At 40.0% G+C, this 103,847-nt stretch overlaps 6 protein-coding genes across 16 annotated transcripts; 3 read left to right on the plus strand and 3 right to left on the minus strand.

The window, feature by feature from the left end:
* Positions 1-880: 880 nt before the first annotated feature.
* On the minus strand, positions 881-11,615 carry LOC120305949 (cytochrome b561-like). Of its 5 annotated transcripts, none has more exons than XM_039338418.1 (4): positions 11,045-11,615; positions 3,717-3,956; positions 2,192-2,290; positions 881-1,023 (listed from the first exon to the last, which is right to left on the minus strand). In XM_039338418.1, exons 2-4 carry the CDS (start codon positions 3,922-3,924, stop codon positions 896-898), a joined length of 435 nt encoding a protein of 144 aa, XP_039194352.1. In that variant the 5' UTR covers positions 3,925-3,956; positions 11,045-11,615; the 3' UTR covers positions 881-895. The 5 variants fall into 5 exon arrangements, with proteins under 5 accessions (XP_039194352.1, XP_039194351.1, XP_039194353.1 ...); XM_039338417.1 differs by lacking the exon at positions 11,045-11,615 and adding an exon at positions 10,942-11,028; XM_039338419.1 differs by lacking the exon at positions 11,045-11,615 and adding an exon at positions 10,947-11,020.
* A 6,265-nt stretch (positions 11,616-17,880) lies between these two features.
* On the minus strand, positions 17,881-22,988 carry ZNF511 (zinc finger protein 511). 2 transcript variants are annotated; one of them, XR_005556141.1, is made up of 7 exons: positions 22,834-22,988; positions 22,636-22,709; positions 21,749-21,950; positions 21,240-21,364; positions 20,399-20,590; positions 19,005-19,241; positions 17,881-18,329 (listed from the first exon to the last, which is right to left on the minus strand). XR_005556141.1 is itself a non-coding variant. In XM_039338415.1 (6 exons), the coding sequence occupies exons 1-6, from the start codon at positions 22,909-22,911 to the stop codon at positions 19,172-19,174; spliced, it is 741 nt and encodes a 246-aa protein (XP_039194349.1). In that variant the 5' UTR covers positions 22,912-22,988; the 3' UTR covers positions 17,881-19,171. The 2 variants fall into 2 exon arrangements, 1 of the variants encoding a protein (XP_039194349.1); XM_039338415.1 differs by having other exon boundaries at positions 17,881-19,241.
* A 3-nt stretch (positions 22,989-22,991) lies between these two features.
* Positions 22,992-37,652, plus strand: TUBGCP2 (tubulin gamma complex associated protein 2). The gene is made up of 17 exons (XM_039338414.1): positions 22,992-23,268; positions 24,505-24,633; positions 26,488-26,676; positions 27,801-27,960; positions 28,273-28,480; positions 29,040-29,239; positions 30,260-30,449; positions 30,697-30,842; positions 31,348-31,528; positions 31,671-31,851; positions 32,721-32,893; positions 33,184-33,312; positions 34,342-34,462; positions 35,379-35,522; positions 36,368-36,496; positions 36,918-37,081; positions 37,394-37,652. The coding sequence occupies exons 1-17, from the start codon at positions 23,116-23,118 to the stop codon at positions 37,506-37,508; spliced, it is 2,712 nt and encodes a 903-aa protein (XP_039194348.1). The 5' UTR covers positions 22,992-23,115; the 3' UTR covers positions 37,509-37,652.
* A 4,346-nt stretch (positions 37,653-41,998) lies between these two features.
* Positions 41,999-51,892, minus strand: LOC120305953 (erlin-1-like). Of its 2 annotated transcripts, XM_039338429.1 has the most exons (11): positions 51,710-51,892; positions 50,109-50,190; positions 48,914-48,960; positions 48,422-48,483; positions 46,451-46,576; positions 45,180-45,253; positions 44,724-44,782; positions 44,386-44,477; positions 43,745-43,834; positions 43,194-43,273; positions 41,999-42,981 (listed from the first exon to the last, which is right to left on the minus strand). In XM_039338429.1, the coding sequence occupies exons 1-11, from the start codon at positions 51,856-51,858 to the stop codon at positions 42,775-42,777; spliced, it is 1,068 nt and encodes a 355-aa protein (XP_039194363.1). In that variant the 5' UTR covers positions 51,859-51,892; the 3' UTR covers positions 41,999-42,774. The 2 variants fall into 2 exon arrangements, with proteins under 2 accessions (XP_039194363.1, XP_039194362.1); XM_039338428.1 differs by lacking the exon at positions 50,109-50,190 and having other exon boundaries at positions 51,710-51,839.
* Positions 51,893-51,950: 58 nt separating this feature from the next.
* On the plus strand, positions 51,951-73,198 carry CWF19L1 (CWF19 like cell cycle control factor 1). Of its 2 annotated transcripts, XM_039338422.1 has the most exons (14): positions 51,951-52,082; positions 52,643-52,727; positions 58,298-58,376; positions 59,649-59,750; positions 61,260-61,474; positions 63,096-63,214; positions 64,131-64,215; positions 65,062-65,199; positions 67,313-67,424; positions 68,651-68,730; positions 69,413-69,622; positions 70,128-70,247; positions 71,041-71,138; positions 71,874-73,198. In XM_039338422.1, the coding sequence occupies exons 1-14, from the start codon at positions 52,057-52,059 to the stop codon at positions 72,016-72,018; spliced, it is 1,614 nt and encodes a 537-aa protein (XP_039194356.1). In that variant the 5' UTR covers positions 51,951-52,056; the 3' UTR covers positions 72,019-73,198. The 2 variants fall into 2 exon arrangements, with proteins under 2 accessions (XP_039194356.1, XP_039194357.1); XM_039338423.1 differs by lacking the exons at positions 51,951-52,082; positions 52,643-52,727; positions 58,298-58,376; ... (1 more) ...; positions 61,260-61,474; positions 63,096-63,214 and adding an exon at positions 63,247-63,719.
* A 7,634-nt stretch (positions 73,199-80,832) lies between these two features.
* LOC120305952 (cytochrome P450 2H2) lies at positions 80,833-100,591 on the plus strand. 4 transcript variants are annotated; one of them, XM_039338426.1, is made up of 10 exons: positions 81,069-81,072; positions 82,017-82,114; positions 82,948-83,110; positions 92,941-93,087; positions 93,642-93,802; positions 94,056-94,232; positions 97,459-97,600; positions 98,294-98,481; positions 99,513-99,654; positions 99,952-100,586. In XM_039338426.1, exons 2-10 carry the CDS (start codon positions 82,058-82,060, stop codon positions 100,131-100,133), a joined length of 1,359 nt encoding a protein of 452 aa, XP_039194360.1. In that variant the 5' UTR covers positions 81,069-81,072; positions 82,017-82,057; the 3' UTR covers positions 100,134-100,586. The 4 variants fall into 4 exon arrangements, with proteins under 4 accessions (XP_039194359.1, XP_039194358.1, XP_039194360.1 ...); XM_039338425.1 differs by lacking the exon at positions 82,017-82,114 and having other exon boundaries at positions 80,833-81,072; positions 100,360-100,591; XM_039338424.1 differs by lacking the exon at positions 82,017-82,114 and having other exon boundaries at positions 80,837-81,072.
* The last annotated feature ends 3,256 nt before the right edge of the window (positions 100,592-103,847 follow it).

Consider the following 103,847-nt stretch of genomic DNA (forward strand, 5'->3'; position numbering starts at 1 on the left):
ATAACACCCCAGACTTAACAATTGTCGATAAGAAAGACAAAAAGTCTGGATAGTGGACGTGGCAGTGCCTGGAGATAGCAGAATAGAAGAGAAAGAACTGGAGAAGATAACAAAATACAAAAACCTACAAATCGAAATAGAAAGACTGTGGCAAAAGCAAGCAAGGGTAGTACCAATAGTAATAGGCTCCTTGGGTGCAATCCCAAAACAACTGGAGCACCACTTGAACACCATTGGCATTGACAAATTCGCTATTAATCAATTGCAAAAGGCGGCCTACTGGAACTGCTTCCACCTCGCGAACATACCTGTAATACCATCAAAACATCCACAGTCTGCCTATCCAGGTCCTGGGTAAGGACTCGATAGGTAGACTAAAATGCCAATCCGTCTGAACATCATGCTGACTGTGCGATGATCCATAATAATAATAATAGAAGGAGGAGAAGGAGAAAGAGGATGAGGAGAGGATGAGGCGGATGAGGAGGGAGGAGGAGGAGGATGCAAGGGAGGATAAGAAGAAGAAGAGAAGAAGAAAGAAGAAGAAGAAGAAGAAGAAGAAGACGAAGAAGAAGAAGAAGAAGAGAAGAGAAGAAGAAGAAGAAGAGAAGAAGAAGAAGAAGAAGAAGAAAAGAGAAGAAGGAAGAAGAAGAAGAAGAATTGGAAGGGACCTGGGAGATCTTCTAGTCCAACCCCCTGCTCAGGCAGGAAACCTTATACCATTTCCTTTTATGGTCCAGATTTCAAATAAAAATCTAAAAGAGGCCATGGATCCTCAGAGCAGCTGGTCTACTTCCCTGCCTTCAAGCTTTTCATCAAGCAGATACCCTCTAGGGCAGAATTATGTTCCAAAAGGCACTTAAATAACTCCGAGCATGCGTCTTCCACTAGCCCTTCATGTGCAACAAGCCCACCTTACCTGTGCAAAGTAGAAGCCAAATGCAATGATGCCACACCAGCTGTGCAGGCTGTACATATCTGGAAAGCCTTGATTCCTGTGGTGCTGGAAAACAGCAATCAGACCTAAAGGGAAAGTGGGGCAGTCAAATTCTTTAAAAAAAACTCCCCTTCTCTCCTAACCTACCACTATCTACTCCATAATGTTGAGACAAGGACTACTCTAGGAATAGTTGGGAAATAGAAGAACAGCAGGTCCACCGTTATCTGGGATGATGAAAATAGCCCTTGGCATTCCAAATCTTCCCAAGCCAGAAAACATGTTCCAAAATCCTTTTTGTCTTTTGGAGACATTGTGGGGCATCTTTGCCCAACTTACAGTAATTGCAGCATTTATATACAGGATAAAGAATGGATTTGAGTTACATAGGACATTTTCCAACCAAGCGTGAAGAGAAAAATTCTAACAGAAAGAGCAATTTGATGGTTCCCTAGAAGGTATAGGTACTTCTTCACTGGATATGTTCAACTGGCTGGACAATCATCTATCCCACATACTGTTATTTGGATTCCTGCATTGAGCAGAAGGCTGGACTCAGTAGTAATCCATTTGAAGGGGTGCTTTGTAGTACCATGGTGATTTCCGCTCTTAGCAACTCCTAGCAAATACACATATATGTCCCTAGGATTCCTTGGCAATAATATTAAATGGATCCCCACTACCTTTTTTTTTATTATTCCCAGGCAAAAAGCAGAGACTTCTTTCTTTTCCCTCTCTATGTTGTTTATAGTATTTTTAAATGGGTTGTGTATATGTACACTTGAGAGCAAGAAACTAAATTTCATTTTTAATGTGTGCCATTGTACCTACAGTAAAAAAAATGACAATAAAGGTTGTCTATCTAGCTAGCTAGCTAGCTAGCTATCTTTACAGTATAAGAATGGAGGACACACAGTGAAATATCAGCGCAAACTGCAAGCAAGCTGCCAGTTGCATTTTGGTGAGATGAAAATGGCAGGCAAGCGCAGTCTCACTTAGCTCTACACCACCCCAACTACTCCAGCAGAAATATGCTTTAGATAGGTAAAGAAATGCTGCCCAATGGTTTCATCTTCACGAGAGGCAGAAAATGTTCTATCTATGAAATACAACTGAAATAGAAGCTCCCAAATAATCTGGGAAGCCCCATCTCCTCTCTTGAGTCTAACATCCCTAGGAATATCAGTGATGACCTTTGAAGACAAGACTCAGAAAGTGTGATAGAAGATTCCAGGCAGGTTCATTATGCCTTACCAACCAATGCAATGATAAGTGCAAAGAAATGGATGAGCCCATGCAGGATCTTCGTGGATTGCTTGCTCTCATTCCTGAAGACACGGTAAACCAGAAGGGCTGGAGGATAAGAAGAGGAAATAAGAATTAGGTGGGTGGATGGTCAGTTCCCCTCACTTCCTCACTCTCTTGCCTGCATAGATTGCAGTCTTTGGGGTATTAAGCAAAAGCATTTCAATTGATCCAAGGACTTTCAGATGGGTCATATTTTGAGCTGCTTCGTTTTTTTAATTTGTTTTATGTCTTTATGTATATAAGGTTCATGTATTCAAATTAGAAATGAGAGATTTGAATATTTTAAATAAATACATGCAGTCAAGAGAGAATTTAAGACAGCAGTAGCTACGCAGCTCCCATTCTGCAGGCTACCTGACTGTTTTAAGAAAATATGAATCGTGGTTGTCAATGGCAACAGCAAGGAGGGGTGTAAACGCAGCAGGAGATCGCCAGAGGAGGCATACTGGGGACTCCATAGACTGATCACAGGGGCATAATTTTTCTGTGCATGCAGATTAAGGATCTCTATGCTCCAACTGTTAACGCTCTTTCCCTTGCCTTCCACTGGGTTCTCTTCCATAGATTAAAAAAAATCCATGTTCTATTGCATGAAGAGCAGAAAAAAGTCTGCTCATCCCATAAGCATCAGCAATAACCAGGATGTCCCTTGCTTGCTCCTGAACCATTAGAAGCTCTATGTCAACTAGGCAAGCGAAATGATTCTTAGCAATGCTATAAGGGACACTGCATTGGCTGCTCTCTCGTCTGTCCAATTATGGGCAAGCATAATTTTCCTTTCAAAACAGAAAATGATGTATAAGGAACTCTTTCCCCCATCTGATTGGGGATCTGGGTTAAGCTCCCTTTAGGATGCGCTCTACTATAACTGATTTTCTAAAATGTATTTATATATATTTGCACAAGGGTAGGACAAATTTTGAAATCTAAATTTAAAAAACCCAAAAAGCTGTAAATAGTTATAGCTGGCTGCTAAGCCAAATCATAGTTTGAGGGTTCCCAACTGGAAGGAAGAGAGATCCAAGTGGAAGGAGAGGAGACTTTCTGGGCCTCTCCAAGCCCCTCTCATTTGTGGGAGGAGGCAAAAAGTCACGGTCAGTTTATCCACTTTCCAAACTATGACTCTAGGCCAGTGGTCCTCAACATTTGCAGCTTGGTGGTCCAGCTGGGGGGAGAGAGAGGGGAACTGGGCTGCACAAGCCACAGGCTGGCACACACAAGGCGTGCACACAGTCCTTGAGTGTCTGCCAGCCTGCTGCTTGTGCAAGATGAGCATGCGTGCTCTAGCCATTTGCGAGGCCCAAATCCAAACAGGTCATGACCTGGTACTAGGCCATGGCCCTGGGGCTAAAGACCCCTGCTCTATACAACCAATTGTGTCTCCACCCTTGGATGACACACCTTATCCACATGCCTTGCATGTGAAAGCTTCCTGTCAAAGCAGACCTCCTATTCCTTCCAAAATTCTTACCATCACCTTGAAGGAACACCATCCCAATGACCATGCACAGAGGGTGGACATTAAATAGTAGTTGAGAGCTGTCCCAGGCAACGCCACCTCGGTACTGTCCAATCCAGGCTGCCATCACCGTGATGACAGCAAGGCCCAAGATTTGTGAAGCGGCCACTACGTAGGTCAGTCCGATGGGACTTGCGGGTCTCGCAGGAGTCTCCTCCATCTTCGGGACTTATTTCCCAAATGAATCTTGAGCTGCCAAATTTGGAAAGGGGAGGGGCAGAAAAATCAACATCCATGTATAACCTTTCTCCATCTTGTCCCATTACAGATTTTTCTTCCCTCTCCTGAATTAGAAGGCTAAATGGGAGGAAAGAACACTAAGCAGTTGTTACCCCTACTTCACTCAGACCTTCAGCAAGGGAGAATAAGACCCCTTACTTTTTCACATCATCTTTTACTTTTATCTTTTATTGATAAATTTGTCTGTTTGAGCCAACCAGAGTCATTGAGAGTTAAGTAGTCCTCGACTTATGACCACAATTGAGCCCAAAATTTCTAATTGCTAAGTGAGACATTTGTTAAGTGAATTTTGCCCCATTTTACCATCCTTCTTGCTACAGTTGTTAAGTGAATCATTGCAGTTGTTAAGTTAGTAATGGAGTTGTTACATGAATCTGACTTTTCCATTGACTTTGCTTGTCAGAAAGTCACAAAAGATCCTGGGACATGGCAACCATCATAAATAGAGTCAGTTGCCAAGCATCTGAATTCTGATCACATGATCCTGGGGATGCTACAACGGTCATAAGTGTGAAAAATTGTCATAAGTCACTTTTTTCAGTGCCATTGTAACTTTGAATGGTTGCTAAATGAACTGTTGTAAGTCGAGGACTACCTGTACAAGTTTAATAAAGTATTATGATTGGGTCACAGAGTCAGCCAGATCATTAGGCTGAATCTGGCATTTTTGTCCACCTATCGAGGTGTTCCCAAGGATCTGGGATAGTCAGATGTTGTTGAATATTATTAAAGGTTATTGAAAGATGTAAATTGTTCAAAGTAAAGCTGCTTTTATCAATTGACTGTGTTATCAATGTTTGTAATGTTCAAGTGGTGCTCCAGATGATACTGTTATTGTTGTTATGTTTTGTGTTTCAAAGGGTTATAAGAATGCTAGCAAACAGAGAGTAGGAAAATGTTTCAATGTGAGATGCAAACAAGTCTGAAATAAACACTAAAAAATCAGTCTTGAGGTTTAAGGTGGAAGTGCATGAAATACAGTGTGTTGGTGTTTTTGTTTTTGTTTTTTTTTTCAGAAAAAACTGATAGCCAGAGACAGCAGCCCACTTATTGAAGGTAGGGAGCAAAATATGGTTGGAAGCAAACAGTGCACGAGAGAAGGATTGGTACAAAAAGAACTTTATCAGTGAACCACACAGTTCCTGGTCAAAAACAGAAGTTTTATTAAATTAAAATACCTAACTAAATTAAGGTAATTGGTTTAGTCTCGTTTCTGTTTCTGGCAAATGCCAGCTCCGTGCCGTGCAACATAACCTTCAGGGTGAAAGTGAAAAAAGATGTAAAGAACCAAAACCTGGAAAAACAGTGACATTACTAAAATCAATTCATTAGTCCTAAATTGCACATTTGAGGGGAATTGACCTTCTTCATCACGACCTCACATAATGTGCAATGGTGAAAGTGCTGGACTAGGAGCAGGCAGACTCGGGTTTAAGTCTACCATCCGCCGTGAGATCTCATTGGGTGGCTCTAAGCTAGTCAGTTGCAGCTCAATCAACATCACAGGACTGTTATTGCAGGGAAAAGAGGAAGAAAAAAATATGATGCATTCTGCTTTGAACTCTTGAATAAACGGCAAGCTATAAATCTCAGAAAAGCATGAGTGGGGTTAGGCAACATTTTTTTTTTTTTATCCTGGAGCACATCCAGGCATTATTATGAAATATACACATTTACTGAAACCTAAAATGCTAAAAATGCTTGTTGCTATCTCCTTTTCTATTTATGGAGGTTGCTTTCATCTTCAGTCTCCCTTCCTTCCTTCCTTCCGTGGGAAGTCAGCCCCCCGAGAGAAAGAAATATTTCTGGAAATATTTAAAAAGCAGAATATATTTCCCTAAAGGATTTTAAAGGCAGAAACCAACACACACACACACACACACACACACACCAAGTCTCTCTGCCCCAAACAGAAACCAAGTCTGCAGAAATGCAGATAATCTTGTCAGAAAGACTGGAATCAGGAAACTGGGATTAGGAAGAAAGATCCCTTGAATCAACACCATCAGCCCCAGCCCCAGGGAAGCAGTATATGATGCTTGGGACATAATAGGATTAACCCACCACCATCAGAATGCCAGAAAGGCACACTCAGACTCATGTCAAAGTTCATGCCACAGGAACAACTCCAAACAAAAGTCTCCAGAGGGTGTAAAAACCCACTCCCTACGTGTGCTTGCTCTCTTTTTTCTTCCAGAGCCATCTTTCTGTCTCGCTCTCCTCTTCAATAAACTGCAACCTTCTTTCTAAAGCAGTCGCCATGTTGTTTATTCCCGGTTTGGAATGAAACATGATGAAGACTTTTCTTTTAACACTTCCTATCTTCCTTCCTTCCTTCCTTCCTGCCTGCCTGCCTTTCCATTATTTTGTACATCTGAAGGGGAGGGAAAAGAAATGGGAGAATATAGTCGTAAGATGCCCGACATACATATGTAAGCAGCAGTCACTACCAATCCTATGAAATGCCCTTGTGAAGATAAGAAAACATTCACAGCAAGCTGAATTGGCCCAGAGTGATGACAAGGAAGAAGAATCAGTCAAGAACATGTAGCCCAGTAAACCAAAGTGACCCTGTCTCCAAAACAGTGTAGCTAGGATGCTGACCTAGTAGGAAGGAATAAATAATTAGAAAGTCATGCAGATGGGTTTATCAAAAACAATCCAACATCATACTGCAATTTACACTGGGTCTATTGTAACGTTGTCTTCTCTTTGAAATGTAATAGGCCAAAGATATATAATTTGAGATTCTGCTTTTGATCAGGGTTGCCCAGCATGTTGCCAATGCTTTGCTGGGAGCCCAGTATATGCTGATTTATCATTTGCATGTTAATACATTTATGCTGTATCTTCAGAGTGTTTGATTGCTTTGAGCAAACCCGGGTTTTGGCCACAATAGTGCCTTCCTACCTGCCAAGATTTTATTTCTAACCACACTCAGCCTTCATCGTGTCTAATCATTTCTTTATTGATTTAATTGCCCATAAAGACATCCAATTTATAACTCTACATAACTGATATGTATAGATGTGTCAATTATTCTCCCCCCTCCCAATCCTTTCCCTCATTCTAGCAGTAAAACACAAACAACAGAAAAGCCGGTGGAGACCAGGTGAAGCAAAGAAGTAGCTGTTTTGGGAAGGGAATAATATTGGGGAGTAAGAGAAGAAAAATCCTATTTAAATTTTAGGGGAAATAGTTACATTCAATAGGCAGAGGACAGAGAGATGAAAACTATTGTCTTCCCTCATAGAGACCTCTCAACAAGAATTGAAAGAATAAAGGCCCTCTGAAAAATGACACTTTTGAGTAACTTTGCCTTATCATGCTTCCTATCTAAAGATCTGGCATTAATATGGTGATGCCATTAGAGACAAAGCTGATTTATCAGTTCCTTTTTCATTGAGGAAAGCAATGAGATTTGTTTTACTAAAATACATGTATTAAGTCTGTTTCCAGTTTTTGGTGGCATTATTTGGGAGGCACTAGAAACGGCTCAAAAAGGGGTAACCATATATTGTTCAAGGGGTACCTATCTTAGTCCAGAAAATAGGAAATGATAAAGTAAATTACATTGGATAATCTTCCTCCTAACCTGATAGACAGACACCTGGATTTCTCATTCGTCCTTCCCTTTCATATTTCATCTGCTCAACCCAGAGGGGGAGACATATATATGAATGTTGGGAGTAACCAGAACAGCACAAGACTGACAAACAATGTGGCACTTTGGCTGCCCCAAAGAGTCCTCTCTGGTGATTGCAAAGCATCTTTTTCACTTAGGATTCTATTATGAAATTTTGTGGACAAAGATGTCATTTCTTCCTTCCTTCCTTCCTTCCTTCCTTCCTTCCTTCCTTCCTTCCTTCCTTCCTTCCTTCCTTCCTCTTTGCACCTCTTTTCTTTATCGTTCCTGACTTTTGTTTCTATTTGTATTCTATCTTATAACAAACTTCAATAAAAATATAGAACAAAATGAACTATACAGACAAATATAGAAAGTTCAGGGGTGATCACATATCCAGAGCAGCAGTGCAGATGGGAGATGAAACCAAGAAACACGAAAGATGTACATGCACACACAGAGAGACTTCAACAGAAAACTTAAGGTAACATGAATCATTAACCCAATGGTATCCCCTACTGTGTAGAAAACCACAATATGTTGCAAAGGTATGTCACTTACTGGATTGGTAAATTAAAGGGATTTACTAAAGGTGGAGTAGAATATATTCAGTAATCTTCTTAACTAATAAAAGAACAGGATTATATCTTGTTTTAAAAACCAAGCAAATCATCCTCAAAGACCAATATTACAAGTTACAACACAATCAATAGCAACAAAATCAAAACCAAGGAGAGCAGGATGTACTAGGTTGTAGACCAAGAATTAATAATATATTGTTATTTCAAAACACTGCAAACTAAATCCACCTCAATATGTTTCTCTGGCTCTTGTCTATTTTTAAAATATAACACATTTATTCTTCTAAAACTGCAATTCCCTAATATATCATTTAGATACAGAAGAATCAACAGGTTTCTTCCTGTGCAAGGCTCCTCTATCCATTAGCAGTATAATGAGAAAAAAATACAGTAGACGAAAAAAAATATTCTTTTATTCAGGACCTTTTTTAGAGAGAAGACAATAGAGATATCTGCTTCAAAATAACAAAAGTAGAAGACCCACTGAAATTATTATTTGCTGTTTTAAAAGATCAAAGGGATTAATACTTTTAAAAATATAATCGCAAGAGTTATTTCAAATACCAACCTTCAGCATCATCTTTATTAACAAAAATGCCAGTAAGATTCAAATGGGCAACTGGTTTTTTTCACATTAAACACAATGAGTTGTTGCAACCCTGTGATAATTTTGGAAGCCTTAGAACAAAGGTAAGCAAGTAGAAATAGTAGCAAAAAGCGTTCTGGTAAATCCATGTTTTTTATCTGGTTATATTGCCTTGGCCATCGTTTTCATTGCCATGGCAATGCTTTTGCAGTCACAGAAGGTTCTTAAAGTTCCTATTATGCTCATTAAGATCAGAATGAACCTCAGGCCCTATTTGCCATTGATTTCACAAATTATAAAAGAACGGGGAAATGCATTGGTGAGAAGGAAATTGGAACTAGGGTCACATTAATACCCTAGTCATTAAAAGGGTTGATTTTTATTGCTTCTACTATACGTCTACTATCTCTGTCATCAAATGGAAAAAATAATCATTGCAATATGCCAGGAAGAAAAATAAGCAAAAAAGTCTCTACTCTGTCTGCCCCACCTTCATATACAAAAGCAATATGTTTAAAGATTAAAAAGACTTTAAGAGGTGAAGTATCAACAGTGCACACTAGAGCTTCTTGTTCACAAGCCAGAAATAAAACAAACAAAATTGAGGCACTTGGTACCAGTCATTTCAAATTTTGAAGCTTTAATTGCTTCCCTTAAACACAGGCCCGAAATCCATTCTCATTCATCTCCCTTTTGCAAATTCATTTAACTTTTATACCAAAAATTACGTACTGTGTGCAGCTGTACTACTATTGTCTCTCCTCACCAAAGTCTGATACACTGTTCAATTGACTCCCAATAGGTAAAATGCAATTTATGAAAGACTTACTTTTTTTACGAGGTTTCAGTTCCAATTCCAGGGGGGAAAAAACCCTCCTCTATGTCTTGCTCAAGATACCTTTTACCCAAACAAATCAGAATTGAATTCTGTAGACAACCTTCCTCTTCCTTCATTGTACTGATGACTCATACTAATCGCTCCTCCTGTCACTCCAGTTTCAGAAAGAGCACCTGGAGCAAAATTGGTCATTAAACTCTACTGCAGAAAGCCAGCAACTTGTAATCTTTTCTGGACCCTGAAGTTTATAGGTTTCTGTTCCCTGCCAATCCATTTCCTTTCTTCTGGTGTCCAAGCAGAATCTTATATTTGGTTCTTTGTCCAAGCCAGCATTTACACTGAACTCAATCAAGCGTTTGAAATGGTTTTGTAGGAGAGAACCATGTTCAGGTAAGTTAAGGCTTCCATTCTTAAAACGTGGCAGTCTCTGTTAGCTGTCACACCAGCTAAAGTTTAGGACTCCACCTTCAGCTAACACTGACTCAACTTAATTTTTTCAACCCTTAAGAGGAAGGAAACAAATAAAGGACAAAGGAACACACTTTTTCCAAATAACAAAGAAATTGAGTAAGAGACCAAGCACAATCAGGGAAAAAGAAGCCCATAGAATAATTCAAACTGCATTTCACTTACTGCTATTTGAACAGAGTTCCTTACCTGGTTTTTAAAAGTTGCTCTGCAACTTTATATATGCTAGCAAAACAACTGTCTTGTGATCAGATGCCTCAGATGCAATGTGTATGATTATTTATTTATTTATTACTATAAGTCCCAGCTCAGTTTAGCGTGTCAGGTTCATAATTGGCAAGCATTAATTGTACACAAAAGATTATTTTTCATTTTCAGGAAAATCTCTGTAAACTGCTGGCTTATATCCCTTCCACGCTTGGACTGGGCTAGTCTGAAATACGTCAATAACCAAGGATCACCGTGCTAACAACCAATCAAAGCTAAAATAAATGAAAAAAAGCAACCTTGCTTCTTGTTTATCAGCACAGATGGAGAACAAGAAAGCCAGCGACGCGACCACATTGAGAAAAGAAAGGCATAACTGTGAAGTCCTTCTCATCAAAGATCGTTTATTCAGGATGGTTCTACCTCACCCTTCTCAAGTTGACACGCACAAGTGATTTTTTTTTCCCTGCCTCCCTGCTTAGATTCTCACAACAACCCCGCAGGGCAGACTAAACGAACGAGGGCGTGGTTTCTAGTGACCAGGAAGGGTGGCAATACCACAACAGGCTTGCGAGTTAGGGAAGGAGGCTCTCTCCCATCCAGTTACATTCGCCGAGCACGTGAGGACTCACCTCACCTGGAAGCGGCTTCAGCTCCAGTAGACCGCCAACCAGCTGCACCTGCCGCCCAGCTGAGCTCCCCCCCCCGCCCCATTCCCAATGCCGACCGACCCACCTTGCGTTTCCTGCGGATGGAGAGGAGGACAAAAGAGCCACGTTGCCACAGAAACTCCAGCAAATCGCGCTGTGCTGGGCGAGAGAGCCAGCAGGAGAGAGAGAGACCGGGGTGGGCGCAGCTGGGAGGTTCTGGTCTGAGAGAAGCGGCTCGCGGGACGCGCGCGCCTTGGGGGTCCCTAAGATCGCCCCGGGTGGCTTGACCGCCGCAGCTCCCCAATCCCCTTCTTTTTGTCGTTTAGCTTTCTAAGGGGGAGGGAGGGGGTCGGCCTATTCGTTGGTATCAAAGCGACTAGGAATCAACTGCCATTGAAGAACCTGGGAACAGATGGTGCTCCACAGGCATCGTTTGCTAATGCATTTATATCGCGCCTTTTCTAAGGTGGTGGTGGTAGTGGTTGTTGTTCAGTCGCTAAGTCGCGTCCGACTCTTCAGCCCCATGGATCACAGCACTCCAGACACTCTTATCTTCCAGTCTCCCTGAGTCTGCCTAAAGTCATGCCCTCCTTGTCGATGACACTATTTAATCATCCATGTCTATGGAGATTCTCAGTCAACCAGGTTATGGTTGTCCCAAAGGGTGCTTTTTGCTAAAGGCAACTGGACTTGCTTTGTTTTTTAGCTTGAAGACTTTTCGTTTCTCATCCCAAAAACATCTTCAAGCAAAAAACAGAGAAAGCCCAGTTGGCTTTTGAGGGGGGGGGGAAGCACCTTTGGGATATCTAACCATCCCTTCTCCTTTTGCCTTTAATCTTTCCCAACATCAGGGTCTTTTCCAGTGAATTCTCTCAGCTTCCGTATCTGATCTTCCAAAGGACAGTCAAGGTTCATTTCCTTTAGGGTTGGTTTTCTAAGATATCTCCATGAAAACATTTATACTGTACAGTATTTGGTGGGTTGGGCTGAGAGAGACAGCCCATCTGTCATCTGGAGGGATCTTTGGAGGTGTGGGGCCCCCCAGGACCTGAACTGGGGTGCTTCCAGGGCATATGCTAAAACCGAACCTCTCTACTGCACACAGTTGTGTTTTGAAAAGGCCACCCTTTAGGACAGGCAGATGTGGGCAATGTCTAAAAAGCATCTGATGGCTGGCATATTATACTTTCATGGCTATTTACATGGATAGTCAGCAAATTACACTTTCACGGATACTCTGAAGAAGTGTTTCATAATCCACAAAATTCGCCTTGTATTCATGTTTGTTTCAAAAGTCGCCACAAGCTGTTTTCCATGACATGCATGCCTCCATTTAGTCTTAATACTGTAGCGATTTACTCCATTTTCTCTGGTTTGTACAATAAATGGAATCAAATAACCAGCAGGGGCAAACTTCAGACAACAGACTACAGTAGTTGTGGCCACTTTGTGCTTATGTAAGCCACATGATTTGTCACGATGCACATCATTTGCTACTACTCCCCCTTGCAGAAGCCTGTTAATATAGTTTGTATATAGAAAGGTACCCATCTAGGACAGTACATTTTTTACTTCTGCAATCTCCCCGGCGGTATAGCTAAGATTCTGCATCTCTTTCCCTGCTCCTGTTGCTGTGCTTGAGAGTTTTGTTCATAATTATTGGTCATTCTCAGACCTTAAGCACATTGCCAAAAACATGTTCACACAATATATTAAACCCTAAAGCCAGGTTATCACAATGCAGGCATTATGTTCATATGGCATAATATGCTCAATAGTCCTTGATGCAGAAGATACCTCAGAGACATTTTCTAATATAGAAAAAGCAAGCTCATGTTACCCTGTGTGTGTTTGCGCGTGTGTGTAAACTCCAAGGATTGCAGACTTGTATATCAGCTGAAGCGGCCAGCCGAACAGAAAATACAAGCCAGTAAAAAAACCTGTTGACTGAAGAGCAATAACTTCTATCAGAGATGCATTAGGCTACTTTGTCAGTGTGTGAAGATAACAGTCTGTCTTTTTGGTACCTTCAGGGTACTTAGAAATTGCATTATTTATGGGCAAAGCACTATGTCTTCTACAAAGCAATAAGGAAGAGAAAAACCTGCTGTTCTTTTTGTCTTATTTCTCTTTTCTCCAGACCTGTTAATTCGCTCTAGGCATATTTTTCTCTTGGTTCACTTGTAAGCATTTGTACAAGTTATTTCATTGTGTGCAGTTACTTGTAACTCCCAGATACCCCATTGCCTTGAATCTGGGTCTTATTGAAGATAGGCACCTTCTCAACCATTTCACCCTAAGGCAGAAGAAAAAGCTGTTTGCACTGATTCACCTATAGGGAAATTTGTCCTCCTTAACATAGGAGAGAAAAAAGGAGAGAAATATAATTTGTGATGTTACCAAAAGTACATGTTTTACTCTGATATATTTTAGCTTATTTCTGTTATTGGTGGCTTACATGAAGGAATAAAACATAGAATGTGTAATACAGACAAGATAATCCAAACCCATATGGTTTTTGATTTCTTAAATTTTTTACATTTAAAGATTCTAGGCTCCTGATGCTCATCTACAATCATCTAGATGATAAGAAATATGTACAGTAGTACACATAAAATCACATTGTCCTGTAGGTTTTTTTGAATCATGAACACCTCAGGAAATGAGAACCTATTTTAGACAGGATCCACTTTAGATAGAACACATTACTAGAGGCTAAAGGGTTTCTTCAATAGGAAATACTTTCTTCTTGGCTCCTTGTGGTTCACAATCTGCTCAGGCATTATCTAGTCACTATATGTTCTTGTAGCTTCCTGACTAGAGTACTAGAATATGAGATTCCTCATGAAAGGCATTTTAATTTGCTCAGCTGAAAATTCTGGTGCTTTTGAAGAGAAAGCAACACTTGAAACAAAGAAGGCCACAACATAAAGACTGCCAATTTTTTGAAAGCTATTTGATGATTTACTCTGATGTCACCAGAACTGTGAATCAACGACTGACATTTTGGGGCCTGGAGATGAAGGTGTGCATCAGGATCCCTCGAAAGCGTCTCACAAGCCTTAAAACAAGTTGAAACATTGCCCAAATTCAACAGCATAATTTCATGGTGCTGCATCACGTACAGCCCATGGTCTGCCTATTCCTACTTAAAATGACTGAAAAACTCAAAAACTCAAGCAACATCTCTTCAATAACAGCTGCCAGTTGTTTCTCTATACCTATTTAATAAAACAAAAAGTAAGAAAATCATATTGGAAACATGCTTCCTCTGCAGTGCTGTGTTGGTTTAGAATGCCCTATCAGCCTATCCAACGAAAGACAGAAACTTAATAAATTCACACTTTCCAGCCTATGCCTTTCAGGTGCATAGTTCCTGGTTTATCATTCCATTGCCAAGCAAAAATATTATTTATAGAAATACTTTAAACAAATTTAATCTTGATTGATTGATTGATTGATTTGCAAATCAAGCATGTTTTAGACTATATTAAACATTCTAATTTTCTTGTATTTTAAAATCGTGGGAATTTGGAATTATCTCTATTGTTCTTGCCTGCCTCTAGATCAGTGGTTCTCAACCTGTGGATCGGGACCCCATTTGGGGTCTAACGACCATTTCACGGGGGTCGCCAAACAAGGCTGTCTGCCATTTTTTCCCCCTTTTCTTTGGCCACGCCCCTGGCACCCGGTGATGTATAAGTGGTTCGGGGTCACCACAACATGGGTAACTGTATTATGGGGTCGCGGCATTAGAAAGGTTGAGAACCACTGCTCTAGATGAAACAAATGATCATAAAGAACAGCTTTCTTTCTTTATGGTTTTATCTATTTCTGCAAAAGACAAAATATTAAGGGATACAAACCTTTTAAAATCACAATATACCTGGACTTTGAGTATGTCAACAAGCGTGAAGATAACACAATCTAGCATAATCTAGCAGACAGATTTTTTGATATTCAAATGTCTTCAGACAAACTCTATCCCCAATAACACCTGAGTAAATTTAGTGGTCAAGAGATAAGGGAACTTCCCACTTCTCATTCTTCAGTACTAAATCATCAAAAAGAAAACAATAGAGTGAGCAGTTCTCCTAACACAGGGGTGTCAAACTGCCAACCCACAGGCCAGATGCATCATGCCAAAATGACGCCCACCCCATTGCCAACAATGGAAAAAAAGTCATGACACGTCGCAAGTTTGACACCCCTGTCCTAACACAAAGATTTAAATAACAAACCCTGAGCAATAATCAGTAGTACAACTAGTGATGGAACTTGCTCCTAATTTTAGAGTTTCAAGTGGGGCCCAGTTTGTACAGAAGATCAAAGAGGTCAAGGTGAAAAAAACCAAACAATTACAAAGAGTTCAAAATCTCATCTCATTCTAATAAATAAAAGTGAAGTTCAGTGTGCAGAATGTGGCAACAAAAATCCTTAATGCCTGATAGGATTTGAACTGGGGCGAATGAGCCAATGAAAACATTTATCCCAAACTGTGACCTTTTTGTAGTAAATGTTCTATTTCATATACTTAGGCAAGGGGACAAAGAGACAAGGAGGCCAGGCTATGGGGAAGAAATAATTTTTATGTCTTTGATTCTTTGTTGACTGGTTTCTTCTTTGTTATTTTAATCTCTTCCCATAAGCTTTTTTTTTGTAGCAAGTATAGACCACAGAACCCTGTTCAACAGAACCCTTACCATTACTATCCCGATGATATGCCAACACTGCTTTTCAAAATCAAACAAGTCATAATCATGAGCCAACTCTTGCAGCTCAAGACAAGTAGTAATAGAAATCAAAATTACAAAAACGTACAATGAAGTATACAAAATTTTACATCTCAGATGCCCTGTGGAAGAGCTCCATTTTCAACTGCTTCCATGAGGCAACCAGAGTTGGAGCCAAATACATTTCCTGTGAGACTACATTCTATCCAGAGTTACATAGAAAATATGGTTGAGACATTATTCTTGGCGGAGGCTATAAAGGTCTGGATGGGAAGAAACAGATTCAGTCTTAATCCCACCAAGACAAAGTGGAAGTAGGTTTGGAAGCTAAACCATCTTTAGTTCAAGGTGGGCTGTATTCCCATCTTTTAATCTGGAGGTGTTCTTAGAATCTACTTTGCATAATTCTATCTAGCTGTCACAACTAGACTAGATCAAAAGACCCACTCACAGTTACTCATGTCCTGATCATTTTTTATTTAATTATTGCAACTCACACAATATGCAGCTGCCTTTGAAAACTACATCACGAGGCAGAGGCTCAACCAAGGGTGCCTCCTAGTTTGCTAGAATGAGAGTTGCATCGGTTGCCAGTTGCAGTTCAAAGTTCCACTTTTAAGTTCCTACTTGACTCATGATCTGGATTGCTGCAAGATTGTCTTCTCTAAACCATCTTTAGTTCAAGGTTGTATTCCCATCTTTTAATCTGGAGGTGTTCTTAGAATCTACTTTGCATAATTCTATCTAGCTGTCACAACTAGACTAGATCAAAAGACCCACTCACAGTTACTCATGTCCTGATCATTTTTTATTTAATTATTGCAACTCACACAATATGCAGCTGCCTTTGAAAACTACATCACGAGGCAGAGGCTCAACCAAGGGTGCCTCCTAGTTTGCTAGAATGAGAGTTGCATCGGTTGCCAGTTGCAGTTCAAAGTTCCACTTTTAAGTTCCTACTTGACTCATGATCTGGATTGCTGCAAGATTGTCTTCTCCCAAAATTTCTGTTGTTAAGTGAGACATTTGTTAAGTGAATTACTACAATTTGTAAGTTAGTAACCCAGTTGTTAAATGAATCTGGCTTTTCCATTAACTGCTTTTCAGAACGTCCCAAAAAAGATCACGTGACCTTGGGATACAGCAATGGTCATAAATATGAGTCAGCTGCCAAGCATCTGAATTTGGATCACATGATCATGGGGATCGCTGCAAAGACTGTAACTTTGAAAAATGGTCGTAAGTCACATTTTAGTGCTACTGTAACTTTGAACAGTCACTAAACGAACTGTTGTAAGTTGAGCATTACTTGTATTGCAGACATAGGCAGGCAAACACTTTTTGTATTTGTCAGCCAATTGTTGCTTTGAAGGGTTTCTGACGTATATTGGTGACAGTAGCAGTCCTATGTAAAAGATCTAAATCTAAATAATATCTAAGTCATATCTGAGCATCAGATTTGTCAAGTAGTTAAGGCACCAGGATAAAAACTGAGCAACTGTGAGTTCTAGTCACATCTTAGCCATGAAGGTCAGTTGGAGGACCGTGGGCCAGTCATCTCTCTCAGCTCAATCCACCTCATGGGATTGTTGTTGGGGGGGGGGAGGAAAAACACATGTTGGATATGTTCGCCATCTTGAATTAATTGTAAAGATAATAAAGGTGGTAAATAAATAAATAAAAAGTAAAAAACAATGCAAATTAACTACTTAGAAGCATTTTAAATAAGTTTATGCCCATTCAGGCACAATAGAATTAAATCTGAACCAACTATTCCCAATGCATCTGTAACTCCTAAACTGTCTGATATTTAGCAACATGACAGCCTATTTTACAAGGTTCGTGTAAAGATCAGGATAGTTGTACCAAAGCACAAATGCTTTATTATTATCGTAACAGTTCCACCCTCTGTAATTTGAAATGTTCTAGAAATAGACCTGGGCTATGTAGGGGAGATAGAGGCCTAGTGGTTATTCTTGCCCCAGCTCCTGCCAACCCAGTAGTTTGAAAGCAGGCAAATGCGAGTTGATAAATAGGTACCACTTTGATGGGAAGGTAACAAATTTCCAAGCACCACTGTGTATAGTCATGCTGGCCACATGACCACGGAAGCATCTTTGGACAACACTGGCTCCCCTCAGCTAGGAAACGGACATGAGCACCACTCCCCAAAGTCAGATATGATTGGACAGGAGAAACCTTTACCTTTATTTCTGAAATTTTAAATGGAGTTGGACTACAACAACCAGTTCAGACACAGCATTTTGCAGCTCCTACTAAAATACCTCCATTTGGAAGGGCAGGAATCAGTTCCAATATTTAACTAGCTTTGCCTCTGTTCATTTCCCTGGCTTCCTAGTAAATGAAGCCAGAGTTTTGCTCTAGTTTTAAGGCACTTTTCTGCTGATGCTGGCAAGCAAGGGGTTGATCCGCAGCAGTTTCCCTTTTGGACTGCTTTTGGAAGCGCACCTGGAGGCTTCGGGATGCTCAGAGATTGGTTCTTTCCTGCTGCTCGGAAGCTGTTTCCACTTCTTTTGCTGCTGGACTTTTAAACTTCAGGGGAAGATTTCTCCTTAATCACGATCTTCAATAAGAGACATAGCCCTTACCTTGGAAACAACTGCTTTATTCAAAGTCCTGTTGAATTCAATGTTCATAGTAAACATGGGGGCTCCTCTCTCTTCAAACTGCACTATGCAGCATGCCCTCCACCAAGCTCAGCTGACACAAGTTAAAGAACACGACCAAGCCCTCACTCCCAAGGAGGCCCTGGATTAGAACCTAGCTCATTTGAAAGAATTGTCAGAACGTCTGGAGCAACTTAACATCACACAAGCTAAAGTCTTTGAAATTCTAATGGACACCCTGATCGACAAGAGACCCAAAACAAAAATCCGCAGGGCCGCTTCCAGAAGACGGTGTGCAAACTCTACATATACTTCTTCAGCAACTCAGACTATCTCAAGAAGTTGGTTGAAGAAGATGAAAAGCTAATGGAGCTTTTGTGTATGTAATGGAGCCATCAGAGAACAAGAGAAGAAGAAAATAATCTTGCTCCAAGGTGCTCTTATATAATGTCTGTCTCAGCTTGAATGGAAGGCTTCCAAGAGAAACATTCGGGCACTGTTAGCAGGGTAAAGTTTCACCTTCCTGCCATCTCTTCTCTCAATGTCTATTAAGTCGTAGGCCCTTTTCTGCGAGTTGACTTGATGTCATGTATCTATTACCATGGGAAATAGTGTATATGTAAAGGATTCTGCGTATAATGTTCCTTACTATGCTATAGTATAGTAGAGTATAATATATACATACCATAGTGGGTTTTTTTTCTGAATTTGAGCCATGTGGAGGATGTTGTGCAGAAATTGAGAAGGGGTGCCTAAAACTAGAAATACTTCTAAGGACTGAAATAAAAGTGTTATCAACTTTTTTTTTTAAAGGCACTTTTCTGCTGATGAAATTCCTCCTGGTTGTCATATTCAACTTTTCTTTTTTCTGCCTTTGAAGACCCGGGTAGCCCCTTGCCCAAAACAAATAGCGGGCGGAATTCTGAAAGACAAAATGCAAAAAGAGTGCACCCTGGCTTGGCTATAGTAATATAATAAACAAATGAATACAGGCTAACAAGTCCTCCTAAAGCAGAGTTCCCCAACCTTTTCGGCTTTGTGGACCAGCAGGGGCAGGGAGAGAAGGGATGGTCCAATGTACAAGAAGCTCCATTGTGCACACGGCAGTTGCACACACCTGCCGCTCGCACAAATGAAGCCTGTGCATGCACGGTCCACCCGCTGCTCATGCAAATGAGCATGTATGTGCACACGTCCACCATTTCCATGGCCTGGTTCTGAAAAGTTTCTTATATTTCCAAACAATTCTATAATCTTCTATAGTTCAAACACAATACTAGTTTTGCAGTATGCAAACCTAAAGAGGAAAAAGATGCTTCACATCATGCAGATTTCCCACCCCCCTTTGGTCAGCCATTAGCTAAAAGAAGAAATTAATTCTTTCCTTGAACTATTTGTGATTTGAGCATATTTAAATTCTCTTAAACATTTCTGATATTGTGAAGTTCGTCCTCTGAGTAGTAAAAAATAAAAACAGTGAGTCTTCAAGGAAATTATTCATTCAAATTATTAAATTATACCAATTAAATCCAGATTGGCTGGTTATCAGATTTTTGCTAGTTTCCAAATTAGCAAATTCTACCAATCACTACCAGAACTGAGTAGCAATTTCATACCAACAAAAAAACTGTAACTAGTATCTCAGAAGCTGAACAATTCTTGAGTTTATTTTGGCACTCAGAAATATTAACATTTAATTAACAATGACATAAAAGTAAATAGTTGCAATGCATACCAACAATTATGAAATAAAAAAAATTGAACAAGGCTGTGAACATCCACGGGGCATTAGGATGTAGGATTTTAAGCCAAATCATAAAATGAATTATCAACTGTTTCATGCTTTATGTTAGACATTTCCCATAACAAATAAGATTGGACAGGAATTCCAGAAATCCGACATCAGTTTGCTGAAAAATATACATTAGGCAAAAAACCCAAATAAACAATAAATACTATCTTGTCTCCAGTGAACTAAAATATTCTAATTCTTGAAGAGATAGATGTTTCCATGCAAACAGTTGGATGTTCATACCAAAAAGCGATTCCAAGCCATCTGAAAAATGCAAAGCCACCAACCTTGATCTATAGAGCCATTTTCCAAATGCTGGAGAGTCCACTGTACACTCTGTCTCAGACTGAACGTCACTTTCCATTACACTCTCATCTGGACCTGTTTCCATGGCCTCAACATGTAATTGTTCTGAGTCTTCCACAGTCATATCCATTGGCACGTTGCTTTCTTTTGATAAAGGCCTCATTTTCTCTTTCCTATTGCAGAAATTTAGCTCAGAGTCAAAATACTGAAAAACAGATGGCAAGAACATTGTAGAAAGACTTTAACATCCATGTTTGCCCTCAGTGATGCTCTTTTTTCCTTTTAAGCAGTCATACAAAAAACATTATTGGTAATGATTTAGCTTGGCCTCTAAGCAGGGAAACCTAAATTCGGATCTGTATTCTATCATAAAATTCATTTATTTTATTCTCTCTCACTTTCTGGTATGTGAGAAGTTCCCTGAAGATGGGCTCCAGCACAAATCCAAAAGGTTGGAAGATTAAGCCTCTGATTCCAATGACCACCCCAGACTGGATCCTGCAACATTATCCTTTGCATTCATTTCTCATTCATTTATTTTTATTATATGTATCTGCCATTCATCTCAACATTGAGCAATTCATTCATTGCCTATGGGTCAGTCATTCTCTTTTAGACTAATTTAATTAATCAAGATAATCATCTTTTTCTCTTCCAAGAAAAATAATACAGAATGATCATACCAATAGTAATCATAACTAAGAACTGATCTTCTGAATTTTAGATTTTCTGTAATTCCATAGATCAAAACATTTCTAACAACCAGTGAGGAACACCTCAGATGTACATTCTGCTATATATTTTAGGCATTTACATGTTTACCTTTGTGCTTTCAGGGATTTATCAAAGCGAAAATCAGATGGATACCGATGAACTGTGATTAAGTGATCTTTGCGGTCTTTGCTACTTTTGAATTTCTCTGGACAGCTCTCTACCAAGCACTGGTACTGCAAAGAGGCAGAAAAACCAATAAGAAGGTTGATTGGTATTCTGTGTTCTGCTCTTGAAGTTACTAGTGCACTGTTAATGACTATACTAGCAGAACATAAGTTTGATCTTCCCAACTCAAGTAACAAGGTTGAGGATGGTCTTAGTGTCAGCAGCTGACAGAGCTAACAATAGTTCATGAAGTGAACTAAGCATAGGGCAATACCCAAGAGAAAAATGAACTACAAGCACTGCTTATGTTCTTGATTTTTTTATAACCAAAAAATTGTGGTTATGTAATATTCTTGATTACAAAAAATATTGCAGTTGTTAATATAACTAGATTTACATTTGTACTGAACCTACTGAATAGCAGGCTATCTATAGGTCTCATGGCCATTTACCATATTCTGCTTCTCTGCCATTATCTGGAAGAGGGAATCATGCCACTCCAAAATGTGAACATCTAACAAATGTGTTGAAGGGAAGGATCGTTTGCAAGAAGAACACACATTCCTGTGCAGCATGTTGTAATGATGCTCATAGCTCTCCAAGGTGTTGAAAACCTGGCTGCATCCACCAATTTGACAAGAAAATTCAGAGGTTCTGCAAGGAAACAGAAAACAAGTCTTTACCAAATTGTGACATTTTACATGTATTGTGTTTATTTATTTAGTGCATTTTTATTTACAATCTTTACAGTGGTTGAAAGTTGTTTTGGGAGGCTTGTTATTCTTAAAGGAACAATGTAAATAGAGTAGAATCATCCCCATCGTTGTGGCTATATATACTAAAAGGAGAGAGGGTTTGAGGCATTTAATGTAACTCTCCCTTATGGACGAGCTCGTTTCTGCTGAAGATTTTATAATGCAGGAGCAACAGCGAGTGAGCATCCTTGAAGTCAGGGAGGAAGGAGATAAAAGAATCAGAGTTGGAAGGGACCTCGGAGGTTTCCTAGTCCAACCCCCTGTTCAAGCAGGAGACTCTATATCAGGGGTGTCCAACCTTGAACTCCAAGACTGGTGGACTTCAACTCCCAGAATTCTAGGAATTGAAGTTCACAAATCCCAAAGTTCCCAAGGTTGGACCCATCTGCCCTACAACACTTCAGACAAAGGGCTGTCCAGTCTCTTCTTTAAAAGATTAAAAAATTCCTACCTTTGGAAACAGAGGCCTTTATTCCGGACTTCTGGCGGTAGGGGTGGGGGGCAAAGGCCCAAACACCACCACCCCTGGCACCAATGCGCTGACAGAAGGAGAGACTTCTACAGCCACCTCTCCCAACCTTTACCTGGGCCTTTCGGTGTCCCTCGCGACGTTCTCCAGGAGACCTTGGAGGTACATATGCCGATGGACGTCGCCGTCCTGGAGGGGAAGAGAACAGGATTACAGCCATCGCTTCACACGCAGGGAAGAAACGCGGCGGGCCGCTTCTGAGGCAAGCCGACCCCGGCTCCGAAGGCAAAGGCAGAGCAAGGAGGCGCCCTACCTCGAAGAAGGGATGGTCTGCGGGGTAGCGGATCACGGCGGGGCGGAAACGGAAAGGACCTGCCTCCTCGCCAGCCATTCTTTCCCGCCACGGTTTCTCTCCCTGAAACTAGCACGGCCGCGCTTCCGCTTCCGAGTCATGCGGAGGATGGTTGCTGGGAGACCGGGGGGCCGGGCTAGAAAAGGTGGAGCTTTTGCCGCCTTGCTCCTAACGTTATGGCCCTGCCTTGCAGGATTGTTGTTATTGCCCTGGTGAAGCCCTGAATGCCGCTTTCTATTCATTATGAGCGAGTTTCGGATTCATCACGACGTGAACGAGCTCCTGAGCCTGCTGCGAGTGCGGGGCGGCGGGGAAGGGGCGGAGGTCTACATCGACCTGCTCCAGAAGAACCGCGCCCCTTATCTCACCACCACCGCCTCAGCCCTCGGAGCCAAGGTGGATCGGCCGGGAGAAACGGGGGGAGGCGGTCGGGGAGGGGAGAGACGGGGAGCAGCAGAGCCCTTTCGGACCCGGGAATATCTAATTTGATAGCAAAAGTCCTTTTTGTATTAGATATTGAATCAGATATCTTGTAACCAAACGCTGTACAATGATCACTGATAGCTGCGAATGTCTACCCGGCTATTCCTCCACAATCATAATATTTAAGGGTCAAACTGTTTTTGTAATCAATTTTAAAAGGGTTAACTGGCCCGGCATAAACTCTGATGAAATGAAGATAAAAGCCCTTCTGGGTGCCAATGACTCATAAGGCTTCCTCTCTCCCACCCTGCTTCCAGGATGGGGGAGGTAAGTGGAAAAAAATATACTGCAGGTTTATTTATTTAGTCGTTGTTTATTTGTTAAATTTATTTGCCGCCTATTTGCCATGGGGCTACTCTGGGCGGCTTTCAATAATAAGAAAAAGGAGTGTAAACAGAAGTAAAATAATAGAATAAAATAAACAATTACAAAGAAACACAAAAATACACTAATATGATAACCAAAAAGATGGAGGGGGAGAGGGAGATGGAGTCTGCCGTCAATCCAGCAGCTACCTCCAGGTTTATCAGGTTTATCTGTTCACACCTGGCCTAAAAGAGCTGCTGATCTTCAAAATATGAAGTTGATTTCATATTTATTGGCCTTGCTGACCACCTTTTATCCCAGAGTGAGCCAGGTAAATCCAAATTCATAGAGTTATGCAGTCATTTAACCCATCAAGTTCAATCCCCTGCTCTGGGTAGGAATCAAAATAATTCACAGAGATGATGATAGCGAGGATGTTTTCACCAAGAAAGAGGAAAGATGGGGAGATGTGGTAAGTGATGTTGGTTTCTTTATCTTACGACTTTAACTTTTTGGCTGTTTCATTCCTTTTCTTTGCATAATGTTGCTTACCCCAAAGAGGAATAGCCTGGTGGGTATGAATATATAATACAGTCATAGAGGGAACATCTGTAGCAGCCTTTTTCTTGCTACCACAGGATCATAGTTCAGCTGCCCAGCAGTTCTGCTTCATGCCAGAGGAAACAGACTTCGTTAAGTAGAAAAGCACTATTATTGTTGATTGTTTTTTTTTATTTTGGTTGTTTTTGTACACCACCCAAAGTCACATTGCTCAAATTGGGTGGCTATATAAATTAATTAAAATTTAAAAAATAAATAATAACAATAACATTTATTTCCTAGGTTAAAATTGCAGAGTTTTCACGGACTCCAGAAGATTTCTTAAACAAATATGATGAACTAAAATCGAAGAACACGAGACATCTTGATTCACTTGTGTATTTGCTGTCCAAGCTTACAGAAGACAAAGAGGTAGAAGGTTTACTTTAGAAAGCCCATATAAAAACAATTCTACTTCTTAGTTAGTTGTGTTGAATAAGAGACTAAGAATAGGAGACCAAGCATTAAAGAAGTCAAGATCAAACACAGTTGTGCAGTGGGATGGAGAAAGGAGTAGAAAACAAGGAAGAAGGGAATTCTCTTGCATTCTCAAATTAACAGTATTGAACTGAGAAATACAGCAAAGAAAAAGAAAAATCTATGTTAAGTAACATTAATTTTCCAAGGCCATGTACAGAATAACTTCTAAATATAATATGGAGGTCTTTTCAATTGGAAATGTCACTGGAGATAATCATAGAATGCAGGGGATAAAAGGAACATTGGAAATTATCCTTTCGAGTCCAGGGTTCTCCAAAGTGGTTAGTATCAACCCTCAAGAGTCAGTGGAACTATCCATTGTGGTTGTTATTATTATTTGTAGTACTATTAGTTAAGTGGTATTTATTAAATTTCATATAATAAGTGTTTGAGGTGTGGATGAAGAATCTGAAACCTCACGAGGGAGTCAGTGAGCTGAAGAGATTGCAGTCCTCTGATCTAGTGAGACCCCAGTCAGCTGTCCAATCATATAGCATAGTTAAGTGACAGTGAACAAGTCTTTGTTTACACATCTCTAGAGAAGAAGAATCTACCATCTCAAGATAGTCCGTTCCATTGCTGAATTGTTCTTTCCATTAGGAACTTTTTCTGAAGTCCAACCAAAATATGTTTCCTTAAAACCCATTTAAATGATACAGGGCAGAACTTTTCAATCTTTTCACCCATTGTACCACTTTTAGGATATGGCAACATCCGAGTACCAGCAGTCGCCTAGCAAGGTGTCAAAAACTTGATGACCAAAAAACAAAAAAAAAAAAGAAAGGTTTGCTTAGTGGCTGTTCGAAGTTACAATGGCACTGAAAAAAGTGCCCCCCAAGCCACAGCCGAGCAAGACACCTGCCTGCCCACCCAGTGGCGCTCTTCCTCCTGTCCGAGGTTTTCATTGTTGTGAGCATTTCTGTTGAGGATTGGCAGCGGGGGGGGTGTTGGTTTTTATTCCCCCCGTCTGCTGGGTGGTTGCAGCAGGTTTTGGTCACTTCACATGACCCTGGGACACTGACCATCATAAATATGAATCAGTTGCCAAGCATCTGAATGTAAATCACAACATCTTGGAGATGCTGCAACATTCCAGCTGATCGGCGCTTCTTCTGGGCTCAGCAGAAGCACCAGGATCAGCACTGAGCTCCAGCTGGAGCCTGGCACTGATCATGGCACTTCCGTTGAGCCCTGACAGCCCTGCAGCTCCAGCCATCTCTCGCTCAGGCTTGTGCAGTGCTGCCACCTTCAACTCATTCCCCTCCCCCACTACCACTTTTCTAGGATGGTCACGTACCACCTGCCAGATGCCAATGTACCACAGGTGGTACCCGTACCACTGATTGAAATGCCCTGATATAGGGGATCTTCTGCACAAATGGAATAAATGCCATTCTAAAAAAAATTAGACCTTATTCAAGGATGCTTCAGAAGCTGAATAAAGTTATTAACTGGCACTCACCATAAAGCTAAAAACAAGACCACCTGGGCAAGAAAGCTTTGTGCTACAGAGCCAAAAACTGAATATTTTAACTATATACATTGTGTACAAAATTCATGTTGCCGTACATATTCAAATTCCATAAGAGGTTTCTGGGAATTGCCAGAAGTGCAAGTAGATTCCTAGATATGTTGGTAGCCAAAAGTATTAGTAAATTCAGCAAATAATCAGGAAATCGTATATGTGCTATGAGAAAGACTTTGAAGCATTCATTATTTCTGAATTTTGTTTTTGGACCATTTTAGACTTTGCAATACTTGCAACAGAATGCAAAGGAAAGGGCAGAACTTGCAGCAAATGCAGCAGCCAGCAACAGTGGTAGCAGCAGCCTTGCTTTCTCTGTTCCCTCAACAACTTCTAAAATGACTGTTCAAGAACTAGAAGAGTTACGAAAACAGCTGGGCACTGTGACAACTGGCTCCAGCTCACAGCAGGTCTCTGACATTCTTTCTTTGTTTATTTGCTATATATAAGCCATGTATCTAAAGGACACAGGGATATTCTTTATGATTCCACATTTATTGAGGAATAGGGAGTGAAATGTATTTTTCTAGTAAGCAATTGTGATTTACTTCTTACTAGAAAACCTTTAGAAAGATTGAAACCTTTGGAGAGGGGAAGCTTTTTTCCTCTTTTTTTAAAACAAGATCATTAGAGAGAAAAATAGAAACTTGTAAGTTTCTCCTCAGACTTAAAGTTTTTCACTTTTGCCAATAGATGCTTCTCTCTAAGAAAGTTGTGGAATGCTATTTGAAAGTCAACTGGTTATTGCTAAAAACATCTAGTGGGATTATTTTGGTGTTGGAAGGTGATGTCAGAGATTACAAATAAAATAATTGCTAAAAACTATCTTTGTAATAGAAACAATTGAATAAATTGTGAATGAAGAACATATTCCCTGTCAAGAAACAAAAAATGGGGTTATTCAATATTATATATTTATCAAAAGTTATAAGGAATCACAGGAAACATACATACTCTAATAAATTATTGGGTGGATACTGCAATATGTTATGCATAGGCAATCCCTTGGCAACGTCAATTACTCAAAATAACCCTGAAATGTTTCTTACAAGTTACTTACTTATCTAGTACTCTGTTAACTGTCCTAGCCACTAACTCATACCTGAACCCAGTTCAGTATCTTGATGCTGATTTTTAAAGTCCTGAATCGCTAAATGCCAGACATGATTCTTCCCATATAAACTAGCCTGGCACTTTAGGCTAGTGCTGAAGTTGTGGATGCTTAGAGTGGACTAAGCAATGTTATATGTACAACTTTTAAGCTCATTGTGGAATGTGAAGGTAATATAGACTGGATGAAATTAACTGGTTGAATGGGGTGGAGGGTTAAATGCTTTGTCTATTCAAGTCGAGATGGATGACATCACTCTCTTTATTTATTTGGCCCTGCAGTAAATCAATTGCTAAAAATATTTTATCCTGCTGTGACAAAGACCAATTTGTCTCATCTCTTTATGTGGCAAAAGGCTTCTTTCGTATTAGTTTGATAGGCATTTCACTCACAGAATGCTCATGTCTCTTTTTTCTTTGGCAGCCTCTTGAACTTGTACGAAAGGCACTCCGAGAAAAGCAGAACAAGAAAAATTCTGGCCAGCCTATCCCGTCATTCCCTTCCTGGGTGTATGAGAGACCAGCTCTTATTGGAGACTTTCTCTCTAGTTCTAGTTTAAGTACAGATACAACAGTGCCAATAGGTGGGTAAAAGTGGTGGATTGTAAGAAACCATCTAATCATGAAACACAACACCAATCTATTGTTTGGCTGAAGTCTTTCATTAGCATTTAAACATTCAGCCTGTATGTTAGTAACATCCAGTTTCTGCTAGTATACCTCAAAGGAACTGGCATGTAAAGTTAGAGATGTTAATTAATGTGTGTACATTATTTAGGGAAAATTCTTTTTGTATCTTAATTGGATGCCTTTATAATAAAAAAAAACTTGATCCTCCAGAAGCCTGAACATATTCCCTTCTCCAAAATAACATATCTCTTTGATTTCCCCATCAGGTACATTACCATTGGCAGCCCAAGAGTCTGCAGTTGTAGAAGACTTGCTATATGTTTTGATAGGTGTGGACGGCAGATACATCACAGCACAACCCCTTGTTGGTAGAGAGAATCGTACTTTTCTAGTGGATCCCAATCTAGATATGTCAGTTAAGGAACTGGTCACTAGAATCCTCCCTGTCGCTGCAAGTTACTCCATAATATCCAGGTACCAGCAATTTTCTTGAAACGTCACTAGGCAAGACCAATCTGAGCGTCCATTTCTTCTGTGCCTTCTTGCAACTATTGTCAAGTTTCCGATAAATGAGACCAGTTAGAACAGAACTCCTAGGCTTGAGTTTTCGTCTAAGAACATATTTATTGGATACAAAGTGTCAGCATAGTCAAAAATGAAACCAAGACTAAAAACCCATCCCAAAAGCAACAGTAATACAAAGTTACAGTTCCACCCCACTGGCTATGCAATCAACTACATTTCCCAATAATACTTCCAGGTGGGCTTTCTAACACTAGGATCATCCTCCCCAGCTGAGGGAAACAGAAATGACCTTGGTTCCCACAGGACAGAAAACTGTTTAGTCTAATAGAAAACTTCCCATTCCCCCCCCCCCATCTTGTGGCAACCACAAACAAGGAAAATGGCTTCGGCCAAGTCCGTTGCAAGGTTGACAACTACTCTAGAAAGCCAGGATCTTGTTTCAGTTAGTAAACCAGCCTACCGTTTATTCTTATATATATTGATTGACAAAAAGCTTGGAACATTGCAGGTTTGTAGAAGATAAATCTTCCTTTGAATATGGACAAGTAAATCATGCATTGGCAGCAGCAATGAGGACTCTTATTAAAGAGTACATGATCCTGATAACCCAACTGGAACATCTCCAGCGCCAAGGACTCCTCTCATTGCAGAAGCTTTGGTTTTATATCCAGCCCACAATGAGGACCATGGAAATCTTGGCTTCTCTTGGTGAGAAATTCTTTTTTTTTTTCTTTGATTTATTGGCGTGATGGGAAATATTTTCTGCTTGACCATCTTTCAGCATTTATCTATCTATGTAGGGTGGCCAGTTTTTTTTTTTAGTAAATCAGATGGAATTTTTTCTGCCCACATTTCTCTTCAGTTAATTATCTAAAGCAAAATCCTAATTCAATGACTATTTTTAGTAACTAAAATAATACCTGTTCTTCAAATACAGGGCCCTTCCATTGCACCTTTACTTCCAAAGAAAAATATCTCAACAAAGGTTAAAATATATATATTGGCTAAAGCCAGAAAGCATACTTAGGTCTGCTAGAGGCCTGAAACTTCAGAACTGGAAGGAATCATGCTTTGACTCCATACTTTAGCCAGGGGGTTAAAACTGCTGGTTTATGAGATTGTGCATTTGTACTCTCTTGTAAGCTGGCTTGAGACTTTCTTATTATAATTTTATTGATTATAATTAATATGTTTAATTTGAGCTGTTCACATAGCTCAATAATCACTTTTACAGGTAATCCTTGACTTACAACCATAATTGAGCCGTGGGAGTATGCGGCCATCATAACTGCAGAAACAGGTCATAAGTAGTCTGAGGATATCTGCCGTAACTTTAAACAGTCATTAGGCAATTCATTGTAAATCAAGGACAACCTATACATGTACTTGGATAGCATCAGTTTGACTGTGTTTTATTCTGCTAGTTAAATTATTCCCACTCATTCAAAGATATTTAAAATTGCATTGTGGCATCTGAGAGTTGTATTTAATGTTTTTCAGCATGCAGCTAATTAAGCTCGGTGAGTCTTTTTGAAATTGTCATGTTTAGTAAATTAGCAGTGTTGCAGTTGAATATTCGTTCAAGTGGACTTTATGCAAAAAAATTCTGTGTGAGCAGCAGATTCTTTCAGCAGATAAAGGATCTTCTGCTGGTTGAATGATGGGTTCAACAGATAACTGCATTTTTTTCACAGTGAGGTTTTTAAAATTGCATCTTTTTTTCCCCAGCTACTTCGATAGACAAGGGCGAATGCATGGGAGGTTCAACCCTCAGCCTACTCCATGACAAAACATTCAATTATACAGGGGACAGCCAAGCCCAGGAGCTGTGCCTCTATTTAACCAAAGCTGCCAGTGTTCCATACTTTGAAATATTGGAGAAATGGATCTACAGAGGCATTATCAACGATCCTTATAGGTACTCGGTGGAATCGTGCTCTTTTTTATTCTGGATATCATTTGTGGTATTGTTGGGAGGCGAGGTAAAAAATTTTGCACTGATGGAAGTTGTGTGTTAGGGCTGTCAGAGTAACCAGAGTATAACACACTGGAAAAACAAAAATCCTTTTCCACCTTTGTATTCTGATTTCCCCTTCTGCCCTCCCCCACCCCACCCCCCGCCCTTTCCCACTGCTGTTCTTCATTCGTTTCTTTTAATTTTATAGTGAATTCATGGTGGAGGAACATGAACTTCAAAAGGAAAAGATCCAGGAGGACTATAATGATAAGTACTGGGATCAAAGATACACCATTGTCCAGCAACAGATTCCTTCCTTCCTGCAAAAGGTTGCTGATAAAATACTTAGCACAGGTAAGCATTTAGCTGTCAGTGAACAGGAAAGAGGGCAGAGGCTCCTGAAAAACAATCCTCTAAGCTAAGCTCCTAAAAAATGTGAAACATGTTTCTCTAGTAACTGAGAGTGAAAAGTTCTTTTTTTAATCATGAAAAAGCATGTTGTTCATGGAGCCTGAGAAAGCCATACGGATGGAATCTTGCTGGCCTTGAGAAATCCCTGCAGTTTTCTTGGCAGAGACTTACAATTGCCTGCCTTTTAGGGCTAAGAGAGAGTGACCCAAGGTCATTTACTTGGTTTCATGCCTAAGGCTGGACTAAAACTCAGTCCCCCAGTTTCTGATCTGATCCTTCAACCACTATACCAAGCTACCTCCCTTAGTACGTATTTTTAAATGTATCTGTGGTGTGCCATGTGTGGATTCACTTCTTTTGGCTCCATCACAAGGCAGAGCAAATTAATGTTTAATGTAAAGTTTTTATTCAGTCTATACCCATCTGAGTTATTCCCTTCTCCCTTCAGGAAAGTACTTAAACGTGGTCCGGGAATGTGGCCATAATGTTACTTGCCCAGTGGCAAAGGAGGTCGTTTATACTTTGAAGGAGCGTGAATATGTGGAACAGATAGAGAAGGCCTATAATTATGCCAGCAAAGTCTTGCTTGATTTCCTGATGGATGAAAAGGAGCTTGTAGCCCACTTAAGGTTTGCTTCATATGTTATATTCAGAAAGTATGGGTTTTTTATACCCTGCTTTGCCTAAGAGAATGATGGTGGAAACATGCTGGCTTTTGGTAGCGTTTCTACTTGTAGAAAATATGTGTTTTGTTTTTTTTTTGTTGAGCAGGTCCATCAAACACTACTTTCTTATGGACCAAGGTGACTTTTATGTCCATTTCATGGATTTGACAGAAGAGGAGTTGAAAAAACCTGTAGACGATATCATTCCGACCAGATTGGAAGCTCTTCTAGAATTAGCATTACGTATGAGCACAGCTAACACCGACCCATTTAAAGATGATTTAAAGGTAAATGACTCCCTGCAGCCTGAAATGAAGGCAAGATGTTCTAAAAGCCAGGAAATGACAGATCGCAGATCCACAGATAAGAGCTGGGAAGTCTGGGTAGTTTTTGTCTTTACCAAGCCAGTAATATAAAATTTTCAGGACAAAAAAAATCCTGAAACAAGCATAATAATAAGCATTAACAACTTTAGGGAACATTAAGTCACAGCATCTGACATATAAGCCAGGAGGAAGTGAAAGCCTTTTTAACTATGTTTCCAGAAACCACAAAAACAAAGGGTCACGTTGATTATCACTATTATTACATTTATATGCTACCCAACTCTCACTTGTCAGTTAATAATTCCATAATAGGGCACATAAGCTACAAGCTGTATTTCGGGGGTAGAAGAAATGCTTTTTGCCTAAGTTCCCTTTTGCCTAATAAGCTAATTACTTAATAATAATAATGCCTTATATTTGGCAAAAAAAAGTGCAAATTTTTTTCTCCAATATTACATTTGTCAGATTTTTTACTTTATTTATTTATTTATGAGACTTATATACCGCTTTAAGTGCAGGCACTCTCTAAGCGGTGTACACCAGTAAGCAATGTGTGTATATATATATATATATATATATATATATATATATATATATATATATATATATATATATATTTACATTGCCCCCAACAATCTTGGTCCTCATTTTACCTACCCCGGAAGGATGGAAGGCTGAGTCAACCTTGAGCCGGTGAGATTTGAACCGCTGACCTGCTGAACACAGTCAGCTAAAGTGGCCTGCAGTACTGCACTCTAACTGCTGCACCACCTCGGCTCTTTAGCTTTAAGCTTTAAGCTAACCTCGTTGCTCTTGTGGTTTCTTTCAAGGTTGACTTGATGCCACATGATCTCATAACTCAGCTCCTGCGAGTTCTGGCCATCGAGACAAAGCAGGAGAAGGCAATTATCAACGCTGATCCAACGGAGCTCTCTCTCAGTGGCCTTGAAGCATTTTCTTTTGATTACATTGTGAAATGGCCATTGTCTCTCATCATCAACAGGTAAGCCAAGGAAAGGAATTTCTTCCAGAAAGAGCCATGTCATTTATATGTTGCCATCATTATACTTTTGTAGTGGTATGATCTCTGATTATTTAATAATCTGGGGTCTCAGTATAGGAAGTGTTTAGAATGGACCAAAAACTATCCGCCAGGACTCTTTTACCTTTGCCTTATGCCTAGATAAGTTCCCTTCTAAGAAAATGTAGTATTTGCTTAGCATTTGCTTGTTATTCAGAAATAGTGCTAAGATTTCAGTTCTAGATGTTGCTATCTTTGTGCTTGACTTTTAGAAAAGCCTTAACACGGTACCAGATGCTCTTCAGACACATGTTTTATTGTAAACATGTGGAGCGGCAGCTGTGCAACGTCTGGATCAGCAGCAAAACAGCTAAGCAGTGTTCACTACATTCATCAAAATGGTATATGATCCTTCAGTTTTCAGTGGACTGGAAATAGTTGTTCAGCTAATTATGCAAACAGCCTTCTATCTCTGACATCTGGTAATAATATCCTGCCAAGGAATATTTCCTCACCTTGGCCTCCGTAAGGCCCTCCATTTACAGAGATACAGGGGGAATCTTAGTGCTTTCTGAATAAATTGTTTTTGCCATTCTAAAAGTGAAGGAAGTAAAAAAAAAATTGAAAAGCAGGTAGAGATGTCATTTATGTTAATAGTTTCCAGCTTTCACCCCACTCCATCTTTACTCCAGTGAAATGTTTTGTTCGAAAGCTAAACATTAAGTTATGTTTGAAAGATAACTAAATGTGAAGCTGTAGTTGCTTCACAGAAAACTGCTTTGCAATGAATGAAGTTGTTAGTACTTCAATATTATCTTCAGTGATAGGGGTGACTTTCCTGGATTTCTGCCATTTCTTTCTCAGCAGTAGTTAGTTAGGTCATGGACTCAACCCATCTGCTTGCAAAGCATAGCAGTAACTACTCTGAGGCTGTGTTTGCATGACACATTAAGTCAGGGATGTCAAACTCGCAACATCACATAATGTGTCATGACGTATCGCAACTTTTTTGCCATTGCTGGCAGTGGGGTTGGTGCGGTTTCACTAGATGCATCGGGCCCGTGGGCTGGTATTTTGACACACCTGCATTAAGTCATATGAACAGTTCATGAGAGTATTCACTCTTTGCCCCTATACCAACTTATGTGGTTCATTAACTACAATTGAAAGCTTACCTGAGGCATAACATATCCCTTCAAGTGAATTGTTTATTGTTTAGATTTGTAAAAACCAAAATTAAAAACTACAACAAGCATTGATTCTAAATTCTGATTTCTGTAAATAACAGCCACTCCAAATTCAGAGGCATATTACCTCTCAGTGGCAAGCTTGGACTTCCTATCCTGACTATCTCTCTTGAGTTTGTTGTCTCCTTATAGCTTCATCAATTAGTGAACTCTTCCTTGGGTTCACTGCTCTACTCTTTTTAGGTTTGCAGGTGCTTTTACTCTGCGTCAGCGGATGCTCAATTTTGTGCAGAATATCCAATACTATATGATGTTTGAAGTGATGGAACCCACATGGCATATTTTGGAGAAGAATCTGAAGTTGGTTAGTCTGGATCGAACTATATTATAGCTGGAATAACTAAAGAGTTAATTGTGCTGATGAGTCAAAATTATAGGAGCCAGTAGGTTTCTGCCATCTATTCTACCTGCCTATTAGCAAAGCTGTATAGGACTTATACTGAAAAAAAAATCCCACAACTAGGGCTCTTGTAAGTCTGCAGAATGTGTTCTATATTGAGAAGGCTTCCTGGATGAAATTTTTGGTGAACTATAGCAACTGAGCAATTGGATAAACATCCAAGTACAACTGTTAGAACAAATCTTAACAATTCTTCAAACCAGATGCTCCTGAAATACATGTAGCTATCTAGACAGAGCAAAGATTACCAATCCTATCTTGAGCAGTTTGGTTTAAATCTTTGGGAGTATGGATGTTTCCAGGCTATATCATTGCTGCAGTTTGGCTAGCTTCACATAGCATGCTTTAGCCAGGCCAGGAAAAACAAATATGCTCATTTGATTAATTGTAGTGTTAGTTATTTTGTGCCGTGGCTTTATTCAGTCTCCAGCTCACTTGGTTGGTTTGTGATTGATTACGTTATGTGAACCTTGAAAACCAGTTAATTCCCAGATTGAGTGTTGAGCAAATTGAGGATTTAGAGCAGACCAATTCTGTAATCCTGCAGAAAAAATAGCTTGAACTGATATCTGGAAATTGTATGAAAGCCAGTATCAGCTAAATGTTAGGGAGAAAATTCCAAAGGGTAGGAATTGCTTTAAGGAGCTGCAGGCTGTTTAAAGAAAAAATATTTAAATTGAGGTTAGCGACCACTTCTGTGAGATAAACTAGTTGGATTCTGTTCTGCAAAGTATCAAACAGGATAACACTGGGTGATGTCTAACTTCTCTTCCATGATTGCAGGGAGGGTTGGTTGATGTTATTATATCTCCTTCAATAGGCTTCCAATATTGATGATGTCTTGAGCCACCACACAAGCTTCTTGGATAATTGCTTGAAGGACTGCATGCTTACCAACCCAGAGTTACTGAAGATTTTTTCCAAGCTGATGTCTGTGTGTGTCATGTTCACCAATTGCATGCAGGTAGGACCCACATAGTTATAAGTCTTATTCTAGATTTGTTGAGAAGGGCCACCTACTGGACTATATAGGACTTCAAAGGCAATATATGTATGCTTTGGAACATGAACATTAACACCTATTGAAAGTACATCTTTGTCTGTAGTACTCCTTTTCCTAGGGTTGCACAGTTGTCTGAAGAAAAGATGCAGCTTTTTTCTTTATTTACAAGATTTGTCAGTTGCTTCAATTGTACCAACTCCTGGCAGCATACAACAAAATAAAAGTCAAGTAAAATTTTTAGCTTCGTGGCTGCTGCTGGCCGGCCATGAAATCTGGGAGGGCAGTGTGTACCACCCAACCACATCTCAATAATGCAAATTAAGTTTAGAAAATTGTCCCTTGCTATGTCTTAAATACAATCTTTAAAGCAACGCTGCTTTAAAGATAGGCAGTATGCAAATAGGCACTAAGTTCATGCTCTCATATGCTCTAGAACATCAGTCCCCAAACTTTGCCTCTTGGTGACCTGGTTGGGGGGAGAAAGAGGGGAACCGGGCCGTACAAGTGGGCCAGCATGTGAGTAGCTCGACTCACATGAGCAGCGGGCCAACACACATACACATGCACATGTAGCTTGACTGCAAGCTGAGCTATGCGTGCGTGCCAGTCCACCATTCATGTGAGTCAAGCTGCACACGAGCATATGCCAGTCCACCACTCGCACGGCCCAGTTGCAAACAGGCCACAGCCTGGTAGTAAGCTGTAGCCCGGGGACCCCTGCTCTAGAATATGAAAAATTGTGTAGAAGCCTAATACGTTTGCATTTTGAATATTCCATCCTTTCTATTTTTCTTTCTGCTTGTCAGAGATTTTCCCACAGCATGAAGCTAGATAATGAAATGGACCGGCTCACTGTAGAGCATGGGACTATGAGAGGCCCACCTACTAAACAGGAACGAGTAGAGGAATCCACAAGAAAGCAGCTTGCTAACAAGGTATGTTGTGGGATCCAGACTCTTCCCACTTTCTCCCTTACTCATGAATTTCTAAAAAAGCACTTGAAAACGTTAGACTGTTGTATTACACATACAACTAAATCATGTGATATGTTTCATTTTGGTTTATGTGATATGAGCAGTTAACAGATTATACTTTATGGCTTAAAGTGAATCAGCCACAATGTTCCATATATTTTGAAAAAATACCATGTAGGAATGTACAGAACTTTTTCTCTTAATGTTGTACAACCATACGAGTAGAGATTCTCAGTAGTTTTGTCCTTTTGATTGTTTTAAAAAATCAGATTGCTATGAAATATACGGGAAGCAACATAGATTCACAGGATCTTTCAGTTTCAATCTTTTGGGAATAAGAAAAAGAAATGATGCTTCATGTCCTGTATTTTGCTTTTTTCAGTTTTTAGCAGAGCAGGCAGATTCCTTGCATGTAAGTTCTGGCTTTGAGGCAACAATAAACAAGTTTGATAGCAATTTCTCTGCACATCTCCTGGACCTCCTGGACAAACTGAGCATTTACAGTACCAATGACTGTGAGCACAGCATGATCAATATCATCTACAGGTGAGCAGAATTTTTTTCCCAGAAAAAAAATATTCTTCTTCCTCAACAATCTCTATTGAGTGTATAAAACTGTACAAAGCAAAAGTTATCAGTGGCTATGCTGATAGTGTATGTATGCTCACTTTAGGATCACACTCAGTATGGCTTTCCATTCCAGTTGCTGAGGAACATTTTTTGCTCTTCACATCCTATTTGCAACCTCTCATAATCTGGTGTGGCAGTGGGGAGGTAGAAGCTGGGCTAGTTGGACTTTTCGGCTAACAAGAGTTCTTTCCCGTGGTCACCCACATAAACCCACGGTTTCTTTTCCAGACTGGACTTCAATGGCTTCTACACAGAACGACTGGAGCATATGTCTGCAGAAAGGAGTCAGAAGACTGGGTTGCATGTGGCCCCTCCTCCCAGAGTTGCTGTTCCCACTCAGTGAAAGGCCTTGTCTCTATGAAAGTCATTTTCTCAAAAGTGGGAAGAGCTGACAGCTGCATTGAGAACATGGTTTCGTCAACGCTTGTGCTGCGCAAAAAATTGTAAACAGCGGTGGAAGCATAAAATACAGACTCTAGCAACAACAGAGTGTATAAAGGATCGTGACTCTGAATGCTTCTATATTTTTAAATCCGAGCATTTGAATTCTAGATTCTCTGTATTATAGGTGAAAAATAGTGTTTCTAAGGAGCATCTTTAATCTTTAAAAATGTACTTTTATATGTTTGTGTTTAAGTCCTGGCTAGCTAATGACTGCTCAGTTCAGCCAAGGAATAGGCTTGTGCCATCTATTTTGAGAAGATATCAACAATTTGGAGTAGAATCAATATTATTACATGAACTTTCATGGATACTGTTCTGTAAGGACCCACCCCACTTTGCATCTTAAGAAGACAGAACTCTTGGAATAGTTCTTCCAACAGGAATCCTTTATTAAGAGAAAATGGTTGCAGGCATGCTAGACAGGACTTGGGGTCCAAGCTCTCCCATTCAAGGTTTTAAGGGGTTCCCCAGTAGTCCCACCCAATCATTCCAGTCAAGTATCACAATGTCTGGATGGAGACTTCAGATACTACATGAAAGGCAATTACCCTTCTTTGATATGTTAACGCTTATTACAATAAACACACATTCAGCTCTCATAAAGCCCCTAAAGAATTTAATCTGACATTTTGTCCACCTGGGTTGTGGCTAAGTGTGAAACTTCTCTAACATGACGTTAACCCAACCCAACAGGTCTGAGTTGCTCCCTCCTAGAGTGCACATGCACCCTGATTGGAAAATCAATGCAACAAGGGTGTAAGATTTTTGGGTAAAATTCTACTGTTACTGGATTTATGATTCTTTTAATTGGAAAAGGTCCTATGTATTTTGGTCCAAGTTGGGCTGTAGGGATAGGTATTTTGTAGCACCATCTCTCCTATAATGAATGGTGTAGGCTCAACCCTTTTTTTATCGGCAAGCCTGCCTAGCTTTCTAGTGCTTTTCTGACTATCCAGGTATTAGCGAGGGGATAATTCTGGCATGGGGTTGGACCGGTGGCTAACCATTGTTATTGTAGGCAACATAAGTCCGCCCACTAATAAGAGAAGTACTGAGTTCATTTTTTCAGCCCCCCCATTTCCTTGATGGTTTGTCAAACCTTCCAAAATGCATTTTGTCAGAGATCGTTGGGGTGCCCCATGCAATCTGTCACATTGCACCTGTTTGGAGACCGTCCAGACCACAGTAGCTTTCTGGCAATTCCACTATAAAATCCAGGGGTGAGGGACTTGCCACTGTTTGCAATAGTCCTGGCACAACCTCTTTGCCGTGGCACATGGACAACTGGCTGTCCTTTTTCATGGATGGCCAAAAATTGCCGTTTAATTAAATGTAAAGTTTTTACAAATGCCCTGCTGATTTTGTGTCATGGCAAAGGTGCATGAAAGTTACTCTTTGAATATATAAATCCAAGAAACCCGTCATTGTGCACATTGGATATCAAAACAAATACGGAAACTCTGCCAAAGAGTCTGTGGTTCGTGCGCTGTTAGAGATGCCATCTGCCAGGAAGTTCTTTCTTCCTGGTAAATGAGCTTAAATTGGAATTGGTGAAAATGCTGGGACCAGCGGGCTCCTGGAAGTTTTCAAGTGATCAGTCCAACCTCCTTCCAGGAACTAGTGAGTAATGCCCAACGTATTAAGCATATTTCAAATATGCACAGGGTTTACTGGTAATAGACAGCCCCCACTGTCAATCTGCCTGTATTATGAAGGGTATGTCTGTAACTGGTTCGGCAGAAAAAAGTAGTCTCTCATAATTGTCCAAGTGGCTGGCTAGGTTTTACTGAGGACAGTAAGAAAGGCTATCTGTGCAAATGATGAATTGGCGGTAAAAATTTGCAAAGCCCAGGAAACTTTGTTTGCTTTCTTGTGCGGGGTGGTGCCCATTCTAATACTGCTCTGACCTTCTCTGGGTCCATTTCAATGCCCTGTGGGGATATGCGATAGCCTAGGTAGTCTATCCTTTCCTGGTGGAATTCGCATTTTGAGAGTTTGGCATATGTTAGTATTTGCACTTTTGTCGAGAGCTTAATCATCTCCTGTTGTGTGCACTCCATTTAGATAAAGCTTCATTAAATTTAATCAATTTTGTCTGGGTTGTGTAAGCTTTCTAAAATTAACCCAACCCAACATCGGGTCCCATGCACATGCATGGGAAAATCAATGAACAAGAATGGTAAACTGATGTAATTGTGTGCATTGGGAATAATAGCAGAGGAAGCAGGAGTTTAAATCTATTAGGTACATTGGGAACCATTGTTAGAACATAGCACTAATGAGACTAAAAGATTTTCAAACAAAATCATTTTGAAGTCTTGAACTTCACATTGACAGATACCAGAGGAACTCAGGGGTGGGGAATCAAGTTGGACAGGTTGAATGTGAAAAAAAGACTGCCAAAAACAAAGAAATAAAAAGAAAGCAAATTGGATATCAAAACAAATACGGAAACAAAGAAGAGAGCCAAGGCCAAGAAAGACTTCAGAAGTGAAAATCTCTAGGAGGAACTTTACAATTTCAAAGAGGTTTTGGAAGACACAGTAAATAGTATTGTAATAGTATCTATAAAAGCATGAGACATAGAAATAGTTATGGAAAAATGAGGAGTTCCAAAAGATCTCTGAACTTAGAAGGTTGCCATTTTGCATTGATATGCTACAAGTCACCCATGGACAGATAGTAACAGATATTTTCCAATAAGATGGAACAAAGATGGAAGAAATACTGCAATTTTGTACCATAGAAATATCATTATCCAAGACACCTTAGAACACATTCCATACTTTCAGGAAACTCTAGAATTAGAAGATGAAATCAGATTGGCACTCCAGTCGAGGCTATAAGAACTGATAGACTATCAACAGAAACATGCCAAACAACAGAATTGTAAAAATTCTAACCAAATTATCCCAGAAAATTTGGGAAATGACATCAAGGCCAATAGTTTGGAAGAGTTCAATACTTAACAATATGCAAACTATCATAAAATATCTCACATACAAGCAAAATAATGCTTATGATCATTCAATCCAGATTAAAACTGCATGGGAAGGAAAATGCCAGACAGATTAGGGGAAAAAAATAAGATACATCATTGCTGGCACATACTGAATAATTAAGAAAACCAAAAAATACCAAAACAAGTCAATATCTGCTTCACAGTTTATAGAAAGGCTTTCAATAGTGTGAAGCTGTCCAATGTCCTGATGAAAATGGAAATCCCAGAATATCTCATACAAAAATATATAGACTACCTGGAAATGACAATTTGGATAGAATTTTTCAAAACAGAATAGGCCCTGGGCAGGAATGCATTGAAGCTGGCTGTTTACTCTCTATTTATTCAACCTACATCTTGAATATGAATCAAGACATAGAAGCTTGGCTGGAAAAATTATGTGCATAGTTTTAAAATTGGAAAAACTTAACATTATGCTGATGATACTAATCAGATAATGCCAAGGATCTGCAAGCTCAGTCAAGCAACAAAATGATCAAATATAAAGGTGACCTAACTAATGACAGCAGATAAAGCAATGAGCTTTAGAATTAAGATACTGAAGTGCTGGATAGTATCTGCCTTTTTGGATCTATTACTGTAACAATATTAAAGGAAACAGCAGCAAAGAAACATTCCATAGATTAGCCCTTGGTAACAGTGACAGCCCCAAAGATATTCAGATGCTATGATGTGTCTATTCCTATACAAATCAGAATTGTGCATGCAGTAATTTTCCCTATGACACTTTATAGAATCAAAAGTTGAAGTTTCAAGAAGCAGCAGAGAAAGAATATCAACACTTTTGAACTTTGGTGTTGGACAAGAGCCTAACAATGCCATGAATAGTCAAGAAACCAAATAGATGAACTACAGAACAATCAATCTGAAGTTTTGACCCAAGACACAAATATTGGGTTGAAATTATCATTTGTTGGACACATTCTAAGAAGGCCTCCCTTGCAGTCTATAATGCTGGGAATAATGGAAGGAAAAATAAGAAAACAACTATCAGCAAAGTGTATGACTTCAATTACTGTGATGTAATTGACACTGATGGAAGAGCTGAAGAGATAAAAGTTGGGGACAGATCATCCTTGAGAATGTTGATCTGAGTATTCACCAAGAGTCAACATTAACTTGATGTCAACATAATTATTTATAGATTTTAATAAAGTTGTCTTGATTTCTGAATTTTAAAAGGATTTCTATTTTAGTTTTCTTTTTAAATAATTAAGATCAAAAGGCAGAACATTCTAATGTTACTGAATTGCTGTTTCAGCCTACATCTCCCAATAAATTCTAGCCCATTTTAGCAGATTTCTGTTTTTTAAAGCAACAACTTGTCTGTGATAATGCAGGATAAACACCTGAATACACCATACGCATTCTTAGAAAAGGTTATGAAAATAGCTTTATTTTCCCTATTCCAAATACCAACGTTTTGCATATATATATACTTGAAATACAAGCCTTTTTTAAAAAAAAAAATTCTGAAATGATACTTTCCAGTCATGAGATGCATCTTCTTCAGACACATTTATAAATTCCAAAACAAAGTTTTCACAGCAACAACACAATTGATTTGGAGCCAGAGCCTAAGAAGTTCTCTCAGTAGTTTTTATCTTACCAACAAGTGGGACCAAAAATAATTTGGCTACATACTCCCCTGGAGTCATACGTTTATCTTGTTGAGTCATGGGACTAAACTGTGCATCAGCTTTTAGTTAATAGCATCAACTTCCAAATTCCAGTAGTAAAATGTATGATTGAGGTTATTAAGATTTAGTACATCAGAGCCCCTATGTTACAATTGCTTTCAATGTAGGAACAAGTACTTCCCCACAAGAGCCAGATAGCCAGGTTCAATTTTAATTGCCAATTCTTTTCTAATGATAAATGTTAGCACTTGGATTATTTTACTTCTTGAAATTTCCAGGAGCCAGCTTCTGGTGTGGAACAGTCTAAAAAGCCTTTGGATTCTCTTCCTAGCAGGCTCTGGAGAATGACACAAACTTGGTGCAGAACCGTTTATACTGCAAAAAAAAAACTGTAATTCCTTTCCTCTGTTTATCAATAAGGCAGTTTGAAAACAATAACTGCTCTGATTTTGAGCAGTTGGTTACTTTAATGTTCAGATCAATGACGCTACATGGTGTGAGCATCAAGTAGCACTTTCCTGAGCCCTGAGGTGGTGTTTCCTTGTTTCTGAGACAAGATGACCTTCTTTAGCAGTCCTTGCAATCATGTGTTCGATCGCCCAGGAACCTAGAAACAAGTGAGAGGGCAGGCTACTGCCAAAGTATAGCTTGCTGTTAGTAGCGATTGCTTGGTATTTCATCAGCTCCAGGTAGGCTGGTGTGAGTTTCAGCTGTCAAGGAGAAGAAAAAAATAAATACATCTGGGAAGGTATTCACATTACAAGAATTAAGTGCAAACATAGCAAACCACTAGTAGGGGATGCTTTTATAGCCAATACTTGTTTTCTCCCCCAAGAAGTAGGCTTTGTTTACATGTGTCTCATTTCCCTCCCCCAACCCCCAGCCTTTTGTCAGATTGCTGGTGTAAGCAAGGGAAACTCACCTTGTTTGAGTCAGCTGCTTTTTGGGCTGTGTAGTAGTCTGCATCAGCCTTTGCTTTCTGTCTTGCTAAATAAGCAGCATCTGAGAAGGGAGCAGCAAAACTTCTTTCAGCCAGTTTTAAGCCATCAAGTCATCGTTACCAAAATAAACCTTTCTAAATCTCTGCAGCATGGCCCACTGTGAAATATGTGAAGTCTAGCATGTTTCTTTTTTGGCCTCAAAGAACAAATACAGAATAGAAGACAAAAAAAATCAGGGAAGATTTTTGAGGAAAGCTGAAGTATTTTGGGGGAAGGAAATGTAATGGCAAAAGGAGATTCCATTAAGTTCTGTTCCAGTTCCAAAATCTGCAGATGCGGAAGAGAAAGATCGGAGAGAGAATAGAAGAACTAATATTTCCACAAAGGAACCTGTAAACAACATTAATCATTCCTACAAAGCCTTCTAAGCAGCTTGACTCAATCATCCTTGCACCCTAGTTCCCAGACACTGTGGATCTTTGTTCAGAATCTCTAAGTAGCAAGAGATGGTAGGGTGGAGCACATAACTTACCTTCAAGCTCAGAAATTCGTTTCTCTGTCAAAGTCTCCATGACCTTCTGTTTGTACTTTATCTTTGCCACTTCAGCAATTTTCTCTGCTTCTGCAATTGAAAAGCATTCACAGTTAAGTACAAGAACTGTATATAGGCTGTGACAACAGTTAAGTGTGCCAACGCCCAAATTTATTCAACATCTTGAAGCTCACAAGAAACACTTTGTGGTATAGTGTAAGCACAGTTAAATCCCTACAGGTCCAGGAGAATAACATATGGCACATCCGTGCTCTTAACTTACTTTCCTTCTACGCTTTCCTTTCCTACTGTAATGTACTATAGGAAAGGTACACTAGCTAATGCATGAAACTAACCAATGGCCAAAGTAGGTCACCTCAACATTTTTCATTTAGTGGCTGCACACAAGGTACACTGGAGGGCTATTGGCACACATTTAAGTCTCCTCAAAATTATGCCACACAATTCTGGCCATTTAGCTACTATCTTCAATACCTAACTACCACACAGGAAATCTATGGTTCAACCATTATGCTTGCCAGTTTCCCCACTCAGATTTTCTTAAACCAAAAGAAACTACTTAGCTGGGGGGGGGGGAGAAGGAAGGGTACTGTTGCCAAACTGAAGGCAAAGCTCATTACCTATAACTGCCTTCCTCTTTTCCGTTTCAGCCTCCTTTTCCACCACTTTCTGCTTCTGTGTAGCTATCAAGAGTTTAGTCTTCTCTGCTTCCCTGCAAAGCAGAAAACAAATTAGTTTCTTAAGTTACCTACCTGGAAGGTAATCTCTATGAAATTATCTCCCTTAAGCATCCTCAGCACAAGAGTACATCTTTACAAAAGTCTCAGTTTAACTCATGAGAAATCAAATGAAGATTTGGAAGTCAGAAACGGAGACTACGGTGCTATTTCATCCATCATGAGAAGCAGAATGCTGAACGTGCCTCTGATCTGATCCAGGAGGGTGTTCTTATACTCACACAAGTTCAAAATTTCTTCTGATTGCTTCAGGGATTTTAGGCTTTGTCACACGCACTGCCTATACACAAACAATCAAACGTCTTGATTAAACAATATTCATGTAACATTTCCCAAGCACAAGTTCTATACCAGCATTTCTCAAACTCGGCAGCTTTAATATGGGTGAACCTCAATTTTCAGGATTCCCCAGTCAGCCATGCAACTTATGACTATTCATTTAGCGATGGTTCAGTGTTACAACAGTACTCAAAAGTTACAACATGTTCTCGCACTTACAACTGTCACCACATCCTGCAGTCACATGATTTGAGCATTTGGCAATCATCACAAATTTACAATGGCTGCAGCATCTCATGGTCACATGATCACCATCTGCGACCTTCCCAGCCAGTGTTCTGTTTCAATCTCTTCCCATCACTCACACAGATACACAGCAGGCATGTGATAGGTAGTACCTGGATGATAAGGCCTGGTGCCATGCTATTCAGATCCTGTTGTAGTGCTAGCTTCAGGTTTTCATCAATCTGATCTGGTACGAGGAAACACAAACTAGAGAGGTAAATTAACCAAATAGAGACACTTATGCCAGAGCTCAAAGTTTTTTCTGTCAGCACTGCTCATGACAATGCCATCTATTCAGCTAGAGAGGGAACTGTGACTAAATAGCTACTAATCTGCTTTTAGCCAAAGTACATGAAAGAAGAATGTAGGGCTTATTTAGGTGGTTCCATTTCAGGCTAACTAGTGCAGATATTTTATTTATTAAATTTATATACTGCCCATCCCTCCATCAAGCGACTCTGTGGCTTTCATCCAGCTAAAAATGGGAATATAAAACATTAAAACAATAAATATTACCAAAGATATCTAAGGAAGGAGCACTATACAGCGGGCTATCGGTAGAATATTCTCTTATACAATAAAATTGTAAATAACAAGACCTTCCAAAACATGTTTTGCATAGGTTTAATGACAATTTGCTGGGGTCAGTCTCCCCCCAGCTGCACACACACCCAGCCCCTTTGTGCTCCGTTGCACTAGCCACTTGTGCACTGCTGCAAATCCTCGCAAACCCTTCTTGAGCTATGCATTTTACATATCCCCTTCCCACCCCCCCACCCCCATGCATCCTTCATTCCCTCTCCTATCCAGCAGCAACCACTCACCTGCCTACCAGCCTGAACTTATAACTTCCTTCCAGCTTCTCCACTGGTTGTAAGAAGCTGACAGAAAGTTGCCTTGCATTCAGTTAATGATGACAATCAAGATTGCCATGACTAAATGATTTTTTGCTTAAGACTTATTACTAGTGTTGCTGTTGTAAGTCACTACAATAGCCCCAAGGCATGATAAGTGGCAAATAAATTTAATTAACTAATTAATTTACAAGTGCATTGTTTAGCAATGGAAATTCCAGTCCTAATTGCTATCATAGGTCAAGGGTTACCTATATGTGGAAAAACCAAATCCTCCATTGTGAAAACACATAAAATAGATAAAATCATTCCGATAGGCATCCTGCAACAGAACTATATGCCCAAAACCAAATATGCAAAACCTCTTAACATGTATAGTAAGGTCTTGTTTGTATTTACCAATCACAAATATGTGCAACTGCAGGTAATGGAACCATCAATAATGAGGATTGCTAGGAAACAACAAAATGTCCCCACATCCCAAAGACTCGCTGTGGAAAGGAGTGTAGCCAAAACATTGTGACCCTTACCAAAGAGCTCAATGTACACCTCCTGCAGAGTATGGATGCTGCAAAACTGGTTGAGTTCATGATGGATCTTATTGAAGATGAGTGCCTTGTCATAATCGGCAGTATAATTCCTCACAGTGTCATAAACTAGGAAAAGGAATATCAATTTACTTCTCTATTGTATGCCAGCTCAATCACAAAGTGATTCTATGCAGCTTATACAACACAATAACAACATCCACATCAAAATAACAACTAAAATAATAAAAGGCAAGCAGCGAAGGAACATATGGCACACATCAAGGAGGATAACATATTATCCAACAACTACCGTCAGGGAGTAAATCATTCAACTGCACCCTGGGACCTGTCGAGAGAGCCAGGTTTTATAGAAGGGGCATATAATTTCAGGGGTGTGTGCTGAATGTCACCTAGATTCCACAAGAAGAGGAAGCCAAGACCCGGCATGAACCAAGTCATTCAGAATCCAATACACCAAAATGTTTCCTTGGGCAACCACATCCTGGGCCACGAAATACTCCCCACAATGACCTTTGAGATATTCTTCCTGTCTCTCAAATTTCACAGGAGTGAATGTTTCCTTTAAAAAAGGTTGGTGGGTAGGAGTCTGCATATGCATTGAGGGCAGAAAAATAATCGTGCCTTTATTTTTGAGGTATAGACCAAAGCTTGTACACATATTTGGTAGGACTCATTCTTCATTCTCCCACCTTGGTACTCTAAACATCTGTCCTGATGCTTTACCTCCTCAGAAAACCAACGAAGAGTATAAAATCACTCAAGTGCCATTCTATCCAAGGCATTGATGTAACCTTCATTTCAGAAAGCAATTAAGATCCAATCCAAACTGTCTACTAGACACTCATGGAATTCCTCAAACGCCTTCTGGAAAACAGGCATCATCGGGCAATGCGGGCAATGCAATCTAATAATCCCTTTTGTAGAAAGAGGGGGGCAACACAACAAGGAACAAATGCCTTGTCACCCACTTCAAATCATGTCACCTCTGCTCTAAGACAAAAAAACAGATCAAATATGTAACAACCTATGTGAGTCAGGTCCTCAATAATCTGGAACAGGCCACAAATTCCCAAGCTACATGGATTGAAATTCTCCAGAACTATCAGTCTAGGGAAGATTTAATCACCATCCTGGCAATGACATTAAAGAGTTCAGGCAAAGAATTTGTTAAGCAGCAAGAGAATCTGGTGCTCCAGCAGCAATCTCACCTGCTCCCTTATTCTGCACCCATCTTTACATTTCCAAGAAAGGAACAACGTTGTGCTCAACCAGATTTGGTAATTACCGCTACAATGATTCTCTCGTGGATGAGGAAGGACTTATTATAGGCCAACCTGACATTAAGCAGAAATCACCAGAGCCCAGAGACACTAAGAATCTGATGACCTGAAACTTGGGCTCAGAACTAGGATGCAGATTTAGCGAAGTGGGGCTCAAAGTAAGAAACAAAACCTCTCCTTCTTAGAAATGGTCCATTCCCTCTCCCAACACATCTTCATCTGCACAATTCCATCAAAATTCTCCTGCAATTCCCACAAATACATAACACATGCGAGTTTCTACAGTGAAATGCCTCAATTCAATCGGGTGTCCTCCAGATTTGTTTATAGTTTTTATGTATAAGTCCACCCCAACACAAAAAAGATTTTGGACATTTGTTCAGACAATATTGATTTAGTTGATATTATGGCTTCCAGCACTTCCCAAATTAGCAATCCAGAAATCTTTTTGAACCAATTGTCATATCAAACAATAATAAGCCAACTATAGTGAATATTATCTCCTTTTAGGAACAATAACTTCATAGCTTCCTTTCCTATTTCTACCATGTACTTGCCTACCTTCTATCTTCCCACCACTGATCCTGCTTTAAAGCTCCCCTCCCAAACTTGAGTTCTGGTTCTCTTTCCTCTAAGTGTTTGTTTTCTGTTAAAGAAAAAAGGAAAATACCTGCATACGGTGCCAGCACATTCATCACCTCAATTCGGTCAATATAGATCATGACACCACCACTGCAAGAAGATAAGGAGAAAGCTCTTCCTTCATTGCACACACATATTTGCATGGTTAAAAACTATCCAGTTTGTGCTTTTGTAACAAGACAACATCTCTGGTACACTCAGTCCACAAGATCAGGATTATAAACTACGTCCCTCCAGGACTATAAACTATGTTCCTCCAACTTTTGCAGAATTTTTGTTTGTCTTTGTGAGATTGGTCTTTGGAAGGAAGGCTGAAACCCCTCATCACACACCTCAGAACTGTTCAGTAAGAAGGCTGCATTATAAAAATTACTTCCTTTTTTTCCATTTTTACCAAAGAGAAGATTTAACACCTTCTATTCTTCCACCCTGTGGCTCAACCATTCTATTACACATCTTAGTGGTATATTTCCCAACTAGGCCAGAAACACACAATACAAACTACAAAAAAAACACATACCTTGTCCCACAAGGCACATTTTTCACTTCATCTGTCTGCAATGTTGTCTGGAAAAAAAAACATTGATCAGCAAAGACATTGCAGGATGTAACATTTATTAACTTAACAATTATTATTGTCATTTTGGAAACAAACTACATTTCAGGAATATTCTGCTTTTTTTCTGAGAAACAACTTCTAAAACTTCAGTCCCACAAAGTGACAAGTGCTCCAACTACCACCTCCAATATCTAGCAGGAATTCTAGTTCATTTTTAGCATGAGATTGAGATCAAGAAACTGGGGTGATGGAAATATTTTAAAAATTATATTAAGATTTTCCCCCCATAGAATAAAAGATAGGAAAGCACAGGATGGGAAGAATTTAAAGTTTAAATTATCACCAGATAATTACAACCTTCCTATAGATAATCATCGACAATGGAGCCTGCCCATTATTGCCATATGTTGTGATGGTTGTAAAACAGTCATCATGAGACCAACCCAATTTTAGGATCTTTTTCTGGTGATCCTTTTTTAAGCAAATGTGGCATTTACAACACTGTGGTTGTAAAACTAATGCCACAGTCATTATATCGGCCAATGGTTCCCTAAGTCTATGATTTTGCTGAAAACTGGCACTGTCAGTTTTTTAGAAAACCATTGCAAAACATGGTCATGTGACTGCAGGACATTGCATAAGGCCGTAAATGAGGCTGTGTTGGCAAACTCTTGACAGAACTTTGAATCAGGGTCAAAAGTCCCTTTCTCTGGGTCAGCTATAACTTTAAATAGTCACTAAGCAACTGATCATACATCCAGATATCATTCCCCCCCCCTTAGATGTTATATAACCTATCATTTAATCCAGGGAAACAGGGGAATTGCTAATAAGGAACTAGCTAAATTGGTATTTTTTCTTCAATGCTTCTTTTTTATCTTCAATCAACTAGCAAGATCAAACATGCAAATGAGAGGTATAAGCTTATTTATAAATATTTATCTGTACGCAGCATTAGCCATTACCTACTTCTAGTAACATATTAACCTATGGTGGATTTTTAATAGTGGCAGGATACCATAGCAAGTATCAAAACATGATTCATATTCTCCCCTGACACTATCTGTATGCTGTATGGAAGACAAAGGCACTCCTTATATCACCAAACCTCTTTTCCCTCCCTTTATTGTTTTCCGCCCAAGGCAGTTACACAAACCTGTACTGTTCTGTAAGTTGTGAGAATTGGGAGCATGATGTGATAGCCTGGTCCACTCAGGGAAGAGAGCAGTGCACCTCCTCTACAATAAATTATATACAAAAAAGAAAGCAAATAAGCATGAACTAACATTTGAGAAGACAACTTTCTTATAAAACAACAGCCACAGCAAGCATTTATTTCACTTGTCCAGCTCATTTTCCTAATACTATACTCCAGTGGTTCAGAACAGAATAACAGAATTGGAAGGAACCTTGGAGGTCTTCTAGTCCAACCCACCACTCAAGCAGAAGACTCTATACCATTTCAGACAAGTGGCTGTCCAGTTTCTTTTTAAAAGTCTCCTCTGGTGGGGCACCCACAACTTCTGAAGGCAAGCTATTCCCCTGATTTATTGACAGATAGCTGAAGATTAGAGATAAAGACAAATTTACAGGCACACAATATTTACAAGTTGCCTTCTGCATGCAGCCAACTTAATCTGGCTCTAGGCCTCTTCAGGAGTAGAGCAAAACAAGAGTGCCAGTGTTGTTTCACACCTTTTCAGGAACAAAACAGGACAAGCTGCCCTTTATTTCTGAGATAAATATTGCTGGATGGAACCCCGTTTGTTCCAAGACAGTGTTTCCCAACCTTAGCCATTTTAAGATGTGTGAACTTCAACTCCCAAAACACTTCCTATTTTGAGAGTTGAAGTCCACATATTTTAAAATGATTAAGATTGGGAAACACTTATCTAGGACAACTTTTTTCCATCTGGGACCATGCACAAGTATTTTGGATCACAACAGTGCATTTTGGGTTCATGCATCGTGCCAAGTTACCATGTATTTTGTTAACCATGGATCGACAAGGCTATGAACCCAACCCATTGAAGTTGCTTTAAAAGTACAGTTAAATAAACCAGGACCAAGCACCACTACACACATAGCCTCTGAATCACAACAGCGAGGTTGGCATTATAAGTTGTAGTCCTAACACTACCCAAAGAACTAAAGTCGGGCGGTGGGGGTGGGGACCTTCTGCTTGCTCCGAAGAAAGGCTCAGATCAGGGCAGCTGGTCAAGCACAAGTAGTCCTCGACTTACAATAGTTCATTTAGTGACCATTCAAAGTTACAACGGCACTGAAAAAGGTGACTTATGACCATTTTTCACACTTATAACCGTGGCAACATCCCCATAGTCATATGATTTTGGATGCTTGATAACTGGTTCATATTTATGACGGTTGCAGTGTCCTGGGATTATGTGATCCCCTTTTGCAACTTACTAACAAGAAAAGACAATGGAGAAGCTAGATTCACTTAACAACAGTGTTACTAATTTAAAAACTTCAGTGATTCACTTAACAACTGTGGCAAGGAAAGTCGTAAAATGCGGGCACAACTCACTTAACTAATTTCTCACTTAACAACATCAATTTTGGACTCAATTGTGGTCGTAAGCTAAGGACTACCTGTATTGCCAGATCCAGAGCGAGGCTGGCACCAGGCTCTCTACTCAGGGGTTTCTATCATCTGCCCGGGGAAGGAAGGAGGCTTCTCAGCACTGAGAAGAGAGCGACCCAAGCCACACGAAGGATTCCGTCGCCAGGACTCACCTGTAGTAGACAGCCAGGTGTCCCTCCTCCACCTTGTGGACCGAGGCCCAGAGCACCAGCGACAGCAACAGGCCGGCCGTCACTGCTACTGAAACCGCCGGTCCGCGCCTCCGGCTCCTGGTCAGAATCTCGCTGCCGCTTCCAGGCATCCTCCCGCCGCTCACAGCCCGCAAACGGCCCCGCTGCCACCGCCACCACGACGTCGCCGCCGCCTCTCCCGCCGCTGCATCTAACAAAACGGAACGGACTCTCCCGCCTCCACTCGCGTCCTTCGCGATTCCGGCGGAGCAATTTGCTTGTGACACAGCGTCCGAGAAGGCGGGCGGAAGCGAGGCGCCGCGGTTGTGATGGCGCCGGAGAAGCCTTTGCGCCTGTGAGGAAAAAGGGCGAGAGGGGAAGAGGGGTGGTCAGGGAGTCCCTTTACTTTAAAAATCAAGGTCCTGGTCTTAATGGGAATGTAAAGAAGGCCGCAAAGGACTGAGCTTTACTTCCTTTCTCCAGAATCCACTGGTCGTTTGGAAGGGTGGCAGTTTAATAGCAGCGTTTCTGATTTGAGGATCAAAAGATCCCAGGTTTGGTCTCCATTTGGTGCTCGAAAACTGACTTAAAAATCTTGGCAGCTGCTGCAGAAAACCAAGCGAGCTGGGTGGCGAATGATGTGGTTCTGGAGCATAGTAGCCACACCTGGCCAATCCCTTCATTTGAAGTTATTAAAGATGGAGGAGCCCACGCTTTTCTTGGGCTCTGGCTACCTGGGGAATGGAGATATTTCCTGAGTTCTCTGGCTCACATCAGTGCATTTCTTCAAAACAGCCACTCAAGAACCCTTTTATCAGTAGTTTTGTAGATTATTTTACCCCCAGGTTTCCCTGTCATAGTTTGTTGATTCAGGGGCTCTTTCTCTGCTTGAGACATGCTTGTTTCTTTCCTTAGGTTGGCCTGTGGAGATGTAGAAGGAAAATTTGGAGCTTTATATTCCAGAGTTCAAGCTGTTCAGAAGAAAAGTGGAGCATTTGATGTAAGTTTGCTCCATAGGATAATATCCTCAAGCACAGAAGCTTCAGAATGCAAAATGTCTCTATCTTATATAGTCTTCCAATCTGTCTCAGTACCTGCCAAATGAGGAATCAGTTCATTGTTTATGTCAGCACTGGATTCTCTTCTTTTTCCAATCACTACTTCATTTATTCCACCGTCTAAAAAATCTGAGAAGCTTCATAGAGAAGGTGGAATCTGTCAGACCAGCAATGGCAATTCCACTAATGGAATGATACGACGGGATACTGGCATTTCATGTAACTGATCAAAACCCCTTGCTACAATATGTCATGATAATGATAGTTTTTTCAGACTGCACAGGGCTATTTAGTAATAGTAATAGTAGTAAAGTTGGAAGGGACCTTGGAGGTCATCTAGTCCAACCCCCTGCTCGGGCAGAAAACCCTACACCATTTCGGACAAATGGCTGTCCAGTCTCTTCTTAAAAACTTCCAGTGTTGGACCATTTATTGCTTCTGGAGGCAAGCTGTTCCACTGATTATTTGTTCTCACTGTCAGGAAGTTTCTCTTTAGTTCTAGGTTGCTTCTCTCCTTGATTAGTTTCCACCCGTTACTTCTTGTGCTGCCTTCAGGTGCTTTGGAAAATAGCTTAATTCCCTCTTCTTTATGGCAGCCCCTGAGATATTGGAATACTGCTATCATGTCCCCCCTTGTCCTTCTCTTCGTTAAACTAGACATACCCAATTCTAGCAACCGTTCCTTATATGTTTTAGCCTCCAGTCCCCTAATCATCTTTGTTGCTCTTCTCTGTACTCTTTCTAGAGTCTCAACATCTTTTTTACATCGTGGTGACCAAAACTGGATGCAGTATTCCAAGTGTGGCCTTACCAAGGCATTGAAGAGTGGTATTAATACTTCACGTGATCTTGATTCTATCCCTCTGTTAATGCAGCCTAGCACTGTGTTGGCCTTTTTGGCAGCTGCAGCACACTGCTGGCTCATATTTAAGTGATTGTCTACTAGGACTCCGAGGTCCCTCTCACAGTTACTACTATTGAGCATGGTGCCACCTATGCTGTACTTGTGCATTTGGTTTTTCTTGCCTAAATGTAGAACCTTCTTTTTTCACCATTGAATTTCATTTTGTTAGTTAGTGCCCAGTGTTCAAGTCTGTCCAGATCCTTCTGTATCTTAAGCCTGTCTTCTGGAGTGTTGGCTATTCCTGCCAGCTTGGTGTCGTCTGCAAATTTGATGAGTTCCCCATCTATCCCTTCATCCAAATCGTTGATGAAGATGTTGAAGAGTACTGGGCCCAGAACAGAGCCCTGGGGCACCCCACTACACACTTCCCTCCATATAGATGCAGTTCCATTGAGGACCACTCGCTGAGTACGGCCGGTCAGCCAGCTACGGATCCATCTGGTGGTGGTTCTGTCTACCCCACATTTTTCTATCTTGTCAAGTAGTAGGTTGTGATCTACTTTATCAAATGCCTTACTGAAGTCCAAGTAAATTATGTCCACAGCATTCCTCTGATCCACTAATTTTGTCACTTGGTCAAAGAATGCAATAAGATTTGTCTGGCATGATCTATTTTTGACAAACCCATGTTGGCTTTTAGTAATGACTTTGTTTGCCTCTAGGTGTTCGTTGATTCGTTGTTTGATTATCTTTTCCAGGATCTTCCCAGGTATTGAGGTCAGGCTGATAGGTCTGTAATTTCCTGGATCCATTTTTTTTCCTTTTTTGAGGATGGGAACTACATCAGCTCTTTTCCAGTCCTCTGGTAGTTCCCCTGTGTTCCAGGATCTTTGAAAAATATAGTTCAGTGGCTCCGATATCACATCTGCCAGTTCCTTGAGAACTCTGGGGTGTAATCCATCTGGTCCTGGCGATTTGAACTCATCTAGGCTGGACAGGTGCTCACTAACCATTTTCTTGCCTATCTTAACTTGTGTTTCTGTTTTGTTTTTTATGGCACTATTTTTGATAGGTTGGTCTGTTTTTTCCCTTTGTGTAAAGACAGATGCAAAAAATGAGTTAAATAGTTCTGCTTTCTCCCTGTTGCTTGTCACCTTCTTGCCACTTCCACCCACTAATGGACCAATCATTTCCTTCACTTTTTTCTTGTTTTTTACATGTTGAAAGAAGCTTTTTTTGTTATTTTTGACTTTGGTCGCAAGCCTTAGTTCATTTTGAGCCTTGGCTTTCTTCACTTCATCTTTGTAGGCTCGGGCTATTTGCTGATATTCTGACTTAGTTATGTTCCCCTCTTTCCACTTTCTATACTTGTCCTTTTTATCTTTCAATTTGTCAGAGAGTTCTTTATGCAGCCATGCTGGTTTCTTTTGAGAGCTGTTGTTTTTCCTCTTTGTTGGTATTGTGCTAGACTGTGCTTTTATTATCTCATTTTTCAAAATTTCCCAAGCTTCTTGAGTTGTTTTCCCCTTGAGGATTCTCATCCATGGAATCCTTCCCAAGCCCTCTCTAAGTTTATTGAAATTAGCTCTCTTGAAGTCTAAGACTCTAGTTTGACTGTGTTCTATTGGTTGTGCTTCTATAATGTTGAATTCTAATATTGCATGATCACTTCCTCCCAGGTTCCTATGGCTTCAACACCGTCTATCATTTCATCTCTGTTAGTGAGAATTAGATCCAAAATGGCTAATCCCCTAGTTCCCTTCTCTACTTTTTGGGAGACAAAGTTGTCTGCTAGGTTTGCCAGGAACCTGTTTGATTTTCCACTTGGTGCGGAGTTTGTCTCCCAGTTGATGTCAGGGTAGTTAAAGTCCCCCATTACTATTGTGATGTGCTTCCTACATACCTTAGTTAGGTGACTAGCAAAAAGTTCATCTATTTCCTCTGTTTGGTTGGGTGGTCTGTAGTATACACCTATGGCAATGTCATTCCCCCCCCCTTTTATATTGACCCAAATGCATTCAAGACAGTTTTTATCATTGTTGTACTCTATTTCTGTGGAGATGTAGTTATTTCTTATATAGAGAGCAACTCCACCTCCTCTTTTATTTGGTCTGTTTCTTTTAAATAATTTAAATCCCTCTAGCTGTGTGTTCCATGTGTGGGTTTCATCCCACCATGTTTCCGTAATGGCAACAATATCGTATCTGCCCTCATTAACCTGAATTTCTAGTTCACCCTGTTTGCTGTTCATACTCTGTGCATTGGTGTATAAACATTTGAGTCCTTTGTGGGTGGCCCTGTGTTTCCTTTCTACATAACCTGTGTGGTGCCTGAGTTCCCCTATTGTCTTACCACCTATTTGGTTAGTGCACTTTATGTGACACTTGCTATTAGAGGCTTCATTTTACTTGATAGCAAGGTTGGTATTCTTGTCCACACACACATCTATGCTACATGCACTGATAGCCCTATAGTTTTTAAATTGCCGGGGACAGGGTTGTTCCGTATCAATTAACTCCCTGTCCCCGCTGTTTAGTTTAAATTTCCCTCCAGAAAATCTGTGAATTTATAGCCGAGTAACTCAGTCCCTTTTTTTGATGGATGCAAACCATCTCTTTTGTACATCTTTTGATTGGACCAGCTACTAACATCGTGACTAATATATCCAAAGCCTTCCCCTTTACACCACTCCTTTAGCCACATATTGAATTGTGCTATGCGCTGGCCTTTTCCGTTTTGCTCCTTATACACTGGTAAAACCTCTGAGAAAGTAAGCCTACAGCCTATTCTGCTAAGTTCCTTCCCCAAGCTCTGGAAATCATTCTGCACAGAGAGTACATCTTTTTGGGACAGATCATTAGTGCCAAGATGTACAATAGCCTCCACATCACAGTCCTTGCTGCCATTCTTGATTATTTTAGAAATACGCTTCTTGTCCCTACTGGCAGTAGCACCTGGAAGACACCTGACCTCTTTCAAAGCCTCTGTGTCCTTTCCTAAATTTACATCCCTTATAATTGAATCACCTACCAGAAGGTAGCTTCTCTTTTTGGGAGCCTTTCTATTCTTGCATGACTGATGTGCAATACCTGATTCACACTTCTCCCTGTCAAAATCTAGTTCTTCATCTCGGACCACAATCCCCTGCTTATTTGAGTTATCTTCACAAATACCTTTACCTGTCTCCTTAGTGTCCCTATTAAGGTCAGCAAGGGCACTGTAACTGTTGTGCAGGGACACAGCAAAAGCTTTGTGTTTATGGTTCACAGCTCTCACCCTGCCAGATCCCACGGTTGTCCACACTGCCCTTTTCCTGCAGGATCTTTGTGGTAAAGGAGGCTGATAGCACGGAGGCTTACTAGAGTAGAGGGGCTGAACTGGACACCTAATTTCTGCCCGAAGAGCACGGATTACAGACCCTAGGTAAATGATCTGTCCTTGTAGGCTAGTGATTTGTTTACAGATAGGACAGTTTCCAAGTTTGAAAAGGGTAGTGCGAAAGACAGCTGCAAAACAGGTGTTGCACTGAACTAAGCCAGACATCTTAGATACAGGGGATGTCAGACACACTTGCCCTGAATGTACTGCTACTGTTTGTGCTTTTTAGTTATATAATTAGCGCGCCATCAGGCGCGCGGGCCGCTACTTTCCTGGTGGATTCTCCCAAAACTTACAGATTATGCAGCAGCTGATGCAATGTAGCACGTTCCAGCAGCCCAACCGGAGTTGAAATGGGGTTTAAATAGAGTATAATACACTATAAATATAATGGAGATCCAATCAGGGCCTCGCTACTTTCCTGGTGGATTCTCCCAAAACTTACAGATTAAGCAGCAGCTGATGCAATGTAGCACGTTCCAGCAGCCCGACCAGAGTTGAAATGGGGTTTAAATAGAGTATAATACACTATAAATATAATGGAGATCCAATCAGGGCCTCGCTACTTTCCTGGTGGATTCTCCCAAAACGTACAGATTTAGCAGCAGCTGATGCAATGTAGCACGTTCCAGCAGCCCGACCGGAGTTGAAATTTGTATCACTTCATTAGATTAAACTATTTTTAATCCACTCAATAGTCCAAATTCTCTAGGCAAATTATAGCTGATTTAAAGTATTATGATAAAACAATGAAAATAGTGCACCACTTTAAAAGAAACCAGCAGAATGAATTATGGAGAAAATACACAAATAAAAGTATATTAAAGCTATCCTTGTTGAATTCATCATCTTTGTTTCTGCTTTAAAAGAATATTTCACTATGTCATCTCAAAATTGTATTCATTTTTATACTTTTACACTATTTTAACCCAAACATTTGTCAGCATTTTGTTCATATAGATATTTCAAGTTATTACCTTAATTGAACTCTTGATCTTAAAATTAGCTTTTTATGACTGAAATTGCTAAGAAGTAAAATTTTTATATCTTTCCTGAAGGGGAGAATATTTAAATAAGCAAATGTGCACCTTAGCTCCTTTCTTTTTTAAAATTCAACCACATAGTACTGATAAACAATGGCCTTGCTGAAATATCCATGAAGACCATTGTGATGTCCCAGATTGAGCAGGCAAATGTATAGATCAGGGAGCACTTTAAAGATGAAATGTTTTCACCTTGATGTATCTCCTTTGTTTATTCCAATCACTGGAATATGAATTGTTCTTACAGTTCCTCTTGTGTGTGGGAAACTTCTTTGGCTCTGCTCAAGATTCAGAATGGAAAGATTATCAAACAGGAGCAAAGAAAGGTAAGGAAAATGACTGCCCAATAGGATCTGTGGCCTTTGCAACTGACAGTTGGTCATGTAGTAGAATCTTTTTCACAAATCTGTCACTGCAGCTTAGACCTCATTTTTGTTTACATAATTAGCCTATGTCTGGACTGTATCACTTGAGGAATTGGCTTGCTGATTCTTCTATAACAGCGGTTCTCAACCTATGGGTCGCGACCCCATTTGGGTCGATCAACCATTTCTCGGGGGTCGCCAAACAAGGTGATCCGCCATTTTTCCCCCTTGGCGGCGCTGCGCATGGGGGCGCCGCGCCACGCATGGGGGAGGCGCCGCGCATGCACGGCACGTTTGTGTGACGGGGGTCGCCGTCACACAAACGTTGAGAAGCACTGTTCTATAACAAATGAAAATTCTTCACAATAGGAAGTTTGACAAGGAGAAATATTGATATTTGTATACCAAAGCCAATTCAGATAAATTCTCTTTAATATTTCTATAATGTACTTTATCCCATGTTTCTGAACCAAAATATTTCTCTTCTATTCCCTACTCCCACTGATACTTTGATCACAAATTAAATGTGCATACTGCTGGTTTTCATATCAAAATAAACATCTTATTACTTTAATGTAATGTGTATTACATAACATTTTACATAAGGGGTGTCAAACTGCCGGCCCATGGGCTAGACGCATCCAGAAGCCGCGCCTACCCCATTGCTGGCAATGGCAAAACGTCGCAAGTTTGACATGTCTGTCCTACATGTTTACCTACAATTTTGTTATTAAGCTACTTAGAAGCTCACAGAGTATATACAATCTCAAAAGTAGAAATGTTTCAATTTGATTCAGGCAAAATTATGACTATATCAGATACACCAAGAAATAAAACAGCATATTTCTGCACCCACTGGAAATGAAACATCAGTTGACTTCTGTGCCCCAGGAAAAATAGAGAAAACCCTTTTAAAATAGAACCCTTATATGTTTGTAGTGAACAGAATTATACAATAGTTATATATTTGTGTTGTGTTACTGTTCAAAAATACAGAAGGGATGCTTTTAAATAGCAGGTAACGGAAAATCCTCACTATCATTTGCACGAAGCACAAAAATTCTTCTTTACTGCTCTACAGCATATACTGGAATGGCAAGAAATTTCTTAAAATAAAAATTAATGTCATGTAAAATAAAACTTTGACTTAAAACATTTTGCTCGTACTAAATAGAATACATTTCTGTTATTATTTTTTTCTTTAATTGTACTTTTGGGGAAATTCTATTTTAGCTCCTCTACAGACATACGTGTTGGGTGCCAATAATGATGAAACCGTGCATTATTTTCCTGATATCAGCGGATGTGAACTAGCTGAGAACATCACTTATCTAGGTAACCTGAAAGGTTTTTTTTTTATGAGTTAAGTTCGGGGGTATAAATGTGAAACCACTGAAGTTGGAATTTCTGCTTTCTCCAAGTTTCTCATATAAGCTTCTTGTGGTAACATGATAGACATTTGCTAGGCATAGCTAAGCATTAGCTCATATGATTCCCAATGTTAAAGGTTAAGCCCCTAGGACAGGGGTGTCAAACTCGCAAGGTCACATCACGTGTCGCGACATATCGCAACTTTTTTTCCATTGCCAGCAATGGAGTGGGCACGGTTTCGCTATGATGCATCCGGCCCATAGGCTGACAGTTTGACAGCCCCACCCTTGGAGGTAAGAAAGAGCTGATTGTTGCTGGGATTCTCACTATCCTTGACTAACTTCCTCTTTGTTTAAATAATGTCCTTTTTTTAAACATCAGAATGTGAATTTTCTGAGGTATCCACAATTGTTTCCTCATTTCCCCCAAACAGAGTGAGACATCTATTCATTGTAGTTTTGTCTAGCTTTTATTTGCAGTTTGGAAAACTGCTGGCATCTGTTCATGCATTGGAAATTGTAAGGAACAAAAGACATTTTGTTTTATTTATTTTTTCATTCATATTTTTATACTGCCCAATGAAAAACAGAATATACAAATTAACATTAATTTGTTAATACTAAAAAAATTATAAAAGGCACAAATAGAATAAAAAGATTAGGCAGAAGGGAGTTGTTAATTACCTAGGAGCCACCTTAATGTTTTGCCAGTCCCCTAGTGTCCCCAAGCCTGCTGACACAGCCAGGTCTTAAGGGACCTCCAGAAAGCTAAAAGGAATGAGGCCAGCCTATTTCAGGGGAAGAGATGTTCCATAAAGTGGGAGCCACAGCAAAAAAGGCCCATCAAATGAAATACCCTAACCCTAGTCATGGGACCCACAATAGATGTAATCTGATAGAGGTAGTGCTTCAGATGTAATCTGATAGAAGTAGTGCTTCAGCCCCATGCCGTGTAGGATTTTAAAGATCAAAACCACTAACTTTAATTCAGTGTGGAAAATGTAGCTCACAGAACTGAGGTGTAACATTTTTGTGTGCTTCCTTGACTAGCTCCCCTTTCTTATGTTCAGGGTGGAGATGGACGTAAGGCTTAGGTTCATCTAATCTTGCAACTCCCAATTCGTTCTTAAGAAGAAAAAATGTGATATTTCTTCAATCTTTTCTCTGTTTGACTTTTTATGTATGATAGACTGCCACTGAATTTAAATGTTATGCTACACCAGAGCACAAGACCGTTGAAAGATGTGTGAATCTAGCCACTGACACATTCACATGCATCTTCTGTAAAGACTGGGCAAGGGGCAGTTCATATCTTTCAGCACAAAACAGAGATCCTCCTGTATCAATTAAAATACATAGTTTGTAACCATGTATTGTTTGCATTTGAGTGTGCAATATGTACGATCTGGAGCCATTGTTGAAGCATGTTTCCTACAAATTCTCTGGCCTGAATTATGTTCCATTATATGCATAGGACGCAAAGGTGTCTTCAGCGGAGCTTCAGGACTTCAGATTGCTTATCTCAGTGGAGCTGAATCCACAGAAGATCCAGCTCCTGCACATTGTTTTTGTGCTAAGGATGTGACTGATCTCAAGACTTCCTTGCAATCCACCTCAGAATTCAAAGGTGTAGACATCTTGCTCACCTCTTGTTGGCCCAAAGGGGTAGAGATCTTTGGCAACAGCCCAGTAAGTAGTACATTGGAAAGGAAAAGGAATTGTATGATAGGATTTATGTCTTGCACAAAGACTCATCATCTGCAGCTGGAATGTACCAGATTGGCAGTGAAAGTAACTTTGATCTTTAGCATAAACCCAGTAGAAAAAACCGATTGTAAACTAAAGAATGAAACAATAAAATATATTAATAATAACCCATGGTGAAATATAAGAATACTAAGTGCAAATCAGGACAAGAATATAGGAAAACTATTACTGTTCTCATAGGAACTTTTAAAGAGAGGTTTTTCCTTTTTGAGAAGTCCAATACCCACTCTGTTGTTTATTTAGAAGAGCTGGGAAGACTTGCCTCTTCATCCAGGCTGTGGCAAGGAAGAGTGAGATCACTTAGTATATCGTGCTTGCATTCTTATTATTATTAGATTTTTATTCCATCTATCTACTTCTTCCTCCCTCCTCCCTGTAGGTGTGTGTAAAAATAAAAAGGCAGCCAGCATACCAAATTCTCTTGCCTCCTCTTTTCCTCACAACAACCCTGTGAACTGGGTTGAATTAAGAGAAAGTGACTGACTGAAAGTCACCCAACTGGTTTTCTTGCCTAAGTGAATGTAGAACTCACAGTCTCCTGGTTTCTAGGCCAAACTGGCTTTATCATTTATGTGTTATTGATCTGAATGTAATTTCTTTGATTGATTGTTGTGAGCCACCCAGAGTCAGGCAGGACACCAGTTTAATAAGTTATTATTTGATTTAGACCAGGGCTTTTCAACCAGTGGTACATTGGCACCTGGCAGGTGGTATGCGACCATCCTAGAAAATGGTAGCGGGGGAGGGGAATGAGCTGAACTGGTGGCAGCATCGCACAAGCCTGAGCGAGAAATGGCTGGAGCTGCAGGGCTGTCAGGGCTCAGCGGAAGCGCCAGGATCAGCGCCAGGCTCCAGCTGGAGCTTGGCGCTGATCCTGGCGCTTCTGCTAAGCCCTGAAGAAGCACCAATCAGCTGGAAAGCAGCACTGATCCTGACGTTTCTGCTGAGCCCAGAAGAAGCGCCGATCAGCTGGAATGTTGCAGCATCTCCAGGGTCTTGTGATTTACATTCAGATGCTTGGCAACTGATTCATATTTATGACAGTCACAGTGTCCCAGGGTCATGTGAAGTGACCAAAACCTGCTGCAACCACTCAGCAGACGGGGGGGGGATAAAAACCAAACACCCCCCACCCCACCCCCGCTGCCAATCCTCAACAGAAATGCTCAGAACAATGTAAACCTTGACAGGAGGAAGAGCGTGGCTGGGCGGGCAGGCAGGTGTCTTGCTCAGCTGTGGCTTGGGGGGCACTTTTTTCAGTGCCATTGCAACTTCGAACAGTCACTAAGTGAACTGTTTTAAGTCGAGGACTACCTGTACTTTATCACTTTGCTTCTTTTGGGGGGGGGTCATCAAGTTTTTGACACTTTACTAGGCGACTGGTGGTACTAGGATGTTGCCATATCCTAAAAGTGGTACAATGGGTGAAAAGGTTGAAAAGCCCTGATTTAGACCATGGAAGCATTATTGATATATTGTCTATATATAAATCCACTGTAAATAAAAATTAAATAAATTTGTGTGGGGGTTTGTTTTTTTACAGGGAGATGTGAACTCTAAGAAATGTGGTTCAGGGTTAGTATCTTTACTAGCTGCAAGTTTAAAGCCCAGATACCATTTTGCTGGTCTTCAGAAAATCAATTATGAAAGGCTTCCTTATAGGTATGTGAATCCTTGAGTAATAACTGCTGTAGCCAGTAAACCCATTTCTAAAACTGCAGCCAAGTTGTCTCAGTACATTTGTTAATGAAGTAATTTGCATAAATATAAGAGCACGAAAAAAGATAAGCTAGATCAAATCAAATCCCATCATATATTCTGTTCCCACAGTGACTAACTGCAAGTAGCACCAACTGCAATTGCAACCAGAATTTCCCTTGGTAAGCAAGGCAGTTGTTAAGTGAGTTGCACCTGGTTTTGTGACTGTGTTTGCCATAGTTTTGAAGTGAATTACTTACAAGTGAATTGTTATGTGAATCATGCAGTCAATAAATAAATCTGGCTTTCTTCTTCTGCCCCCCCCCAATTGTTATCTGGCTGGCAAGTTCACAGATGGCTATCACATGACCTCAAGTTAGTACAACTGTCATAAATGCATGCCAATTCCCAAGTGCCTGAATTTAGATCACGTAGCTGTGGGAATGCTACGACAGTGCAAGGACCTGGCGTAAGTTTTTCATTGGTTGCTAAATGAATGCTTGTAAGTCAAGAAGTACTGTAATTACTTATAGAAAACCCATAAGCAAGACCAGAACATGCCAAACCTTTCAGTCATAACCCAGGAATCTGCCATATGAAAACATGCCTCTGATATTGGAGATAATATATAGTTACAAATAGTAACTTTTTATAGTTTTGCCCTCCATTCTTCTCATAAACAACTTTTTATGGAATTTGTACAAACTACATGGACAATTTTAACTGAAGTTCATGTTGCACACATGTTATACAGACTGAAGCTTCCAGAAACAAACAGAATTTTTGTGGGAAAGTTGTTGCATCTGTTTTCTTCAAGGCAATTGAATATCTTCCAGATCAGGGGATGTTTTCTAAAATCTGTGCAAAATTCTTTCTACAGGAACCATGCTGTTCTTCAAGAATCCGCACAACATGTCAGCAGATTCATCGCTCTGGCCGATGTTGGCAACACTGACAAGAGAAAGGTGAACAGAGACTTTTTTTGCCTTTTCATACATGAACCGAACAGAGGAATAATCAGGTTGTTTACAAGCTGATATATTTCTTGGCCTAAGCAGCACAGCTTAATTTTGGTCAAGAAATTTAACTACAATAATACTTCCATTAAAGCAAGCCCATAAGTTGCTTTACATTTGATGTTTTGCATTGAAAGATGAGATAATTCTTTAATTGTTAATTTCTTTTTTTTTTAACTGCTTTATTGGCTTTCATATATTTTGTCTCACAGATCACAAAGCCCACAGGTTTATGCAGGAGTATCCAATATATAAGGCCTTCTGAGCATATTGGAAATATAGGCAAAAAGTTATATGCTCACAAAAAGTTATATGTTTAGCATAGCCAGTAGGCACATTCCCTACCAATCCCTCCCTTGGTATGGCCAGCCTCTCTTGCAGGTCCCCTACAGTCTTTCCTAGTATCCCTTGTGAACTGTCAACTGCCTCTGCTACTTTGGTACTTCTCTCATTTTGCTGTGATATGATTTGCTAATTGCAGTGGCTTGACTCATGAAATCTGCTAAGCCAAAACCAAATTGACTATATGCCTCGTGGCAATGTGCAAATAAATACAGCTATTTTAGTTGGTACAATTTGCTGCATATGGCTGGTCCTACCCTTTTGACGTGTGTGTATGTGTGTCTACATCTTTTGTAACTTTGTTATAAAAGCCATGTGATAATACACAATTTTCATTGTTTGCATGAGAAAATGCATACTTTGATCCTCTGGTTTTAGAAAGTGCTTAACCATTAAACAATACCCTGCAGGTTTTTTGCTGTAGCTCTGTTCCTGTTTTGTGATTCTTTTCAGTATCTCTACGCATTCAGCATTCTTCCAATGAATTCAATGGATCCTGCAGAACTCATCAAACAGCCCCAAGATACCACCGAGAACCCATACCGAAAGCCTGGGGATGGAGGTTTTGCTTATGAGTTACCAGATGCAAAGGTAGAAGGATTCAGCATTCATATTTTCCAGTCTCTTAGGCCTGCTGAACTTGTAATACAGTTTTGGAGTGGTCTGGAATAGTTACACCCTGCCACTGTCTCTGATGAATGCATTCCAGTTCTGGTATCATCCTCTTAGATCAAACATGTCAAACACAAGGCTGCGGGCTGCATCCGGCCTGCCCTGTGGTTCCGTCTGGCCCTGGGATCTGCTCTGGAAACAATGAAGGACCGGCCTGCGGCACTTCGACCCAGCCCAGGCCAACCAGGCACTGATCTACAACCTGGTGCCAGTTATCAAAGCCAGAACATGCTCAGCCTTAGATCCAGGGAACAGCCCTGGAACCAGCGACAGGCATCCCCGCCCCCCCCCCCCCCCCGGGCGCACACGCAAGCAGAGTCTGGCATCCCTGCTGGCTGTCTTGACTCGCAGGCTGACTTTACCCAGGACACCAGCACTGGTCATTTCCTGTGCGCATACCCAGGGAATGGGGCAGAGGTAGCGGGGCAGCTCCTCACTGGTTCCAGGGCTACCCCATGAATCTAAGGCTGAGCGCGTTCTGGCTTTGATGGACGCAACCAGATTGTAGATCAGCGTCACCGCCACCACCACCACCCCCAGCACCTCCATGGCCTGCTGGCTGACCTAGCCTCACAGCCACAAGGTTTCCCTTTCACTGAGACCAGCCCTGCCCATGTGGAATAGCGACAGCCAGCAGCAGCATGACACCGGCGGTGCTGGCAATCTCGCCCCGTCCCATCACCCCTTCCTGAGCACGAAGGAAGGAAAGAGATGAGAAGGAGAAGGAAGGAACGGAGGGAGGGAGAGAAAAGGGGAGGAACGGATGAAGGAAGGAAGAGAGGGAGGGAGGGTAGAGAGGCAATTTGGTTGGAGATGCCCAGTTCACACAGTTCTGCTTCAATCCTGAATCCATTCAGTTGGGCTCAGAGGAAAGGAGAAAAGGAAAGAGGAAAGACAAACAAAAAGAAGGAAAGAGGGTAAGGAAGACGAAGGAAAGGAGAATGAAGAGGGAAGGAAAAAGAAGAAAAGGGGAGAGGAAGATTATAATGAGAGGGAGGAAGGGTCTGAGCGAAGTCCCGCCATAGCACTTGGCCACAAGCAGCCCTGTTGCCCTTTCGCCATCCCCTTGTCCCCTCCTCCTGACCTCTCCTGGTGGTCTCCCATCCTATCGCTGAGGATGCTTTGGTTACATAGCCGGGTCTCCTCGCAGGGAGAGGGAGTGGGCTTCCCTCTGACCCACACATTTTGCCCTTCCACACACACACCATGAGCAACTTGGCCAAGGAGAGTGAGCCAACCAGCAGCAGCCTTGAGGTGGAGGTAAGCGCAGCCGGGCACCCCCTTGGGAAAGGCTGGACTGGGCGCTTGCCCTCCACTGTCCGGGGCTCCGGGCAGCCTGCATCACCGGGGGTCCTCTGCATGGCTTGAGAGGGACAGCAAGGCTCTTCTGGTAGACAAGGGTATAGTGCTCATCCTGGTCTCACTTTCCTCGGCTGGAGACAATGGATTCCCCCCCCCAGCCCTGCCCAGGCCACCACAGGCGCCCCCAGACACGAGCGACGTTGAGCTGGCCACGCCCACCCTGGCCCCCCAAGGTCAACCACAATCGTGATGCAGCCCTCAATGAAATGGCATTTGACACCCGTCTTAGAAGTGTACAACTTTCTTTAATGAATCACGCCTCTTCTGCTGGACATTGGTAGGACCATGTAACATTTGGAGTAGATCTATGGCTGGATGCATCATCACAAACCAGACACACTTTCCCATTTCCTTTCCTCTTCTACATAGCACTGATTTTCCCTCCTTTTTCGGTTAATTAGTTGATCGTAGGCAATTTTCCAAATTTCCTTAAAAATTTTGGATTTATAACATTCCTTAGAAATAAGAAAAGCTACGCTCATTCTTTCTTTCATTTCACACACATACATATGCTTCTTTTGTATTTGGGACTCCTCATGTTCCAGCTGCTTTTTAAAAAGAGCTTTAATCCAGATGTGTAACATGTCAAACTGAAATACACATAAAAACATTTTTTGGGGGGGGGGGATTGTCCTTTGCCCTAACAGCCAATTTTGCTTTGCTTCCAAAGGAGGAGGCTGCTAGCCAATTTTTTTTCGATTTAAGCAACAAGCCTAAAGGAAAGAAACGTCCTATGAAAGGAGAAGAAAGACAGCCACCTAAGCGGTCACCTTTCAAGCCCCGTGAGTACCAGACTCATTTATCTTTTAAATATTGAGCAAGAAAGAGCACAGGGTTACAAATTGGCCCAAACCAAAGTTGGCTACATAGTTTTCATTTGTTTCATTTGTATTTATTTTGAAACTGCTCAGGGAGACCATCAGATTTAATACATTTGCAGAAAACAACTAAGGTACTTGGAAAAGTTCAAAATGACTGACCTCACTGTATTGGTAAAAGACTTTGATTCTATTGGTATTATTATTGATCTGAGACAAACTGTTTGCTGTACATTGAGAGATATTATCTAGGACGGATCTGCAACCTTAAACACTCAAAGAGCCACTTGGACCCGTTTCCCAGAGAAAAGAAAACACTGGGAGCTGCAAAACTTGTGTGTGCACGTGTGCACACACAAGGGGTGGGAAGCTTGATTGAAGAATTTAATTAAAAAGAAATAGAGGCTGCTGTGCATGAGTTCTCTCTGTCTCTTTCCTCTCTCTCTCTTTCTCTATCTCCCTCTCTTTCTCTCTCTCGCTTTCTTTCCTCTCTCTCTCTTTCTCTATCTCCCTCTCTTTCTCTCTCTTGCTTTCTTTCCTCTCCCTCCTCTTTTTCCTCTCCCCTCTTTCTCTTTTTTCTCTCTCTCCCTCTCTCTTTTTCTCTCTCTTCTTCCTCTCGCTTTCCTCTCTCTCTCCCTCTCTCTTTCTCTCTCTTTCCTCTTTTCCCTCTCTCGCTCTCTTTCCTCTCCCCTCTCCTTCTTTCTTTTTCTCTCTCCCTCTCTCCAATTCCTCATCAATATTTGACTCTTTATTTTTCAAAAAAATGATTTATATTTAACACATTAGCCTCCTTGATCACCAATGGGAAGGCGCGGTGTGAATTCTGCGCATGAGCTGCGGAAATTCAGACACTGGCATCCTCAAAGCTCTCGCCGCTTCCTCGCTCGGGGCGCACCACTGCTTTATGTGAGCGTTCAACTTTGCGGCTCAGCTAAACTGTTCAGCTGCGGTGGGCCGCAGTTCCCATCAGATTCAGGAAGCCTGGGTGATGGAAACCAGCTGAAGCAATCCGGCTGGCCCAGGGTCAGGCTGGCTGTCCAAGGTCCCGTCCAACATTATTACTACTACTATTATTATTAACGAACATGTTTTTTGAGTAATTTCCAAGCCTCGGACTTCTGCTTTATTCGTCTCTGTTTGTCAAAACTTTGACACTGAGTTTCTGATATCTATTTTCTCTGATTTTAAAGCATTGCCAACAGCTGCCTGCTGGTTTTGTCTTGCCAGCCCAGATGTTGAGAAGCATTTAGTGGTGACCATTGGCACTCATGTAAGTATCTATTTTCCAATATCTATGCTTTAAAGATGAGAGGGCTAAATTATACATAATACAAATATTCAAAATTTACAGTAGATTTGGACTTCATTGGAAATGTATAGAGAACATCAGGGGCAGCTCTTTCGAATATTGTTCATTCATCAAACTGATGTGAAATAGAGCACTTGTTTTTCATTCATAAAAATTATTCATAATACATGTTTCTTGTCACTATTAATCAGATGTTGACAATCTCTCTTTTTCCGCAATTCTTTTATTATCGTTTGGCAACATCCTGCCAATCTTCATTGCGTTTAGCAGTAATCAGTTTTCTCTCTAGTTCTTTTGTCTACAAAGTGGCATAAAAACATCTAATAATGACTTTTTAGTAGTTATCTCTGACTGTAATTTTTGTTTCTTTGCGAGTGGAAAGATTCGGACAACATTTCAGAATGTCAATACTGTTCCTATCAGTTTAACATTAATAGTATGAAGAGATTGGCTAGGGGAGGAGTAGGCAACCTCGGCTCTTATGACTCGTGGACTTCAACTCCCAGAATTCCTGAGCCAGCCATGCTGGCTCAGAAATTCTGGGAGTTGAAGTCCACGAGTCATAAAAGAGCCAAGGTTGCCTACCCCTGGGCTAGGAAGTGCTAATGATTCTCATCGGCTGTTTCTTGGGTTCTTTTCCTAGTGCTACCTTGCCCTTGCCAAAGGGGGCTTGTCACCTGATCATGTCCTTATTTTGCCCATTGGACACTATCAGTCAATGGTCGAGCTTGGTTCAGAAGCAGTGGAAGAAGTTGATCAGTACAAGTCTGTGCTGAAAAAATTATTCAAAGCCAAAGGAAAAAGGTGTGTGATTTATGAAAGGAATTATAGGAGTCAACACCTCCAGCTCCAGGTGAGGCATTTCTGTCTTTGCAGGATGTTTTTAACAGCAACACTTAGTGAAAATTTCTGTATATTTTGCATATGATTTGGTGATTTTAACAGCACTAAGAGCCACAGAATATCCTTTTCTTCAGTATAAACTTTATCTGTACATTCTCTTCATAGACAGTGTTCTGCTTATACCACCATGTTTTTCTAGTGATATATTGTGGTAGTTTCTATCTGGCTGACCAGAAACAGTATCTGAACAGCATCTGGCTACCACAGAGAATATAAGTGAGGCAAGAAAACTGAGGATTCCAGAAGAAAAACAAATCCTCAGTACTTCATCTCCCACAGCCGATTTTCACATTCATAAGTTTAAGACTGCAAGAGAGGCATTTGCCTTTCATCATGATGATAATCTTTGCTGAGGGCCCTCTTTGGTCCCAATGATGGAGCTCCTAATTTGCCTTAAATATTGCTTTTTTAACTTCCTTTTTTCATTCCTAAGTGCTGTGAAAATATTCTTTTAGGTTGTTCCTGTACCCCAGACCTGTTGTAGTACTGAAGACATTAAGGAAGCCTTCATAAGTCAAGCAGAAGAACGTCACATTGAATTATTAGAGATACCAGAACATTCAGCTCTCAAACAAGTAATAGTTAAGCCATTGCTTCCTTTGTTTATATCAGAGTGTTGCTGCAAGGGATTCTGGGAATGCAGGAGTTGGATCTCAACCTAGCATGTTCTTTTATGTGCCCTTTCCTTTTATTTGTAAGCAGATGGCAGGATATTGAGTCAGCAACTTCAATGTGTATTTTTATTACATGTTTTACATACTATCAGTGAGGGTTTCCTGCAGCAGGCTTCCGCAGTCTGAGCACTCTCTAGCAGCATGGTCCTCAGTTCCAAATGTTCAGCCACAGCTATTGTCACTGGCTGGTAATTCTTGCAGTTAAAACTACATACATTTAAAGAAAACCAAATTAAAAATAGCCCTTTCACAACACTCCTTGCACATGTTTTTCTGTAATTTAACTATCCTTTTTTTCTCACAAAGAGCATCTTGACAGTATATCTAAATGTATCCAGAATAACGAATACAAAATTACCAGCATCACTTTTTTAAAATATACATAAACTTCAGTTCCTGCATGTATTTGTTGTAACTTGTCAAAAGTCGCCCTTTTAAAAACACCTATGAGTTTGCAGAAAAGGAATTATAGCCTTAATCCAGTTTTATCACATCCTGAATGATATGAATGAAAAATTGCTTACTGAGGAAAAATCCAGCTGTATCACAACTTTGGCACTTGCTTTCCTTTTCCTGGCAGCCTAGTAAACATGCTTCAGAGATCATGTATTTTTTTTTTTGTCATCCACACAGATTCTTCTTTGGAAGGGAATGGTCAAAATATTGCTACATGGAAATGCTTCTTGTTTTTCAGATAATTCAGCCAGGGACACCGTATTTTTATGTTGAACTTGATAACGGAGAGAAACTCTTCCATCGTATTAGCAAAAACTTTCCCTTGCAGTTTGGAAGGTTAGTTTATTCTACTTGACCTTATTTAATCTCTCTTTTTTTTTAATTGAAAAAAAAATGTGTGGTTTAAATAGCTACCTAAGTCACTGATTGACTCTGGGCAGCTTACATTTGGATGGAAACATAAAAAACATAGGAAATAAAAGCAAAGCACAATAAACATCCAGAAGCTGAAAAAAGAATAACAAAAAGATTATAGAATAATCAAGACCAACTATTTCATAGACCAGAGGTCCCCAACCTTTTGGGCACCAGGGACTAGTTCTATGGAGAAAGGTTTTTCCACGGACTGGAGAGTGTGTGGTTTTGTGTGCTGCCTGCATCCCATGATTGAGGCTTTGCTTGTTTGTGCAGACTGGTTGCTGGCATGCCGTGGTCCAGTACCAGTCCATGGACTCGTGGTTGGGGACCCCTGTGATAGACCATTCAGAAGCCCGTAGCTCTGGATTTTGCCCATCAAATGGAATGAAAGAGTGTTGTAAAGACAAGCTGTAGCTTTATAGTTGCTAACTCCTGTCTTTGTTCTCAGTTGGGGTTACATCACCATTTTTTCCCTTCGGCGTCTGTTCCTCCTTGTTAGGTTTCATTTACCCCTCCGCATGATCCTCAAGTAGAGACATAGATATCCAGAAAATCAAGTGGCTTTTGGAATATATGGCTAAGCAGTCGTCAGTATTGGGAACTTGGAACACTATGACAGAGTAACACTAGTTTGTATTCTGCTATTTTCCATAGGGAGGTGCTGGCCAGTGAGGTCATCCTTGGCATGCCTGAGCGGGCAGACTGGAGAAGCTGCCAGACAGGACGGGACGAAGAAACTGCTGCAGCCCAAGACTTCCGTCAAGCCTTTGAACCCTTTGATTTTGCCCAGTCGGATTGAGTATCTGAATGGAAGTGGGAAAGCTCTCTTGAACAGCTTTCCTTTGAAGCTTCCTGTCCAGCCAGAGGAATTTTGCGTGGGTTGGAGTTCACCTTTCCTGCTGGCTAGGTCATGAAGGAAGGCCTTTTATATGACGGGAACCAGTGCTTCCAATGAAGATTATTTATGAAGTCTTGCTGGTCTACAATTCGGGTCTCATTTTGTCTGCACTTACTGACCTGTGGCTTCCAGAAGGCCTTCAGAAGAGGGACATGCAAAAGATTTTCTTTTGCAGCTGACCTCTCTGTTCCAGCCAGTGAGTTCAGGAGCTATGAGTCCTCCTAGATTGGGGAGTTAGTTTAAATCCTCTGACATTGGAGGTAGATTTGCATAGTGTGCATCACACAGTACCCCAAGTTCTTGTGCTCTGGCAGTAAATCACTACTATCCAGGTCATGCACAAAAAGAGAAGAATACAATCTTTGAAAGCAGTGGAAGCCTCCGCACTCTGCTGTATAAATGGAGAGGGAGGGTGAGAAGGCTAGTGCTGGCTGCAAACTGATTGTGCAAAGGGGAAAAAAAACATGCACAGGCAAGGAGCATTTGACAATGTTTTATGAAAATAAGGGAAGTCAGATGTGCAATGCAGATAAGTAATCACTGATGACTCAAGTTTTCTGTTCATTTCCAAATTTAACTGTCAGATGGTTGGGATTTTAAATAACTACATATATATTGGGAGAGTGAGAGAGAGAGATTGTGAATTGTAATGTCAAGCAAACTACTGGCTTAATGAACAGACTTGGAGAATGGTTAAAATATTTTAATGGTTTGGTCAAATGAATATTTTGAATGAGAATGTGATTTTTTTTATATGTAAAAAGTATTTTTTTATATGTGAAATATTTTCTTGTCATGAGCTGCTGGTTAGCTTTATCATCCGGGAATACAGTCATCTATATGAGCTCAGTTAAACTTTTCAACAAATCTGATACTTTTGAGGAAGTGATCGTGATTTATGGGGAAATTATAAGATCTCATATATTACAGTAATAGAGTCATAAGGGGTCCGTTTCTTATGGTTTGCTTACAAATTCTCAAATATGACAAAGCAGCCTTTTAATTTACTTCTTTCAGTAACTTCCTTGGACACCTTATTCAGTCTAAAAATCCAAATTAAAGTTTCTCCAATAAATGGCAATGTGGTCTTGTAGCATCCAGTGAAGGAATGCTTCTTTCTAATTAATTGGTTTCATTGTTGAACTGTTCCTAATGTTAAAGCATTCAGCCAAAACGAGCTTATAGACATTGGGGGTGATATGCTCATATTTCAATTAAGGCAGAAGTTAAAATGATCTACTCACTGGTCTTCTCCAAAAGTTTTGAACTATCGTGCTGGAAGAAGCATATAGGTAGTCCTCGACTTATAACAGTTCATTTAGTGATGATTCGAAGTTACAGTGGCACTGAAAAATGTGACATATGACTATTTTTCACACTTACGACCATTGCAGCATCCCCATAGCCACATGATCCAAATTTAGACACGTTGGCAACATATTTGTGATGGTTGCATGTCATAAGTGGAACCTTCTGACAAACAAAGTGAGTTATGCAATATTTTGCATAGAAATACTTTAGTGTGGATGCAAGGAGAAACTTTCAGTTCTTTGCAACATTTGCCATTGGAATCATAGCAGTACACACCTGATGTTGGTACACAAAAATTTTGTTATAAGATGAAAGGACAAGTGTTACATATACTATTAATCAAACCGTATATATCAGGGGTGTCAAACTCGCAACGTCACGTGACATGTCACGACATATCGCAACTTTTTTTCCATTGCCGGCAATGGGGTGGGCGCGGTTTTGCCATAACGCATCCGGCCCATGGGCTGGCAGTTTGACACCCCTGATATATACCAAGATTTTTTAAAATTGAGCAATATTCTCCCCACCCTGCTTTGAAACTAAGACATGACAACTCACCACCATTTCACCATATACTTTAAATTGAGTAATAAGTATTTTTCCTCTTGTAAAAAAAAAAAGATGTGGAGAGAGGAAGTGCTGGCTAGCTGCTAATTAGGATTGGTTTTCTCCTCAACTATTTTGATCAGCCAGCGGGAGCACAGTGCAGTTCAAATGGATAATGAAGCGGATACCACAAGGGCATTTGTGCAGCAGGATGGAAATATTTCTGATAGTTTGGAGGATGAATCTGGCAGCTATGTAAACAAGTTAAAAGTTAGTTGGGAAGTCTAGGAATCCTGTAAGGATATCATACTCTTGTTTTCTGTTATGAAAGTCTTAAAACCAGTACTGTGTATTTTTCTAGTGCACCTTAATTCTCTTCATTTTTGTTTCTTGAAGAAGGTGTTGCTCATTTTGTAGCACTTGGACTCCAGAGTATGAAATCACATTAACCATTAGATCATATGACCCATTTAGAAGATAGTTCTTTCCAGGAGTTCCAACTTTTGAACAGGGGGAAAAAAGACCTTTGAAAGCAGAGAAACACAATTAATAGCTGCAGGAAATAAAAGATCTTGGGGGTGTATGAAAGCAAAATGAGAGATGGAGCAGAATGGGGAAGCATAAAGGTGAACTATAAGTCACTCATTTTAATGGAAGCAAGGTTCTGCTGGGTCTAGTTTGATTATGAAGTGTTATGCTTCAGTGCCCTCATTTTTATGCATACAACATTGTAAGTTTTGTAGGAATTCCATGTATTTGTAGCTGTTGGATCAAACTACATACTCAAAGCTTCTCTCACAAAAGCAGGAAACTTACAGAGGACTCTGAGCTGGCAAAAGATGTAAGACCTGTACGTGCAGCATGTACTACTGGCGGGAACGCAATCAGGAGGAGAGAGACTTTACTTTCTTTTCAGACAGACACCAATCCTTTTCTAGAATTGATTTTTTCTTGATTACAACTGATTTATACTTTAGGGTAAAGAATGCTAAGATTTTTCCTAGGACTTTGACGGACCACAGTCCAGTTTGGATGGAGCTGGCGGATGAAAAAGAGGAGAGGAGATCGTGGAGGATTAATGAGAACTTATTTAGACAAGAAAAGAATGTTCAAAAATTAAAGGAGCATTTAAAGGATTATTTTGTTTTAAATATGCATAAGGGAACATCAATGTCAATGGTATGGGATGCAGGTAAAGCCTTCATGCGTGGGATCTTGATACAAATGAATAATACTCACAGACAAAAGCAGATTCAGAAACGTAAGGATTTGGAAGATGAGATTAAATTAAAAGAAAAAATTTTGATTTCAAATCCTACAGATGAAAAGGTTAAAGAATCTATAAAATTGCTTAAATCACAATTTAATATGTTGATGGCTGATCAAACTGCAACTAACTTACTGTATATGAGACAAAATACATTTTGTAATGCTAATAAACCAGGGAGATGGTTGGCTTACCAACTCAGAAAGCAACAGAGACAGAGAATTATAGATAAAATAAATCATAATGGTAAATTGGTATATCAGAAGGAGTTGATTAAGAAATCTTTTTTAGATTATTATCAAAAATTATATAAGAGTACCAAAATACAGGTCTCAGATATAGATAATTATTTAAATGAAGCCAACTTCCCTAAATTAACAGAAGATCAGAAACAAGAAATTAATAGTTCAATTATTAATGAGGAAATTGAGACAGTGATTAAAGAATTAAAATTAGGTAAAGCACCGGGTACGGATGGTTTGACATCTATTTATTATAAAACTTTGGTACAAGAGATGATTCAACCTTTAAGACAGCTTTTTAATAATATATTACAGGGTTTAGAGACTCCCCCGTCATGGGGCAGAGCCTTTATATCTTTAATTCCAAAAGAAGATCAAGATCTTACTCTACCAAAGAATTATAGACCTATATCTCTTTTAAATGTAGATTATAAGATTTTTGTAAAAATATTAGCTAATAGGCTTATGAGGGTTTTGTGTCAGATTATACATAAGGATCAAACGGGTTTTATAACTGGAAGGCATATGAAGAATAATGTCAGACAAATTATTAACTTATTAGAATATCTAGATAAAAATAATCAAGTCTCTGCAGGATTGATATTTCTAGATGCTGAGAAAGCTTTTGACCAATTGAATTGGCAATTTATGTTAAGACTAATCGATAAAATGAAAAATGGGGGCTTGTCAGAGGTTTTTACAATAGAAAAGGGGACCAGACAGGGATGTCCATTGTCACCTTTGCTGTTTGTTTTAACTTTGGAAATATTGTTGATTAAAATTCGAGAATCACAGCAAATAAAAGGAATAGAAGTTAACAAAAAAGAATATAAACTAAGAGCTTTTGCAGATGACTTAGTGGTTACCCTGTCCCAACCTACTCACTCTGTAATAGAGTTATTACAATTGATATATCAATATGGACGGGTTTCGGGTTTTAAAATTAATAACAATAAGACTAAAATACTACCCAAAAATATGACTAATATGGATAAGCAGACTTTGGTTAATCTGACAGATTTTGAGGTTGTTGATAAGGTAAAATATTTGGGGGTTACTTTATCTGTCTCTAATGTAAAATTGTATAAAAATAATTATGAAAGGTTGTGGGTCAGGATACAAAGAGACTTGAAAAATTGGGAGAAGTTGCAATTATCTCTTTTGGGAAGAATTGCGGTGATTAAAATGAATGTCCTGCCTAAATTCCTTTTCTTATTTCAAATGATACCTATCTTAAAGAATGAGGTCAATTTAAATGAATGGCAGAAAGGTATCAATAAATTTATCTGGGCGGGGAAAAAACCAAGAGTAAAGCTTAAAATTATACAAGATATTCGTGAGAGAGGTGGACTCAAGGTACCGAATTTGAAATTGTATTATGATGCTGTGGCCTTAACATTAATTAGTGATTGGGTTAACTTAACAAATGTAGAAATACTCCTCTTGGAGGGTTGGGATTTACTTTTTGGATGGCATGCCTATTTAATTTTTAACAAAAAAGTTGACCGGGTTTTTAAATCTCATAAGGATTTCTCTACTTCGGGTTTGGAGGAAATACTACAGAAGTGATTCTAAAATACCATTATGGGCTATACCTTGGCATGCGATAGAGGGGATAAGGAGAGGAGTTAAGATGGATAGTGCTTTTTATTCACAATTGCTTAGATGGGATGGTAAAATTTGGCAGTTAAAATCTTTGGAAGATTTAGCACAAGAAAATATTATATATTCATGGTTTCAGTACAGACAAATAGCGGACAGATGGAAGATAGATCGTAATGTGGGCTGGCTTAGAGAAGATGAAAATTGTGTTAAACAAGTAAAAGATCAAAGACGAACTCATATTAAGAGAATCTATGGGTTGCTAGTAGAATTGGACTCAGAACCAGAATTAATTAAAAAATGTATGATTAAATGGGCACAAAATTTTGGTGAACCAGTTCTACTAGATACCTGGGAAATCATCTGGGTGAGAAATGTTAAATTTACACAAGCCCAGAACTTAAGGGAGAATTTTTATAAAATGTTTTATAGATGGCACCTTGATCCACAAAAAATGTCTCGTATGTATCCCGACTTACAGCCCAAATGTTGGAGATGTGGTTGTTTGGATGCTACTTATTACCATATTTGGTGGTCGTGTAAAAATATAAAAGCCTTTTGGATTAAGATATGGTGGAATATTCAAAGAATTTTTAGAAAGAGGGTAAAATTTACCCCACAATTGTTTCTGCTAGGTATTGTTACCGATTGTGATACTAAGGAGGTTATATTGATGTTAAATTTAATTACAGCCGCAAGGTTGTTAGTAGGGCAATATTGGAAGAAGGAATCTTTGCCTATCTTGCAAGAGTGGTTTTTTAAAGTATCTTATCTGGCAGAAATGGCAAAGATTTCGGCTTTTTTAAAGGATCAGTCACAAGAGAAGTTTTTTGTGGTATGGGAAAAATGGATAGATTTTATACAACATCAGTTGGATATAAAAAAATATTGCTTAGTTTATCAATAATTTATATACAAATTTTAATATTTTATAGATTGTATTATTTTTTCTTTTTCTTTATATGTTTTATTATTTTATTTTCTTATATTTCTTTTCTTCTTTCTCTTTATTTTTCTTTTTTTTAGGTATTTTCTCTTTTTTTTTCTTTAATATTTATCTCTTTATATATATATATATATATATATATTATTGTTAATTATTCTATTAGTAGTTTAAGTAATGTATTTAGACTTATCTATGGTTTATATATATATATTTTTTAAGAATTCAAGAAAATTTAATTAAGCCTATATTCAGCTCTGGGAAAGTTGAGGGAGGGACTGGGAGGGTTGGGGTGGGTTGGGGAGGGTTGTTTTTTTCTTATTCTGTAAAATTTTAAAAATTTTCAATAAAAAAAAAAAACCAGTACTTAGCATGCCTATTAATCTTATCTGAGTTTCATAACTTGCGAATGTAAAACAGGTTTTTCAGAGTGAGCTACATTTTTGCAGTAAAAGAGTTCACGCTGCCTGAAGCTAAAGCTCAAACTAGAGGAATTTGAGGCAGAGTAATTTCCAGAGCAACTGTGAAAGAAGGGGAAAGTTCTGTACCAGAGAAAAGTATGCCCCAGGAGATATGAACAAACTAGAATATTTTTTTCTATCAGTTTTTCTTCTTTTTCTTTTCCATTGGTACACCAAGTTTACAATTGATGCATATTTCTAAAAAGTGGGATAGATGTAGTCCTTGTTTAGTAGCTGCCTCATTTAGCAACCATTTGCAGTTATGACTGGTGAAAAAAGTAACTTTGTGACTAATTCTTGCATTTACAACCTTTGCAGTTTGTAAAGCAAAGGAAAGCTGAAATAAGATCATAAGCACACAAATAGTTCCTGACTTAACAACCAGTCATTTGATAACCATTCACGGTAGCCACAGAACAGTTACTTTGCAGCTTGTAAAGTACTTCCAGGCATTATAAAGTTTTTAAGAAGAGACTGGACAGCCATTTCTCCAAAATGGTATAGGGTTTCCTGCCTGAGCAGGGGGTTGGACTAGATGACCTCCAAGGTCCCTTCCAACTTTATTATTATTATTATTAATCTCCCTCCAGACACATGACTGCATTTTGGGCACTTAGCCATCTGTTCGTATTTACAATGGATAGCCAAGTGCCTTCTGATCATGTGATCATTTGCAAACTTCTCTGCCGGCTTCGGGAAAAGCCGGCAGGGAATGTTGCAAACTGAGCAAAAGATATGAGGTTCTCTCAATATGCTGAAAGATGTTCTCCTCTGCTTTATGCAGGGAAGGGAAATCTTATGCACTAGAACAGGAGTCTGCAACCTTGACAGCTTTAAGACTTGTGGACTTCAGCTCCCAGAATGCCTCAGCCAGCATAGCTGAAGTCCACAAGTCTTAAAGTTGTCAAGGTTGCAGACCCCTGCACTAGAAGAACAGACCTCGTATCTAGCAAAAATGTTAGCAAAGCCAAAGAGGAGAAGAACACTAGCAAAGGAGGTGGGTTCCAGAGGAGAAGATGCTAATGGGTCTGAGCCTCCACGTTCTGAAACACTGAGACTCAAAAGCCTTTCAGAATGCTGACTTTGCTAGTGGTTTCCTCTCCAGAGTAGAAAACGTTAGCAAGCACCATTGTTATTATGTAATTTGGAGAAAGAGCCTTCCAAACCATTACGAGAATGGGGCCAGCGTACAGGATGGAGCAAGATGGTGGAAAGGTAAATGAACTTAGGCGTGGTGGGACAGGGAGAGGATCAGTGGGCCTGGCCAGCTCCCTCCTCCCAATGGACAGCAAGTTTTGGTATGCAAGTGGGCACCAGGCCCCATACAGTTTCTCCCTTCCCTGAGGCCCTCTGCACAGTCACTTAACTACAACAGAACGAGCTTGGATTATGATCGTTAAATGAGGCTGTCATGTTCGGTGTCTCACTTAACAACCACAATGACAGCCAAAATTCCAAACTCAATTGTAGTCATAAGTCAAGGACTACCTCTAATCATACCGGTACGTTCACTGCTACAGACTGCTTCAGTAAACAACTGAGTTGCCAGTTCCAGTTGTGATCACTAAATGAGGATCATGTATAAAACAATATACTAGATCCAATATTAACAGGAAATGTGTCATTCTTTGAAGAATCCCCCAAGCTGGTGCTTTCATGCTCTCAATATATCCCTTTTACTTCATGTTGCAAATTGACTTGGCTTGTCCATTTTTTTTTTTAATTATGGTCCTTGGAGGTTCTGCTCACACTTAAAAAGAAACTTGTGTATTTTTCTAGTGCACCTTAATTCTCTTCATTTTTGTTTCTTGAAGAAGGTGTTGCTCATTTTGTAGCACTTGGACTCCAGAGTATGAAATCACATTAACCATTAGATCATATGACCCATTTAGAAGATAGTTCTTTCCAGGAGTTCCAACTTTTGAACAGGGGGAAAAAAGACCTTTGAAAGCAGAGAAACACAATTAATAGCTGCAGGAAATAAAAGATCTTGGGGGTGTATGAAAGCAAAATGAGAGATGGAGCAGAATGGGGAAGCATAAAGGTGAACTATAAGTCACTCATTTTAATGGAAGCAAGGTTCTGCTGGGTCTAGTTTGATTATGAAGTGTTATGCTTCAGTGCCCTCATTTTTATGCATACAACATTGTAAGTTTTGTAGGAATTCCATGTATTTGTAGCTGTAGGATCAAACTACATACTCAAAGCTTCTCTCACAAAAGCAGGAAACTTACAGAGGACTCTGAGCTGGCAAAAGATGTAAGACCTGTACGTGCAGCAGAGTCTGTTTTACTTGAACGTGTTTGGCTAACTGCAGCCCCTCCTTCATCTCACTGCTTTTGTACATCTTGGGTGATGAAACATCTTCAGTCAATTCTACGACTTTGACTCCTGCTTTGCACGATGGAGCCTTTCGGACTCACAAATATCGTCCTGCTCTTTGTGACCTGCCTTCTTTTTATGTCAATCTGGAGAAAGACTTCTCAAAGGAGGAGGATGCCTCCTGGTCCTTTCCCTCTCCCATTGATTGGAAATTTTCTGCAGCTGGATACTAAGAATTTTCCCAGATCCTTGGAGAAGGTAAATAAGTACAATGGAGGCCTGCCTGCCTGATTGATTGATTGGTTGGTTGGTTGGTTGATTGATTTGCTATATAAAACTAGATGTAAACTATAAAATGTAACTATATTAAATTTATAACTATAAATTTGCTAAACAAAACTAGATACTGGCATAAAATATGCAATATTAGTGTACTACTTAAAAGAGAGCATAGTGGCTAAATCCCCTTGTGTTAGAATGCAAGTGTGGCCTCTTCCAGCCCTTCCAGTTCAAGAAAGAATGCATTATAACCACAGAAAGGAACTAGAACAGTGTTTCTCAACCTTGACAATTTTAAGGCATGTGGACTTAACACTGAACTAGAAGATGCTGAGTGTAAGATGATCATGTCAGCTTCATAACCAATTCTGCCTATTATTAACTGGGAGAAAATCCTGCTCAACTCAGATCAGGCAGCAATGCAAGAAGAAGCTCAGGTTGGATATCTTCCTGACTAATTGGGAGTATCATTTCAGAGAAAGAAAAAACCTATGCTGTTGTGATGTTCTCATGCAGCTGGGTGAAACCCAGAGAAGTAACCCTACAGGGGAGGAATGAGAAGGAAGTAAATATAGAAGAGGTGGAAGGAAAACGCCTCTGGAAACAATTCCTAGATATGGTTCTGACAGAGGCAATCTTCACTGTTCAGTCTCATGAGCATGTACAGGGGTGAGGCAAAGAAAACTGGGCAATAGTCTCACTTTGGATGAAGCCCTCTCCATTGCCTACATGTAGCACCTCTAATAGACTGACCCCTAGCAATGTGACTGGAAAAGAAAAGCTGCCCTTTTAGAAAGCTCCCAGAGTGTCTTAAATGATTGCAGCAATTAATGGTCCCTTCCTACAGGTTTGAAATCTACAAAGACATGAGAAAGAAGGAGGAAAACAAGTTAACTCAGGCACAAATCTTTCCTGTAACACAGGTGTGCAGAACATTTTTCAGTCAAGAACTGCAAGACGTAACATGTATAGGGTCACTGGGTCGGTGATGAAAAAAAAAAGCAGGAGGCCAGAACCAAAAGTATGTAGGATACTATTTTATCTCTTGAATATAGTTATTCTCCTGATCCTCATCTCTCCTCTCCCTCTTGCTGGTATCCTTCTTAAATTAGTGAGCTGCCGGGAGCTTTTATCAGCCAGTCTAAATTAATCTCTCGTAGACCAAGTTTGAAAGTTAGGACCAAAGGTTGCCCATCCCTATTCTAATTGCCAGGTCTGATAATGTCAGGATGAGGCCCAAATGAAATCACCACATAGTCCCCAAGCAATGGTCCTGCTGTCTTTCCACAGAGCTGGTCCTCATGAAAGAGGGAGGAACATCCCCAGCTGAGTAGAAATTAGGGAGATGCCAGTTCAAAGTGCATCAAAGTCCTACCAAATGTTCCAGAGAGGACAAATCATTGTAAGGTTTATGATCCTGATCCTTTGTACTTCGAACAGAGAGCATATCCTACCTCTATAGATCTGGATTTTAAAAGATCAATAAAGACTTGTGACTGACAATGACTCTGATGGGGACCTGGTTTTTTGAATCACACAGTACTTAGAACTTTAAAAATCCTACAGAATAAGGAGAAGGATGTGCTTTCTACTAATGGCCAAAGAACAGGTTGTCATGTATCTAGTATCAATCTACAGTGGACCACTAAAAATGAGAAGTCTTGATTTATCTATGTGACTGAAGAATTTATTACCAGCCTTGTTTGAATAGCTCTCAAACAAGATAAAGCTACTTGAGAAAGTTATAGAAAAGCTTTATGTGCATAATAGCTCTCGGTTCTTCAGAACATCCTTGTGTAAACTATTGTCAAATGAAACTAAGTCACACCAGAGCTTATGGTTTCTCCTCTATAGCTAAGTCAGAAGTATGGACCAGTATTCACTATCTACTTGGGCTGTACACCAGCTGTGGTGCTGTATGGACATAATGTAGTGATGGAAGCCTTGGTTGCACAAGGAGATGAGTTTGGTGGCAGAGGAGCATCACCCATCCTTATGAAAACCGCCAATGGAACAGGTTTGTTTGAAGGGCTTAACCACAAAAAAGGCCAAATCTACACAAGCATGACCAACTCTGCAGACAAAACAAAAGTAGATTTTAGAAAACAACCATTCTTGCATCAGTGACTGCTTTTTCAGCCACACATTACATCCAACCTCTACAGCATGAGTAGGGAATCCCTGTACCCACTGATATTGTTGAACTTTGAATCCTAACTATTGGCTATGCTTTCTGGAGTCATTAAGGTTATGGTTTAGCAACTACCAAAATGCTATAGGTTCTCCATCACTTAAGAAGAGATTGGACAAACATTTGTCTGAAATGGTATAGGGTTTCCTGCCTGAGCAGGGGGTTGGACTAGAAGACCTCCAAGGTCCTTTCCAACTCTGTCATTCTGTTGCTTCTTTAGAGATCACTCTCACTTGGTGTCTCATAGACCCAGTTTTGTCCACTGGACTCCATAGGGAATAGTGACAGCTGATTGATCTTTGGAGTCATAGCATACTTTCTATCTGAGATGGCTTAAATAGAAGTGTTCCAGATTTTTCCCACAACCTTGTGAGGCAAGTTGGGCTGAAAGAGAATGATTGGTCCACAGACACTTACTGAATTTGTCTAGTACTAACGTGAAACTTACGTCTTTCCAGTCTGATATTTCTGGCACTATATTACACTGTTTCTGTGTCCTAAAATATACAGATGGCAAGAATCAAGGGAAACTGAATTTTGATGGAACTACATATTCCATAAACTTATTCTCTCTTTTTATCAGTTAAAACCATTGTCTAACTCAGCAACTGGTTTGAGAGAGGCAAGTCAAGTCTTACTTTCCAACCATTTGCCTAGTCAAAACCCCATTTATTGCTTGGTCCTGATTTTTTTCTTTATCTATGAAGTTTATTAGGAGATTTAGGTGCAAAGAAAAGAAGAAATATATACCAGCCATACACATCCACTAGAACAATTAACCAGTGGAACAACCTGCCTCCAGAAGCGGTGCATGCTCCAACATTGGAGGTTTTTAAGAAGAGACTGGACAGCCATTTGTCCGAAATGGTATAGGGTTTCCTGCCTGAGCAGGGGATTGGATTAGATGACCTCCAAGGTCCCTTCCAACTTTACTATTATTATTATTATTATTATTATTATTATTATTATTATTATTATTATTATTATTATTACTATGACAGTGGAAAGCAAAGGACGAAGACAGTATGGGCTGATCAGCTATTCCAGACTAAATGAGTCTGTGTGTAAACACTAATTATGAGACAGGATACAAAGTTCAGGTTAAAGAATAGTAAGCCAAGGGATAGTAATTTAATTTCTTTTGATGAGGCAGTCAAACTTTTTTAGAGGGCAAAGGAGTTACTTGCTCTGAATTTCTTGTATGGAGATGTTCACTGAAGACTAATTCTGTATTTGAAATATTCAGATAGATGTTTTATTAAAAGTAAAGGTTTCCCCTGTCCATAGTTATACACTGAGTTGCACGGAATGTTACCTTCCCAATGAAGTGGTAGCTATTTATCTTCTTGAATTTGCATGCTTTCAAACTGTAAGGGGGACAGAGCTGGAGCAAGTAATGGGAGCTCCATGTGGTAGTTGGGTCTTGAACCTTCTGATCAATAAGCCCAGCATCTTAACTGCTAGGGGCCCTGTTCTGGCCCATATAGCTATGGCCCAGCTCTATGTTGGAAGGTCTGGCAGTTATTGGGTTAAATGCTAGGTATGTAGATGGGTCAGTGGGAGGAGTTCCAAAGGTCTTGGGGAGACTTCCTGGACACAAGCCACTTGGGAATCTCTTTGTCTGTAAGAAGCATGGACCATAGAAGGTCTCCCTATAAACATAAAGATGGTGTAAAGAGCAACATATTCTTACCTAAGGAAAGGATCTGAAAGATGAACAAACATGTATTTGCAGCAACACCAATCTCAACGTGAACGCAAGTAATCTTTCTCATTAAAATATATTTGTTTATTATAAGATCGTTTCTTTTGAGTTAACTATCTGACAGGATTTAAAAGAGATCAAGTTCGTGTCAGAATAGTAAGAATATGTACTCATAATTTGTGCCATCTTTTGAAAGCAAATAGTAAATTGGCAAAGTTTAATTCTCCCCTCAAAGCTGCAACAGTTTGAAGAAAGAGAATCAAATTGGTTAGCCTTTTCTCTGCATAAACCTTCAAGGAAGTAAAGATTCTCTTGATGCTTGTAAAAGCCTGCAAAGCCAAAACAGCTTTCAAGGAGTGATTCTGAAGTTTTGTTATGCTAATTCGCTTGCTAGCTAACCTTCAAAGTGAAAAGTGCCTTGTATCTGATTCAAAATTACTTTGGTCCTGTTCTCAAATTAATGTTTATAACGGAGAGAAAGAAAAACAAAAATCTACACTTTGTTCCTTGCTTGAAAAGTTTGAATTTTAACACCAAAAGGAGCTTGGGTTTTTCCCCCTCCCCTTTTTGCCAGTGAATCACGCAGCCTGAAACAAAGAACTGTTTAATGACTGCCTCTAAAGTTCAGACAAAAGCAAGGTTTATTGCCTTTCAATAAACTCATCTGTTGCCATAGTGACAGCCCTAGGTATGCTCGGAATTTCAGCCAATGTTATAAGAAGGAATCATCGCAGAAGCACCCCCTGGTGGTCATGCAATTTTTTTTTTCTAGCTGAGTCACAACAGCTACAATTAATTCAGCACACAACAGAGCAAATCTGTTAGTTAAAGTGCAAGCTACTTAAAGTTATCCCAAGCTACCAACACCCCCCAGAGGGCACAGAGTGATCTTATCAGAAGCATTCACTCACTTACCCAAGCTGAGCACTAAGCTGTTCCAGCTTGAGAAATCAAAGCCAAGTCTCTTCGCTCATTATCACAGCTGATGACCCGGAGTGCCAGCCTGCAACTGACCAAGTGGGAGTTTGTACCTCTACATTCTCTCAGTGGCTCACTAGCAGTAACGTGGTAATAGGAAGAATTTGGCCAGCCTTTTCAACACCCCCTAGAGGGCACGGAGTGAACTTACCAAAAGTACTCACTCACTCACTCAAGCTGAAGGCTAAGCTGTTCCAGCTTGAGAGACAGGTAGCAAGAGCCAATTGCCTTCACTTATTATCACAGCTGGTGACCCAGAGTCCCAGCCTGCAAATGACCAGGTGGGAGTTTGTACCTCTACATTCTCTCAGTGGCTCACTAGCAGTAACGTGGCAATAGGAAGAATTTGGCTAGCCTTTCTCCAGACGCCCCCTAGTGGTTAAAGGAAGCTCTACACGCAAGCCTTTAACCGCACCCAGAGAAGCCCCTCTAGTGGACAACGGGTGAACCTCAAAGCCAGAGCACCCTGGTAGCTGACCCACAGCAAGTGACCCCTAGCGGTGAAAGGGTGAACTGCACTGAAGTACTCACAAACACAGGAGAACGCACCCAGTGGCATCTCCACCCACAGACAGCACCGCAGAAGCTGATCTACAAGTAGCGACCCCTAGTGGTCAAAGAGAGAAGTTATTCAAATTCTCTTCAAAATAGCTGAGAAGGACACGGAACTTACCCTAACCATGGAGGAGTGTCTTATTGATTCGGACAAAGGGGTTCAATTAACCAGCCTAGATGAGACACCCCAACCAGCCAGTCAAGGAGAGATGCTGCAAACAGCCAACCTTGACCAGTACGCAGAGGCTGAAACTCAAGCCTCAACAAAGCCAATAATGTCTCAGGGTCAATACGATCTTAGACAACACAGAAAGCTCACAGAAGCCATGCACTCACATCTGATGGAGAAATGGCACACCATCCACAGGCGCCATGAAAGAGGCTGGGAGAGATTATACAAACTCTACCACGAACAGAAGGAGGAACTCTCCCCAGACTGGGCACACGCAGTGGAAGGAGATAAGGAAGACGCCTACGTGCAATGGATGGACTCTGAACAGCAACTCAAGGACATTCAAGAACAGTTAAGAGACCTAAGAGTCGACAGCGAGATGCAAAGCCTCAGGCTAATAAACAAGGAACGTAAGAAGCTTCTAGTGAGCTCACATGGTTCCCCACAGCCTGACCCTCACCAGAAAGGCAAACCGGTCAACAGAGCCGAGTCCGAAGTTTCCCGCTATTCACATGCACCATCCCATGTGTCTGGAAAGGCCTCATCCTTTCGCCACATGTCCAAGGCACACTCCAGCGTGTCCCAACACTCGCATATCACAGGATCCTCCCGCCATTCAAAGGCATCTCGCCAGAGCCACGCATCTCGAGCCTCAAGAGCAGAGAGTATTGCCGCCCGTCTCAGGGAAGCACGGATTAATACCGCAATGGCCAACATTGCTGCAGAAGCAGCAGTAGATGACAAGCTACATAGAGAAGACTTGGCCAAAGCTCAGGCCAACTTCGAGATTTTCCAGCGATGACAGAGAGCAAAAGAGGCAGCCGCAATAGAAGCGATCCTGCAGAGAGAGTTAGAAGATGCCATGTCAACGCCCAATTTGGAAAGTCTAGGAAGGGAAAGTTCTCACAGCCGTGTACTAGCCTATGTGGACAACCAAAGCGCACTCCAGAATGCACAGATGAGAGCACCACAGCCAGCCACAAGCCCCCCAAGACAGAGTAGACAAACAGAGGAATCTCAACGACCTGATTCGCTGGTCAACTGCAGAGTTGATGTCACGACACCTAGGTCACGAGATCCTCCCGCCGTTGTTGCCACATCGAACCTAATGGGATTACCAGCAATGGCAATGACTGCACAGCGGGGAGTGCCACAAGATCTTTCCACCATTATTAACCCAGCAATGGCAACAACTGCACAGCGGGGAGTGCCACTAGATCTTCCCACCGTTATTACCCCACAGAACCCAGCAAACCACACCACTAATGACAATCGGATGGATCCACCTATAGCGCCAACAGCCCTACAGCAGCACCAGCCATTGCTCAGGGAAGAGATTGAAAGAGTTAGAGCCACTCTAGAGTCACTAGAGTCCCTGCTGCACCAACAGGAGGCAGCGCCCCAAGGAACTGCCACCAATCCTGACTACAAGGGACAGCCTCGAGCATCAGCTCTGACAGCCTACCAGGAAGCTAGCTACACTCTACCAGAAACACAGACCTTCCAACACGTAAGCAAGCAAGAGCCTGGGCTCCCTCAGCTCAATGCCAGAGCAGCAGAGTTCAGACCACGCCAACAAGGTCCCTTGCACGTGACATGGCAAAATACACCCAGCCACCAATGCGCCGAAGGAAGTTACCAACCAAACATGGCACACGCCCCTACTCCTGGAAACGATGTACCATCGCCACCCAGTTACACTCCTATGAGACTTTACAGAAGCAACATAGATCTGGCATCCAAGGGTATTTGTTTATTATAAGATTGTTTCTTTTGAGTTAACTATCTGACAGGATTTAAAAGAGATCAAGTTGGTGTCAGAATAGGCCCAGTGTTTCTCAACCTTGACAATTTTAAGGCATGTGGACTTCAACTCCCAGAATTCCACAACCAGCAATGCTGGCTGTGGAAATCTGGGAATTGAAGTCCACATGCCTTAAAATTGTCAAGGTTGAGAAACACTGTGCTAGGCCATCACGCCCCCTTTATTCAAGGCAGCAAAGCTATTCAGTTAAAGCATTGTTTTTCAACCGCAGAATTAAAGTTGTTAAATCTGTAAAACACTGAGTTAAATTACATCAGCAAACATCATTTCAAGTCTCCCCCCCTGTCCTCACCATTACTTGGATGTTGATTTCAATATATAAAAAGAAATGGAGAAAAATTACATTAAATGGGACATTAGGAGAAAAATGAGTGCAGGGGCAAATCCTCCAAATGAACATTCTGCCCCAGGTTCCTCAAGCTCTTAAAAAGACCCTGAAGGAAATGATGGGTGTAGTTCAGCCTCAGTTGAAAACAGCTGAATGCTTGTCCTAGAATCAGACTCTTACCTAGATATTATCAACTCCTTATCTCCACTGAATTCCTCCACTGAATTCTAAAGACTTTTTAAAAATACACAGTAACCAGGAAAGGCATTTCGCAACAAAAGAAAGGGATTAAAATGTACCTGAAAGAGCTGGAAACAACCAACCAGCAGCCCTTCTCCAGTGGAGATGAGGCCAAAATGCAGAGGATTTTTAACTCTGTTAAGCATTTAGTTGAAGAATTTAAACAGGACCTGAAGCTGGAATGGGAGAAAAAAAAATAGTAAGTACAGGTAATCTTCAACTTACAACAGTTCATTTAGTGACCGTTTGAAGTTACAATGGCACTGAAAAAGTGACCTATGAACATTTTTCACATATACAGTATGATTGTTGCAGTATCCCCATCATCACATGGACAAAATACCACTTTACAATGCCTTGGTAAGGCCACACTTGGAATACGGCATCCAGTTTTGGTTACCACAATGTAAAAAAGATGTTGAAACTCTAGAAAGAGTACAGAGAAGAGCAACAAAGATGATTAGGGGATTGGAGGCTAAAGCATATAAGGAATGCCTGCTGGAATTGGGTATGTCTAGTTTAATGAAGAGAAGGACGAAGGGGGACATGATAGCAATGTTCCAATATCTCAGAGGTTGTCACAAAGAAAAGGGAATCAAGCTATTCTCCAAAGCGCCTGAAGGCAGGACAAGAAGCAACGGATAGAAACTAATCAAGGAGAGAAGCAACCTAGAACTAAGGAGAAACCTCCTGACAGTCAGAACAATTAATCAGTGGAGCAACCTGCCTCCAGAAGCTGTGAATGCTCCAACACTGGAAGTCTTTAAGAAGAGACTGGACAGCCATTTGTCTGAAATGGTATAGGGTTTCTTGCCTGAGCAGGGGGTTGGACTAGATGACCTCCAAGGTCCCTTCCAACATCATCATCATCATCATTATTTCAGATTCTTGGCAACTGACTCATGTTTATGATGGTTGCAGTGTACCAGGACCTTTTGCAACCTTCTGTCAAGCCAAGTTAATGGGAAAGACAGGTTCACTTAACAACTGAGTTACTAACTTAACAACTGCAGTGATTCACTTAACAAATATGGCAAGAAAGGTCATAAAATGAGACCAATCACTAAATATCTGTCTCACTTAGAAATGTTGGGCTCAATTATAGTTGTAACTAGCTCTGTATCTGAAAGAATTCATCACTTACGCAAGACTTATCAAGGAAAATACTAGATGTTGCTCAGTTAGTCAAGTTTCTGATTAAAGTACTAAATCAGTACCTCTAGCATAAAGAAGATTGAAGAAGATAGTACGGATGTGAACGTATTCCTGACTGATGCTGAAGATTGTAACAGGCAAAGCAACTTCCATATTAGAGGCATGAGTGAAAAAGCTGAGAACACAAGCATGATGAATCATGTAGTAACAAAACACAATGACCTCCTCCTCCTTATTCAAACAGGTCATACAGTACTGTAGTACATACACATAGCGTTTCATGCACTCTACACACACACTTACAAAAGTGAAAATATCAAGACATTATAATTACAATTAAGTTTACAAATGAATCTATAATTTACAAAAGAAATGTAAAAATGTATTTTGGTGGCATCAAACCCCAACAGAAATCTCATGTATCTTTTCAATATTCAGTGAGATGCTAGCAAGGCTGTAAACTAAAGGGAACATTCTTCCACCTTTATTAGGAATGTGATAGTGTACCAGACTTTCAGACAAACATGTCTGAAGAAATGTCTTAAATAATAACAAAAAAGAGTCAATTCTGTCTGAAGCTAGATTTGCTATATATGTTTGATGGCCAGAATCAGAAACCACATACCGGTACTTAAAAAAAAATATTACCGCATTTTTTTTATTTTAGCAACACATTAATCATTGCTGAACAATGGAAGCCAGTCTGGTGTAGTGGTTAGGGCATCAGGGTAGAAATTGGAAGACTGTGAGGTCTAGTCCTGCCTCAGATACAAAGACAATTGGGTGCACTTTGGGCCAGTCACATACTCTCAGCCATAGAAAGTAGGCAATGGCAAACCACTTCTGAAATCTTGTCAAGAAAACTACAGAGAATTATCCCGGCAGTCACTGGGATTCAACACTGACTCAAAGGTACCAACCCCCACCTCCACCAAAATAGAAATATTTGGATATTTCATTGGGTAGATGATTTGAAAAGATATGGTCTGTAGCTTTACTTGAAAAAGCCTTTGGTAAAATCTATTATATGACAAACCACAGTATTGAATCATTGTTTTAGAACAGGGATATCCAACCCTAGTAACTTTAAGACTTGTGGACTTCAACTGCCAGAATTTCCCAGGCAGCATAGGAGATGAACTTCCAGGTATAGACTTCTAGGAGTTGAAATCCACCAGTCTTAAAGTTGCTTTTAGAAGGAGTGGTAGAATTTAACTCATTATTTATATAAGAGAGAAGCATCTTGGAAACAACTTTTATCAAAATTGTGGGCACGTTGAAATGTAATAGCACTATGTGAATTTTTGAAATTCAAATAAACATTTAATAGTGGGGGTAGAGATGAGGTGATATATGTTTGACTTTTTGTTTCCTTGTCTGTTTCTTCGAAAACCAAGCACAGTTCAAAATAAAGACCAAAGTTACAGTACCTGAGACTCTAGAAAGAGTACAGAGTACAGAGAAGAACAACAAAGATGATTAGGGGACTGGAGGCTAAAGCATATAAGGAATGGCTGCTGGAATTGGATATGTCTAGTTTAATGAGGACGATAGCAGTATTCCAGTATCTCAGGGGCTGCCACAAAGAAGAGGGAGTCAAGCTATTTTCAAGATGCCTGAAGGCAGGACAAGAAGCAACATATGGAAACTAATCAAGGAGCGAAGCAACCTAGAACTAAGGAGTAACTTCCTGACAGTTAGAACAATTAACCAGTGGAACAACCTGCCTACAGAAGGAGTGAATGCTCCAACACTGGAAGTTTTTAAGAAGAGACTGGACAGCCATTTGTCCAAAATGGTATAGGGTTTCCTGCCTGAACAAGGGGTTGGACCACATGTCCTCCAAGGTCCCTTCCAACTTTATTATTATTATTACTATTATTATTATTATTATTATTATCGATCATCGCACAGTCAGCCAGATGTTCAGACTGGATTTGGCATTTTGTCTACCTATTGAGTCCTTACCCAGGACCTGGGATAGGCAGATGTGGATGTTTGATGGTATTACAGGTATCGTCGCAGGATGGAAGCAGTTCCTAATAAGGCCGCCTTTTGCCATTGACTAATAGCGAATTTGTCAATGCCAATGGTGTTCAAGTGGTGCTCCAGTTGTTTTGGGATTGCGCCCAAGGAGCCTATGACTATTGGTACTACCCGTGCTTGCTTTTGCCACAGTCTTTCTATTTCTATTTGTAGGTCTTTGTATTTTGTTATCTTCTCCAGTTCTTTCTCTTCTATTCTGCTATCTCCAGGCACTGCCACGTCCACTATCCAGACTTTTTTGTCTTTCTTATCGACAATTGTTAAGTCTGGGGTGTTATGTTTCAGGTGCTTATTAATATTATTATTATTATATAGTATTTGCTGACCTGAAGAAGCTTTCAAATTCAATACACAGTTTGAAAAGGCTCAAGTAGCAAAGGATAGGCAAGACTGTGTGGTTGCTGGTAATTGGAGAGAACACTGTTGAATCAGAGGGACAGAAAGATTATTTATTTCCATAGTATAACATTGTACATTGCATTGCCTCATCTTTTTCCATCATAAACGATTGGATAAGCAGCACAAGAATTTTTTCATTAGCATTATGAAAAAACATTTGTTGTGCAATGCATTTTAAGAAATCCAATGACAACGTTTCACCATTGTGAGCAATCTCTTCTTCCATTCATTTTCATTTCTTTGCTCTCCTCAGGAATTGGCTTCAGTAATGGAGAAACATGGAAGCAACTCCGTCATTTTGCAGAGACCACACTGGAGATGTTGGACATGGGCCAGAATATTGAAAAGAAAATCCAGAAGGAAGCTGGTTTCTTAGTGGAGAGACTAAAGAGCACTAATGGTAAAAAAAATCAGTTCCTCACTCCAAACCACATTAAAGTGGACTTCTTTAGCAAACCTGTGGAATTAGAATAGAATAGAATAGAATAGAACAGAACAGAACAGAATAGAATAGAATAGAATAGAATATTGTCATTGTGTAACTCACAACAAAATTAAGTGTTGTACACAGTGCACAATACACACAAGTAAAAACCACAAATAAGAACATACATTATATACACACATCCTTCACATCCTTTACCCTCAAGAAGTAAAAGTTAGAAAAATAAGGAAAAGGCTAGGAACACTTGGAGCATCCCAAAAGGTATCATGGTTCATTCACCCACCAATGAAAAGTTAGGGCCTTTCTTCTTGGATTAGAGCAGGGGTTTCCAACCTTGGCCACTTTAAGACCTGTGGACTTCAACTCCCAGAATTCCCCAACAAGCCTGTTCTGGGAGTTGAAGTCCCCAGGTCTTAAAGTTGACAGGGGTGGATATCCCTGGATTAGAGTTTAGTAATCTAAGGTGTTCAGTCCTTTGGTTTGGAAATAATATATTTGTCTATTGGCAGGAAGGACATTTGATCCCACCAGTTTCCTCAGCCAGACAACAACCAACATCTTATGTTCAGTTACCTTTGGGAAACGCTTTAATTACGAGGACAAGGATTTCCTGAGATTCCTTCACTTGTTGGATGAAAATGCCCACCTTCAATCTTGCACAATGACCAAGGCAAGTATAGGAGGGAATCGTGCAATGGGAATTTCCATTCCATTTGTGAGGTGGGCCAGGATAACCCAAACATCAGGAATATGGATAGAAAAAGATTCAGGCTTTTGGCAATTTCTCTCCATTGCAAAAGAATAAATGCTGAAATGATTGGCTGGGGAATTCTAGTAGTTGAAGTCTACACGTCTTAAAACTGCTGAAGTTGACAAACACCAGTCTAGTGCCTCATCATGACGTTTTAACATTGTCTTCACAGCTGTACAATATTTTTCCAACAATCTTGGATTATCTTCCTGGATCTCATCAAAAGATATTTAAAAATACAGAGGAGTTAAAACAGTTTGTGTCAAGGCAGGTGAAAATGCATCAGGAGACTCTGCAGCCCAAGCATTCAGGAGATTTTATTGATGCCTTTCTTATCAAAATGGAGAAGGTAATGGGGCTCAAACAGTCTGTGAGGCAACTCCTCAGATCAATCTTGTTTAATGGTTAGAGTAAACAGCCATGATAGCAGGATGCCTGAAGGAGGTAAGACTTCATAAACACAAATCTTCATTCTCATATCTTATATTTTCTAGCCCATACAGTAGATGATGGAGGGGGGTGAATAGTGTGTGTTTTAATGTATGATTGCAACAGATGACAGTATCTAATCTTTAAGATAAGTAGGATAAAGTAGGTTAAGTATGATTGGACCTGAATAGATTTAGATGGGAGAGCACTGAGAAAGCACAGAGCCAGTGGTGGGATTCAGCCAGTTTGCACCAGTTCAGCAGAACCGGTAGCTAATTTTTTGTTGCCCAGGCCCAGAATGGACTTCCGGAAGTGGCATCCACACAGAGAACTGGTTGTTCACATATTTGAATCCCACCACTGCCCAGAGCTGTTGATTAAACTAAGGAAAATTAAAAATCTCAGAAAAAACTAGTGACAAATAATATCAATATTTCAGAAGAGAATGTATTAATTTATGTTCAGGCACAATGCAGTCCTAGTGGACAAATACTTAAATATGAGTCCCAAAGATGCTTTTTCATGAGGCAACTGGACTTTCTTGTTTTGCTCTGAAGATATTTTGCTTCTCATCCAAGAAGTTTCTTCAACTCTGACTGGATGACAAGGAATGGAAGGATTTATACTCTTTGCAGACAACTGGTCATTTGCATCCTTTTAGAGCAGTGGTTCTCTACCTTTTTAATGCCGCGACCCCCAACCGGTCGTAAGTTAAGGACTACTCAACTGGTCGTAAGTTGAGGACTACTCAACTGGTGCAGCACCATTTGCAGAATGGGACTTTTGGCGGGCTCAGCAGGGCAGAGACAGCCTGGACTATTCAAGAGAGTCTATTCTATTGGCTTTCAAAAGCCAATAGAATAAAAGGGAGTAGCACAGCTAAGGAAAAAGGGAAAAAAATGGCGGACTGCGTTGTTTGGTGACCCCCGTGAAATGGTTGTTCGACCCCAAATGGGGTCCCGACCCACAGGTTGAGAACCACTGTTTTAGAGAGACATTGAGGCCACCTGGAGGTTTATCTGTGTCCTCAAGGTCACCTGAGTGATGCAAATGGGTTGGAGCCTTCTTGGAACTGCTGAAAGGACTGTGTTGTAGACTGGAGAGAGATGATATCGTACTCTTCCCCCTCTATTGAGAGAGAGCTGTTCAGTTTTGACATAGATGGTCTCTTTGACCCCTCTTTCAAACCAGCGGTCCTCTCTGTTCAAAAGGTGGACTTTGCTGTCTTCAAAAGAGTAGCCTTTGTCTTTTAAATGCAGATGGGCTGCTGAATCTTGTCCTGATGAGTTTATTTTCCCATGTTGTGTCATGCATTTATGAAGTGGTTGCTTTGTTCCCCCAATATACAGATCTGAACATGGCTCACTGCATTGTACTGCATGTTCTGGACCATGAAGATCTCTGTGTTAGAATGTTTGGCATTTATTGGGTTAAGTACTGTCTCCTTAAGAGATGGCTTATGGGTAATGTAGTTTAGCTAGTCAGCTATCCCATGTTAATAGGTCAGTGGTAGGAGGAAGGGAGGAGCCAGTAAAGTTCATCACAGGATATCTTGGCCACGAGCCAGTTTGGAATGTTCTTTGTCTGAGATAAGCATGGGGCCATCGGATGTCTCAGATGGCTCCACTCCACGTAAGAAGTTGGTGTGGAGAAGCATGATCAGAACACTGCATATGCCACATTGCAAACCCTTGCACCCCTTGCATGTCTTTTTATAATCACAAGAAAATCTCACTATATATCTTTGGTATAAAAATGCATAAATGGAAATGTTATTGTATGTTATTAAGGTTTTGAATATTGTTACAAGAAGGATTTGTAGGGGTTACATTGGCTCTCTAGAGTGGGCAGATTCTTGTTGGTGAGAATGCTTGTCTTCTGTCCCTACAGTCTTCCCTACTCCTTGGTGAAGCCCAGGTGCCAGGATACCTGGCCCTATTTCATCATGTTTGATTGACTCAGTGAAGATGGTAGCTGCAGGGAAGGACTTCACTAGGCTGTGACTTCGTAAACAATACTTTTTTAACTAAAGCCATAGGCAACCGTTAGAACCAATAGTTTGTTCAATTTGCATTATTACATATTATATAAATGACACCGTTTGTGTAATTCTTTACATTTGTCACACCAATTGCACAACAATTAGATGCTCATGATGTCACTTGCCCCTTTTGTTCCCCTCAAACCCATTGCCCATGGTCTCAACTTCCACCAAAGCTGTTCTCTTTTCTCATTGCTCAGCTCTTTCCTAATCAGTTTGGAGGAAAAGAGTTAAAAAAAAAAAGAATTTAAATGCCTTTCCTAACATACTTTGTTTACATGGGGAGTAAGTGGAAGACTGGAAGGAAAGTGTTGGGGTGGAATTTAATTGCCAGTAGAATAATAGCATTCAGGTGGAAATTGGGTTAAATATCATCTTTCTCACCATCTCTCTTTCCTGATCAGTTGAGGAATGCTTGAGGTCAGCACAAATGTTTAAAAGATTTGTTTACAACTTTTTAAAACTGTCAGGCAGACCAGGGAATGGTGGTGGTGATTTACCTTTGGTCTTCTTTCACCTCTATCTCTAATAGTTTATAGGTATGACCTAACAAAGGCAGGTGGAGGAGACTATGTCCTTAGGCTCCAAAACTGGTTTCTAGAAGCTAGACTGTTCTTGGATTTCTGAGGACTGCTACTGCACAGGAACCCTCACAACTCTTCTGTGTGTGTTTCTTTGATTCTTTTCCTCATTAAGTCACTGTACTGTAATTTATTCTGATTTTGTTCATGGCTGGAACACCATATATCCAACTATTGATTAAAACATTCCAATCCTGTGAAGTATAACAATGCCCTTGGAGACAGAGATATAAGATGTGCATACAGCAACATAAGAGATGGGATTGACATTACATTAAGCCAATTTTGCTTAAGCCCAGCTTACTTAATAAACCACAACTAATTCATAGAACTCATTAAGCCTTAAATTATGACTTACAAATCTCAATAGGTTCATACAATATTCTAAGCAAAAACAATTAAAAAATCATACATGCAGATGCGCGAATTCAGCCTTTGTGTGACAGAAACCTCATAAAGTAAAAGTTATTTTGTTCAACAATGCCTTTCTAAATATTTGTCTTCTTTCACAACACTTTGTACAGGAGAGACAGAACAGTCATTCTGCCTTTGATCTTCCCAATTTGGTGAGGAGCACCTTAGACTTTTTCACTGCAGGAGCACAATCAACCAGCCTTGTCCTAAAATATGGACTTCTGGTTCTCATGAAATACCCAAAAGTACACGGTAAGATAAAAATACTGGATTTGCTATTTAAGCTTTACAGAGAAGTGTACCATCCATGGTGAAAACAAATGTAAACACAGAAAGCCTACTTTTCTATGGTCAAACTAAGGGATTTCATTCTTTTATTTTTTAAAACAAATATACAAATATTAAAAAAAATGCAAAATTAAAAAGAAACGAATGGTAGAAAGAAAAGGAAGAAGAAAAATAGAGTAAAAACTTGAGGGTCTAAAACAGAATTACGCTATTGTTTTCATTCAGTCAGCATTCAATTTTGAAGAATTCTGCAGCAAATACAGGTAAAATTTTGTCACAATTTGCTTAAGCTTTGTAATCAATGGTTAGTGGTAGAAAACATTATACTTACATTTTGTATAACAGTTATCAAATAAAATTCCTATGAATGTGTATTTCTGGTATACATTGACTTACTTTTAACTGGATACATTGACAAAAAGGGACATGGAGATCAAAATTCAGAAATAGTCTGATAAACAGGTCTCAATACATACAGTAAACTGACAAAAATTGTTTGAAAGCCAAGAAATATCATGGCATTTTACCTGTTAGATTGCACTATATCAGAATATTCTCAGGTGCTCTTAATATGAAAAACTATGCAGATGTCTTTGCTCAGCTATGGAGCCAGCTTTTCAGGGAAGTTTGTGTTACAACTTACATTTTTCTATCCAGAAAAAATTCTTCAAGAAATTGATTCTGTAATTGGCCAAGCCCAAACACCCTGCATGGCAGATCTTGATAAGATGCCCTACACTGATGCTGTAATCCACGAAATTCATCGGTGCCTAGCTCTTGTGCCACTGAATGTGCCACGTGCTGTGATCAAGGATACTTCCTTCAGGCAGTATTTCATTCCCAAGGTGAGTCTAGCTGCTCTATATAATCTGCAACTAGAGCTTTATACATATCTGACATGTTCTCATTCCTTCTTAATTAACAGACACATTACAATTGTTACTTTGGCATAAAAGACAAATGTGTGAGAAATACACCCATTTGAACTTAAATTGCAGTTATGGTAAATATATATATCAAATTTAGCTTTTGCCTTGGTTTCATCTTTAAAAAAAAATAAATTGCCATAGGCACATTATTCAAAAGTCAGGTAACACTCATAGCACAAAACAAATTGTATCAGTCTGCCATCTGGCATTGTTTCACAGAAGGGCAGATGCACACCCAAAGGAATTCTGGGAGTTGCAGTCCCAGCAAATATGTGTGATTTTAGATGAAGGAAGGCTTATTCTCAGTAAGCATTCCGTGCACTAGTAATAAAAATATTTAACAATATTGATACATAAACTATTCACATGTGTAATATATCACTACGGCTGCATCCAGTCTCAATCCATCACTAGGAATGGCTGTGGGTCCCCTAGGTTTATATCCACATAGTCCTTGCTAAAGGATTCAGAATAAGCTTTTGAGGGCTGTAATTTCACAAAGGCTGGTAGTAGCTACTAGCAAGAGATTTGTTTCTATGGGATACCTGAAACATGAATCTCAAGCCTTTCGTATTACATACCTGGAATTATCCTACTCATTCTTAGGTATCAGAGCAATTCTATCCAGGCCAATTTTAATTATCTCAGAATAATAACATTCCAACTTGGTATACACCGTGCTGGTTGAGCTTAAACTCCCACAATTCTCTGTTGGTTATGCTGGATAAGAATTCTGCTGGTTATAGTCATAATCATTCTAGAATGCGTATCAAAGCATCAGTGACATATATTATTGGTTTTAGAGGGGTATCAATCCTCAAATCAACTATTCTAGCACAAAGATGGACTTATCTTGATGTATATGCATTTCTGCCACAATGTTTTTCTCTCTCTCTCTTTCTTGAAAAAGAATCTCTTCAGCATTGAACTTGTTATTGTCTAACTAGGGAACTACTATATTTCTGGCTCTGAAGTCCTCTTTGTATGACAGTAGAGAATTCCCTAACCCACAACAATTTGATGTTGGGCACTTCTTGGACAAAAAGGGAGCTCTGAGAAAGAGTGAATTCTTCATTCCTTTTTCCACAGGTAAAAATATCCTAATATTATAGCTGAAATCAAGGGAGGAACTCATATTAATGCTTATGGTTTTCAAGATCAAATGCATATTTTAGTCACATTTTTGGAAAGCAAAAATAGAAAAGCAGCCAAACATATTTCCAAATGAATGCAGAAAGAATTATCTTAAATGTCAAAAATAGCTAGTAAATGACTGGGGCTTCCCCCATATTAAGTTTGTTCCATTTGATACCCCATTGTTGGACATTTTACTTTTTTAAGCAAGCTGTCACAAATAAATTATTGTTTCTTTATTCTTGCTTGCAGGCAAACGGGTTTGTCTAGGCAAGAAATTGGCAGACATCGTAATATTTGTTGTCCTGACAACTATTTTGCAGCATTTTACTCTGAAGCCATTGGGTGGTCCTGATGACCTTGATACATCACCAATAGCTGGATTTTTGACAGTTGCCCCCAAATCTTACCAGCTCAGTGTTACCCCTCGTTAAACAGAATCACTCAACCAACCATATGGCTCCAAATACTGCAACTCTTTTCATGTCAGACTGTCAGGTCCCCAAATCCTCACTGTTTCTCCTGCATAGTTATTCTACTTTTGGCCCTGCCATTCTGCTGGGGGGGGGGAACCATGCTTTTGCTCAGGATAACTTTCACCTTCTACTTCCCCTCTCCTGCCTCTATCATCTTGAGAAAGGAATGTGTCTCTCTTATCAGGGAGACGGTTACAGAGAAAGCTGGAGAAGACCTTGAGATGCATGCCAACTGTACCAGCCAGCCAGGCTTCATGCCACCTGTGGATTGGCTGGATTTCAAATTGACATTATGACTTTGGTGGGAGGAGGAATATTGCTAGCTTAACTATACCGTTTGCAGGGGGTTTTCCCCAGATCTCGCATTGACTTCCCTACTATCATTGACCCATAATAAAAGTATCCTTTTGAGACAATGCCTCTTTCAAGAGTTCTGCTTTCTTGGAGGGTTAGTTGAAGTGGGTCCTTACACAGACCTTGAAGTTCCTGATCCAGCACTTGACACGTAATGATTAAAAGTAATTTCTTTGAAGGGTACTATATTTTTGTGATTTTTAGTTGCCTTTTAATGTGCATCAAAAAGGTAAAATATAAAAGTTTAAATAAATGTTATAAAAATGAAAAGCAGATTTTGAGAGAGTGATGATTGCAAGAGATCCATGAGTAAAAGAGAGGACCAGAATTGGATCTAATAGAGTGTTACTTAAGTTATGTTCTTACAAAAAGAAGAGGCAGAAAAAAACCTTATTCTCTCTGCACATGCTTTATTTATTATTTGAATTTATATACTCACCCACTTGATATCTAAGAAACTAAGAACATAAGCTGCGTGCTGCTTATGGAGCAGAACCCTGGTCTATTTAGTTCAGCAGTCTGAACTCACAATCAATTGTACATGGAAGCCCATAACATCCCAGTAGATAATTTTCAGAGACAGCCACTCCCCATTATAGTATTACCCTTTTTATGAATTACTCTTCTAAGAAAAAGGAAGGGCTGGTTTCAAAAAAGGATTATGGACTAGTTTATGGAAATTTTGGTGATCAATGGCAACTAGCACTAATGGAAGCGTGACTGATTCTAAAAGCCTGCTAGGAGATGAGTGGGCTTCATTGTGCAATTAGTTGGTCGCCATGAGAACCAAAGGGCGAGAATCAGATCCAGTAGAGTATTACTTATGGTGTTATGTTCTTACAAAAAGGACTGCTTCTCTAAAGAACTAAAGAAAAGAAAGGAATTGCTTCCCATCTGTTAAACCTAGTTACATGTAAAAGTTTATTACCTCAACAGCTAATAAAAATATTTAAAGGAAGAGAAATATTTATTAATCTTTAATTACAAGTTATTGCTCAATAATGCATAATCTTCATTTGGAGTTTGGCATTAAGATTTTGAGTGCCAGAATCCATTTTATTCCCTTTCTTAATAATAGTTTTTGATACAAATTTTGTTTTGTTCCACGGATCAACATTTTAAATAAGAAACTATCATATTCCATTTAGAAACACATACATTCATAATGATCCACACACTTGGCTTTGTTTTCCTTTCTCTCTTACACAGAACACATGTGGCAGCACCTAATTGGTTTTAGTTGATTTTGGGGTCTCAAACTAAGCAAGATTGACCTTACTTAGAGCTTAAGAGAGTAATCATCAGGGAATCCCTGAACCAAACACTGATTCAGAAAATCAAAAAGTAAAAAAAACTTGGAAGAAGCAAATAACAAGCCATTTTATATGGTTGCCAAGAAAAAAAAATGGAGGTGTCAGACTCAGTTTGAGGGAATCTTAGCCTTGATGGAGAAAGCAATAGAACTTGTTAGCTAGATTCAGAAGATTGAGGCAATGGCTGCGTCTCAGAGATGTCTAAGGTACAGATGACAGTAGGAACACTGTCCTCAGTTACCCTCATATCAAATCAATCAACATGCCTTCAAGTATTCCAAAATTTGTTCAACAACTTCAGCAACTGATGAAGATGATATGATAATATTCTTCACACCTGTTGAAATAGTCATCACAAGACTTCATCAGCTATATTCTATCTTCCAAAATGGTTCCACAATACAGGTAGTCCTCAACTTATGATTACAATTGAGCTCAAAATTACTGATGCTAAGCAAGAGTTAAGTGAGTTTTACCCCCATTTTATGATCTTTCTTGCCACAGTTGTTAAGTGAATCACTGCAGTTGTTATTGGCACAATTGTTAAGTGAATCTGGCTTCCCCATTGACTTTGCTTGTCAGAAGGTTGCAAAAGGTGAACACATAAACCTGGGACTCCTGAACCATTAGAAATATGAACCAGTTGCTGAGCATCCAAATTTTTTTTTTTATTAAAAGTTTTAAAGATTTTATACAATATATACAAATTTATACAAATCCCTCCCCCCTCCCCCCACTTCCCAGAGCTGATTACAGGGTTACAAATAAACAATTGTGATCTAACTAACATTACCCAACTATACAAACGGTCAAATCCATAACATGCTTTAACTCCTTTTCAAAATAAGTATTAACAAATTAAATACAAAAATAATAATATAATTAAACCATAAAACTAAGTAATATAAGTTCTACCATATCAAACTGTTAATAATAATCTAAAATTTACTCATAAGCTAGATAATACTTTTTAGTCTCATATTTATTCTGAATATAATCTATCCATCTTCTCCAAACCGAAATATATCTTTCTTGTGAGTAGTCCTTCAAATAAGCGGAAATTTTTGCCATTTCTGCTAAATTAGACACCTTGAGTATCCATTCTTCCATAGTAGGCAAAGAATCTTTCTTCCAATATTGCCCCACCAATAATCTTGTAGCTGTTATAAGATTCAACATCAAATTAATTTCTTTAACATCAAAATCTACAATAACACCTTTAACATTGATTAGTGATTGGCTTAACTCAGTGTTTCTCAACCTTGGCGACTTGAAGAGGTATGGACTTCAACTCCCAGTGGAATAACCTGGTTTTTAAGAAGAGACTGGACAGCCATTTGTCTGAAATAGTATAGGGTTTCCTGCCTGAGCAGGGGGTTGGACTAGATGACCTCCAAGGTCCCTTCCAACTTTATTTATTATTATTATTATTTAACAGAGCATGCATATTCTACTATTCAAAACCTTCCACTGATCTACACATGAGACCATGTGCATACAGCTAGCCAAAAGCTGTTTCAAGAATATTTAAACATTGTTGCTCTGCTTATCAGAATACATAACAATATCCCCTTTTCCCCTTTGGTTGAACTTTTACACTAATTTAAAAGCAAAGAAAATATACGCAAGAATATTTGGTCACATTTTCCTGAATCTTACAAATGGCAAGCCGATATATTTACATTTTCCATCTATATGATCATGATATATTAATCCATCTTTCTATTCCTTTTTAATTTTAATTTTATTTTATTTTGCTTGAAGGTGATTTTTTAAATTTCAGTCAATCTATTTAATTTAAAAAGATCCAGACCTCACTGATATTGCTAACTAGCTTTCTGTTACTGCCCCAATGAGATTTTTGTTTTCTTTCCAATACTGTACCAAGAATAACACAGAACAAAATAATCTGTAGTTTGGGTTAGGTCTAGAAAAAGAGCACTCAATTAGCTCACTTTGGGAGAAGAAAAGCATACACCTCCTTCCAGTTTGCTATCTATGTAAT

Source organism: Crotalus tigris, unplaced genomic scaffold (assembly GCF_016545835.1).
Source record: "Crotalus tigris isolate CLP2741 ecotype Arizona unplaced genomic scaffold, ASM1654583v1 scf7180000017701.1507938, whole genome shotgun sequence".
In the NCBI taxonomy this organism is placed as follows: Eukaryota; Metazoa; Chordata; class Lepidosauria; order Squamata; family Viperidae; genus Crotalus; species Crotalus tigris.

Coding starts and splice junctions, on each gene's coding strand:
- TUBGCP2 (XM_039338414.1), top strand. CDS start 23,116: ATGAGCGAGTTTCGGATTCATCACGACGTGAACGAGCTCCTGAGCCTG. Junction 32,894..33,183: donor TTGTCTCTCATCATCAACAG/GTAAGCCAAGGA, acceptor CTTGACTTTTAG/AAAAGCCTTAACACGGTACC. Junction 35,523..36,367: donor TGTTCACCAATTGCATGCAG/GTAGGACCCACA, acceptor TCTGCTTGTCAG/AGATTTTCCCACAGCATGAA.
- ZNF511 (XM_039338415.1), bottom strand. CDS start 22,911: ATGGCTGGCGAGGAGGCAGGTCCTTTCCGTTTCCGCCCCGCCGTGATC. Junction 21,951..22,635: donor AGGGACACCGAAAGGCCCAG/GTAAAGGTTGGG, acceptor GTTTCCTTGCAG/AACCTCTGAATTTTCTTGTC. Junction 20,591..21,239: donor AAATCCCTGAAAGCACAAAG/GTAAACATGTAA, acceptor TTTCTGCAATAG/GAAAGAGAAAATGAGGCCTT.
- LOC120305952 (XM_039338424.1), top strand. CDS start 80,896: ATGGAGCCTTTCGGACTCACAAATATCGTCCTGCTCTTTGTGACCTGC. Junction 93,803..94,055: donor AATCTTGCACAATGACCAAG/GCAAGTATAGGA, acceptor TTGTCTTCACAG/CTGTACAATATTTTTCCAAC. Junction 97,601..98,293: donor GAAATACCCAAAAGTACACG/GTAAGATAAAAA, acceptor TTTTCTATCCAG/AAAAAATTCTTCAAGAAATT.
- LOC120305953 (XM_039338429.1), bottom strand. CDS start 51,858: ATGCCTGGAAGCGGCAGCGAGATTCTGACCAGGAGCCGGAGGCGCGGA. Junction 48,484..48,913: donor AATGTGCCTTGTGGGACAAG/GTATGTGTTTTT, acceptor ATCTTCTTGCAG/TGGTGGTGTCATGATCTATA. Junction 43,835..44,385: donor AAAGAGGAAGGCAGTTATAG/GTAATGAGCTTT, acceptor TTTCAATTGCAG/AAGCAGAGAAAATTGCTGAA.
- CWF19L1 (XM_039338422.1), top strand. CDS start 52,057: ATGGCGCCGGAGAAGCCTTTGCGCCT. Junction 64,216..65,061: donor GCAACACTGACAAGAGAAAG/GTGAACAGAGAC, acceptor GATTCTTTTCAG/TATCTCTACGCATTCAGCAT. Junction 68,731..69,412: donor TGGTGACCATTGGCACTCAT/GTAAGTATCTAT, acceptor TTCTTTTCCTAG/TGCTACCTTGCCCTTGCCAA.
- LOC120305949 (XM_039338418.1), bottom strand. CDS start 3,924: ATGGAGGAGACTCCTGCGAGACCCGCAAGTCCCATCGGACTGACCTAC. Junction 2,291..3,716: donor GGTGTTCCTTCAAGGTGATG/GTAAGAATTTTG, acceptor CTTATCCTCCAG/CCCTTCTGGTTTACCGTGTC. Junction 1,024..2,191: donor ACTTATCATTGCATTGGTTG/GTAAGGCATAAT, acceptor CTTTCCCTTTAG/GTCTGATTGCTGTTTTCCAG.